Genomic DNA, 122,961 nt, shown 5'->3' on the forward strand with positions numbered 1-122,961 from the left:
ACCTACTTCTTGCCCTCTGCCTCAGGGCAGGGGAATTAGCTGCTTTGAGCTTTTATTCTCTCCCCAAGCTTTGCAAAACCTCCCGGCCTTCCAAGAAGGTTTGCGTCTTACCCTATAACGTTTCCCACCACCTTGACTGATCTCCTACATCTCATAATTTTAAAAGTTAAATATAAAAGCTAATCTCAAACCTGGTGAAAAGGAGGCTTGGAGTGTGTATCATTAAGTAGATTCTGAGATGGCACTGATACATTAGTTATATGAATTAATGTGTAAAAATATAAGCTTACTCAAAACATCTCAGGATCATATCTTTGGAATTTGGTATACAAATATATCTATATGAGGTAACAATGAAACTCCAAGGGTTTCAATAGTATTCTATACCTGGTGTAGTATTCAGATATAACTGGTATCTAGCAAATTTGTTATATCATGACCTTGCTCCGGTATCATCCTTACATGCTCATTATCCACGTGACAAGAATTAAAAGTATTTAGCTCAATATTTTCAGCAACTTTCACAATCTGCTGTACTCACTCTTTCAAGCCTCATTTTTCTCCAGCCTGCTCTATGAACCCTGTGCTTCATCTGAACCGACACAATTTTCTCATTCCCAAGGAAAATACGTTGCTCACGATTCTCCACCCTTCAGAAAGGGGAACCAAATTCTGCTTCATGTTTCTGAGTCCTACTTATAATCGAACACCCAGTATCTTAGTCTGTTTCGTGTTGCTGTAACAGAATACCACAAGTTGGGTAATTTATGGAGAGAAATAATTTAGGGAGAACAGAGCTGGGGGGGAGGTGTAATTTATGGAGAATGGAGGCTGGGAGGTCCAAGGTTGAGGTGCCCACATCTGGCGAGGGCCTCCCCATGGCAGAAGGTGAAAGGGAAAGAGAGTGCCTGTGAGAGATACCAAGAGAATAGAGAAGAGGGCCAAACTCATCTTGCATCAGAAACCTACTCTCACGATAAATAACCCACTCCTATGATAACTAACAAACTCCCATGGTGACTAAACCTCTCCCATGACAAAGCATTAACCCATTCATGAGGGCTCTGCCCTCATGACCTAATCACTGCTTATAGGTCTCACCTGTCAACATTTGCATTGGGGATTAAGTTTTTCACACATGAACTTTGGGAGACATTTGGGGAATTTGGGGAACATTCAAATCATAGCACCCAGTTTACATTGCACCTGAACCCAAAAGCCTTTCTCAAGCCCCTAAACCAAATGTTATTTTCCAGAATTTCATTAGAATTGTAGGCCCATTTCATTTTCTTGGGTCTTGACATACACTGCCTGCATTACCACACACCTTTTTAAAAAAAAAAAAAATTGTTTACATCTTGTTATTTCAGCTCTCTTGAAAATAACTAAGCATAGAAACTTGGATGTTTGCCTCTTTTGTATTCTCTCATAGAACACAACCGGTGCCTTTCACACTACACTCAAATATGTATTTAACTGATTGTACACCCAAGAGAAGTAGAAATAATGTAGCTTTGGATTTCTAACTGCTTATTTATAACAGCAATTTTTTTAATTTCTGAAGAAAACCATGTTGATTTTTATTTCAATTTTCTTTTTTTAATAATATCTTTGGATAACATCTGAGTTTTTTAAATTGATTTTAATAACCCTTTATTTTAAATGTTCAAGCATAATTTTTAAAGATGTTAAATAGTAATTTGGGCTGAAAAATTAGGCTTTATTGATTGGGTCAGTTCCTATACTGAACTTAGGAAGAAAAAAATGAATAGTTTTCCTAGAGCTTCTTTTTAAAAGTACAATAAGCACTCCCAGAATTGTGAAGAAGTATAGCACAGTTAAGTTTGCCCAGGAGCCAAAAAATTAAAGGAACATATGTTTGGTAAGTTAGTGGGATGTCAGATAATGGGTTTAAATGATCATAGGAACATCTTTGCTGAATTTTCCAGAATTCAGAGGTTCCCAGATGAATGAGACTGGGATCAAGGGACTAAGGGAGTGAGCAGAGCCTGTAATTGTGGTCATTTATTCTATGTTGCTTTACGCTTATCATAATTGACTCTTCTGTAACAAACAGACATCTGCTATGTAATATTCCCTTACCTACTTGGAAAGTAAAAACACCTTTCTAGGATTGTTCTAGTATACTAGAACCAATCACCCCAGTACATTCTGCCTTCAGAGTCAATTAGTACCATAAAGACATTACATATATCTCTAACCTAACACTCCGTCAATTACCAAGGTGATATTTTCTAACTGTTTTTAACTTACCTACATAACCTGAGAGAATCAGATAGACGTACAGGGATCTGGCTTTCCCATTCAGAGTCATCAGGAAATAATTCAGCATTTATTTGTGTCACTCTAAGAATTCTACTCTCAAAAATAGAAAAAAAAAAAAGCATGGTTTAAATAAAAAATGTAATACAAACTTATCAAAGATAATTTGAAAGCAAAAAAAGTAATTAAAAAAAGGAAAGAAACATCTTATTCCCATCCATATTTAAGGGCCACTATTCATGTTTTGTTGTAATTTCAGTTTTTCTTAGAATATATAACTTTTTTATTCAGAATTGAGATTATACAATGCTAATTTATAACTTGCTTTTAAATTTAGTAACACATTATGAATAGCACATCATGTTATACATTACATGATATTCTATAATGTCATTTAAATATTTACATAGTATTCCATTATCTCACTACTGCTCATTTTAAATAACATTTTAATAACTATTCTTCCATTTATAACTATTACAAACACTTCTGCCATATCTTTATTCCCATTTTTCTGCATTCATATTAACTTCCTATTATATTGTATCAGATAAATAAGTTCTCTATTCTCCTTTTCCTTTAATGCATATACTTTCCCTCTGAGTTCTAAAAAAAAAATTTGTCAACCTTGCTTTCTAATTCCCTCTAGTATCCAATCTAATGCATCCTTCCTTCAGTGCACTTCAAGAGATATTATATTTTTCATCTCTAGAAATTTCCTTGAGATTTTCTTTTCTCCCAGAAAATTATGGTCTAATTTTAGGATGTAATAGTTGCTCAGATAACCCAATGGACAAAAATTAAATATTTGCTAACATTTTCTTCTCTGTCTTACAGCATATCTGTTTCATTGAGGGCTATTTGTTGATGCCGCAATTCAGCTTCGTTCTTTAAGTACCTTTAAGTATTTTCACAAGTAATTCATAAATAGGTGAGTTCATTCAGATTAATAAGAGGAAGAAAAATTATTACTAAATGTTAATTATTCAGTAAATTTTGTAAAGTCTTTCATTAATATGGCTTATAAATACAATATTAGAAATAGTTTTCAATAGGCAAAACTTCTTACAGAAGAAAGCAAGAAGTTGATTTTATTTTGTCAGAACCTTCTTCCAGTTTCAAATCTGTCCTGTTTTAATCTCAAGACATTCAGTTGCTTTTAAAAAATTATAACTTTGGGTACAGATTTTTAAAACCTCTATTAATGGCTAATTTTTCATTAGCTACCAATTTCTTGAGGTTCTTTTTTTTTTTGTGGGGATAGGGGTCAGGGATGTGTGTGTGTGAGGGTGTATGTGTGTGTGTTTCCTAGGGAGTGGGAAGGAAAAAGGGGCAGGAGCAAAGGGAGTGAGTTGTTAGGAGAAGCTCTGGTAAACAGTCTCAACAAGAGACATAGCGTTTATATTGACATCATCAGGAATGGCAGCATTTAAAATGAAGTCAATGAGGAGAACAAGAAGTGACTTGGCAAGCAATTATAAGAAACAATTAACCAAGTTATTCAATGTAATACAAACTTATTACAGATAATTTGAAAGCAAAACATTAGAAAAAAGAAAAAACATCGTTCTTATTCCTATCCATTCATACTTTGTTATAATTCCAGTTTTCTTAGAATATACAACATAAACTTTTTATGCAGAATTGAGAGAGATTACACAATGCTAATATATAATTTGCTTTTAAATTTAGTAACACATTATGAATACTATAACCCACCAAATTATAACCCTTTGGGGGAAGGCAGATTTGATGCATGTAAATAAAGAAGCCTGTTACACTGGGGCATTGGTTGGTAGTGATAGTTTATGGCCTACCAACAACTAAATGTCTCATCCAGTTTTATTAAAACTCATTTAAAAAACTTCTATTACTGCCATATCTTATGTATTACTACCCAAATAAGATGTACAGAAAGTTTTTTTCAATTTTTGGAAAAACAGGATACATGTTATTTTGTCAGCAGCTGAAAGAACCACCAAATAAAAGTTATTATATTGACCTGTTCTGAGTCACGTATTCATTTATTCATTCATTCAGTGATTAGTTACTCAATTCACTAAAAGAGTAGACACTATGTTAAATAAAACTTTAAAGGATTAGAATAATCCACTAAGACATTTTGTTCAATTACAGTACTGGCAATATATTATAAATTGAAGTCTAAAAAATGTTCACCAAAGTGCCTGAAAATGGCTTTTTCTTCCTATCCGAGCCAATAATTTGTACTTAGAACCAAAATACTAGGTCCAAGTTACCACAGATTAGAGTTGGATATGAGAAAATGGTTTATAGAAATCAGTTGAGATTTGTTTCTCTTCACTTTCTGTAAAGGTTCTACATAAATCTGAAATGGTTTCACTTGTGTCTTTTATGATGATCAGGTTTCTCTTTAACGTTACTAAGTCCACTTTAGATTGTTCATTATAGATTCCAGATAAATATTTATTGTTAAGGTAACTGAATTGTAACATTAGATCTTGATATTGTAGACTTGGACACTGTCAGAGAAGCCTATACTTGAACCTTCCTAAATCCTCCTCAAAGTGTTGGTAAACTTTTCCTGTAAGACAACTTATTCTTAATGCAATTCAAACCAGATTTTCTTACATTTTGGTTTTCAATTTTCCAGTGGGTGGCTTTCTCAGACAAGCTTAATGAATAAGCTTTTGCTGTATTTCAACATTTATCAAAAATGAGTCACTGCCTATTATAAAATTATTTGACAATACTCAGGGAAAGAGTTACAATGATGAAACAAGAAAATGGGAACAATTTACTCAAGGAGAAGGGATGATTTACAAAAAGAAGTGAAGAAGCAGAGAAGACAATCATCTAAATGGAAAATTCTTCCTAACCGAGGTATTTTAACCAAGTGGACTTATGAATTGAAAAGCTGAGATCTGTGATCTTCAAGCCTGGCTGAGTCTTAGAATCACTTGGGGGAGTTTTTAACAAACACCAAATTCTGGGTTTCTCCCCTGGGTTATACGATTTAATTTGCTTGGAGTGACGTCTGAGCATTGGTGTTTATTAATAGCTCTTCAGGTGACACCAATGGACAGAGTTGAGACCACTAGCCTTGATCATTGTCTCAACTGCCCATATGAAATATACAGGTAATGTAATCAGAAGTGCATTTTATTTGTATTTCTACAGAAAGTGTGGATTAGTTGATCTTTAATTTCTTTCAAGTTCCAGAAACATTGCAGTTAGAGGTTAAACACACACAGGCACGATAAAACATCAAGCTGTCAGATCTTTAAAGCAAAAGATAGGGTTTGGTTGTTTACACGGTCTTAAAATGCCATTGTTCAAAATCTTCAAGTGGTAACATTGTTGCAGTAATAATCACTGATCTTTAATAAAAATAAAATTGTGTAGTTTAAACATTAGCCAAAACTCTTAACTTTAGGAATATAGTTAGATATTGGCAAATTCTTTGGAAGTAGCTGTCCAGTATTTTATTTCATTCCTCTTGAAGGTGAAAGTGATAACACATGAAGAGTGATGTAGGAACGTAGGGTGATGTGCAGCCCTTATCAGTATTTTCCTCCATGCTGAGAAAGCTGCTACAGTTTGAAGTAGTTGGGCCAGGTGTGGTTGATGAGTCCTCGGAAATATGTCTATAAGCTCCACAACTGAGGAATAAAAAAATTGATGTGTGGGAATAGGGCTGCATGAGTCAACACAATAAGGAAGGAGGCGGGGTCTCACTCCTCAAAAATAGCAAATCTTTCTTTGACTAAGTCTTGATTACTTATTTTTATTAGTTATAGTATTAATACACTTACAGGGAATAGTTGGAAGTCATCTCCAAACAAGAATGGAACATTAGGTAGCAGAGTCCAAGCAGAAGCACTACTTCCACCAACATATCTGAAACCACGGTGCAGACATAGCCCCAGTTCTTTCTGTGTTGCCTTCTCCTTCCCAACTGTTAACATGACTGGACTTCACAATATCCTACTCCCAAATCGTACTGACACTTGAGGTTGTAGTCCATTCTTCCTTCTCTATTTCCATTCAATTGGAATCTCAACCATTGTCAAGGGGCCTAACAAATATCCCATTAAAATTTTGGCTCATCTGATTCATACTTAATTAATGTTTGTTAACTTCAGTTTCTTTGTTGATGAAAGAGGAATATTACGTGTCCTATAGTTTTTATTATTATACTTTATTATACTTTTAGTATACTATATTATACTTTGAGTTCTGGGATACATGTACAGAATGTGCAGCTTTGTTACATAGGTATACTCATGCCATGGTGGGTTGCTGCACCCATCAACCCATCATCTACGTTAGGTATTTCTCCTAATGCTATCCCTCCCCTAGCCCCCCACCCCCCAACAGGCCCCGGTGTGTGATGTTCGTCTCCCTGTGTCCATGTGTTCTCACTGATCAACTCCCACTTATGAGTGAGAACATGCAGTGTTTGGTTTTCTGTTCCAGTGTTAGTTTGCTGAGAATGATAGTTTCCAGCTTCATCCACATCCTACAAAGGACATGAACTCATCCGTTTTTATGGCTGCATAGTATTCCATGGTGTTTATGTGCCACATTTTCTTTATCTAGTTTATTATTGATGGGCATTTCGGTTGGTTCCAAGTCTTTGCTATTGTGAACAGTGCCGCAGTAAACATATGTGTACATTCTCTTTATAGTAGAATGATTTATAATCCTTTGGGTATATACCCAGTAATGGGATGGCTGGGTCAAATGGTATTTCTAGTTCTAGATCCTTGAGGAATGGCCACACTGTCTTCCACAATGGTTGAACTAATTTATACTCCCACCAGCAGTGTAAAAGTGTTCCTATTTCTCCACATCCTCTCCAGCATCTGTTGTTTCCCGGCTTTTTAATGATCGCCATTCTAACTGGTGTGAGATGGTATCTCATTGTGGTATCTCAGTGATGATGAGCTTTTTTTCCACATGTTTTTCTGGCTGCATCAATGTCGTCATTTGAGAAGTGTGTTCATATCCTTTGCCCACTTTTTGATGGGGTTGTTTTGGGCGAAGGATATGTCCTATAGTTTTTACTAGAACAAAAATTTGATTATTTTATGGGAAAGTATACTGTAAACATTTGCTACTCAACCTGGAAAAATTCACAGGGTTTACTTTCTTTTTTTCTGCCAACAAGCATGAATGCGGTATGCATTTCACAGATGCTTCTCCTATTGGAATATTCAATGCCAGGTTGTACTGATTGCTGTCCCATAATTATTTAAACTTTTGTGGCCTCCCTGTTGCATTGTCCAAATTGCTGTTTCATAACTTTTCTACTTTCTTCAAATCTCTACTTTTCCCCCATTTCAGCTCCTGTAAGTAGATGGTCTTCTCTCTATTCGTGGGTCCATCTGATGCGATGTCCCTTTAATGTTTCTATATTTTATCCACATATTTCCCTAGTCTTTCGTCCTTCTTATCTCTCCTTGCTCCTGCCAAAAATTTCTCTTAAAGATGAACTTGACTGAATTCTATCTCCTCCTTCTATGAAACCTACTATTTCATTACCCGCTCTCTGTCCAGCCTCCTCACTCTCTATTTATTGATTTGCCACCTTCAGAAACATTCTGGTTTCACCATCCTAATATAAACTCTCCTTCACCCTGTTTCTAGTTATATTATCATCTCTCTCTCTCCCTCTCTTTTTTTTTTTTTTTTTTGAGATGGAGTTTTGCTCTTGTTGCCCAGGCTGGAGTCCGATGGCACAATCTTGGCTCACTGCAACCTCTACCTCCCGGGCTCAAGCAATTCTGCCTCAACCTCTCCAGTAGCTGGGATTACAGGCACCTGCCATCACGCCCAGCTAATTTTTGTATTTTTAGTAGAGACAGGGTTTCCCCATGTTGGTCAGGCTGGTCTCAAACTCCTGACCTCAAATGATCTGCCGGCCTCGGCCTCCCAAAGTGTTAGGATTACAGGCATGAGCCACTGCGCCCAACCTACCATATCTCTCTTTTACCAGCATCCCACATCTTCTTAGTAGCATCTTCTCATCCTCTTTTGCTTTTACCTCTTATCTCCCTTTATTCCCTTTTCAAGCCTCATTTTCTGTGACCTCTTGGCTGCATTTTCCACAGTTAACAGTTCTTATTTTTATGACGCCAGCATTCACTTTGTCCTCTGTGACAAAGGTTGCTCTCATTTGTGTCTTGCATTTCACTCTTTCACTGATTCTTTTATTCTTCCTTGGCCTCTAAGTGCGACTTTACATACCTCCATTCCATAGCTATCTTCTCTCCCTACAATTTCTCCCGTAAGGCCATAATCCATTCCTACCACTTGTAATATGTACATAACTATCAAATTTGTGTGTTCAACACCACTCTCTTGAACCCCATTCTTGCATTTTCAGTTGTTTGGTGGTCACTCCCACCAAACTCATATTTAAAACTGAACTCGTTATGTTTCCCTCAAGCGCATTCATTTTCCAGTACTTTTTGCTTCTATTAATGGCATTATCAATTACCTAATATTAATGCTTCAATCTCAATCATCCACTCAGCCATATTTAGTCTAAATGCAATTAGATTCATATTTAAAAATTATTTAATCAGTCTGGCCCATGCAATAACTATTAGATATACACACATGATTCTTTACTGTCATTGTTTAATGGTATGGATATTTTGTAAAAATTAGTATGAAATAAATTACTAGAAATTGTTCTAGTTAATGGCACTGTATTTATAAGAAGAAATGAATTCATTTATTTTGCAATCTGATTTGCAATTGTTGCCCTGGAACTAAACAAACCAAATAGCTAGTGTGGTGTGAATCTCTTTATGATACTCTTAAATCCTATCTGAAGTGTATTTTAAGATTTGTCTTAATGTTAAGCTATAGCAAGCACTATGTCCCATTTATTTTGATTTTATTAAAAGTTCCTAGCACACTGCCTGTATCTAGTGGCTAATCAATAAATAATCACTAAATTCACAGAGACATTCAGGACTTGCGGTAAAATGGAAAAGAGCCACCCCAAAAATGGAACGACTGGAGGGAAAATTGCTGGTGACAGAGTAGAGAGATTATAAAAACATTCTTGGCTTGCTTTTACATTATTATTCCTAAGCCCAGATAAAGTGATGGCATCTTCAGTAAGAAAAAAAGGAAATAAATACAAGAAGTACATAGATTTCTACCCTACATTGTTACCATGTGTTTCTTATGTTTTATCTTTTTTCTTTGTGATTGGCAAGCCCTACATATTTAGCTTAACTGTTCATTTTGGTGGTTCTTTCAGAAATATCATAAGATTAGCTCACTTATGAAACATGAGCAATTTCTCTCCATGGTTATTACTAGTAACAGCAATTAGTTAACAAAAAGATTCAGTGCAAGCAGAGCTATGGAGTCATTTGCTGTTTAAAACTTTACTGGAGGTGGTGATGGGAGAGCCATTTAACAGAGTTAACACATTTTAAAGCAGTTTGAGCCAGGAATTATGAAAACACAGACCTTAAGAGAACTAATTTCCAACTTTGTAAATTTTCTCATGAAATTACAGAATTACTTTGAAATTCTTCATACAATTCCAGCACTTTTGATTTTATCTTGAAACTGGGTTGGCTTAGAGTCAAGCCACAGTTCTTGTGTGTTTTTTATAATTGGTTTTATGCTGCCTCCTTGTTAGTTTGGCACTGGCTTTATGACGTGCCTGAAAATGTGTCAAGAAAATCCAGTCTCTTGTTTTCACTACCAAGATATTATACCTTCATAGCACGCTTATTGGGCAAATGACAGTCTCCCTCCACTGTGAGAATGGGAATTATATTGGATTTTTCAACACAGCCATTTGCTGAAAATGAACTTGCTGGTGTGGGCTACTGTTTCCACCAGCAGGATGTAGAATGAGAAATGCATTAATGGCTTGATATTTAATATCTAAGACTCACACATGATATGTGGAACACAGGGAAGAAATAAGGGGAAAAAAGGAAAAGAAGTGACCAGAACTTTGCTGTGATTCTCATTGTCTCTTTTAACCTATACAGGCAAAGCAAAGTTCACATTTCACTATGAAATATTTATCCCATTAACTTAGGTCAAATTAAATGAAGAAATGGTAGTAACATTTGGTAAAATGACAAATAGCTACGTAAAAGGAAAATATTATCATTATATTACGATTTCATCAGTAGTAATACTATAAATGCATCTATAAATACTATAAATTAGTACATAGAGTATAGATAGTATAAATTTATAAATACCATACATACATAAATAAATTCTTCGTGAGCTCCTCAATGCCAAGAGAGACGTTTGGCTTCATTTTTGTATCTATTCGGAGGGTGGCATGTATCTATTCAGGGGGTGTGTATGTGCTTAGTTTATAAAGAAGTAGCATTACCTTAAGATTATTTTTTCGTCACCTTAATAATCACAGCTGGATGTGTCTATTAGGGTGAAAAAAAACCTAATATTTTTCCTTTGGAAAGATAAACAGTTAAATTTTAAAAAGTAAGAGAAAGAAGGATCCCAGAATTCTCCAGTGTGACATTCTGGAAATACTCGTATAAAACAGAAATATCTATGGATTGATGTGTCTTACCTGAGAGTATCTCTCTACAAAAAACAATAGGATGGAAAAAATATCTCAGTGACTCATCTATTTCCAACAGATGTTCTATATTCTACAATGTATTCTAAATAGAAGGCATGCTTATTCCAAAACGCTGTGCCCAAACTCTAAACACAGTGAAATTTATATGTCTGTTTCTTTATGGAAAAACTTAAAGCCAGTTTCTAACATAGTCTGGAGACTTAATAAAGGCTCATCAAAAATGTAGAATTGATTCTTTCTCCTGTTTGTGAATCCTAACTGACTCTCCAGTCCCAGGTGTAATCTCACCTTCTTGTGGAGATGTCCACAAGTGCAGAAAGGAAAATTAAAAATCATCTTACGGCTGGGCACGGTGGCTCACACCTGTCACCCCGGCACTTTGGGAGGACGAGGCAGGTGGATCACCCGAGGTCAGGAGTTCGAGACCAGCCAGGCCAAGATGGCAAAACCCCATCTCTACTAAAAATACAAAAATTAGCTGGGCGTGGTGGAACTGTGCCTATAATCCTAGCTACTCGGGAGGCTGAGGTGGGAGAATCGCTTGAACCCAGGAGGCGGAGGTTGCAGTGAGCCGAGATCACACCATTGCACTCCAGCCTGGGCAACAGGGTGAGATTCCATCTCAGGAAAAAAATCATCTTACTTGGCTGTGTTATTTTTACAAAGGAGAAAATTGAAATGTACAGGGGTTAATTGAATTGTCTAAGCTCACACAGTCTAGTTGTTCTGAGGCTAAAACCCAAATCTTCAAGTCCAAGTCTGCTCACTTACTCAGCTTCCTTACTGTCTGTAGTGAACCTCTCAGCTTTGAAATTACTAAATAAACGCAGTTTAGGAAGACAGTGTTCTAGGAAATGGGTGAAATGTTCCGGGACCAGCTCCCTGACTGAGCATGTCTTCCTGACAAAGGTAATAGATGTAGGAGGCTTGCTGGACTCAACGCCTCCCTCTGTCCTGCCTGGTTAGTTTGAGGGCGTTATGATGGGAATTACAACACAGGGTTGGAACAACCTCCTTGCCAAGCTTATCATAGATTCCTTTTGATACCAGGAATCAGTGTATGCTTCAGAATACTGATTTTGAAACTGGGTCTATAAGTGGACTTCAGGGGGTCAGGAAAGTGGCTCAGCTCTAGCACTGACTCTAGAGGTGCAGATGGGATAGACAGTGGGCAACTGTAAAAGATTCAGGTGGCCAAGGAATCAGGTATTTAGAACCAAGTAGCAAAGAATTTAGGCAAAGGTGAGTTTTCAGATTTAGGCCAGAGGACAGAGAGGCAGTTGTTATTTCTGAGAACTGTACATGGCTGGCAAAACCCTCTGCACTGACTTGGATCTAGAAAAGTCTTAAGGTGGGCCTGAAGGCATCAGGACACCTCTATTAAAAAAAATCCCTCAAATCAGAAAACACTCGAAAAAGGACTAGGGATAGAGAAGGTGTTCTATCAGCCATATAACTTGTATCCAGAAATCTCCTCTGGCAACAACAGTTAGTTCTGGACAGCAAAAGAAACTCAGAGAATATCACACCAATCCAGCAGGCAAGACAGGACCACTTATTCCTGAGTCTAGAAAGGGTCATGTTTCCTTCTCACATCTGCTAAATATGGAGAGGAACAGAGACTGTTTTTTGCATCCCATATTATTTAAGATGGACTCAAGTGCTGCATGGGACTGACTAAACCTTCGGGTGGGACAGCAGTAAGACTGCTGTGAGGAGCTGGGGGTAGTCAGAGGCAGGAATGTTGGTGAAGACTTGCAAAAACAATCAAAGTGATGTTTCAGATCCATCTGAATGGGGAGCACAGAATGCTCTGGAGAAGAGAATTTGCAGACTGGAAAATTGCAGAAGTCCAGGCACGGCAGTGCAGATGGAAGTCAGAATGAGCATGGTATAGAAACTACAGGTGAATAGAAAGGCTTGCCAGTATTAGGTGGGTGCAAAAGTAACATGCGGTTTTGCTATTAAAAGTACTAGATTGAGAGCTTAGGAGAGCCACTACACAATTTACTGTGACACACAATTCTTTCAACAGGCCAGAACAACAGGAGAAAACCAGGACTGTCGCAGGGAAACTCAGATGTATGGTCACCGTGGATATGGGGTTCAAAGCACAGGAAGAGTCCAGGTGGATTTTGGGTTTGGTCAGCTCCTGGGAAACTTAAGTCCAGCCTACTTAGAAGTAGAACTGTGCTCTCATACACTCTGGATGATATGACACAGGATCACAGGGTGTGATAAATCACCTATCTGGGTATTACTGTCTTTTTGTTTAGCCCTTTTTTTGCTTTAGTTAATAAGTTAATAAGACTTAAATGTGAAATATTAGTACTGTAATACTCCAGACTCTGGACTCTTACTGAAAGTAGTTGCAGAGTTTCCCAAACTATATTCTGAGAAATACTGCCTGAAATGATGTGATGATTCGAAAATATATTCTCAAATTTTTGACATTCTTCCCATTAAGAGGGGTAGTCTAATTCAGGGGTCCCCAGCCCCAGGCCATGGACTATTACTGGCCTGTGGCTTGTTAGAAATCAGGCTTGTTAGAAATCACAGCAGGAGGTGAGCTGTGGGTGAGTGAGCATTACCACCTGAGCTGCACCTGCTGTTTGAGAATCTAATGCAGCCGCTGATCTTGGTGTGGCAGGCCAATTCTCCCTGACAATCACACAGACAGGACTGCATAGCACCCAGTTACACAAATTTCCACAGTGCTGCCTTAACATTGAGCAAATAGTTAAACCTAGGGAAATCGGTACCCAGACACTAAAGCTAGAAATGAAACGTACGGCCAGTAGGAGCCTTGCATGGGCTTCTCTCTTGCTGGAGCAAGTCAAAATAATAGAAACAGTTTTACATTCCTAATGCCAGGACCCATCTTAGGTCGACAAAATCTGAGACAAGTCAAGGTAACAGAGACAGCTGCTTGAATAGATTCATCAGAGAGTCTAAGGCAGCCCTCAGGACCAAGCTGTAAAGGAGATACGATAGAAATAATCACTCCAGTACCACAGCAGACAGGCCTTGAAGGCACTGGGGCCCTTTTAATTGAACTTAGCATTTTTTTGCTTCTGACCTTCTAGTTAAAATAAAATTAGTTAACAATAGACTTAGGCAGATGCTATACTGTACGTAGGCACATAATCCCAACCTGTATAAGCACTAGCAAAATTGTGATGCTTTGAGTTGGTCTGGTGGAATTATCTCCAGCTTTCTCCCTGTATCTAGTTACAGTAATTAACTTCCTCCTTTCCTTGTCTGCTTCTCATTATTGGGCCTCGAGAAAACACAGCTGGGTCTGGCATGGTTTGGGGAACAACAGGAGTGTGAACCCTATTGTGAACTGTGCAATCTAGGTTGTAGGCTCCTTATGAGAATCTAATGCTTGAGGTGGAACAGTTTTATCCCAGAACTGTGCCCCCAACCTCCATGCCCCTGTTCCCCAGTGAAAAAATTGTCTTCCATGAAACTGGTCTCTGGTACCAAAAAGGTTGGGGACCATTGGTCTAATTCCTCCTCCCTTGAATGTGAACTTGACTTAGTGTCTTGTTTCTAATGAATAGTATGTGGTGAGAATGACACTGCAGGGCTTTTGTTTTGTTTTGAGACGGAATCTCTCTCTGTTGCCCAGGCTGGAGTTCAGTGGCGCTATCTCAGCTCACTGCAACCTCTGCCTCCTGGGTTCAAGCGATTCACGATTCTCCTGCCTCAGCCTTCCAAGTAGCTGGGACTACAGGTGCATGCCACCACACCCAGCTAATTTTTGTATTTTTAGTAGAGACTGGAATTCACCATGTTGGCTAGGATGGTCTCGATCTCTTGACCTCGTGATCCGCCTGCCTTGGTCTCCTCCCAAAGTGCTGGGATTACAGGCGTGAGCCACTGTGCCTGGCTGACACTGCATGGCTTTTGAGGGTAGAATATAAAAGACAACACAATTTCCACCTTGTCGGTCTTGGGACGCTTGCCCTTAGGACTCAGTTGCCAGGGTCTAAGGAGAACCCAGGCCACATGGAGCACCTTCGTGAGGGTGGCCCAGATGGCGCCTGGCTTGGCTTGGGTCCCAGGCAGCAGCTGCAGTTACCACCAGACATATGAGAAAATGTGAGCCTTTAGATGTTTCCAGACCTAACTGCCGACTAATGACAATTGCATGCGAGGCTCTAGGCAAGAAAGTCCTGGCTAAACCCAGGCACATTCTGGAACTGTGAGGGATACAATACTCATAAATGTTTGTTTGATGAGTATCAAAGTGTGTGTGGTGGTTTGGCCAGCTGCCATAAAGAATTAGAACAGATAGTAAACATTTTTCTACCAGAAATAGTTCTATGATCAGATATCTTCTGAAAATTCTATGTATTATTTTGGCACGTCACCAGGCAAGGTAACTGTCAACTGAAAAAATCATGACATCTATAAATTTGGAAAGAAGACTTTATTTCTTGTAAAGAGTTACAGCCTGCAAGGTGACCCTTCTGATAGGCCAGGAAGCGTAGCCTCCAGCAGAGCTCCAAAGGCAGGCACTCCGAAGGAGGAGTTGAAACAGGGATTTGTGCTGAATAGGTTGGCTAAGTATTCAGATTCAACAGGCTGTAGGAGGAGCTATTAATATCCATGAAGGGGATCCTGATGCATGTGTACTGAATAGACGTGCATGTTACCTACCACTCATGTTCACATTCCACCCTGGTGGAACAGGGGCTTATGAGTCAGGGTCTGATGGTTGGTGATCTGCATATGTTTTGGTATTATCTCAAGGCTAGTGCTCCCTTAGCTGCTAGAGAAGAAGAAAAGCCTTGTAGCAGTTACAACGTAGTTTATTCTTTAAGTGTAGGGGTGCAGGACTTAACCCTGGCCTACATGACCTTAGGTCTCATTTATAATTTAGTATCTTATTGCCACAAAGAGTCCATTCTGTCAGTCTTATAATCTCTATGTTAACACTAATGCTGGTCAGTTGTTATGTCTAAGGCAAAAGGCAGGAGATACAACAAAGTGTGTCTGACCTTCCATTCCATCGTGACTTAGGTTTTAAAGTTTCTCTGAGGTCCTCTTGGCCAACAGGGAATCTGTTCAGTCAGCTGTGGGGCTTAGCATTTTATGTTTCGCTTTCAAAACACCTTGAAGTTTCTGAAAATTTGTCATTGCTTAAATGGTGCTTTCAATGACACCACCCTCCCCCACCCCTTGCCTTTTTTGGTAGCAACAAAACTCTTAATGTCTCAAAAATCACAGTGTTTCACACAGCACAGTGAAAATACTCAGAAACAGTCTCGGTTTCAATGTGGTGTTGTAAATTGTTGCTAGAATATCTCACTGGGGCTAAATTTATGCTTTTGTATGCATTGCTATCTTTCTAATTTTGCCAAAACAGATCCTCTGCAACTTAATAAGAGGTTTTGATCCAAGCCACCAAAGATCCTGTCTGGACAGTAAAAACCTTTAAGAATGGGCTTCAGCTGAGCTAGACAGAACCCAGGAGTGATAGCATGGGTTATTAGGCTTCAATGCAATAAAACTCCGGCCTCTTGTTAGCCTGAGCTCAAATAATCTACCTGGAGGTCTCCTGAATGTCTAATTCTCATGTAGAAGACAACGTTTGCTGAAGTGTCATCTGAAGTTCACCGGAAGTAAACCATACAATGCCGCAACACAACTAGAGCAACAGTAAGGAGTACAGAACTGTGATTAATATGCACGTAGGGCTTTTGAAGAAAACACGAGTGTGACACACAGTTGGCTCTGAAATTAAGCTTTGACAAGAAGTGATAAAGGGAAGTGTAAGTTGATCATGACTCACTTGGTAATCTGGTTCCAACCACTTCCTCCTGTGTACAAACATGGCAAGCTCTATCCTTCTTTTCTATCCAGAAATGGAGGGAACAGATGGCTTTGGAGAAATTTGTTTTGTAAGAGGAACTTCTGAATTGTCTGGCATGAGATTTTTTTTTTTTCTTTTAACATGAGCCTTAGCTCCAGACACTCAGGCTTACTAGAGGCCAATCCTCTATCACATTGCTGGGAGATGCCACCTTCTTTCTGACTACACCGACAAATCTCTGGCCTTGGCCCTTGTACATTTCTGCCTAAATTTCACAAATGAGAAAAGCTATAACTGGAGCAGAGATTTGCAGCAAAACAAAACAAAATAAAACCAAAATAATACAATTAAGAGACAGAACTGAGTTGATTTCCTGCTTTGGCATTAACTGGTAGTGGAAGTTTTTTCAAAAGTAACTTGACCTCACTGACTTCAGGTTTCTTGTTAGGAAAATGAATAGGTTTGGCTCAAAGGCTAAGAATTCTTCTCACCTAAATGGTTATTCTGCAGCTCAAATCCCTGGTACATCCAGCAGCATCTCTGCTGGAGTCAATGGCAGTGTGTTGTAGAAAGCAGGGTTTTTTTTTTTTTGAATAACATCTACCTATACCTTCTCTGGTTCTGTCATCTTCCTTTTCTCCACCTGTTTAAAAAAATCTCACACAGTAAATGACCACACACATTATTAGTTAACTTTGCCTCAAATAGCATCTCTAGCCTTCTCACCACTTGTATTTTTCATTTGTTTTAAATTCTAACTACCCTTAAACTGTATATACCCTCTCCTTATTTCCTGGTTGGCTCTTCCTTCTCAGCCTTCAATCTTGTCTCCAAGTCATTGGCAATCAGTAAACTGTTCTCTTGTGTCTTTAGCCAGCTTTTTCCCCTCTAAGCACAGTTTATTCTTAAAAGAAGTCCTTCTTTCCAGGACAGAAAGACCAATTCAAGCCTCACAAATGAAAATGTTGCCTCTCACCTGCTATCTTTTCCCATATGTGTGCTATTTGTTTTATTTTCCAATATTTTGCTTGCCAGCTCTTTACTGCAAAATTCAGAGGAGAATGTTCTGCACTTGAGTAGAGTTTATGAGATAACTGAATTCTCATGCTCACTTTGTTATTTGCTATGTGTTCTTCTGCAAGGGATTGCTGTGTGGCTTATGCAAATTCATTCCTTAGTAGAACCTGCCCCTCAGTCTTACAGTGTCCTCATATCACAAATTAGCTGCGTTCCTACCTTGCTCTACTTTTTTCTAAACTGTATACATTAGGAGCTTATGTGAACTTCATTAACATCTGATGTGTGTGTGTGTGTGTGTGTGTGTGTGTGTGTGTGTGTGTGTGTGTCAGAAAGAGAGGAAGAGAGAGAGAGGAAGGAGAGAATATATGTGTGTTTGGTTTTGCCATCTCCCTGCAGAGTGGAAGGTAATGAATAATCATTTATAGTATGAATGAATAAAATTGGATAAAAGATGTGAAGATTAGTGAGGTTATAGCAAGTATCGATTTCTATTAATAAATAGAACAGGGAAACACCTACTAATTCACTTTACTTACCTAAAAAAAAAAGCCATAGTTTTGAAAAACTCAACAGCATTTTTCTGTAGCTTCTACTGTTCATATTTATTTTGGAATTTTCCAAATCTTAAATCTTGGAATGTTTATTTAAGGGTTTAAAATATAAGCAAAATAAATCCTGACTTCTGGCAAACATTACTATGCTAAGAATTAGTTGATTTCAAATTCTCAGACAATTCTGTTAATTCTCAGTAGATGGTGACTGTGTAAACACACTGTACTCAGTGGGGTTAGATTTACCAATAAGTACATTATTATTTCCAGTAAAATGTGCTGTCCACTTTGGCAAAAGTGGAACAAATTTATTAATTACTAACTTACACTAATGCTGTTTTACATATAGATCCCAGTAAAGAACCCAACTAACAAAGACTGCAATCCAATTTGCCAGTATCAATAAAAATTGGCTGAAATGCCAAAGAAGGTTACTGAAGGATGTTGTACACACCACCAGCTACTTTTAAAAGTGGTGTGTCTGTCTCCAAATGGTGAGTGTGTGTACAAGTCTGCACATGGGGATTCTCTGTAACATCGTTTACGATAGAAAAGTGTCGGAAGCCATCCCAGGAAAACACATCAGTTAAATGTTGTATGTCGATAAAATGGAGTGCTATGAAGAAATAAAAAGGCTTCAGAACTGCATCTATTGGAAGATTTTCACAACAAATTTTTAAATGAAAAAGAATGTTATGTTATAAAATGTATGAATACCATGATCTCATTTTGAAAAAAGTAGGCTGGGTGCAGTGGCTCATGCCTGTAATCCCAGCAATTTGGGAGGCCCAGGCAGGTGGATCACCTGAGGTCAGGAGTTTGAGACCAGCCTGGCCAACATGGCGAAACCCTGTCTCTACTAAAAATACAAAAATTAGCCAGGCGTGGTGGCATGCACCTGTAGTCCCAGCTACTTGGGCGGCTGAGGCAGGACAATCACTTGAACCCAGGAGGCGGAGGTTTGCAGTGAGCCAAGATCATGCCACTGCACTCCAGCCTGGGTGACAGAGTGAGACTCTGTCTCACAAAAAAAAAAAAAAAAAGAAAAAAATAAAAAAGTAGTGTACATGTAGATTTGTAGAGAAATCTTCTAAAAGAATATACCCTGGAGTGATAATTTATATCAGTTTAGAGAAGTTAGAACCTTTAAAAACATTTTTTCCCATTTGTCCTTGTTTGTCCTTTTTCTATTTTTCAATACTCAATATCAGTTAACATAATAAACAAAAGTATTCCATGGTGTATACGTGCCACATTTTCTTTATCCAGTCTACCCCTGATGGGCATTTGGGTTGGTTTTAAGTCTTTGCTATTGTAAATAGTGCTGCAATAAACATACGTGTGCATGTGTCTTTACAGTAAATGATTTATAATCCTTTTGATATAAACCCAGTAATGGTATATATCATTAATGATTATAGTTTATATCAGTAATGATTGCTGGGTCAAATCCTTTGCAGGGACATGAATGAAGCTGGAAACCATCATACCCAGCAAACTAACTCAGGAACAGAAAACCAAACATCGCATGTTCTCACTCATAAGTGGGAGTTGAAAAATAAGAACACATGGACACAGCGAGGTGAACATCACACACCAGGGCAAGTAGGGGGGTAGGGGGGTGGGGGGATAGGGGAGGGAGAGCATTAGGACAAATATCTATTGCATGTGAGGCTTAAATCCTAGATGATGGTTTGACAGGTGCGGCAAACCACCATGGCACATGCATACCTATGTAGCAAATCTGCACGTTCAGCATGTGTATCCCAGAACTTAAAGTGAAATAAAGAAAAAAAATTAAAAAATTCTCTTCTGAATTAAAAAAAATATTTTCAAGGGGACTATTTACTTCTATTAATATATGTTCAAGGTCAAGAAAAATCATGCCCTCTGCATAAGAAAATGTATATAGATAACCCAAGAAAATGATTAATGATGTAAGTGACATATATAAAAAATTGAGCTAATTTACCTTTTCTTCAGCAGCGGCATCCTTAGGAATACCTTTGAAAATACCATTTCATTACCATTTTTAAATCTTTGCCAATCTGATGGATGAAAAATATGATTTATATTTATATTTTACATTTCAATCTTTAAGCAATCTGGAATGAGTGGATAGAAGATTCTAAGTTTATGTTTTTCTTTTCCATACGGATCTATTAATTACTAAGTCTGCTAATTAATATCATATTTTGAGCCCTCTAAACTTTCTCCTCTGACATGTAACTATAACCTTATCATACATTAAATACTTAGGTATATTTTGGTGCATTTCTGGACTTTCTCTTCTGCTCCACTGATCTATTACTATGCCTGTACACGACCTTTAAATTTTGTAGCTTCATGATTGATTTTAACATCTGGTAAGAAAAAAAAAAGTATGCTCACTTAGACTCACTTTAATGTTTGCTAAAATGAATTGAGAGCTATTAATCAATACAGTTGAGAACATGAATAACAGTGCTCTTGGGCCCTTTACAAGGTTTGGCAGATAAACTGATGATGTATTTCTCTAGGTCTCTGTGTCAGTAATTTCATGATGAATTTCTGTTGCCCAGGCTGTAGTGCAGTGGCGCGATCTCAGCTCACTGCAAGCTCTGCCTCCTGGGTTCTCGCCATTCTCCTGCCTCAGCCTCCCGAGTAGCTGGGAGGGACTACAGGCGCCTGCCACCATGCCCAGCTAATTTTTTGTATTTTTAGTAGAGATGGGGTTTCACTGTGTTAGCCAGGATGGTCTCGATCTCCTGACCTCGTGATCCGCCTGCCTCGGCCTCCCACAGTATTATACTTTTTACATGTGTGCAAGCACCTCTTTTTCTATTAAGTTAGGCACCCCTCTACATTTGCTTAACCTCCAAGCTACTTCTCCATATTCACCCGGGATTTACTGCTCATTTCACATGTTTCCTATTCTAATCCCCAGTTCCTGTCACCGACCTGAGTGATAACAATGTCCATGCAATCCTATAGAAAATGCTCCTCTCTCAGTTCCTTGATAATCAGTTACATTTTTCTTATCACTTCCTAAGCCACTAGGAAATGGTTTCATTCTTGGCCTGTTCATCACTTGAAATTCTCCATCTTTGAAACAGAAAGTTTAAAAAGTTTTTGATTTCCTATTTTCTAAAATTAATAATGTTCATCTTAGAAAACATTTAAGAAGTCATAAATAAATGAAGTATATACAAATCACCAGTAAGCTTTAATATTGGTAATTGGTAGATTATATTTATCTATCCATCCCTCCATCCATCCATCTATCTATTATCAGTAGTCCACATAAGTATGTTGTCTAGTTGTTTAGCTAGTGGTCATCTAGCTATATATTTAGCTGTAATTCTTCCTCTCCACACCCACTTCTGCACACTCACACACGATACTAATATATAGGTACACGTCCATATTTTTTCTGTATCTTTTTGAAGTGGCATTGGAGCCTATTCTGGCCTGACCTGCTAGAAATAAGTATATGCTCTGGAGAAATGGATGTGTGAATGAATTTTAAAAGATGTGATGTTTTAGCAAGCTGATTTGAGCAAGATGCACAGTTGTAACCATATTACCTCCCGTAGTTTAAATTAAAGATCTAATTGCCTATAGCTCTTGACTAATAATGAACAGTGTGAGAAGTTGTTCTCTGTTCTGTGTATCCAAAGGACAGAGTATCAGCAGCAGAAAGATTAGACCCGAAAGCTCACATTGGCATCTTCCCCAGTGTTCTCCTGCATGCTTTGCCCAATACAGGCTGCTTCCTTTGTAGCTACAGTCATTTAAGTGTGCTTCCTCCTTGTGGCTTTCTTCTCTTGTTTTATAGAGTTGTTTTTTTTTTTTTTTTTAATCTTTTTTTGGAGGGTAACATAGGCCTCCTAAATTGTTTTACATACTTTTCATAAAATTATTTTAACAGCCATGCTTTTTGTTTTGCTTTTTTGGGGGGAACTTCAGAGAAGTGTTTTATCACCTTAGTTCTGCTCAAGTTGGTTATTTTATGTATATTCAACTTGGATAGTATGATACTTGTACTTCTGTATTTTTCCTAATATATGTGTCAGCAGAGCTGCCATGAAGGATTTATGGATCCCAACATCCAACGTGCCCCTTGAGACTCTCACCCAACTCTCACCCCTCACATCTAGCAGATTACTTTGTTCTTGTTTCATGGATACAATAGTTTCCATAGTGTGCATACTTCTTCACTAGACCCCAATATTTTTTAGGTCTTGTGATAACCACTATTGGATCTAAATCAATACAGGTTTTTAGGTTATGATAACCTGTATTGGGTTAGATCCATTATAGGCTATCACTTATAATCCATCACCCTAGTCGAATCCACTTACCTGCTTTCTTAATCCTAGCTCATCTCAAGCCCAATGAGAATGAACTCTAACCTGCCCCTCTGTAATTTTCATCCTTCTAGACTCTTTCAACTTACAAATAACCAGTTTCATCTTGGGGCAAAAAAACAGCTTGTTATTTTTCCTTTTCTTCCAAGTACAAGTTCTATAAACAATATATTTTAATTCGTACTCTTTACTCAATTCTGCCTTTACCTCTCCACTGAAACTATCCTTGACAAAGACATCAGTGACCTACTCATTCCCAAATTCAAAGACTACTTCTTAATTACTATAATTTCTCAGGGATATTTGGTGCTGTTGACTACTTTATTTATTTAGAAAGTCTCTTCTGTTCCCTGTTTGTCCACTACTCTGATTTATTCTCAGTAACCTGCTCAAGGCCCAGTTTCTCCATCTTGTATTTACTGAGTGTGAGCACGTGTCATATGCTGGGTTCTACCAAGATGGGTATCTCCATGCCCTATAGACTACTAAACATGACTAGTGGGAGAAGAGTGGTGGTTTTCCCACTCTCGGAAAAAATATTTTCACAGCCGTTTTAATCATTTCTTCCTCTATCACATCTTAAGTAGTAGAAAGGGGAACGTGTTCAACTGTAAGTGGAATGCTTATCCAAAAAATCCTAATTCCCATAGGAAGTGCAGAGAAATGAATGAATACTTTGTATTCATCAGGGCTCTCCAGAGAACCAGAATCAACAAGGTGTGTGTGTACATATATATATATATCTCACATACATATCTCTTTCCTATACATATGAAAGAGATTTATTTTAAGCACTTGGCTCACACAATTGTGGAAGCTTGGTAAATCAGTATTTTGTTTTCCCTGGAGAACCAGAGAAGAGTTGCAGCTCAAGTCCAAAGGTGGTCTGCTGGCTGACTTCCTTCTTGTTCAGGTGAAGTCAGTCTTTGTTGTACTAAGGCCTTCAACTGATTGGTGAGGCCCACCTGTATTATGAAGCATAATCTGATTTACTCATAGTCTTCTCATTTAAATGTTAATCTCATAAAAAAATCTTGGAATGACCAAGAATAAGATCTGACCAAATATATGGACATATATGGACATTCTGGCTCAGTCAAGTTGACATATAAAATTAACCATCTACCTAATGCATGTGGGGCTTAAAGCCTAGATGATGGGTTGATAGGTGCAGCAAACCACCATGGCACATTTATACCTATGCAACAAACCTGCATATTCTGGACATGTATCCCAGAACTTAAAATAAAAATAAATTCAATGCCAAAAAGGAAAAAAAAATTAACCATCACACATTTATAGGTTAAAATTCCAAATCTTAATTTCTTCAGACTCTTATCTCTCAGTTAAATGACACTCCATTGAATTTATTTTCTTTCTTTTTAAGCTGTCTTCACAAATGGCTTCATTCTTAACCTATCCCCATCTGCTTAATCCCAAATTAACAAAATATGAATATTTGGATGGTTGACATTCATACACATTGTGCATAAATAATCAACCATTTTTAAGAGGATGGATTAACAAATTTCTTTGCTTGCAAACAGAGAAATCAGAATTGCCCAGTCTTGTATTTTGATTCTCTAAACTGAGCACCTCTTATCAATCCAGAAGCACATGACACAGAAGCAGGTAAGATTGTAGAATGACTCATTCCTAAAGAGATCAATATGTTGAATGTATTCTTGTCAGTGTTCTTCTACATTGCTTATTTAAAAGTGAGGACAGGGCTGTCAGCCTCAGAATCTGTTGGTCCTGGCTTATAAGATTTTATCTGATCAAAAGATGAAGAATCAGTATATATATATATATATATATATATATATATATATACACACACACATATATACACACAATTTTCTGAATATACATAGTAGGTTCATATATATATATATACACACACACATATATGTATTTGTATTGTATGTTTTTATATATAGCACATTTGGGAGTATATATCTGTGTGTGTATATGTATATGTAAAATATATGTAAATTTATATAGTACATCTGGGAGTTTGTATATGTATGTGTGTGTGTGCATATATATATATGCATCTACATACTCCCAGTTGTTTAAAGTACTTTTTAATCCACTTATGATATCTTTGGGCATTATTGTTCATGTGGGTGTCCATTACTTTGTAAAGTGGATCCAGGATTTTCGACCCAAAAAAGCTGATCCTCTTTGTCCTACAAAGGATCCACTGGAGGACCTTCTTAGTTATGCAGATGTATAGTGAGCAGTCTTATCTGCTTTTATTTGCCCTGTTGGCTAGGGAGGGATTCCCATCCTAGGTTTATGGAGATGCTGAACACATGTTGCGTGGTCCTGGACAGATAAGGTTGACAAATGCTCATGTCACATATACTCATCGCTCAAGGAAGAGGACACTGCATGCCATAAAGGCCACATGAGGAACATAAGTACAGGGAACAGGGAACAACTAGGGCTGTGGGAAGCAGGCTTTGTAATTAGTATCAAAGGGATGAGGTGCCCTCTGGTTCCTGTGGGAGTATGTGATTGCCTTATATGATTAAGTCTGTAGCTGGGTGGGAACTGAAGCTCACTACTCAGGAATAAGCAGGAACTTTGCCTAGTCCCTGTGATAAGGAGAGTTGTTTGACTAGTGGATGTTATCCACGGGAGAAAGGTGAGGAGCAAGATCGGTGGTTAAGCCATTCCAGGCCCTACCAGTTTTCCCCAAATGTCATGTCATACATAACATCGGACCTTAATTTTAGTCCTTATGTCTCATCATGCCAGTGGAGAGTGTAGGGAGAAGAAAGAAAACATAGAAGAATCATAAAGATGGGTGGTGTCTATCCTCATTCTACTTGGAAGGCAGATTGTTCTGCCAAGCCTTGTCTGCTTGTTAAGTGCATCAAATTCTGCAAATAGTGCATCCATTGATTGTATACAACATATTAACATATCTGCTGATTACCTATTGCTTTAAAACTTAGATACTGTACGATGAGAGGATGGGCTTTTTCATGTTACAAAGGACCTAATAGCATGTAGCATGTCTTAAATACATAGCTAGTAATTCAGAGCCTGAGAGGTTATTAACTAATTATAAAATAGCAACCTAAGCAAGAGGGTAGAAACTTATGTAAATATAGTACCGAAAGGTGATAACAAAATCTCCTGGCTTTCTTTTGTGGAAATGTATTTACTAAGCTCAAAAGCAAATAGCTTTCTTTTCTTTGTGCAACACTATCTACTTACCGCAGGTGGGAACATAGCATGTTAGAATAGGAAACCCTAATAGTTTTTTTTTCCTCCTCTTGTAAGGCTCAGCAGTTCATGACTTGTGGTTCTGAGGCTCTGCTTGGTTTTGAAGAGTGATCCTCTTTCAATTATGAATTTAGTGTACAAATATTTAGCAGCTACTATTTTCTAATCATTGCATTGGGGTCTTGAGGATTTAATGATGAATAACACATATATTTTAAAGAAAATCTTGGTTAGGGGAGAAAAAGCTTGTTTTATTAAATTTGGAAAATATTTTCCAAGCTTATTTTTACATAATTGTTAAGTTATAAAAGTAATACCAACCACTTCTTAAAAATTAAGAAATACAGAGAGGAGATAAAAATACTTATTTTCTTACCATACACACAGACACACACACACACATTCACACATGCCTCTAAGTATTTTGGATTTCTTTTTCTGTTCTTGGTTTTTTATTCTTAATGGATTCTTGATGTTTTTATTTAGTTTCGATCATTTTTTTATATAACTGTTGTACATCATTTTTGCCCTAACAGTATAATGTAAACATTTTCTATAATATAAAAATTCATTATAATGGTAATTTTACATTATGGTTCAGTACTTTATTGAGCAAGCATGAAACACTTACATAACCATGTTCTTATTTTGGGACATTTAATTTTGCTTTTATCTTGTATCAACAATATAATTAATATCTTGATACATTTTACATTTCAGACAATTTCTTTAGAATGATTCTCAATGGTTGAAGTATTTGTTTAATATTTAAGAAAATATTTTAAAATCTTGTATTTGACACTGACCAGCCTGTTTTTCTCTTGGAGGTTACTCTCCAACTCTAAGTTTGCACTTTTGTCTGTTTTGCTAAACTCAACAGAGGAAGGAAAGAAATCAGATACATTTTCAGCACATATACAATATATATAGTGAGCAGATAGAAGGAATGTGGTCAGCCATGTTAAAGTCCAATTTTCTGAAACCCCACCAAACTTCTCTTAAAAGCATCACCAAAGCATTCACTCAGTGCCAGTTCTGTGCAGGCCATTTCTAGGTACTGGGAAACAAATACAGTGCCTTGGCACTGCATGACTCTGGTCTGCCTTTGGGTTGAAGGAGTGGTACTTTTCTTTCTGTTCCAGGAGCAATTGTAAGAGCACAGCTGTTAAGATATTATTGACTAACTGAATAATAACATATGCTGAAGATCCCACATCCAGCGGCCCCAAAATTTGTCACACATTATCAGAAAATGTCTATCGTCTTTGATATTTCCACGATATTTCCTTCTTAGCATTATGGTGAAGATTGATATGTGCTAATATAAGCCATCTGGCACATCCCAACCGCCCAGTGAGCATGTGATCCTCTCTCCTTTTCCCCTTACCAAGACTGTGCACCCCCTGACCTGAGGCCGGGGCTCAGTAGGTGTCATCCTTTTTCTCTCATTCCCAGCTTTCAATAAAAAACCATTTACTCTTCTTGCTACATAACCTTATTTGAAATAATCCAACTGGCAAGCAGAAAGAAGAGAAAATTCTGGGCTGAAAAGAGGTGTTTGTGAAGTTCTTTGGAGAAAAGATACAATCTTTCACATGTACAGCCCTTCTTCTCCCCTAAGTGAATAGAGCACCTCGGAGCATAGCTATTTTGTTTCTGGGAGTGAAAGGGAGTTACAGTGAAGTCCTTCTGGTGGTTCAGTAGTAAACCCCCTTATGTGGAGTTGAAGAGACAGTTTCTCTCACTCAAAACCACATGACTACATGGAAATTGAACAACCTGCTCCTGAATAAGTCCTGGGTAAATAATGAAAATAAGGCAGAAATCAAGTTCTTTGAAACCAATGAGAATAAAGAGAGAGCATACCAGAATTTCTGTGACACAGCTAAAGCAGTGTTAAGAGGAGATTTATAGCACTAAATGCCCACATCAGAAAGCTGGAAAGATCTCAAATTGACACCTTAACATAACAACTAAAAGAACTAGAGAAGCAAGCAAACAAATCCAAAAGCTAGCAGAAGACAAGAAATAACTAAGATCAGAGCAGAACTGAAGGAGATAGAGACACGAAAAACCCTTCAAAAATTCAATGAATCTAGGAGCTGGTTTTTTGGAAAAAAAAATTAATAAAATTGGTAGAATGCAAGCTAGAATAAAAAGGAAGAAAAGAGAGAAGAATCAAAAGGACACAATAAAAGATGATAAAAGGGATGTCACCACTGATCCCATATAAATACAAACAACCATCAGAGAATACTATAAACAACTCTATGCGATAAACTAGAAAATCAAGAAAAAAATGGATAAATTACTGGACACATACACCCTACAAAGACTAAACCAGGAAGAAGTCAAATCCCTGATTAGACCAATAACGAGGTCTGAAATTGAGGTAGTAATAAATAGCTTACCAACCACAAAAAGCCCAGGACCAGATGGATTTACAGCTGAATTCTACCAGGGGCACAAAGAGGAGCTGGTACCATTCCTTCTGAAACTATTCCAAACAATTGAAAAGGAGGGACTTCTCCCTAACTCATTTTATGAGGCCAGCATCATCCTGATACCAAAACCTGGCAGAGATACAAGAAAAGAAAACTTCAGGCCAATATCCTTGATGAACATCAATGCAAAAATCCTCAATAAAACACTGGCAAACCGAATCCAGCAGCACATCAAAAAGCTTATCCACCATGATCAATTCAGCTTCATCCCTGGGATGCAAAGCTGGTTCAACATATGCAAATCAGTAAACATAATTCATCGCATAAACAGAACTAATGACAAAAACGACGATTATCTCAGTAAATTCAGAAGAAGCCTTTGATAAAATTCAACATCCCTTCATGTTAAAAACTTTCAATAAACTATGTATTAATGGAACATATCTCAAAATAATAAGAGCCATTTATGACAAACCCACAGCCAATATCATACTGAATGGGCAAAAACTGGAAGCATTCCCTTTGAAAACTGGTACAAGGCAAGGATGCCCTCTCTCACCACTCCTATTCAACATAGTATTGGATGTTCTAGCCAGGGCAATCAGGCAAGAGAAAGAAACAAAGGATATTCAAATAGGAAAAGAGGAAGTTAAATTGTCTCTGTTTGCAGATGACATGATCCTATATCTAGAAAACCTCATCATCTCAGCCAAAAGCTTCTTAAGCTGATAAGCAACTTCAGCAAAGTCTCAGGATACAGAATAAATGTGCAAAAATTACAAGCATTCCTATACACCAACAGTAGTCAAGCAGAGAGCCAAATCATATATGAACTTCCATTCACAATTGCTACAAAGAGAATAAAATACCTAGGAATACCATTAACAAGGGATGTGAAGGACCTCTTCAAGGAGAACTACAAACTAGTGCTTGTAGTTCAAAGGAAATGAGAGAGGAAATGATACAGGACACAAACAAATGGAAAAAAATTCCATGCTTGTGGATAGGAAGAATCATTATCATGAAAATGGCCATATTGCCCTAAGTAATTTATAGATTCATTGCTATTCCCATTAAACTACCATTGACATTCTTCACAGAATTAGAAAAAACTACTTAAAAATTTATATAGAACCAAAAAAAGCCCATATAGCCAAGACAATCCTAAGCAAACAGAATAAAGCTGGAGACTTCATGGTAAATGACTTCAAACTATACTACAACGCAGCAGTAATCAAAACAGCATGGTACTGGTACCAAAACAGACACATAGACCAATGGAACAGAATAGAGATCTCAGAAATAAGACCACACATCTACAACCATCCAATCTTCAACAAATCTGACAAAAATAAACAATGGGAAAGGAGTCCCTATTTAATAAACAGTGCTGGGAAAACTGTCTAGCCACATGCAGAACATTAAAACTGGACACCTTCTTTACATTTTATACAAAAATTAACTCAAGATGGATTAAATACATAAATGAAAAACCCAAAAATATAAAAACCCTAGAAGAAAATCTAGGCAATACCATTCAGGACATAGGCACAGAAAAAGATTTCATGAAAAGAACATCAAAAGCAACAGGAGCAAAAGCAAAAATTGACAAATGGGACCTAATTAAACTAAAGCGCTTCTGCACAGCAAGAGAAACTATCATCAGAGTGAAGAGACAACCTGTACAATGGGATAAAAATTTTGCAACTTATCTGACAAAGGTCTAATATCCAGAATCTACAAGGAACTTAAACAAATTCACAAGGTGCAGTGGCTCACGCCTGTAATCCCAGCACTTTGGGAGGCCGAGGCAGGCGGATCACGAGGTCAGGAGATCAAGACCATCCTGGCTAACATGGTGAAACCCTGTCTCTACTAAAAATACAAAAAATTAGCCAGGCGTGGTGGCAGGCACCTGTAGTCCCAGCTGCTCGGGAGGCTGAGGCAGGAGAATGGCGTGAATCCGGGAGGTGGAGCTTGCAGTGAGCCGAGATCGCGCCACTGCACTCCAGCCTGGACTACAGTGCAAGACTCCATCTCAAAAAAAAAAAAAAAAAAAAAAAAAAAAAAAAAAAAAAAACAAAAAGCAACCCAATCAAAACTGGGCAAAAGACATGAACAGACACCTCTCAAAAGGAGAAACTTACGTTGCCAACAAATATGAAAAAAGTTCAACATCACTGCTCATTAGAGAAATGCAAATCAAAACCACAATGAGATACTATCTCATGCCAGTTAGACTGGAAATTATTAAGATGTCAAAAAGCAACAGATGCTGGCGAGGCTATGGAGAAATAGGAATGCTTTTATACTGTTGGTGGGAATGTAAATTAGTTCAACCATTGTGGAAGACAGTGAGGCAATTTCTCAAGGATCTTTAACCAGAAATACCATTTGATCCAGCAGTCCCATTACTGGGCATATAACCAAAGCAATATAAATCATTCTATTATAATGATACAGGTATGTGTATGTTTATTGCAACACTATTCACAATAGCAAAAACATGGAATCAATCCAAATGCCCATTAATAATAGACTGGATAAAGAAAATGTGGGACATATACACAAATGAATACTATGCAGCCATAAAAAGGAATGAGAGCATGTCTTTTGCAGGGAAATGGATGGAGCAGAAAGCCATTATCCTCAGCAAACTAACACAGGAACAGAGAACCAAACACTGCATGTTCTCACTCATAAGTGGGAGCTAAACAATGAGAACACATGGGCACAGGGAGGTGAACAATACACACTGGAGCCTGTCGGGGGGACAGGGAGGGAGAGCGTCAGGATAAATAGCTAATGCATGTGGGGCTGTGGGGCTTAATACCTAGGTGATGGGTTGATAGGTGCAGCAAACCACCACGGCACACATTTACCTATGTAACAAACCTGCACATCCTGTACGTGTACCCTGGAACTTAAATGTAAAAAAGACACAGTTTCTCATTCATATAAATTGATGGTTGTTAGTAATTATTATTGAAAGTATTTTAAGCTCTTGAATATAATAATTCCCAGAGAACACAGCATGACAATTATGTTTATGATATCTATTATTTTTTAAAAATAGATCTCCATCCTGAATTCCAAACATGCTTTTTCTAATTAATGACTGAATATCCTGCTGGAATGTAACATGTCCCAAACTAATCTTACACATTTTTTCCCTTACCTGCTCTCTTGTGTGAATCTCCACTCTAAGGGAATAAGGCAATTACCTAACTCAGATTCCTACACAAAGATCAGGGAATCAAGTCATAAGCAAACGTTGGCATCTCTACTGCCTAAATACGTCCCTAACCTGAGCACTGACCTCCATTTTCACTGCTTCCTCACTGACCCATTGTTTTTTGGATGTGTTTTAGCAGCTTCTGAATTGGCCTCTTTTCTTCCACTCTGTATTTCTATCTCTGTGGATAAATTTTAGAAATGTGCTGAAGTTCCACCAAGGGTGTTCCATTGCATTTGAAATAAGCCACTTTCAGGCTCAACATTCTTACCCCCCTTCCCCACATCTCCCACTGACTCTTCTCCTTCAGTCACTCCAGCCACATGGATTCACTTTCTGTTCTTGGACATGTTGAGTGTGCTTCAGCCTCAACCTTTTGCATTTTCTGTTCCCTCTACCTGAAATGCCCTTCCCTCATGTTTTTTCATGTTTAGGTTCTCATTATTTAGAGCCCAACATCTGTTACCTCCCAAAAGAGAAATAAGTAGCCCCAGCTCTCTTTCCTTCCTACCCCTTCTTGTTGGTCTTTAAGATAAGGCAATTAAAAATATTCATCTTCCTCACTATATCTCTGAGCCATCTGAGAAAGCAGGCAAGGAAAATAAAGACTAAAATAGCCCCCTTGTAATTGTTAATGCTGGATATGACCAAAATGTGGTTTATAACTTTGGACTAGCATGTTTGCTAGCACTGGTCCCCAGAATTCAGTAGGCTCATGTACCTTTCCCAGGAAGTCCATGGGGCTGGCTCTGTTCCACATGAGGACAGCTCTTCACTGCACCCCTGGACACTTACGGATGGAGAAGCAGAACATACATGTGCTCCCAAGAGGAGAAGAGGAACAAGCAAGGCAGATGGGTCCCTCTACTTGCCTTGGCAAAATAAGACCATGGTCAGAAAGGGGCTAGGAGGTTATGCTACTGGGTAGTCTTCCCATGGCAGGAAACAGTAGGAATGAGCAATGGATGTTTGTTCAGAACTTGTCATCTAGTTTTATTTTTTTCACAGCATTTATTTTGCTCACGTTCCCATTCCAACTAGATTCGAATCTCCAAGCATGTATATATTTTTATCTCTGTGTTGAAAGCCTAATCCCCAAAACCTATTCCAGTAGTTGGCACGTAGTAGACACTACATAAATATTTAATGAATAAACCCTCTTTTTAATTTCAGCATACCCATATCTAATTAACAACTGTATCTCTCCAATATACTTAATAAATATTTCTCTAACCTCTCCCCTTCTTTCCATCCCTATTGTTTCTGCTTAAATTCAGACTCTTGCTTTCTTTCATTTTCACTTACAACCAGTTTCTTTTCTCTGCTCTAATCAGGCTGTAGAGTCGTTCTCTACACTGCTGCCAAGGTAATTGTTCTGAAATTTCCATCTGATTTTACACCATTCCACACTTCCTTATGCAGCACTCATACGTTGTTGTATTATTTCTCTTTCTGAAATACTATCCTAAATATATTTATATTTTTATACACATATACATATATACATACAATTATATGTGGTGATGGACCACCATCATACGGGCAATCCATTGATGACTGAAATGTCATTTATGTGGCATATACCTGTATATAGTAGAAAGAGGGTTTAATCCAGGAGGCAGAGGTTACAGTGAGCCAGGATCACGCCAATGCACTCCAGCCGGGGCAACAGCGAGACCGTCTCAAAAAGAAAAGGAGGGTTTATATATATTTGTGTGTGTATATGTGTGTATATTTATGTGTGTATATATGCACATATAAACGTATATACATAGTTATGTACCACATAAATGACATTTCAGTCATTGATGGATTGCATATATGATGTGGTCATATAAGATTATAATATTGTATATCATTTCTATTCTTAGATATATTTAGTTTCATGATACCATTGTATTACAACTGCCTACAGTATACAGTACAGTAACATGCTATACAGGTTTGTAGCCTAGGAGCAATAGGCTATACCATACAGCCTAGGTGTGTAGTAGTCTATACCATCTAGGTTTGTGTAAGTATACTCTAACACAAACCAACGAAATCGTCTAATGACATTTCTCAGACTGTATCCCCATTGTTAAGTGATCCATGACTGTGCGTGTAGGTGTAATGAGTCAATAGTAATGATACGTATATATGCATGCATTATTCCTGTGTGTAATTAATTTTATGTATATATATAGAACATTGTTAAATATGTTTTAGCACAGGTTTTGAGTGCTACCTTATGCTTTTTCTCATTCTACTGTACTCCTCTTCATGTATTATATATGTTTTTTCATGTAGCTCTTCTTTCTGCCATTTATATTTTTTATTCTGGCAAAGAGTTTGACAAGTCATGACAATGAAAGATGTCAACGATAATGCTGTATTTATCACAGAAAAACAAATGGGAAAATTAAACTGACTGTCCAAATTCAACTTTTACACTTGCTTGATACATCTTTGAGGATATAACCAGGGAAGCAGAAAATAAAATTCATTTAGAGATTGGTATAAATTCTTTGACAGTAAAGGGAATTATAAATATAACTGGGCTATGAAGAATGATAAAAAATTATGAGAATGATAACTGGAACAAACTGTGATCAAAGGCATGTCACGACTACAAGAGAATTGAAAAGAGCCGAAGAACAAGTGCCAATTTAAAATTCCACAAGGATCAGCATGCAGACTGTCATCATTCACCATTTCCAGTGCACTCCCCTCCTCAAGAGGCAGCAGGAAAGTTATACTTCTTCTCATTTGATCCCATCAGTGGTGACCATTCACCACAGGGTCAAAGTCAAGCATGAATTCTTATACTTAGCAGGATATCTTCCCATTCTCTCAGGCATTCTTTGCTCCAACAATTCCAAACACTACCAGCCATAAACTAATGTGCTATAATATATTGTCCTTACTTATTCTCATAATTCTTTTTTTCCAACTTTTTAGATTCAAGGAGGTACATATTCATCTGTTACATGGATATACTGCGTGATGCTGAGGTTTAGGGTACAAATAATCCCGCCACCCGGGTACTCAGCATAGTATCCAATAGCTAAGTTTTCAGCCCTTTCCCCTCTTTCCTCCCTTCTCCAGCAGTCCCCAGTGTCTATTGTTGTCATCTTTATGTCCATGGGTACACAGCGTTTAGCTCCCATGTATAATTGAGAACATGCAGTATTTGGTTTTCTGTTTCTGCATTAATTCACTTAGAGTAACGGCTTCTAGCTGATCCATGTGCTGCAAAGAACACAATTTAATTCTTTCTTATAGCTGCATAGTATTCCACGGTATATATGTACCACATTGTATTTATCCATTCCAACACTGATGGGCACCTAGCTTGATTCCATGTCGTTGCTCTGATGGATAGTACTGTGATGAACATAAACATGTGTCTTCTTGGTAGAATAATTTATTTTCTTTTGGCTATATATCCAGTAAACGGATTCTTCGGTCAAATGACAGTTCTATTTTAGAGAAATCTCCAAACTGCTTTCCAGAGTGGCTGAACTAATTTACATTCCTACCAACATTGTGTGTTTCCTTTTCTCTGCGGCCTCACCAGCATTTATTTTTTGACTTCTTAGTAATAGCCATTTTGGCTGGTGTGAGATGGTATCTCATTGTTTTGATTTGCATTTCTCTGATAATTACTTATGTTGGGCAATTTTTTCACATTTTTTTTAACTGCTTGTATTTCTTCTTTTGAGAAGTGTCTGTTCATTTCTTTTGATCTTTTTTTTTTTTCTTTTTTCTTTTTGAGACAGAGTCTTGCTCTGTCACCCAGGCTGGAGTGCAGTGGTGCAATCTTGGTTCACTGCAACCTCCTCCTCTGGGTTCAAGTGATTCTCCTGCCTCAGCCTCCCAAGTAGCTGGGACTACAAGTGCCTACCACACATGGCTAATTTTTGTATTTTTTAATAGAGATGGGGTTTCACTATGTTGGCTAGAGTGGTCTCGAACTCCTGACTTCAGGTGATCCACCTGCCTCGGCCTCCCAGAGTGCTAGGATTACAGGCATGAGCCACTGCACCCAGCCTTTTGCCCATTTTTAAATGAGGTTATTTATTTCATGCTTGTTCAATTGTTTCTTTATAGATTCTGGGTATTAGACTTTTGTCAGCTGTGTAGTTTGCTCTTATTTTCACCCATTATATAGGTTGTTGGTTTGCTCTGCTGACAGTTTCTTTTTGCTGTACAGAAGCTCTTTAATTTAATTAGGTCCCACTTGTCCATTTTTGTTTGCATTGCAATTGCTTTTGAGGACTTAAGTCATAAATTGTTTCCTAGGGCCAATGTCCAGAATGTCATTTCCTAGGTTTTCCATAGTTTGAGGTCTTACATTTAAATCTTTAATCCATCTTGAGTTAATTCTTGTATATGGTGTAAGGTAGGGGTCCAGTTTTATTCTTCTGCATATAGCTAACCAGCTATCCCCGCATCATTTATGAAATAGGGAGTCCTTTTCCCAGGACTCCTGCCTCCAGGATGCACTCCCTGCCCTGTTTGGTGTAGACCTCTGACTTCTGTTGATAAATCTATTGTAACACTAAACACCTTGTGATATTGTGATCATTTATAGGTGGTACTCACTCTGTGCAATTTTATGGTAATTGAACTTATCTTTCTCAGATTGTGAACATCTCAATGAAAGTGATTGTGTTTTTTGTTTGTTTGTTTGAGACACTGTCTCGCTCTGTTGCCCAGGCTGGAGTGTGGTGTTGCAATCTCAGCTAGCTGCAGCCTCTGCCTCCTGGGTTCAAGCAATCAAGCAGTTCTCCTACCTCAGCCTCCTGAGTAACTGGGATTACAGGTGCCCACCACTACACCCAGCTAATTTTTTTTTTATTTTTAGTAGAGATGGGGTTTCACCATGTTGGGCAGGCTGGTCTCAAATTCTGATCTCAGGTAGTCTGTCGGCCTCAGCCTCCCAAAGTGCTGGGATTACAAATATGAGCCACCACACCCTGCCATGATTGTGCTCTTTCAACTGCAATTTCAGTGTCTGACACATAATAGCTATAAGTAAAATTACATTGAATTAATGGAGAAAAAACACGTAATAATTAAAAGTTGAAGTATCCTTTCTGTTCCCTGGAAAAGACAAAGCAATGGAACTCGGGTTGAAAAGGCAAGAAATCTGTGAATCGCAATCCTGATGGTTAAAATGCTTAGTAACTAGACTCAAAAATTCCCTTGTGGTTTTAGTTGATGACTGTATGATCATTTGGAGACATCAATAATCACTGTAATCCCTCTAGTATGAGAATGTGTTTCAGAATCTGTAAAATGATGCATGATTTTAGTGGACTAGGACTAGGTTTTGTGGTAATAACTGGTCCTCAGTGTTATTTCTATTCTTTAGGAATTTCATAATTATTTTTATTCTCCCAGAATCTTTTCAATAGAAATAATACTGGGAGTACAAGTCATCTGAGCCAAGGGAAAGCATTAGAGTATATGACTAAGAGCCCAGACAACACATAGTTCAGATTCCACTTCTACCACTTACTGGATAGGTGACTTTATCTGTTTAATCTTCTTAATCTATACAATGAGGACAACTGAGTCTTAATCTTTTGAATTTTGCCTTTAAAACCCCAAATTTTCACCTGCAAAATGATTGTAAATGCATAATACATGAGTATCATAAAGACTAATAAAATAACAAGTACAGTAGATTTAGGAGAGTACCTGTATTAGTCCGTTTTCATACTATCATGAAGAAATATCCGAGACTGGGTAACTTATAAAGAAAAAGAGGTTTCATGGCCTCACAGTTTCACATGGCTGGGGAGGCCTCACACTCATGGTAGAAGGTGAAGGAGGAGCAAAGACACATCTTACATGGAGGCAGGCAAAGAGAGCCTGAGCAGGGGAACTGCCCTTTATAAAATCATTAGATCTTATGAGATTTATTCACTATCATGAGAACAGCATGGGAAAGCCCGCCCCTTGATTCAATTATCTCCCACTGGGTCCCTCCCACAACACATGGGGATTATGGGAGCTACAATTCAAGATGAGATTCGGGTGGGGACACAACCAAACCCTATCAGTACCTAAAACTTAATAAGCAGCTCAATTGATATTAGTTATTTTATTGGTTATAAGTATGATTTTTAGACATGCCCAAGTTAGCCTTACTACCACCAGTGACAGATTCTAAAATTGTATCCTTTGGGTCTTGAATCCTTTTTCCACACTCCTCGTTGCCAGTTATGACACAAATACCCCCAAGGATCTAAAAATTATTGTGCTTATATTGTCAGACATTCTTATTTCAGGATAGTTCAAACTTCCTGAGAGTACCCTTGTGTGAGGAATAGAACATAAAATAATGGAAAAGAGAATGCTATATAGTAATTAGGTTGAATTAGAAATTGCTTTACATAACCACATTATGTATGTGGGGGAGAAATAACATTCTTAATAACTACATAACCACATTATGTATGTGGGGGAGAAATAACATTCTTAATAACTTTTTTCCTACAACAGTATATATATACAAATATATTTAAACATATATATCGTATCCATAATGTAAATAAATGTCTGGCATGTTTTTCAAGACTCATTAATGCAGTTGCCTCTTTCCTTGTAGCTTATCTGGCTATAGTAATATGTTGGAAATGTACTACTTTGGAGTGGGGAGTATGGCGAAGGAGAGCAAAACAATAGTTCAGATCAAGTAATCTTAGAGCCAGGAGGCAGCCAGGACTTCCGCCTGCTGGGCCATTGTTGCAGGACCACAGCTTCGAGGTTGTGCAACACCTTTAGTAAACACTTCCTGAATCAGACAAGAATGAACCAGGGAGTTTCATTCTGTCTCACTGGAGAGGAGGCAGGGACAGACCCAGCAGCACCCATCTGAGCGAGAAGAGCAGACACCGTGCTCCTGGAATCACCCAGCATGTTGCAAGGTCTCCTGACAGTCAGTCTCCTCTTCTCTGTTCCAGGTACATATTTAGCTCTTTTTCAGGTTCTACTGAATGCATTAGCAAACTTTTCATAGTCTCCTAATAGTTTTATTGTATAAACTATTTTGACTTTTTTCTTTTTCTTTTTTCTCAATCAATTTTACTAACCAGTTGGGCTGGTTTTAACCTGTTGTTTGGGGGCTGCGAGTGATATAAAGACAATGTTAAAAAGAGGCAACAAGAGGTCTTGAACCAATATGTATGCATCTCATCCGAGAATATATAGAAATAAAAGGGACAATTTCATACAACACAATTTAAATCACGAATATGATTTTTGACTGAAAAAGTGGAATTCATCAAAACCCAGCTTGTCATTTAAAGAATGGTAAAGATGTGGCAGATTTGGCTATTTATTACTATGTACAAGGCTTAGGAAAATACCTGCTATTATTATGGGAGCCAGTTTGGCTCTTTCTGTTTGAGTGTATATTTTTGTATTTACTCATTATTAGTAATAATATGTGTGACTAACTGGAAATAATTAATATTTTTTATTTATAAGGTATTGTGATATTGCTTAACGAAACAATATCTCTGTTAAGCTTAAATTGATAATTTACTTCTATTTTGCTGGTTATATAAAACATTTAAAAATTTGAAAGGAGAAAAATACTACTTCCTAACAAGAAATTATGTCTAGCAAGTCTCTCAATTTCTGGTAAATTCTCTAATTAGACTTTGGTTAAATTAGATTGGGTATTGTGATTCTTCAGCTTCTTTCTATTTCCAGAGCTTATTTAACTCAGCACATGAACTGCAGTGCCTCGAATTCCTCCCTAGTAAACCTGTTCTTGGGTCTTAGAATGTTTGCTGGGACCTGGGGATGGGAACAGATTATCAACTAGAAGTATGGGCTTAGGGAGGGAAAAGTTTTCCTTGTCCATGCACCCTCTTAGTACTTTGTTGCTAAAAATGATTTTCCTGCATCTCACTTGTTTCTGATTTGTTTTCAAGACTTATCAAAATTTCCCCTAACCTAATATCTTTAAATATCTAACTATTTTCCTTTTGTTTCTGTATATTTTTGCTTTATATAATATGTACCTATATCTGAACTGAACCTTTTCCCACTGTGCAGTGATCCTCTTCATCTCTAATGCCTTTTGCTTTGATACCTATTTTGTCTGATGTGAACGTGTTACACCAGCTTTCTTTTGGTAAAATGAGCCTGAAATATTAAAAATATATATAAAACTCATGCCAGGCATTTAACATTGACCTGAAATTCCTACTTTTTGAGTCAGACTTAATAGAAATCTTTTTTCTCTCTGTTCTCCAAAAATACTATCACCGAGAGCTTTTCCAGAACCCCCTCTTAGCTGAAATACAAGAACTGCTTGGGCACTAGCTTAGTTGAGGAGCATAAAGATCAAGCTGGATCCATTAACAGAGTCACATGGCTAACATTGGGGCCCATGCACATTACAGCCCTTTTGTGCAATTGGGCACACTAATCGGTTCTGCTGCCCTGACGGTGCATGTATAACATGGCACCAACAGAGGCAACTTCCTCTGATGCCATGTCTAAAAGTGTGATGTCAGCCCTCCTTTAACTTCTAGCTTCCGTTTTTAAGGGTGTCTTTTTGCCACTGAACTATCCCTGTTATGATTCCCATTTAGGTTGCCTTTCTAGTCAGAATCTAAGAAATAAAGCAATTTTCATTTCCCACTTCTTCCTGTTTGTTCTCTGCCCCCATCATTAAAGCAATACATATGTTCCCCTCTGACCATGACTTCTGCTCAGTCCCCGGATGGCTGAAATAAAAGAAAGAGATATAAAATAAGGCTGGTTGTGTGCAGTGAACTTCATAATCCCGAGAAAAAAATGACTTATGGGATTTCATCCTAGGAAAAGAAAAACAAATATTTAAAAGGACGTGACAGGTGTTTGCGCGGTGAAGATGTAAATGATTGCATCAACAAAGGAGAAAGGTCTTTACCTTATTACAGCAGAATACCCAGGGGGTACAGAACTTTTTGAAATTATTTTATTTCAAACTACCAGTTTTTCTTGCCTTTATAAGATGACTAGAAGGCTGAAAAGAAAATATACGATTTAATCTAAATAGTCAAAATAACAGACCTAATAGAAATGCAGTTTTTTTTCCTTTTGTTTGTACTCACTTTTAATGCATGAAGTTTAAAACCACAAGAAGGTTTGAGGAGATGCAGAGAATCCCAGAACATAAGTCAATATCCTTGTGTAAACCCTAATTCAGCGTTTAATATGATGTGTTCAGTTTGGAAAGAAGACATTTCTTTGAACAGTTTCAAACACATTTGAACAAAAATGAAAATGTCAATGTTACATACTCATGTTCCCATTTCCAAAATGACCCCAAACACATGAACAAATAATGTAGCAATCCAGACTAATGTCTCTCATATTAACGTTGTTAATGAGCTTTGGCTTTTGTAAAACTCAAAACAGTCAAAAATAATTATCCAATCTAAACCAAAATAACAGTTTTCTTTTTCCTGATCTGGTTTTGCTAGTCAAGACTAATCCAGCATGTGAGTTCTGTGGGAGAGAGAAGGCAAGTATTAAAATGAATTAGTAAAAACATATTGTGTTACACCTTGGATTTGTGTAATCCCTGGATGGCAGTTAGTTGTGTTTGTTCCTCAGGCTTCAAAAATAATTAACCTGATGTTATTCAGTGGGGATGACGCTGCACCATCTCCATTAAACTTAAGGATGGATGAGCTAAACAATATTTAGGTCTGTTACATCCCTACAACGGCTGTGTAATTTGTTGTATTCCAGATCCCATTATTTCTGGGACTTCTAGGTTTCCAGAAAATAAGAGTCTTTAAGATAAATTCTATTTAGTTCCTTTAGAGAATATATGGAGTGACAAGAGTTTGGAAGGAGGTGGAATTCCATTCACTTCAAACTGAAGAGATTGAGAGGTTGCCTATGACTTTTAAAAGAAATGTTGTGGGGTTTTTTTTTGTTGTTATATTTTGCTTTGTTTTTGGTTTCCATTTGGAAGTGTTTGGCCACCAAAAAGTGGGAAATAAATTTCATAAGTTACATATTTTGAGCCCATATTTAAGAGCCAGTTTGCAATTTCTAATTTCGTGAAACATTAGGATTCAGATACTAACTAGAAGCATAGAGGTCAGGGTGCATGTGAGACAAAATTTGTGTTGGCTAGATGGGCCTGTTTTCATTCTCACCATTTCTGAAAGGTGCTGAGAAGGAAACTCACTTGATTTTCTGCTTTTATACAAAAAATCAGGAACGTAGCTATTATTTTATTCCACGAAGGCAGCTTGGACTAGTATTTCCTGTTAGAATCATGTGTGTTCTAAGATAGCATTTAAAAAGACTTATGTTGGCCGCAACATTGGTGAAATTCGGCTTCGTGAACTCTATCTTAACAAGACTAATTGCATTGATTAGCTACTGTAATATACCAGGCAGTGTGTGGGTGCCTTATGGTATGCTTGTTTTGTGTCCCTGAATTAAGGAGGCAGCAGGGAATTGTGTCAATATCATCAGTTAATTTCTGGCAGGAGTAATGTTCTTACCTTTTGGCATCGTAGTGTTTCAAAATAATTACAATAATTAGAAAAATTTTAACTCAGAAAAAGAATCATCAATTTTTCTTTAGGTTTTTGAACTTATGTTTCAAAAATTTTTTATAACTGATGTTATTCTTTTCCTTTACCAAAAGTTAATTTAATAGAAATAAATGACGCCCAGTGATTACCTCTGTGACAGCAAGAAATGAGGAACTGAAGAACCCCGTGATGTTGTTCTTGAAGTGTGACAATGTAATGAGGCTTATTTTATCACAGTGGATCAGAATTCAGCTATCCTAATGAACACTGACTCTTGAAAGAGGTTATAGGGGATTCTGTACTTATATGCATAAATCATAAACCACTTGAACTAGCTTTAGAAACCATTTAATTGGCGTCCTTTTTTCAAACTATTTAAAGACTCAAACCAAATAAAAAAATAAGGTATTCTAATGTCAGTGCCATGGCTTTAAGTAATTTTGAATTTTTTTTTTAGAGTAACCCTTACACCACTGAAAGAAAAGATAGTTCATTACTTTAACACCCCATTTTTGACTCAGAGAGTTCTTAGCTGGTTTAAACCGTTTTTCTATTCTTCAAAGTTAAATGTAAGTGATTCTTGAGTCGTTAAATGAATTAAAGTCATTCTCAAGTAATTTTAAAAAAACACTATTTTTTGAAAGTTTATGCATTAGTTTCTGAAGAAAACTTTAAACAATGTTTTGCTCTGTGGGAAGTGACTGGAGTAAGTGCACAGTCCTCCTAGATAAGCAATAAATAATACTTATTAAGTGCCTCATCTATGTTTGTTAAAAGATCAACCACAGTAACATAAATGTATCTCACCATAGAATTTAATATTTGAGTACTTTAATGAGCTGGGATTACCTTTAGAGACCCTCCTAGTCCTTACTCAGAGAAGAGAAAAAAAACCTTTTCAGTTCTAGTCTTAGAAAGTTGTGGAGTTAGGCCCCATTCTGCCACTGCAGTCTACATTTTGGTTAAGCCTGTAGCCACCTGTAGCAGCTAAGGAGCAGGTCTACCAACTATATACAGAGCAGAGACTAGACCACATAGGCAAATCAAAAAGAAAATAGAAAGTCTAATGTTAGCTTCGAGAAAATTGAATCTCTCTCTCCAAAATGACTTCTAGGCCAGGTGCCGTGGCTCATACCTGTAATCCCAGCACTTTGGGAGGCTGAGCCAGGGGGATTGCTACAGCCTGGGAGTTCAAGACCAGCCTGGGCAACATAGCAAGACCTCTTCTCTAATAGAAGAAAAAAAAACAAACAAAAAAAACCAGGCATGGTGGTGCACACCTGCAGTCCCATCTACTCTGGAGCCTGAGGTGAAAGGACGGCTTGAGCCCAGGATGTTGAGGCTGTAGTGAGCCGTGTTTGTGCCTCTGCACTCCAGCTTGGTGACAGAGTGGGACATTGTCTCAAAATAAAACAAAATGACTTCTAAAGACAACATGGAGAGGAGCATTTAAGATGCAGATAGGTTGGATCAAATCACTTTTCGGTTCTCTTTCAATATGACTGCAGGCTCAAAAAAGTCCTTCCAGGCCAGTGATTCTGTTTGAATTATCTGCTTCTCTAATTTTCATTTTTAAAATGTTTTGTATGCAAAAATGAAGGTTTTTCTGTATTGCTTATGCCAGCTCATTCTATGAACCTAGTATTGGAGCCTTTTCTTACTGTGACATAGTTTTTTTATTAGTATGGAATATTGCTGTTTTCAAATCCAAGAAAAATAGAATAAAAAATTGTGCATATTAGTTATTTTATTTTTCTAACATTGTATGGTTTCTAGTGCTTCAACCCAGTTTTTCTGGGACTGATTAGCTTCTCAGAGGATTACTTTTGCTTCTGTTTTCATTTCTTTTTGCCTGAGCTGTTGCTATTTCCCTGCACTGCAGGGATCAAAGATAATGAGAAGTGGGAAAATCCAAAAGAAATACTTTCTCTAAATACAGTAACGCTTGAAAACTTTTAATGGGGAAAGAGCTGAAGATATAGGTTGAAGTAAAACGTTAAAGGGAAAGAGTAGCTTTCTGAGGTTGTCGCTGTCTTCTGGTGTCAGCACATTAATCACTCTGACATTCGTCACTTCAGGATTCTGTGTGTGGCATCGTTCATTGGGAATGCAGTAAGGATGGCTATTACTGACCAGCCTACTTCAGTTCTACCTGGATAAGTCTTTTCTTTTTCTTTTTTCTCAGTAAGTGCTATAAAAGAACTCCGTGGGGTGAAGAAATATGAAGTGGTTTATCCTATAAGACTTCATCCACTACATAAAAGAGAGGTCAAAGAGCCAGAGCAACAGGTACAGCTTTTGATTTATCAAAGGATCTTGATTTGATATGTGTATATATATATATATATATATATATATATATACACACACACACACATACATATATATATCTATGATGAGAGACAGAGATGGGATTTATACGTGTGTGTTTATATATGTGCGTGTGTGTATGTGTATGCCTGTGTGTATCAAGTGGAATTTGTGATGTTTTCAGCAATTACACCTTGGAGTTAAATAACAATGCTTATATTTGTATTTGTTTTTGACCTTTTAAAAAATCTTCACTACAACCCAAAGTTATATTATTAACCTCATTCTACAAATCAAGTTTCTGAGAAGTGAAAGAAACTGTCCAAGGTGAAAAAGAGTAAATTTTTTTTTTTTTTTGAGACAGAGTCTCGCTCTGTCGCCCAGGCTGGAGTGCAGTGGCGCGATCTCGGCTCACTGCAAGCTCCACCTCCCAGGTTCACGCCATTCTCCTGCCTCAGCCTCCCGAGTAGCTGGGACTACAGGTGCTCGCCACCATGCCCGGCTAATTTTTTTGTATTTTTCACTGTGTTAGCCAGGTTGGTCTCTATCTCCTCACCTTGTGATCCACCCGCCTCGGGGTTTCACTGTGTTAGCCAGGATAGTCTCTATCTCCTGACCTTGTGATCCGCCCGCCTCGGCCTCCCAAAGTGCTGGGATTACAGGTGTGAGCTACAGCCTAGCCATAAATTTAACATTTGATGATGATTTATTCTATGTACTTCCAAAGAAAATTGGATGCTATCTATCTATCCTTCCAAACACAACTATGACAATTGAAACAGAAATAGAAAACAAAATACAGCAGGTGAATGCATGTATATATGCACATTAACATGAAATTTATCTGTCTTTTCTGAATAGGCTCTTCTTAATGTTTGTACATTTCTTACTGCAAATGAAACAACATATTGAGTCAACATTTACTCAATAAACATTTATTAATTCTAAGAGAAAAGCTAAAACATGATGATTCATTCAATTATAACAATGTTATAATTACCTGCACTCTTAAGTCTTCTTCTGGGAGCCAGCAAAATACAGATAAATGAGACACAAGTAATAGTTTACAGAAATACTCCGAAATCCAGCACACTCGGTGCACATATTCCCTCACTGGACATGGTTTCCCATAGCATTTCTTCTAAAGCAAATTTATGACAACAGAACCTGTATTTGACCCCATTTCCCAAAATAATTATCAATCAAATGTTTTCACTAACTTCAGATGGAACCCAAAAGCATTGGATTCCCCTTCAATATGACTTCCTTCAAATGCTTTCTAAGACTTTCTTTAAAATGTCAGACACCTTTTTTCCTGTCGTGCATTATGCTTATTATCTGGATGACAAAGTAATCTGTACACCAAACTTCCATGACATGCGATTTACCTGTATAACAAACTGGCACAGGTATCCCCTGAATCTAAAATAAAAGTTGGAAAAAAAATAAGGATTTTTAATATATTTTCATATTTAGTCCTTTCAACAAACATATAACATAAGTGTATTTTTACAGTATTTTATTTCTAAGTGGAGAGATAGGGGCTCAGAAAATTTAAGTACCCTGCCTAGGAGCACATAGCTTACACATTTTAGCGCTAGGATTCAAACCTCTGTTTGACGCCAAATGACAACTTTATGTGTTAGTATTATTTGTGGCTGCCTATCCAAGCAGCTAAATTGATTTAACATGTGGGAGAGTCCGTATGTTCTCCTGAGAGCCTCTGTGGGATCAACACAGGCTTTCTGGCCATTAAAGTAGCTCAAGTTCTGTTACACTAAAGTCTAAGAGTCAGTCTGTAACCCTGAGACATTGACCAGTTTGTTGTATCATTTACTGTTAAAAATAAGAGACTTGTCAGCTGAATTTTTTTTCTAATAACTTTTTTTCTTTTTTAAAATTCTATTTTAAGTTCTGGAATACATGTGCAGAATGTGCAGGTTTGTTACATAGATAAACGTGTGCCATGGTGTTTTGCTGCATCAATCAACCCATCACCTAGGTTTTAAGCCCAGCACGCATTAGCTATTTTTCCTGATGCTCTCCCTTGCCCCGCTCCCTACCACACCTCAGAGTGTGTTGTTCCCTTCCCAGTGTCCATGTGTTCTCATTGTTCAGCTCTGAATTATAATTGAGAACATGCGGTGTTTGGTTTTCTGTTCCTGTGTCAGTTCGCTGTGGATAACGGTTTCCAGCTCCATCCATGTGCCTGCAAAGGACACGATCCTGTTCCTTTTTATGGTTGCATAGTATTCCATGGTGTATATGTACCACATTTTCTTTATCCAGTCTCTCACTTATGGGCATTTGGGTTGATTCCATGTCATTGCTGCTGTGAATAGTGCTGCAATGAACATGTGCATGCATGTATCTTTGTAATAGAATGATTTATATTCCTTTGGGTATATACCCAGTAATGGGATTGCTGGGTTAAATGGTATTTCTGGTTCTAGGTCTTTGAGGAATTGCCACACTGTCTTCCACAATGGTTGAACTAATTTACATTCCCACCAACAGTGTAAACGCGTTCCTATTTCTCCACAGCCTTGCCAGCATCTGTCGTTCCTTGACTTTTTAATAATCACCATTCTGACTGGTGTGAGATGGTATCTCATTGTGGTTTTGATTTGCATTTCTCTAATCATCAGTGATGTTGAGCTTTTTTCATATGTTTGTTGGTTGCATGAATGTCTTTTCAGAAGTGTCTGTTCATGTCCTTTGTCCACTTTTTTTTTAAATTATACCTTAAGTTCTAGGGTGCATGTGCACAACGTGCAGGTTTGTTACATATGTATACATGTGCCATGTTGGTGTGCTGCACCCATTAACTCATCATTTACATTAGGTATATCTCATAATGCTATCCCTCCCCCCTCCCTCCACCCCACAACAGGCCGCAGTGTGTGATGTTCCCCATCCTCTGTCCATGTATTCTCATTGTTCAGGGTTGTTTGTTTTTCTTATAAATGTAAGTTCCTTGTAGATTCTGAATATTTGACCTTTGTCAGATCGATAGATTGTAAAAATTTTCTCTCATTCTGTAGGTTGTCTGTTCACTCTGATGATAGTTTCTTTTGCTGTATAGAAGCTCTTTAGTTTTATTAGATCCCGTTTGTCAATTTTTGCTTTTGTTGCAGTTACTTTTGATGATTTGTCATGAAATTTTTGCCTGTGCTTATGTCCTGAATGGTATTGCCTAGATTTTCTTCTAGGGTTTTTATAGTTTTTGGATTTACATTTGAGTTTTTAATCTATCTTGAGTTAATTTTTGCATAAGGTGGAACAAAGGTGTCCAGTTTCAATTTTCTGCATGTGGCTAGCCAGTTCTCCCAGTACCATTTATTAAATATGAAATCTTTTTCCCATTGCTTGTTTTTGTAAGGTTTGTCAAAGATCAGAGGATTATAGATGTGTGGTCTTATTTCTGACTTCTCTATTCAATTCCATTGCTCTATGTGTCTGTTTTGTACCAGTACCATGCTGTTTTGGTTACTATAGCCTTGTAATATACCTTGAAGTCCAGTAGTATAATGCCTCCAGCTTTGTTCTTTTTGCTTAAGATTGTCTTGGCCATACAGGCTCTTTTGTGGTTCCATATGAATTTTAAAGTAATTTTTTTCTAATTCTGTGAAGGATGTCAATGGTAGTTTAATGGGAATAGCATTGATTCTATAAATTACTGTGGGAAGTATGGCTATTTTCACAGTATTGATCTTTGTATCCATGAACATGGAATGTTTTTCCATTTGTTTGTGTCCTTTCTGATTTCCTTAAGCAGTGGTTTGTGTTCTCCTTGAAGAGGTCCTTCACTTCCCTTGTTAGCCATCAGCTGAAATTTTACAAGTTCACCTGTATTTTCTGTGTTATCAACCTTTTGCTACTAAACCAATGATTAATTGTGTCCTTGTGGAAATTTACACTAATTACCTACTCTTTATGTGTTTTTGTCTCACAGTAAACAATGCTTCCAAGAAAAGCCAACATTTACACACACACACACACGCGCGCGCGCATGTGTGCCAAACATCCTTTTTTCACTGAACATTTTGAGGAAAATTTAAACACAGGTGAAGTTTTTTAATCACAGCTGTAAAGTGATTTCCTCACAACTGTAAAAAATAAATTTGAGCTTTGAATAACATATTTTGATTAACAAAAACCATAGACTAGTTACTGGCTCATACTAGATGAACAATATTAATTTTTGCAATGAGTGACTAGGTGGATGAGGTTGATATAATGTGCTTGATATTTACTGCAGTTATATTATTTATCTAGTCCATTACTAGGTTAAATGGCTACATGAACCTTACATTTTCCTGATCCATAGTGCAAGTATATAGGATCTGAATTCAGAGGATTAGTTTGTGTTCACCTGTAAATTTTGTCCATTCTCTCTGTATAAATTTAGATAAACATAAACCTTAAGTTTCTTGTCTTAAAGTGGAGATGATCATAATACTTGTATAAATATTTGGGGATAATGTATATGAAAAGCGAGGAAGGATCCAAATTTTAACTCCCTATTCAAGATTACGCTATGGGCTGGGTGCATTGGCTCACACCTGTAATCCCAGCACTTTGGGAGATTGAGGCGGGTGGGTCACCTGAGGTCAGGAGTTCAAGACCAACATGGCCAAGGTTGTGAAACCCGTCTCTACTAAAAATACAAAAAATTAGCTGGGTGTGGTGGTGGGCACCTCTAATCCCAACTACTAAGGAGGCTGAGGCAGGAGAATCATTGGAACCCAGGAGGCAGAGGTGGCAGTGAGCTGCGATCACGTCATTTGCACTCCAACCTGGGTAACAAGAGTGAAACTCCGTCTCAAAAAAAAAAAATATATATATATATATATATAAGAGAGAGAGAGAGATTATGCTATGATGCTGCCCCTGTGTAGCCCATCATATTCCAGTTCTTATAACTAATTTTCAGTTTTTGTGGCTTCATGTCCCAGTTAATAAATCTTTATTTTAAAATTCTTCTTTTTGACATAAACTATCAACTTCGTTTTACTTTTCTTAATAATAGTCTTGTTTCTACTTCTATGCTTTTTTAAATGGATTTCTTGCTACTTAAAATATTCTCTCTACATTTAGAGTCCCTCCCATTTAGGGGACTCTACATTTAGAGTCTCTTATAGTCGTTGTTAAGCCGACTTGCCATATTCATATATACACTAATATATCCCTATCCTGAAATCGTGTGTCAGTCACAGTTAGTATTATAAAGTTTAGCTACTGATTTTAAAAAGAAATGTTGATTTTGTGTCAGGAGCAATGGTGTGTTCACAAGTGTATGTGTGTGCATATGTTTCTATGAGAGCAAGTGTAACCTTCACTTCTGGTTTGAAACTGTCTCTTTGTAGGTCACTCAGGACTTGCTTTATGAATCTGGGTGCTCCTGTATTGGGTGCATATATATTTAGGATAGTTAGCTCTTCTTGTTGAATTGATCCCTTTACCATTATGTAATGGCCTTCTTTGTCTCTTTTGATCTTTGTTGGTTTAAAGTCTGTTTTATCAGAGCCATAAAAAATGATGAGTTCCTGTCCTTTGTAGGGACATGGATGAAATTGGAAATCATCATTCTCAGTAAACTATCACAAGAACAAAAAACGAAACACCGCATATTCTCACTCATAGGTGGGAATTGAACAATGAGAACACGTGGACACAGGAAGGGGAACATCACACTCTGGGGACTGTTGTGGGGTGGGGGGAGGGGGGAGGGATAGCTTTAGGAGATATACCTAATGCTAAATGATGAGTTAATGAGTGCAGCACACCAACATGGCACATGTATACATATGTAACTAACCTGCACATTGTGCACATGTACCCTAAAACTTAAAGTATAATAATAATAACAATTAAAAAAGAAACTGTCCAGGTAAATGTTTTAAAGGTTTTTGTTTTTTTTTTAATATGTCTTTGCCATGTCTCTACTCCTCCTTCACCCTCATCTGCCAATCCTTGTCCTGGAACATAAATACTTGTTTCATTAATAGATGTTGGTCTAAATAAATACTTGCAAAGCACATTAATTTTATCTTTAAAGGAAATAAGAGTATTAAAATAAATATCATAGATAATTGAAGAAAAAATTACCTAAATAATTAGAACCTTTTAATGTTTCTTTAAATGGAAAATCTTTTTTTTTTTAGTTTCATCTGTTACATTTCCAGTTCTCTCCTGCTCCCTTTGGTTGTAGAGAGTAGAAGAGAATATATTATGAGGCTTGATGAATATAATGGAATGAGCACTGAATGCTTCCACAGCATCTCAGAAATAAATATAACTCTCCCATGTTTACTTTTTAATATCTCAGGTGTCAGGTGACACCTTTGAATTACCCCACAATAACCATGTGGCTAAACCACTAGCAGTAACTTTTGCTAGGGTTTAATTCCAGCCGTTCACAGGAAGATATCAAAAACCGCATGATAGGGTTGCCAGATGAAATGCAGAGTACCAGTTACGTTTGAATTTCAGACAAACAGTAAAACCTTTTTGTATAAATATGTCCCACACCACTTTGCGAAGCCGAGGTGGGTGGATCATGAGGTCAGGAGTTAAGAGACTAGTCTGACCAACATGGTGAAACTCTGTCTCTACTAAAAATACACACACACAAATTAGCTGGGTGTGGTGGTGCGCACCTGTAACACCAGCTCCTCAGGAGGCTGAGGCAAGAGAATCACTTGAACCCTGGGAGGCAGAGGTGGCAGTGAGCTGAGATCATGCCACTGCACTCCAGCCTGGGTGACAGAGTGAGACTCAGTCTCAAAAAATATATATTTTATATATAAATGTTCCACACAACACTTCTGATATAATTATAAAGAAGCATTCCAACAGAATAAATCTAATTTTCCCAGCTAGTGCATTTGCATCTCTTTTTCTTAGTCACTGATCTCTAGTTTCCATTCTATCCCACATCTTCTAAACTCCTCCATGTGCAGGATTGTCACATTTAGCAAACAGAAATATAGGATGCCCAGTTAAATTTCAAATAAACAACAAATATTTCATTAGTATGTCACCATGGTCATACGGGGCATATGTATTTTAAAAAGTATTGTGTGTTTTTATGTATAAACAGAAAAGTATTCTCTGTTTATCTGAGATTCACATTTAATTGGCATCCTGTATTTTATCTGGCAATCCTATCCTGTGGCTTTTGATGTCACCCTGTGAACATCCAGAACTAAGCCCTAGCAATCTCTCCAAGAGTCCAGATTCTGTCCTATCCACAGATCTAAGGCTCCTAATGCTGCTGCTGCATGCCTCGTATCTCAATCCTGCCCTGTTAGGGTTCTTGGGTTCTGCCATATCACACTTGTTTTACAAACATAGACTGAAGAAGCTAGTGACATCTTTGTTTGCCACACAACAAATATAGGATTTCCATTGGCATAGACTCTTCTATAGTCTCTAAGTCACACCTTACAACTAATAAGAACACTGTCTTCCAGATATAAGCCAAGTTCTTAGGAGTTATCTTTGTAGTTTCTGTGTTGAGACTATGGGTCTTCCCTGTGCAAAGACTTGATTAGCAAATACTATTTGAAACAATCCCAAATTCATAGTGCAGTGGACCACCCTTATGATCAAGGGGATCTCTGTATATCCCATAAAAGTTTCATAGGTCTCACCCTAGATTAAGTGCTTCACTTCTCAAGACAGTGAACAGATGGAGGACTTTTGTAGTTAACATTATACAACGGTGCCCTGTGTTGTTTTATTATACAACCAGAGAACTGAGGCACTGGCTTTACCTGTCAGCTATGCCAGGGTTGTGACACCATCTTTCTGACTTGATCACACATGCCACATCGCTTAATATTTCAGCTAGACTGAAATAATCCTGTGTAAACAATTTTTGGGGGCTCGGGGTAAAGAACAAGGTAGAACTTTGAATATTTTATTCATAATTATATTCACGATTGTATTTATATGAATGATATAAGGACTAAATAAGTATGTGTTAAATAAATGACCAAATGAATAAGTAAACTAATGGACAAATAAATAAATGTTTACGACTGGAGCATATTACCCATAAATCTCCATAGATACATATTTAACATATACTCTGTGAAAGTCCCTGATGCTGGGAACTTATATTCTAAAGACAGTAACTGTTCTTCACAGAATTCACCATCCAGATTGTACATGTTCTTAGAGGCCCAAACCATCTTTGTATTGGCCCATATCATTAAAGAAAATATCTTATGGCACAATTCCTCCCTCAGATTGAGAATTCTTTCAGGCCTATTAGCTGATTTAGCAGGGTTTCTAGAGCTCATGGATTTACCGTAAGTTTTGAACAACTATTGTATTACTAGAATTAAGAACCTCTCTGTGTCTTCTACGGCTGCCTTTGATATTTCCTGTGTGCCCATTGACATGACCTAGACCTTACAGATTTGCTCCATCCCAGGACCATCCAAGACTGTGACTTTCTCAGTCCACCCACTAAATCAGACCCATGACATTATTTTAGAGGAAATTTGGATCTATATGTTTCTGTGGCCAGCTAGTCTTACTCAGTAAAACCAAAATCATTTCCTTCTAGTGAGTGCTCTCCAAATCGAGGTGCATCTTACTTCTCTTGATGCATACTTCAGAACCCACAGAGTACACAACTAGAACACACTTCTTATCCTCAAACCTTGCTCTCCACCAGGGAACTCTTTCAAAAGTATTATTATGACATTAACCAGTGTACTCTCTTTCATAGAGGCCCTGGCTTTGTTCCTTGATCTTTCCTTCCATGCATAATCTTTATGCCAGTGTTGACCAAATCTCCACTCCAAAAGCATTCAACCTTCAGCTAAAGTTTTAGTAACTAAATCTACTAAAAAGCCATTGCTGAACAGGAAGCAGATATCTGGAAGGCCATTTCTGGTAGAAGACCATATTTGGTATCATTCTCATAGCTTCATTCTAGCTAGCCTCTCTTAAACCTGAAGAATAAGAGGTTATGACTATTCTGCATAACTCTTATTTTCAATGCCCTGTCTCTTTCCAGTTCCTGTCATCCATGAAAATAAGCTGAGTCCATCAACCTCTACTTATCTAGGCCCACATTGGGGGATATTTAGAGCCTTGGATTACTGACAGCAGAGCAGACCTCAACAACTGAGGATTTAAGCAAAGTATGGACCGTAAAAATTGACTTTGGAGAGGGCTAAATCCCAGCACGGTACTCATGATCTGATGACTCTAACATGCATTGTCTTTCTATGAGCTCAGATACCATATTGGCCAGAAGGGGAGGGAGAGAAGGAAGGCTTGACCTTAGGTGCACCACAGCAGAAGAAACAGAACTCAGTCCATAATATGTGTTTCTCAACCACCTTTGGTCTACCATATTTAAATATCTTTAATGACAATAACAAGGCACTTCCTAATAACTTTTTAGATACTGAATGCAACCACAGCTAATAACCCTGTTTTATAGACCAAAGTCAGAACTTAGTACCCCAAAACATCTTCTTTAAAATAATTCTGTTTAGTCCTCAATAGATCTCCTTATATACCAATATCCAAGTTTAAAATAATTTTCCTTTTACGTGGTTTACCTGAGGTAATATTTCTTCCTTCTAAATACCTGGGACTGTGGTTTCTTCTTGATGGTTCTTCCTCACATTACAGTATATATTCCTGTTATGTTTCTCATAGTTTATGTTCCAGTTAGTCTTGAGAAGACCTCAAGACCAAAAATCATGAGATGTGATAGAAGTTTTTAGGCATCTGTGTATACTATTCCTTCTCATCAGTTAACTTCCCTTACTCACTTCACCTGGGTAATTTATGTGTCGTCTTAAACATTACTTCCTCAAAAAAGCCTTTCCTGGCCTTAAGACGTTAGACATGCTACTATATACATCCATTATCATGCAGATAACTCACCTCATTGTCTGTCTTTCACAAGATTATAAGCTCTCTGACAGTAGGTACCAATTTTTCTTGCTTAGAGTAGAATTTTCAAAACCAAGCAGTATCTTGCAAAGAAACAGCACTCTCTCAAACAATACTTGTAAAATGCAGGGATGGATGGATAAAAGGCCCTCAGATAATTTGTTTATTTAGTTGCCAGAGTTGTTTGATCTGTTAAAAGGGGAAGAGGCAAGCATTTGGTATTATACTGCTAAAAAATAGATATTGCTTGCTAATGACTACACAGATAGAAATATAATAGTCAAATGAATATATATTTTTAAATACAAGTAAATGTTTGTGTATTTTTGCAGGAACAATTTGAAACTGAATTAAAGTATAAAATGACAGTTAATGGAAAAATTGCAGTGCTTTATTTGAAAAAAAACAAGTAAGTATCTTTACCTGTGATATTATCCTCAGCAAGAGCAAGGCAGCCTCTGGAGAGTGTGCTGAGTCTTTTGCTGCTTATGGCTCACACAAACCTGAACTAATCAGCTTTTGCTCTCAAATGACTTGAGAAGTTCATTGGACTTAGCAATCAGCACAAGTAACCACAACGTTTTTGTGTTTCTTTCTCCAGGAACCTCCTTGCACCAGGCTACACAGAAATATATTATAATTCCTCTGGAAAGGAGATCACCACAAGCCCACAAATTATGGTATAACAGAGTCTCTTCAATTCTTTAATCGGAGTTTTACCCACAGACCTAAAGGCAGTGTCCTTGCCAGGCAAATAATAGAAGTGAAACTGCATTTATAACATTAGTGCTTTTTTCAGCAGTAGCCATTACCTAATTGATCTTCCATTTTTCTTTATATATATATATATATATATATATAAACAAGAACAAAACAATTTCTTGGCAACTCTGGTAAGTTTTTCCAGCCTTTAAGGACTCCTGTAGGAGGGTGGGTAGAAGGAGCATGTTATTTTCTTGAGAGTGAAGAGTTACATACCTCTGGTGCTCTCAATCAATTTCTATCATTTCTCTGGATTTGTGGTCTTTTCAGGCAAGACTATTTCCTCAATGGCAATTGCAGAATTGTTTTTCTTAAACAATTTCTCTTTACTGCTATTCATAACCCATCTTTTCTTAGACTGAGCAGATGACAGTGTGTAGCCATGTGAGGGGTCATGCACTATTATCTCTTTTTCTGAGCTCCATTTTCCATGGGAAGCCCTTCAAGCATTGTTCTCTGTAGCAATAATATCAGAGTTTACGTGGGCCAACACCTCATCTGTCCCAAACTAGAAAGATCCTTCATGGAACACCCAGACGAGAAAATGTTAAGAAGGGCATTTTGCTCCAAATGCAGGCAAGAAATGTGCTGATCCAGTTAATCTGATGGAACACTTTAGATAAATCAAGAAAGAAAAAACAAAAGCCCAATCTGGATAACCCATCCTTTGGAAAAAAGCTTGTAGATCTTTGCTAGAAAAAAGTTAATGAGAAATTGGCCAAAAGGAAAAATGAGTGCCCAGTGTTTTAGGAGCTCAGATTTTAAACTGACATATCCAAGTTTATTCCATCTAAGTATTATTGACATTCATCCTACTTAGTCAACATTGACAATACCTTGTAAACATTTTGGGATCATTAACTGACATTAAAAATTTTAAATTATATGAAAGGTTTTAATTATGTTTTAAATGTCTTAGTTTACTGTTGTTCAGCAGAATATGGTTTGAAAGCATTTAAAATCCTGTTTCAAGATTTCAAATGTGGCTTTAGAAGTGGCGCTAAAATTCACATGTACTTCTCTGTACAAAACCCCCTTTCCTTTAGGATGATTGTTATTATCAAGGACATATCATTAATGAAAAGGTTTCTGACGCTAGCATCAGCACATGTAGGGGTCTAAGGTAAGACTTCAGGAATGTTTTGCATGCACCTGTGATTGTGGTATTTATGTATATATCTAACCAACCAGATGAATCCCAAATATCATTAATTTTTATATAGTTGAATATGAATCATAAGGGCCATAAAATGTTGAAATTTGAAGAAACACCACTTCTCTTGATAGTGGCTTATAAATTACTATCCGAATGGCTTTCAAAGATATTTTTGTTAGCTTATTTTTAAAATACAGGAGTTTGAGTCCCAGTTCTGGAGTCAGAATCCTTAGGTAATGGGAGCTGCTCTCTCTTCTCGCTCTTCACTTTATTTTACTTATTAATTTAGATGGAGTCTTGCTCTGTCACCAGGCTGGAGTATAGTGGTGCAATTTCAGCTCACTGCAATCTCAGTCTCCTGGGTTCAAGTGATTCTCCTACCTCGGCCTTTCGAGTAGCTGGGATTACAGATGCCCACCACCACACCTGGCTAGGTTTTGTACTTTTAATAGAGACAGAATTTCACCATATTGGCCAGGTTGGTCTCGAACTCCTGACCTCAAGTAGTCTGCCTGCCTCAGCCTCCCAAAGTGCTGGAATTACAGGCGTGAGCCACCACCCCTAGACTCTCTCCCCACTTTAAGCTCTCACTCGCTCTCTCTCTAGATTGCCTTATCCATGACTATGACATACCATTCTGTCTGTTAATGATTTCCTGTGCATCTGTCTATAGTAAGGTGGCTCTTCTGTTGTCCAGACTTGATTATCTAATTTTCTTTTTCATATTTTCAGTTGGATATCTTAAAGAAACCTCAATCTCAGTATGCCTTAAACCAAACTAATGATTGTCTCTTGAATCTGGTATGGTTTCCATGTTCTTTATTTTAATCAATGGTATAATCAAATAAACACTTGCCCAATTCAGAAACCTAAATTCCTTGAGGTCTGCTTGCCCCTCAGCCCTGCATTTTCAATCCCTTACCGAGTCTTATTGATTCTATCTTCTAAACACTTTCTGAAATTGTTCATTCTATCTCTACTGCAATATCCTAGTCCATCTACCATGATTCCTTATGCAGACCATTGCAATAAACCACATAATTTATCTTCTCATATCCACTCTTGCCATTATCTAATTTTATGTACACTTAATTCAGTCTGTCTATTATATTCTCTTATTTTTCTTCACATCAATTATAATTATATATAAGTACTTACTATATAATTATATATATTCCGTGATTATTTGATACACATCCATCTTCCTCATTTGAACATAAGCTCCATAAGAAAAGAGACCATGTCTTTATTTTTGCTGTCTACCCTTAGTCCAATGCCTAATGAATAATGGGTACTCAATGAATATTGGTTGAATGAATCCTGGTTCAAGGCTTTAGCAGAGAAAATTGAGAAGAAATTGCTAATATTTATTTGTCATGTGCTTTACATGTTCTTGCACTCAATCTTTACTATCACTATACTAGGTAGGTATCATGACAAATAAATGTGGAGAACCTGAGGCTTGTGAGTTTAAAGAATTTTCCCAATGTATCACAGTGAATGAGTTATAAAACCAGTATTTTAACACTTATCTATAAAACTCTAAAATCCTTTTCATTATAAGTGTACCTTTAGAACAAGTACAGCATTAAAATTGGAAGAATGCTGGACCAAGTGTCAGGAAATATTCACTCTAGTGCCAAAACTGATATGGTTGGTTGCACGACACTGCAGCAGTCACTTCTCCCTAATATGTCTTATTTCCTTGTAGAAAATAAATTTAGATAATCTCCAAGGTATCTTCAGCTGTAAGTTTTACTGTATTTTATTTCCATGAGCTTAAATTGTTTTTGACATTGTCTAGTAATTTTAAAGATCCTCTTTTGGATCTTATAAATCTGTATGAACTTAATGCAATAATATTTTGTTAAGAAGCCAGAACTCTCATGTTTTTTCAGGGGCTACTTCAGTCAGGGGAATCAAAGATACTTTATTGAACCTTTAAGCCCCATACCTCGGGATGGACAGGAACATGCACTCTTCAAGTATGACCCTGATAAAAAGAATTATGACAGCACCTGTGGGATGGATGGTGTGTTGTGGGCCCATGATTTGCAGCAGAACATTGCCCTACCTGCCACCAGACTAGTAGTATGTGTAACTTTATTTTTTTGTTTGAAATGCTCTCATGTATTCTGCCCTGGTTTCCAGAATTAGCAGTGCAATTTACTGAAACTCTAGTCATTGTCGAAATTAGTAAGTTCTAGAGACACTAATTCTTAAATATTGCTACACATTAATGATTCATTTAACAAGTACTTAGGAATCAACTATATTTTTGAGATGGAGTTTCACTCTTGTTGCCCAGGCTGGAGTGCAATGGTGCGATCTCGGCTCACTGCATCCTCCACCTCCTGGGTTCGAGTGATTCTCCTGCCTCAGCCTCCCGAGTAGCTGGGATTACAGGCACGTGCCACCATGACCAGCTAATTTTGTATTTTTAGTAGAGACAGGTTTTCACCATGTTGGTCAGGCTGGTCTCCAACTCCCGACCTCAGGTGATCCACCTGGCTCAGCCTCCCAAAGTGCTGGGATTACAGGCGTGAGCCACTGCGCTCAGCTGGAATCAACTACTATTTTCAGCAACGTACAAAGGTTAAAAATAAGTGTAAAATATAACTGCCCTCTAGAAGCAGGAATCTGTCACGGTATTCCCTGTAGCCTACAATAAATCACAAAGATATAAAGTATTATTATTAATTTGCTCTTGATTTTAGCCAAAAAGCTATGAAGTGATTATTATTAGTTTGAAATAAAACATCTTGCTGTCATCATAAATTCATTCAACAAATCTCTCTTAAAGTGCTGTCACAGGTGCTGGAGAGATAGAAATGAGCAAAATAGACATAGAATCTGGCTACAGGAACTTAGAATATTATTTTATGTATGGAATTCTGCTTCTAGTCATAGGAGAAAAATGAATATAGTTTTGTGTTTTAGACTGTAAAGGATATATCAAAATATCTTTGTTGACATTACTTTTATTTCCTTGTTGATACTACTTTTATTTCCAAGATTTATTTCAGATCCCATCATTTCTTTTAAATGTTCTCAGAGTCTGTGAGCACAGGGCATAAGTTGGTCTAAATAAAATTTCTAGTCAGTTTAATTTTCTGTAGGTTTAAATTCTACCAGCAAGTTCAGTGGTAAATGTAAACGTATAGTCAAACCCAGAATACTCCAATACTTTTAAGTGCTCTGTAGATCACATATATCTCTAGTATGAAACTTAAAAACCAAATGAGTCAAAAATAATGATACCCATAATAATTTGTTAAGAAATATACAATATAAATATGTATATTGTGACATTAAAAGTATAAATTGTCAGGGGGAAGATAAAAGTCTAGAGTTTTTATACATGACTGAAGTTAAGTTGTTATTGGTGTAAGATACTTCATTACATCTATAAGATGTTTTATGTAAACCTCATGGTAAATACAAAAAAAATAACTATAGCAGATACAAATGATAAAGAGAAAAAAATAAAAATGCAGCACTACAGAATGACCAAATCACAAAAATAAACAAGGGAGGAAGAAATGAAAAAAAAACTATAAAAAAAATGGTAGTAGTAGATCCTTACCTATAAATAATTACTTGGAATGTAGATGGATTAAATTTTCCAATCAAAAGATAAAGAGTGGCTGAATGGCTGGAAAAACAAGATCTGACTATGTGCTGCCTCCAAGAGACACTTTTAAGCTTTAAAGACATGCATAGGCTGAAAGAAAAAGATGGAAGAACATATTCCATGCAAATGGTAACAAAATAGACAAACTCTTAGACTAAAACTCAAATATATAAAATCAGAAATGAAAGTGGAGATATTACAAAAGATGTCTCAGAAATGAAAAAAAGATCTTAAAGGAGTAATATGAAAAACTATTTGTCAATAAATTTGATAGCCTAGAGAAAATAGATGAATTCCTAGAAAAATACAACATATAAGGGTTGAATCAGAAAGAAGTAGAAAGCCTGAACAGACCAATAACAAAGAGATTGAAATAGTAATTAAAAATCTTTCAACAAGGAAAGCCTAGGACTACATGGCTCTAGAGCTGAAAAGTATCAAACATTCAAAGAAGAATTATTACCAATACTTTTTAAAATTTTCAAAAAAATAGAGACGGAAGGTGTACTGCTTAGTACTTTTTACAAGCTCAGCATTACCTTTATACCTAACCCAAGACAAAGACACCAAAGAAAGGAAAACTACAGGCTAATAATTCTGACAAACATTGAGGTAAAAATTTTCAATAAAATATTAGCAAATCAAATTCAACAACACATCCAAAAGATTATACATCATAATCAAATGGGATTTATCCTTGGCATACTGACTTAACATACACAAATTGATCAATGTAATATATCAATCATATCAACAGACTGAAAGACAAAAAATGCATGATCATATCAGTTGGTGAAAAGGCATTAAACAAAGTTCAACATGCTTTCTTGATTAAAAGTTTAGGTAGTTAAATAATGGTGTGGAGTTAATCGTTCTTGATTTGAGAGTTTAGGCATAGAAGAAAAGCTCCTCAACATCATAAAAGCCATTTATTTATTTATTTTTATTTTTTAGCAGTCAAATATACCTTATTTTATTCTCATACAATGCTACAAATTATCTTGATTTAGGATATTTGTACATTCTATAGCAGCTAGGAATATGTTTTTCCAAAACCAAACCAAAGTTGATAGTTTATAATCAGAAAACTTTTTTACATGCCAGTTACATTTCGGATTTTGTCATTCTTATATTCTTCTTTCTTCATAGAATTAGGTGCTTGCTCAAATATGTGGGCCTTCTACTGAAATTCGTTTAATATATAACTTTTATCCTTGGCTTAGCTGGAATTCGAGTTTTGATAAGAAAGGTGTGGTTGAGTGGACATAATCATAGGCTTTCAGCAACCACACAAATGTTGATAGTGTGCAGTGCAGTTGTTGATGATTAAACAATAATGAAAATTTAAGAACACTGTTGCATTATTTTATTTGAAGCTGGAATGATGTGAAACTCTAAAATATGTCTTAGCCCAAGCAATAAGGTTTGCCTGCCCACTCTTCTTTCTCTTTATTTATTTTTTAAATTAAAAGCCATTTATGGAAAGCTGCTGATAACATCATAATCAATCGGAAAGGAGAAATAGAAAGCCATTCTTCCGGTACCAGGCAAGGATGCCTACTCTTACCACTTCTATTAAACATGTACCAGAAGTACTATCAAAAGCATTTAGAAAAGAAACATTCAACTTGGAAAGGAAGTAGTAAAATTATCTCTATTTGCAGATGAAATGATTCTACCTGTAGAAAACCCTACTGACTCCACTGAAAAACCAATACGACTAATAAATAAATTCAGTAAAGTTGCAGGATATAAAATCAACATACAAAATCTGTGACATTTCTATACACAAATAACGACCTAGCCAAAAATGAAATCAAGAACACCATTCCATTTATAACATAAATAATACTTGGGAATAAATTTTACTAAGGAGGTGAAAGACCTGTACACCGAAGACGATAAAACATTGATGAGGGAAATCAAAGAAAATGCAAATAAATGAATATCCCTTGCTCATGAATTAGAAGAATGTTGTTAAAATGTTCATACTACCTAAAGCAATGAGTAGATTCAATGCAGTCCTTATAAAAACCCCAATGACAGTATTTACAGAAATAAGAAAAAATCATACAATTTGTATGCAACCACAAAATATCCTAAATAGTCAAAGGAATTTAAGAAAAAAAAAAGACATCATACTACCTGATTTAAAGTTATGTTACAAAGATATAGTAATCTAAAGAGTATAATGGCATAAAAGCAGACACCTAGACCAGTGGATGAGAATAGCAAGCTCGGAAATTAATTCAAACATATACATTCAATTAATTTTTGACAAGGGCACCAAAAAGACACACTGGGGAAAGGACATTCTCTTCAATAAATAGTGCTGGGAAAACTGGATATCCACATGCAAAATTATGAAATCGAACCCTTTTCTTATACCATAACTAAAATTCAAATCAAAATGAATAAGAAACCTAAATGTAATACCTAAAACCATAAAACTCCTAGAAGAAAATAGAGGGGAAACGTTAACCTTGACAATGACTTCTTAAATATCATACCTAAAAGCTAAGGTTATAAAAGTAAACATGTAAGAGACTATATCAAATGAAAAAGCTTCTGCACAGCAAAGCAAACAAACAAAATGAAAAGGAATCTAAAAAAGGGGGCGAGGGTGAGTGTCAAATATATAGAGGTAGAGAATAAAACAGTGGTTACCAGGGTCTAGGTAGGGACAGGAAATGGGGAGATACAGGTCTAAGGATACCAAGTAGCCAATATGTGGGGTTAAGCAGTTGAAAGATCTAATATACAATATGAGGACTGTTAAGGACAAACTGTAGATAAATTTTACAGAGTTTAATTGAGCAAAGAATGGTTTGAGAATCCAGCAGCCCTCAGAACCAGAAAAGGTTGAAAGCAACTCCATGCTGCTCGATGGTTGGAGAGGATTTGTGGACAAAAATGACGTACAGAAAATGTATTAAGGTACAGAAACAGCTGCACCGGTTACAGCTTGGTGTTTGCCTTATTTGAACACGGTTTGAACAGTTGGCCACCTTTGATTGGCCAGAACTTGGTGAAACTCCTAGCTATATGTTGCTGTGAATATCAGCTCCTGGGTTTGCTTGTACAGGCCTCTTATCCCTCTGTCTCCATTCCTCGTAACTATGTGGAAAGAGCTTTGCTTTCGAGACATTTTATCGTTTTGGCTTTCCTCTACTCAGGAGTGCTATTCCTTCTCATTTCCTTTCTGTCACCCTTGCTCTGATTGACTGGTAAGTATCAGAGAAACTCACATAGCTCAATCCTGGATCTTTTTCTTTATCTACACATTCTTCCTAGGTAATCTCACCCTGCCCTGTGCATTATTTAAATAGGAACCATGCACTAATGGCCATCAGATGCATATCTCTAGCCTCTGCCCCTCTCCTAAAGGCCAGACTGTTATAATGATCTTTTTAATATATCTACTCAAACATCTGATATCACAAACCTAAAATATGCCCCCAAAAGAACTACTAGTTTCTAAACCACAAGCAAAACCTACTTCTCTCTTATTCTCCCCATTTTAGTTAACACCACCACCACTCATCATTTGTTCAAATTTGGATCTAGAAATTACCCTTGATTCTCTTTTTCTTCATCCCTCCTTATATGGTTTCCATCAGCAAGTGCCTCTGACATATTTCACATCGTTTACTTTGCTCCCTTTTCTGACTGCCCCAAGGTACCATCTCATAATAACCATGGCAACAGCCTCTGCCTGACCTGCCCATCCCCGTTCAGCAGAGTCCACACTCCACACAATCAATCCAGTGCTATTTTTATTGTAAATCACATCACATCCCTTTTCTGCTCAAAGCCCTCCAATGCCGTCCCATTGCATTTAGTATAAAAGCCACACAACTGACCATGGGTCACAAACCCCTATACGATTGTGGTCCCATCGACCTCTCTGGTCTCCTCCTACTCCTTTAATCCCCATCTCTTGATGACCTCCCCCATTATGTTATAAAAACACAAGCATTTTTTTCTATGCTCTAAATATGCCAATACTATTTCACCTTAGAGTCTGTTTACTCATTTTCTTCCCTCCTGGAATTGTCTTCCAATTTATCTTTCCTTGCGTGGCTTCTCATTTTCCTTAATACATCTGCTTGAGGGCCAGCTCTTTAGAGAATTTCACCTATTCTGAAATAACTACCTAGTAACTCAATGTCACATGCCCACTTTAATCCTCCATATAGTACTGGCCACCATCTGATATGTTTATGTTTGTCTCTTGTGAGCTCCATCAGCAGAGAGACCATGTTGATTTCACTACTGCATTTGCACTTCCTAGAGCACTCTCGGCGTATTGTAAGTGCTAATAAATATTGCGTTCCCATGGAGGGTGGGAAGTAAGTACATGTCTCATTAGATAATACCTAAAAATCTATCTTCAGGAATTTGTTCTTTGTAATCGAACTTTAGTTACCTATTAAAAGACAGGCACTTCCAGAAATGCAATCTAATAAACTTTGATGAGCTGTTATTTAGTAGGAATAATCTATTGGTCCCTTTTCAATGTGACAAACCACTATGTAACTTTTTTTTTTTTTTGAGATAGAGAAAGGAACAGAACATTGGTAAGTTTGAAAAATTGGAAGGAGATTCAACTCTGCCTGAAGAGAACAAAGTAGACTAGAAACAATGGTGTCTCCGCATTGCACCATTGATAAAGGAGCAGGTATTTCACCAGGATATGAATTAAAGGCTACCAAAGAAAACAAAAAAACTAACTAACTAAAAACACTAGGAGGATGCTGAAGTTAAACTTTCTCTATTTTGTGTCAGGATGGTGAAGAAGTCTACTGTTCAAAACAATAGAAAGACTTTGGTTTTATTTCTAGCTCCCCTATTAGTAACATAATTTAGACCCCTTGATAAAATGAAGGAGTCAGACCAGAATATTGCTGGTGTCCCTTCATCTCCAAATTTATGAGCCTTGTCGGTAGATAATCCGCCTGTTGAATTGGTGTTAAAATGCTAATATTGTCTGCCTTTACTCCAGATATCAACCAACTGCTTATAAAATTACAGATGTCAAATAATAGAAGAACTTTTGCAGAAAATGATGTTGTATCAGTAATTCTCCTCTTTATATTTCAGAAATTGAATGACAGGAAGGTTCAGGAACATGAGAAATACATAGAATATTATTTGGTCCTGGATAATGGTGAGGTAATTATATGAGATAAATGTGCTGTCTTCCAAAACTCCCATCCACATATATTTATTTATTATGTGAGACATTAAATATCTGGATGAGATTTAAAGAATCATGAATATGAGCTATGGTTACATGTTTTTCTAAAACTATGAAATTTGACATTTATAAGTAGGCTGATATGATTTCTTCTTTTCAGAGAGATCAGGGCAATTGATATGATATGCATAAATTGTTGGCACTTATAATACTATTTTCTTATTGACTTAAGAGTACCCAACTTAGTTTCCAATTACATTCTCTGTCATTTTGTTGTTAAATCATTTGTAAATTAAAATTTATTCTCATTAGGGAGTCAATATAAAAGCTTAATTGGTCACAATGAAAGCTTAGTGAATGGAATCCTCTGAAAAGGCAAATCTTTGGTGATAGTCACTGTTCATCTTCTACTGTAAGAATGCATTTTCATATACTGGGTTTTCACAATTTAAAATGCACATGTGTATGAAAATATAAGTCAACTATTAGCTCAGGCCCTAAAGCTTTGGCCTTACTTACTGTGCTTAATTCATGTACTGTTCATATACGTATCTCTTAAATTAATAAGATATTCCTCCTGTTAATTCTGCACAGCTTAGAAAACCATAGAATTTAAGTGAAAATACATTTGGAGTAATTCTTTAGAGCTTTATACTGAGCTAGTACTTCAGAAGAGAAAACATCATATTCACTCCCAAAGTGCTTTAATGTAGCTAGATGAATAGGAATTAATTTGATTCTAGCTTTTAATTAACTCTAATAACGAATCTTTAATTAAAATCAATAATAAGTAATATAAGAGAAGATGCCCTTTTAACCTTCCAAGTATATTCATTTTTATCAATGCCCATATTCTTTCTTAATTTTTCTTTTAGTTTAAAAAGTACAATGAGAATCAAGATGAGATCAGAAAGAGGGTGTTTGATATGGCTAATTATGTCAACATGGTAAGACATTTTATTACCTGCAGTTTTAAACAGTTTGCTGGGAGATGTCATTGGGTTTTTCAATGAATACACATGAAGCATGGAAGCAAAGTCAAGACATTTGAGACCAATGTGGCTGACTGGCTCCCAAAGGACGACCACAGCTTTTGCTACATAGGTGAACATGAATATTAATACCACAAACCAATACTTTTCTTATTTACCCGTCACACTATTCTCAGGTATAAGAAGACATAAAAACTACATGGGTGCATTGTATTTTCCAAAAATTCACTAAGAAAATGCTGAAGACCAAATCCCAACAGAAAGCTGGTCCAGAGGGGAAAAAAATAATTTTAAAAATGCCAAGCACTGTCACAGTAGCATATTTCATAAAATCTCATGTAATCCCCAGAACAATGCTAAATGTTACTAAAGCCTAATGTATAGCTAAGGAATCATATTCTCAGAAACAAAGTAACTTACCCAAGATCACAAAGTGAGAAAAGGATAGCCATGGGGTTTGAATATAGATTTGTCAGATTTCCAAACCCATTTGAGTCATACAACTGTTGACTATGTTCTTTAGACATGATTGTGTTATCTAATTTCCAAAATATTCAAAAAATGATTTTACAACCTTTAAATACTAATTCTTCGTTTTCCGTTTGTTGGATATATAGTTGGCATACTTATTTTGAAATGAATGAGTCTCTTTGTGGTATTCTATAAATGCTCTAATTTTTTGTTGTTGTTGTACAACATAATGCTGTAATATACTTATTTTGATATGCATATACATAGTGAAGTGATTACCACAGTCAATATATATGAAATAAAAAAGTAATACATTTGCTTTTTATGCTGATGGGAATTATTTGTGGAGGGCTAAACACTGATAATGCAGGAAAGACAGAAGAATTGTTGGAATAATATTGATTGGGGGAGAAATAAGAGATTTAGTACATGAGTGGAGAAACTGGCCTTAGATTCAGAGGTTGTTCATTTATACAGCAGATGGGGAGGCGCAGGGTGTTTGGACAAGAATAGGTGAGGCAATAGGCCAATGGTGGGAGTTTGTGGACCTTCTCTTCAGATTGCTCTTATAGCCTCAGCAAATGTGGAAGCAAGCACAACTGTGAAAGTCGGATTTAAAGGAAATGTTAGAATTACTAAGAAGAGGAGTATAAAAAATGTGTGCAGGAAACTGCGTGTGAATGGAATTTGGAAACACAGCAGTTTTGCTGGAACTTGTTAAGGACTACTTGAGCTTAGTAGTCACAGCTTTAAAGTGAGAGCAATCAGAACAATGTGTTTTCCCCTGTGTTCAAGGGCAGAAGGAGGAGAGATGTAGAGGCAAGTTGCTTTTAACCAGGATTGGAGTTTTGTCAGGTGAGTAAAATTAAGCAAGAAAGGAACAAGGAAGTTGAGGGGATAATCCAGTGAAGGATGATAACATGGCTGGATTTTAACTTCACTTTCAGTAACTGCATTCCTTAATGCTTTTCTTGTTTTCCAAACTACCTTTTTTGAAAAGAAATATTTAAGTTTCTTAGCAGAAAGTTGCTGGTGAGAATGTCTGTCACTGTGCGCTTTTAGAAACTATAGTAGTAATTTAAGCTTTTATCTTCAGAGTAAGCATATTGTTTCATAAGTTTTACTCATTATTTCTAAAGTTTATCCTACATGCATTGTGGATTATTTGGTTCAATCCATGTTTAAGATTAGAGGACCATTATCTCATTCTGAAAATACATAACATGGGTGGCTCATAAATGTCAACAATTTATTGCTCACAGTTCTGGGGGCTGGGAAGTCCAAATCAAGTTCCATGAAGATTTGGTTTCTGGTGAAGATTGTCTTCCTGGCTTGGAGACAGCTGCCTTCTCACTGTGTCTTTATATGGTGGAAAGGACAAAGCAACTCTCTGGGGATCTCTTTGTTAAGGGCACTAATCTCATTCATGAGGGCTCCACTCTCGTGACCTAATCACCTCCCAAAGGCCCCACCTCCTAACACCATCACCTTGGGAGTTAGGATTTCAACTCATAAATTTTGGGGCACACAAACATTCAAATTGTAGCAACTACTTAGCTTATTGTAAATGCATCGATGTACAACATTTCATCATATCATGTTACTTCTTTAGTGCCTAAACCGGCACTGAGCCAACTTTGCTAATTCTGAAATATTCTCACTCTGAGAGCACTGAAAAACATATAGGCAATTGAAGCCATAGTAATGGGCCACTGACACAAAATTATAGTATTTCTTAAGAGCACAAACAGGAATATGTTGTCTTAACAGGGCCTTTTCTCCTCCCTACCACCTCCCCACCCAAAAAAGTAGTTTACAGACCTAAACTATCTTAGTGTATCTATCTTTTGTTTTGAATGGGAGTTTTAGTGTCTACAAAATAGTCAATACATCCTGTTTCATAAATATGCTTGGAAATAAGGTTTTTATACTGCTGCGATGAATGTTTAAAAATACAAAATATATTGAAAATGTTTAAAATGATATCACCATTATAATTAATTGCTTTGCCATTTATTTTCTTTGGACAGCTTTATAAAAAGCTCAATACTCATGTGGCCTTAGTTGGTATGGAAATCTGGACTGACAAGGATAAGATAAAGATAACCCCAAATGCAAGCTTCACCTTGGAAAATTTTTCTAAATGGAGGGGGAGTGTTCTCCCAAGAAGAAAGCGTCATGATATTGCTCAGTTAATCACGTATGTACAGATTTTCTCCCATTGCACACTATGTGGTATTTAGTGGACGCTTTTCTGAGCCTTGGCAAAGTGAGGGGTGCACATAGGGGAGTAGACATTTATAGAGCACTTACTTGGATTATATGTCAAATATGCTCTTATTTTGGATCCAAGTATTTTTTCAAAAAAAAAAGAGAGGATCAATAATTTAGCAATAATTCATAAAATGTTTGTTTTTATTGGGTATACAGGAAGAAAAGACAAGTTTATATAATGGAAAGAGAGTTTTTGATTCAGTGTTTAAAAAAAGAACTGATTGGCTTTAGGCTCAAGTTAGAAGAAACCTCTAAGATATTATTAGAAAAATTAAGTATTATATTCTAACCCCATATCTTCACTAATTTATTTCCTACTGAAGTGACCTGTTAAGAACAATATGGGAAATAAATCTAATGGCTGTAAATTATATGAGACTGGAGCATGTGCCTCAAAACAGTCAAGAAAATGCTGCTGGGTAGATGGATAATATTTAGTTGAAATCAGATAGAAGGAACCATTAAGGATTGACTTGAAGACACTGGAGAGGCTATTACCTAAGAAAACCATGAATTTCATGGAAATCAGTGAACTATGTCCTGCCAGAATTAGTTAATATTTCTGTGCTGGTCATCTGTTAACTGCATAACAAATGAGCTTGAATTTCTGGGCTTGAAATAAAGCTTCTTCACTTACATAATTGGTGTGTGGGCGCATTTGGCTGGAACAGTGAGTCTGGTTGGTCATGTTTCTGTCTATATCCCCTTTCATGTGCCTAACTTGAGCTTCCTTCAATATGGCTATCTTAGAGTAGGTGGACTTCTTACTAGGTGTCTAGCTTTTCTCAGAATAAGCATTTCAAGAGGCACAAGATAATGCATCAAGGTTTTTTATGACCTAACTACAAAAGTCACAGGGTGTCACTACTGGTATATTATCTTAATCAAGGGGAAGTTGTAGGGCCAATCCAGATTCAAGGGGAAGGCACTACTCAGGCTGAGAATACTGCAAGGCTGGTTCATTGAGGGGATCACCTTTGGGAAGCAGCCGACACAATTTCTTAATTTGGAAAGGTGAGTTTTAGACTCAAGAGCCCATTCTTTGTGGAGGAGTTTAGTGATTTTCCAAGGTCTCATAGCTGGTAAGTAATAAGGGAGCCAGACAAATTGCTGAATACTCCATCACTGTAAGTAATAATGTAGAAGCTTAAAAATAATAGATGAGATGATAAATGCATAGGTAAAAATAAATGATGATACAACGTCAAGAATAGATTCCTTGAAGAGATCAGAATAATTAAAGATATGATGAAAGGAAATAGTTGTTCTTCCAGTTATGCAATTAATGTCTTACCATTTACCAAACAAATTAACAAAAGAGACCTATACTTAGGTATAAGTAGGTTAAAAAAGTTAGAGTCCGAATATACTCTGTTCACTTAAAAGATAAATCAAAATACATAACTCCAAAGTGAACGAAATGTTATTTTTTGCAAATGAGCAAGTGGGGAGAACTGCAACCACAAAAATGTAGAATGAAGTATAAATAACTTTGTGATATAATTTTAAAAGAGAACAGGTATCATAAACCTTTTAAGTATGCATAATGTAAAATATATTTTCAAAGTAAATATCTGAAATCAGATTAAACAGATAAAATCTGCAGGGAATGAAAAATTGGAACGTTTTCTAATTTTCTCATTTTATACAGCAGAATTGAAACTCTCTATTTTTAATATTGTTTTATGGGAAAATATAGGTTCAATTTCCCACGTAAGTGCATCTACTAAGGAAATTAAAAACTTGATGCAATTTGGCAAATTTCTAGAGACAATTAAGGGCCAGGATCTTGTACAGATAGCAAAAGAAAAACACAAAAAACTAAAAGGAAAGAGTATGAAATTATTGAAGGTTTATAGAAAAATCAAAAGGAACCAAAAAAGCAAAATTAAAATTACCAAAGACAAAACATATTATCTATGGAAGTGTAAGTGCAAATGATTCAAACCCCTCTCCAGTATAAAAATTATTTGAATAATATAAATGATCACTAATACAAATGCTTTCAAAACGGGCCCAATCCCTAAATCTACTGTAGCTAAAACAATGCTAATGTAAAACAAAAGTATGTGATATAAAAATATGAGTAAAATATAAATAAAAACAAAGCCTGTGTGGTACTGCTAATATCAAAACAAGATACATATAGAGAGATGTTTGTTAGGACCAAAAATAGCCTTTCTTTTTCTTCACAAGGGATACATTTCACAATGAAAAGTGTTATAATCAGAAATGATAGAAAATATTCAACATAATTCTATCTAGGAGTTTGGATTTTAAGTGACACAAAAGCCATTCTATAGAAAAATGCCTTATGCAAATTCAAAAACTGAAGAAAAATATGATAGTGATGGTTCACAGTGAGTTTTTCTGCTAACCATTTAGGGTTTTGGATGTATTGTCTATAAAAATAGAGCTTAGCATTATAATTTGTTATATCAATTTATTCCTTTCTTGCAGAGCAACAGAACTTGCTGGAACGACTGTGGGTCTTGCATTTATGTCTACAATGTGTTCTCCTTATCATTCTGTTGGCGTTGTTCAGGTCCGTATGATGACAAACTGTTCGTTCTATGATTTATATTTACCAAATGCTTTTTAAAAAATCTATAGAGAAGATCATGATAGTTTTTCTCCTTTAGTCTGTTGACATGGTAAATAACATTGATTGAATTTCAAATGTTGAACTAATTTTGCATTCCAGTGTAAACTCAACATAGTGATAATGCATTATCTTTTTAATATATTGTTTAGCATGAAGTTTTTAGCTACAAACCCTCAATAAACTAGGTACTGAAGGAACATATCTCACAATAATAGCTATTTATGATAAACTGACAGCCAATATCATACTTAATGGGCAAAAGTTAGAAGCATTCCTTTTGAAAACCAGCACAAGACAAGGATGCCCTTTCTCACCACTCCTATTCAACATAGTATTGGAAGTTCTGGCTAGGGCAATCAGACAAGAGAAAGAAATAAAGGGTATTCAAATAGAAAGAGAGGAAGTCAAATTGTGTCCGTTTGCAGATGATGTGATTGTATAATTAGAAAACCCCATTGTATCAGCCAAAAATATCCTTAAGCTGATAAGCAACTCCAGCAGTCTCAGGATACAAAATCAATGTGCAAAAATCAAAAGCATTCGTATACACCGATAACAGAGAGCCAAATCATGAGTGAACTCCCATTCACAATTACTACAAACAGAATAAATACCTAGGAATACAATTTACAAGGGATATGAAGGACCTCTTCAAGGAGAACTACAAACCACTGCTCAAGGAAGTAAGAAAGGACACTAACAAACGGAAAAATATTCCACGCTCATGGATAGGAAGAATCAATATCATGAAAATGGCCATACTGCCCAAAATAATTTATAGATTCAGTGCTATACCCATCATACAATTGACTTTCTTCACAGAATTGGAAAAAACTATTTTAAATTTCATATGGAACCAAAAAAGAGCCTGAATAGCAAAGACAGTCCTAAGAAAAAAGAACAAAGCTGGAGGCATCACACTACCTGACTTCAAACTATACTACAAGGCCACAGTAACCAAAACAGCATGGTACTGGTACCAAAACAGATATATAGACCAATGGAACAGAACAGAGGCCTCAGAAATAATACTACACATCTACAACCATCTGATCTTTGACAAACCTGACAAAAACAAGCCATGGGGAAAGGATTCTCTATTTAATAAATGGTGTTGGGAAAAGTGTACAGATTTTTTAAGACTATTCCTCTAACTCTTTCTTCCCATCTATTGTGCTATTGTTATTATATGTTTAACTTTATATCACCATAAATACATAATACATTGTTATTAATTTTGTTTTAGATATCCATCTTTCATTGCAATTTAAAATTAAAATAGTTTTCATTTGTACAACAAACCCCCATGACACAGTTTACATAAGTAACAATCCTGCACTTGTACCTGTGAACTTAAAATAGAAGTTAAAAAAAAGTTTTATATTTACCATCACTTTGTTGCATTTCCAGCACTTTTTACTTCTCTATAAAAATCCAAATTTCTATCTAGCATATATTTTTTCCTTTCAAGGGAATTTTTTAAAACATTCATTATAATACAGTAAATTCTTTCAGTTTTGTTTGTCTAAGAAAGGCGATCTTACTTTCATTTTGAATATATTTTCACAGACTTTTTGGATGTCCTGTAACCCCAACTTATTGGTGGATTCAAGGGAAGTTTTAGTTGTCTACCTGCCTTGTCCTTGTTAGTGCAAGAATAATGTTCTTTCCAGCTTTCTACATCCTAGATAGAAATGGAATTAACATATTTTTTAGTTACTATCTTTTGAGTCTGGGTTTGTGGTAGGCTTCATGGATGTACAGAAGTAGTAAAATACATATTTTCAAACTTGAAATAGCTTGCCATAAAATTGGAAGAGAAACTGGCCTACCTAAAGCAATAGTTCTAACATACAGTAGGTAGCTTAATGCTACTTTATGGAAGTAAAAACCATTCTAGGAATTCATAAGAGATGATTGTTGATGAATATTAACATAGTCAGGAAAAGTTGCATTAAGATGGACCGCAGCCTGTAATCCTAGCACTTTCGAAGGCCAAGGCAGGTGGATCACCTGAGGTCAGGAGTTCAAGACCAGCCTGGCCAACATGGTTAAACCCTACCTCTACTGAAAATACAAAAAAATTGGTTGGACGTAGTGGCTGGTGCCTGTAATTCCAGCTACTGAGGCAAGAGAATCACTTGAACCCAGGAGGCGGAGGTTGCAGTGAGCAGAGATTGCACCACTGCACTCCAGTCTGGGCAACAAGAGCAAGACCCAGTCTCCAAGAAAAAAAAAAAAAAAAAAAAGAAAGGACCTCAAAGGGTAGGTAGGATTTAGAGTGGTGCAAGACAGAATGGAGGTCATTCGAGGGCAAAAATCATTTAAGTTAGGAAAACCATTATTTAAAGAAAGAAACCATAAATTGAAAGGAACTTCATATAGGCCTCTAAACACATTTTAGTTTTTCTGGGGCTTTTTGGCTTGCATTTTTCCCCATTTGGAGAGTTCCATATTTCTATATAGGAGGTTTTACCATGCTCATCTCAAAAGAATGAAAGAATATAGTGTGTGTAGGTATCAACTTCCCAACTTACACAGCTGTTCCTTGTTTGCCACTCTTGTACTGTTCCTCATCAAACTTTACATTTAGTTCTTTGAGATGAAGTAGATAAAAGAATCAGACTTCTGTAGGTGGATGTTACTGGCAGGTTCTTATCTCCTCAATAGGACATTTTAACTTGCAATGATTCTCCTGCATTGTTTTTTTGCTCCTGGATAATTTATAGCTGCAAGCTCTAATTTATCTGCAAGCTTGGAGTTGAGTCCAAGCACCTCAAACCAGAAGCAGTCTGGTGATCAAGTTGGCTATAGGCTGGATTTCATGCAATGGGCAAGTTTTTAATTGACTGATGTCTACTTTTGGCAATTATGGAATTGAGAAAGATACAAATAGAGCTAAAGTGCTAGGCTGATGAACAATTTTAGATCCCTGATGGCCAAATGCCTCATAGACTTCTAAAAGGCAAGCCAAAGGTAAGGGAGATAGATCATTTAAAAAAAAGTTCTAATTTCTTATTGTTGATGAAAATTTGCCATCTTTCTTGGAAGGAAAACTGGAACAATTTCCTTCATTATAGGAACCTACTCAAAGGGCAAAGGGCAGACCATATATGCTGTGATGGGCATTCAGTTCCATTTAGTACTCTCTCTCTCTTGCTGTGTGTGTGTGTGTGTGTGTGTGTGTGAGAGAGAGAGAGAGAGAGAGAGATGGCAAGTAGAGTGAAGTATAATTTCATTTGAAAATCAGAGAATCTTTTTCTTCCTTCATACCTTTAGGACCACAGTGACAATCTTCTTAGAGTTGCAGGGACAATGGCACATGAAATGGGCCACAACTTTGGAATGTTTCATGACAACTATTCTTGCAAGTGTCCTTCTACAATATGTGTGATGGACAAAGCACTGAGGTGAGGCTCTCTGGGCTCTGGGGACATGCTATGTAGCCCTGGTTTTGATCTACTGTGGGCTGTACTTCTTTAGGTCATCTTCAACAACGTGTTTGAGTTTTTCAGTCATTAAATGTGCATTTGTGCCAAGCCACCTCATCTATAGGTAATATTTTTTAATAACTAAGACATAATTTAAACATATTGTCTCTTTGCTGACGGGGTAATTCATCATTTTATCCTCATCTTATCTATACAAGACCTGGCTTCAGAAAAATCATTAGCGTTTATCAGGTTTTCCATGAATTCAGAATAGACGGTGGTCAGAAAAGAGTTCTAGAATAAAACTCTAATTAAAGAAGAAACTACTCATAGGACAATGAAGACAGTCTATGAAAAGACATCACACGTTCCCTCCCTGAATTAGGCAAAATTTTTAGGCAATCTTATCTTTAAAAATCTCACAATCTTTTTTATATATTCATGTCCTCTTTTCTATACATACAGCTCACTCTATAAACTCTATTTCCTCTTTTCTATTTTCATTTCCTCCCTCAGCCCACTCAAGCTAGGGTTATTCTCCAAAGCCCCTGCACAAAACAGCATATGGCTGCATGCCAGTTACAGAGCTTACGTTAACTCTCCCCTCCATTACAGCAGTTTTAAACCTCATCTTTATCTGTAGGATGAAGAGATCCTATCAATAGGAATTCCTCTAAAGGAAAGTGAATTCTGAGACATGTAAATAAATATTTTGGTACCCTTAGGTCTTTACATCTCCCAAATGTTCTAAGATTATCTGGAGAAGTCAGAGACATATTTGTTTTATTAAAAGTGGTCTGGATGCTACACTTAGAAATATGACTGTATTTTCTCATGAAGTTGGAGGTGGGTTAATTCAGGCATGCAAATGAGCTCATGATCTGGCAGTTGGTCAGTGGATTGGATTTTGTCTTTTGGGGCAGGGTGTGGGTGTAATTGTGCCTAATGTCAGATACTGCTTCCCACATGTTAAGCATGACTATATTCCAGTTTTTCTTTCCTTATCTTCACAGCTTCTATATACCCACAGACTTCAGTTCCTGCAGCCGTGTCAGCTATGACAAGTTTTTTGAAGATAAATTATCAAATTGCCTTTTTAATGCTCCATTGCCTACAGATATCATATCCACTCCAATTTGTGGGAACCAGTTGGTTGAAATGGGAGAGGACTGTGATTGTGGGACATCTGAGGTACGGCCAATCACTTTCTAAAAGGATCTCGTTGTTTTTCAATTGCTAAGAAGATCAACTATAAAATAATGTGTGGCGCACTATAACATTGTAGGTTTTTTGGGTAATTTTGGGTATGTCCATTTGTAGGTATTTTCCAGGAAAATCTTTCTGACAAGGAACCCTGCACTGCTGAACAGATCTTGCTAATTTCTCCCCCAGGGTTCCATCCTCATTCTTTTTTTTTTAAGGACTATTTACTAACTTGGGCCTTGTGTCCTCGTCCCTCCCGTTCTAAATGAAATACTTGAAGCTCCCTTCGTGTCTATGATTTACCCAGTATTACTTTAGACAGAGCACTATGAGTGCTCAGAGTACAAATAGCTTGCTGGTTCAAGGTCACTGGGCTGGCAAATGGAGGAGCCAAGAACTGGATTCAAATGTATCTGTTTCCAGCTCTGATATGCAAGACCTCCCAGCACAGGGATCTGGTGCATCCCTTACTGCTTTGGGACTCGGGAGTTATTACCATCAGAAGTTCTGTCCTGACCCTATTCACAGGGCATCTAGGATTTTGAATGGGACCTCTTCTTCCATGTTATTAATGCTTAATATAAGTAATGCATCAAGCCTTCAGAATTTGGCTTTCAGTAACTTTGAAATATGATTATATATTTGATTATGTATTTATTTGCTCTATGAGAAAAGGTAGTCTGTCCTGGTTGATGATTTTATTTGAACCAAGGGCTAGAGTTTTAACCCTAAACTATTGTAACCCTAAAATTCTCAATCTTCTATGGGAATGTAGACAGCTGCAGGGGAACATTTTTGAGGTAGGAGTTTCTCCAATACCTTTTGCAGGCAGGATTCTGACACAAAGCAGAGAGACTAAGACAAAGTATTTGCTTCAAGCACAGTTGAATTAACTATTAAAGTTAGATAAAGAGCTATATCTTTAGCTTTTCAGTAGATATCCTAGCAATTGGATTTACTGCTAGATATGTACATAACTGATGAGTTGAAGGATTATATTCTATAATTAGACAAATCTTATTTTAAGAACTGTGTTTTTTTCCTTCATATTTTACCAACAAGAGTAGATCTTTCCTTATTATTGGAGACTGAGGAAACTAGTTAATAGAAAAATGATGTAAGTGGAATTCAGATAAACAACAAACCATCAGTTGCTCCAAAATTTCAGGTTTTCTAATTTTTTTATCTTTATTTCTTGAAAAAGTCATATTTAGACTCCATGAAAGTAACATATGCCTGATGAATACAGTATGTTACAAATTGTGCTGAACTGGGACCAAAAAGTAACGTTGCATTTACATTCGTTTCTCCTGTTTCTTAGGAATGTACCAATATTTGCTGTGATGCTAAGACATGTAAAATCAAAGCAAGTTTTCAATGTGCATTAGGAGAATGTTGTGAAAAATGCCAAGTAAGATTATTTTATTCTATTTTAATAATTATGATTACATTTTTGTACATTAACATCTCAGTGATTATGTTAACTGAAATAAGCAATGCAATACTTTTATTTATATAAAATGATATATTTACTATTTATGAAGCACTTACTCAGTGTTCTACATACACGGCCTATTGAATCTTCCAATGATCCTTCGCAGTAGATATTATTTCATATTGTTTTTGAGAAAAAAATGCAGAGTAGAAAATGAACAAAATAATATGGCCACTATTTGTTACAGGCTGGATAAACCTGAGAACATTATGCTAAGTGAAATAAGCCAGCATAGAAAGACAGACACTGCATACTGATCTCACTCGTATATGGAATCCAAAAATGTTGAATACACACAAACAGAGTAGAATGGTGTTTACCAAGGGCAAGGAGGCTCGGAAAATGGGAAGATGATGGTCAAAAGGGACAAGTTACAGTTATGTAGCATGAGTAAGGTTAAAGATCTAATATACAACATGACTATAGGTACAGGTACAATGTGACCATATTGTATATTAATAATTTGCTAAGAGAGTAGATTTTAAGTGTTCTCACCACACACACACCCACACCTATGTAAGAGACCAATACATCAATTTGTTTGACTGTAGTAATCATTTCTTTCTAAAATTTTATTTTTAATTTTTGTGGGCACATAGGTGTACAAATGTAGTAAGCATTTCACTATACATATGTATATTAAATCATGTGCACCTTAAATACAGACAACAAAAAAATGTAAAAACAAACATGGCCACTGTTGAGTGGGATAACCCCAAGTGTGATCATCTCCAAAGCCAAAGCTGGTTGCTCCTACCCGCTGCTGTTTCTCATGCTCCATGGCTTTCTCATGTCGAATCTCACAAAACTGATTGTATCTCCCTTTAACAATGTGTGTGGTGGAAGAGGTTTTATTCTGAGTAGTGTGGGAGTATCCCTATCTTCAATCTTTGAAGCCACTTCAGGGTGATATTCTTCTAAATATGCCATTTCACGTTCTCTGTGGTGCTTTTCTGAATTGTCCTTCAAGTTTAGTATTTAACTTTCTATTGTTGCATGTCGTTCTATATTGTGAGGGTTTGTTTCCATACTTAGATTGACTCCTAAGGCCAGAAGATGGATTCACTTTCACCTAGCACAGAATTTCATACATTTTAAATGATCTGTAACTGCAGCATGAATGTGCATATATGGTATACCAGGTTATAGGGAATGTTTGTTGTAATTTTGTTTCTATGTCAGAGAGACAGGAAAGAAAGAAGTTCCAAAGGAAGTAAATTTGAGAACTTAAGCAGTACTCAAAGAGTGTTTAGTAAATGCTATTTGTTAGAGATTATGGTAGATAAAAAGTATCCAGTTTCTTACTATTTACAGCAATGATATACATATATGAAACATATGAAAATATAACGTGTGATTCAATGGCCATGTAGATAGCATAATGATATATTAAGCTTTTAATGTACAGTCTCACTTGATTTTCACAATGGCCTTGTAAAGTAGATGTTGGATGAGGACAGGGATTTTCAGAGAGATTAAATCCATTTTCTAAAGTTCAGCACTCAGACATGTGCAAAGCTGAGATTCAAATTCCTGTCATCCAAATCTGAATTCAAGGCTCTTCCCAAGCACATGAAGAAAGCAGGAGCAGCAATTTGCATTGGAGATGTCAGAGGAGACTTGGTGGGAAAACGGGCTTTCAACTGGACTTAAAAAAAAGATTTTAGACAGAAGAGATTTAGACATAAAAGAATTTCCAAATGAGGGCACAGAAACAGCAAAGACATGAGAGAAGATACAAGCATGGTTTGTCTGGTATCTGGTAAGAAAGGGTCTGACTGGAGCCTTGGGTTGAATTTGTAGGATCTCACATGCTTGCATTGATATTTGGATTTGATCCCGTCACTGGTATTAAGATATTCAGTTATTTGACGCATTGAAAACATACCTGCTCCTGTTGGTAAGGAAAACAACAAACAAACATGCTTTCTCAGTTTTGCAGGAATGGCAGAATTTGTTTCACTAAAGTTTCTCTGAGCAAATAAGAGTAAGATTCGCAGTAATTGATTACAACTGAGTTAATATATCAAGTGAATATTTGCTTATTTTTCCCTCATGATAAGTCATTCTATGGAAGCAGCGAGTTGAAAGGAAATAGCTGAACCTACAATAAAAGGGATTAAGGATTAGGAAACTCGAGGCCTGGGAAAGTCTGAGTCTGCTGATCTGGTGCTTGTAAGCTTATCTCCTTGAATACCGAAGATCCACTTCACCAGTAAATCTCTGAAGTTGCAGATTTAAATCTCCTTGGAGTTCCTGACAGAGATGCATTCAACAAAAGGAGAAATAACTCCCTTCTTTTTAATCTAAGTTGTTGCCTGTTTGTTTTTTTTTTTTTGTCCTGTACTTTTCTACATTATGTTTCTTTGGTGTTTTTGATACAAATTCAGAAATATTGCTTAAAAACTTAGGGCATTAACCAATATTAATAGAAGTGATATAACAGATCATGGCTTTAATTTATAATGACGATGTAAGCTTCAGTGAAATGACACCTCCAACTACTATGCCCAAAAAGTCCAAATGAAAATATTTGTGTTAATTTGAGGTATTAGGGTAAAGCAGGTAGGGAAAACAAAAAGCCTTCCATTTTTGTTTTTCTGCAGTTGAAAAAGGCTGGGATGGTGTGCAGACCAGCAAAAGATGAGTGCGACCTGCCTGAAATGTGTGACGGTAAATCTGGTAATTGTCCTGATGATAGATTCCAAGTCAATGGCTTCCCTTGCCATCATGGGAAGGGCCACTGTTTGATGGGGACATGCCCCACACTGCAGGAGCAGTGCACAGAGCTGTGGGGACCAGGTAGGAGGATAAATCCTTTCCCCTGTGCATGTGTGAAGGAAAATCATTTCAGATGACAGTGTTCAACCATGGCCAAAGGACCATTCTGTCCTATCCTTCTTAGAAACTTTGAACTCAAAATCATGGAAAGGTTTTAAGATTTGAGGTTGGTTTTAGGGTTGCTAGATTTACCAAATAAAAATAAGGATGGCCCAGTTAAATTTTAACTTCAAATTAACAACAAAGCTTTTTGTCTTACCATCAGTATATCCCATGCAATATTTGAGGTGTGCTCATACTAAAATTATTTGTGTATCTGAAATTCAAATTAAACTGGGTGTCTTTTTTTTTTAATCTGGCAGCCCTACTAAGATCATAAACCCTTGGAAATCTGTGTGTGTGCGGGCGTGTGTGTGTGTGCAGGGGTGGCAGAAGTACTATGGGATGGGACAGAAATAAGAAAAGATGAAAAAAGAGAAGAAATGCAGAAAGGCAATAAAGAAAAGTGAAAGTTCTTAAATGGTCACTTTGTCCATAATACCAAAATTTTAGAGACCATATTCTCTAATTGCACCATGAAAACTTGAAAAATAAAAGTTTAAAGAGATCTCTGAAAATTTAAACAGCAATTTATATAGTATTAAATAACTTTGGCCAGGCGCGGTGGCTCACGCCTGTAATCCCAGCACTTTGGGAGGTTGAGGCGGGCGGATCATGAGGTCAGGAGATCAAGACCATCCTGGCTAACACAGTGAAACCCCGTCTCTACTAAAAACACAAAAAATTAGCCAGGCGCGGTGGTAGGCGCCTGTAGTCCCAGCTACTCGGGAGGCTGAGGCAGGAGAAGGGCGTGAACCCAGGAGGCGGAGCTTGCCATGAGTGGAGATCACACCACTGCACTCTAGCCTGGGTGACAAAGCCAGACTCCGTCTCCAAAAAAAATTAAAAAAAAATAAAAAAACTTTATTAGAAAGTCAATTTTAGATCATAAGTGATCTAGCTTATATTTGTGAAATCTAAAAAAGTTGAACACATAGAAGCAGAAAATAGAATGCTGGTTTCCAGGGTGTGACAGAGAGGAGGTGGGGAGATGTTGGTCAGAGGATACAAAATTTAAGTTGAAAAAAAAAAAAAAGGCAAGTTTTTAAAAACCAGTTATTTGGACTTTCTGGATATAATGTGTATGATGTACATGTATTTAATTGCCATACCCCCTTCCTAATACAGTTTCAGATTCCTACTTAAGTGACTGAAACAATATTTATTAAAATAGAGAAATCTACATATTCCTAAAATTATTTGAAAGGGGTCACTGCATGCCAGAGACTTTTCATAATTCCTGAAAATAGAGCTAAAACAAGATTGAGAAAATCAACAAAAAGTCCTGACTTACAATGCACTGTGAAAACAAGAAACCTGGGAAACAAATAGACAAGACCCTAGAAAAACCTCCCTGTAAACTTCTCTGTCTTTGGCTACAGGAGCAAAGCTCAATGCCCTTAGTATGTCAGCAAGCTCACTGTTATCCTGGAACCAGGCCTCAGCAATCTTGCCTCCACTTCGTGGATGTGTAAGGTTAAAGGTGGAAACAAAATTGATTGTTGGTTAAGAGGCTCATGTTTCCTTGGCTAACTTCAGTATACGGCAAAAACCAGGAGAAAGAAAATCTTTAGCACAGAGGTGAAGTTCTGAGCATCGCCTTTATTATCTTGTAGTAAATATTAACTGCAAACAATATTAACTGTTACCCTCCTCCCTCCTTTGTCTGACTTTATGATTAGTCTCCTCGGCAAATCTGTAAACTTCCTGGAACAGGGACGTTTTCTACATTGTTCACAGTTGTATTCCTAGTGCCTGCCAGCACAGTGCCTGGCCTTAGTAAAAAGCTCAAAATTGTCTATTGAATTAACATTGAACATATTTATCTGATCACGAAATGGAGTAGACCTCTTAAGTCACACATTTAAATAACAGCCATTATAAAAGGCCAGAGAAAACAATTTTCCTAAATAAAATTCCAAATTTTATAATTCACAGAGGATCACATATTTATTTTAAATTAATCTGGGAAGTTTGAAAAGTCTTGCAACTTTGTAAGTAATTTAAAAATCATTCTTTTTGGCATCAAATCATTCCCACAAATCAATTGTAATTCCAAGTATTGAAAATGTGGCTAAGACATAAGCAGGCAATTCGTCATGGAGAAGAAATACAAACGTCCTATAAAATTAAAATCATTTTAACTCGTTAGCAATATACAAAACCTGAATGAAAACAAGTTAATCTTCTACATTTGCTAATTGGCAAAAGTTTGCTACAGATGTTAATGTTCAGTGTCACTGAAAACATAACCAAACAACTCCCTTCGTACACTGCTGGTAAATATACAAGTTAGCATCATCTTTACGGAGAGAAAAATGCATACACAAAATCTAAAAATAATTGTTTTTTACTCCTTCTCCTAGCAATTGTACTCAAATAATTATGAGGATTTTTCAGCCAGCATTTTTTAATGATAGTGGATAATTGAAAAACATCTCAAAATCTAAAATATATGGATTAGTTAAATAAAGTGCATTAATTCAATACAATTTTTGCAGCTGTGATGCTTTAGAAAATTTAATGCCTGGGGAAAGGACAGCTATATTGTTAATTGGCAAGAAGTCATAAAACAGCATGATGCCAGATATATGAGTGATACATTCTGCAATATTAGCAGCAATAACTCTGAAGTCTCAGATTAGGAATATAATGCTTTTCCCTGATTATTCATGACTAATGATTCTTCCCTGTAGATATTGTATTATAATAAAACATGAATACATTTTACTAAGATACAAATAATAAAAAGTAACAAAACTTATTTTATCTTGCACATTGAAACATGAAATTCGTTTAAAAGTATTTCTTAAAAACAGTGCAGTATCTTCATAGGTGTTTATTTTAACTTAGCTTGCTGTTTGTCAAAGGCTAGACTCAAAATTTCCAAACATTTATGACAGAATTACTTGTTCTTGAAGAGAGGGTACCTCAGCACAGAGAAGGAACATAGGTCTTTCTCTGTGACTTGATAGGATTCTGTTTCCTTATTAATAAATTGAGAATGGCAATAAGAATGGCTAGTATTTGTCAACCATGTACTGCTGACCAGACACTGTTCTCAGTGGCTCACCTATATTAAGTAATTTAATCTTCAAAACAGCTCTTTGAGGTAGGTACTGTCATATATAGTGTGTATATACACACTTTTATGTATGTGTAAATATAATATTAAATATATATTCACATAAATATAAATTATATATCCTTATTTTACAGATGAGAAAACTGAGGGGTTAAGACACTTGCACATGTTCACACAGTTACTCAGTCTTGCTTAAAGCCTGAGCTCTTAACAATGTGTTTTGTCTGATGGAGATTTGAGGAAGATCACCTGAGACATGAAATATGTGATGCCTATTTTTGTACCTGGCACATAGTAGGAGTTTGTTACAGAGTAACAGATTATTTAAAAGATTATTTGTAATTCCAGCCAGCTCATTTGATACCAAATTACTACAGCCTATGTTTCTAGGAGTGGTCAATGGAATTATGCTAAAATAGTATTTTTCTTGCTTGTTTTATATTTTATAAATCCCTTTCCAGCACTGAATTTTTAAAATCTTTTATTTTCAAATATCTCTTGAATCTCAAAAATCTATTTTCTTTTCCCTGCTGACTGATTCGGGTCCCAGGAACTGAGGTGGCAGATAAGTCATGTTACAACAGGAATGAAGGTGGGTCAAAGTATGGGTACTGTCGCAGAGTGGATGACACACTCATTCCCTGCAAAGCAAAGTAAGTGGCCTTGTCTGAACCTTCCTGCTTCACAGACTAGAGCAATGGTACACTTCCAGCTACACATTCTGATTTATTCCAGTTAAATGGAAAGTGCATTTGGTCATCAATCATTTGACAAACATTTATTGAGTAACTACTATGTGCCATGATGTGGGCTAGGTACCGAGTCTAAAACGACAAATAAGAAATGGCTTCTTCCTTCAAGTATCTCATGGTGGGTGCTTCAGATGACACAAAGCACAGTCATTGTTGGGTAGAATGAATGGTTGTGATGGAACATGCAACAAAGAATGGGTCTGGTTAGAAATTTGTCCAGGGATTTCCCAGTATAAATCAGATGCTTTCTCAATCTCATGTTTTTCCTTGTAAGATTCAGAGTAGAAATATTTATCTACCCAGAGGAATAACAGATGCAGTGCTCAAACAGTTTCATTTAAACTTTCAGTAGAATTACATAAAGAAAAAATACAATAAGAAAATATTGACAATTCATCTGAAGAGTTTGTTAGTTTTAGTACTGATATCTGGGAAAACACTATAGAACACCACACCAGAAGAACTTGGGATTTTTCCTATGGTTTATTTTTAATTCTGCAATTTTAAGATGACTTTTAAAATTCAATTATAGATTAAACTCTTTGTACCTGCTCTAAATTTTACACATACCAAATAATTTATAACAAGAGGTTGCACAAGATCAACATTTCCCAAAGTTTGTCTATTGGACATGAATTTCGCTGAATGACAGATATTACCAAACTATACTTTGGTTATAGGGTTATCTCTTGGGAGAATCTGTGCCTAAAGAACAATCATTTTCTGTGGTCTTGTGGTCTCTTCTTTATAGGAAATCAGGGCAGATTCAAAAGAGGAAATTATGTAAAAGGCAGTATGTGAGGGCCAGAGGAAGGGCAACTATAGGTGGTGAATGGGAAAAGAGTAGGTCTCACCATCTTTCCTCTGCAGTCTGTGCACACAACATTGTCCCATGTAACTCTTTACATGAGCATTAGTTTCTGCAACTAGTGGCTCAAGCAGCTCCTTCACCCCGCAAACTACCCTCCTAGTCACTTCTCAGTAGTCATTGGCTATAGTGAAGAGTTAGCCTGAAATTCCCTGTGCCCTAAAGCCATCCTTTATGGCTTTACCTAAATGATTCAAGAAAAACACACTCTCAAAGTTTTGAGAGAATATATACCTTTCTCCACTCCTCAAACATATTTTCTACAGCCAAAAGATATCAAAAAATCTGATGCCATCAGTTTCCAGATACTTTTTTCACAGCCCTCTTCTGAATTCTGCATAAAGCAATTGACTTCCATTTTATTGTCTTTTAGTCCCGTTGGCAGTAAATGAATGGCTTGATTGAGTGTTGAGCAGTTTAATCTGCACCTTCAGGGAGACGGTTCTTTTAGTAACTCCACTTGATGCCTTGCAGTGTCAAGGGAGGCTCAGCTTTGTTCTGACAGCATTATAGTGGAGACTTGGGCTTTCTTTTGGTGGAATTATTCTGCAGCCAGTTGTACAAATAAATGAGTAACCTATCTGAAACAAGATAGAAATTGATGTCTCAGATGCCTCCATGATGTTAGGAATCCATGTTTTATCCTCTAGCTCCATCATCCACATGACCTTCATTTCCATGTGTTTCTCTAGGCCTATGATAGCTTCTCCAGCTATCATACTCCAATCAGCAAAAAATAAGAAAATGTTGAGAAATAGAAGATAATTCCTCATTTAAGGCCACCTTCTAGAATTTGTGCTTAAGATTCTGTTTTCTTCTCATGGGCCAGCACTTAGGCAACTGGCAAAAATTAGGTGTACAGGGATCTGGGTAATGCTGTTTATTTGAGCAATAATATATTGTGCTAACGTTCAGGCATCCTATTACTGAGAAATAAGGGAAAATGAGTGTAAAGTACAACTAAGAGTCTCGGCTACAGGGAAAAATACCATCAGTTAAATATCCATAGTCCTAGAGCATTTATATAAAACTGCAATTTGAATCCTACAATAAATTTTGGCTTTTTCCTCAGTGATACCATGTGTGGGAAGTTGTTCTGTCAAGGTGGGTCGGATAATTTGCCCTGGAAAGGACGGATAGTGACTTTCCTGACATGTAAAACATTTGATCCTGAAGACACAAGTCAAGAAATAGGCATGGTGGCCAATGGAACTAAGTGTGGCGATAACAAGGTAAGTTGAAATTGTGGCTTTCACTCAAAATAGTGTTTTTTACTTTGATATGCTTTATTGTTTTGCCCCTCGGTTATTCACTACGTGCCTTGTTTCCTGATTTGGGGGTTCACCATGCCTTAATAGAACACATAGAGTTTGAATTTGGAACACAGAAATGAAAATGGCGCAGAATCTAGTAAATAGCAGGAATAAGCACTGACATTAACATTCTCAAACACTGTGGTGAAATTTGGAAATGATAGACTCTCATAGTCATGATTTCAAGAAGAGTATCACATCGTCATGCAGATAACACACGGTAGCATCCGTTTGACTTTCATAGACGAAGTCTGAAAACTCACTGAAAGTGCCAGTGTATGTGATACTGGGCTTCATTTAACAGATTTGTATATCATTAATAATATAATGAACTTAAATACAAGTACTGTTTAGCTAGGGCCAATCAATTCACGAACTTTGACCATGAGGTTTGTCTCTCATAAGAGATTAGAATTACCCTCTTTATATACTCACTAAGATATCCACATGACCAAAGAGTTCCCCTGATTTTTCACTGTGGTAAAGCCAAGCCTCAAAATATTATCTTATTTACTTAAACTGATTTGGCTATTTAAATATAAATTTATCCAATGATGAGTCCAAAATTATCTTAGTGGTTCAGTGTGGGTATTGCTCATACGTGGTCTCTGAACCCCTGGAGCTGAAAATAAAAATTTAGCAATGTTTATAAATCTGCTGATTTGACATTAAAATATTAGGTGTTGCCTATAAGAAGTACCCACAGTATTTAAACTTATTCCTTTCCCCCATTTTTCCTGAAATATATGCCAGCATCAAGGGCAAGGAATTTTATATAAAATATAATATTTAATTGCGTTTTCCAGGTTTTACTAATTTCCTTGTATTTTCTAGTGCTGAAGCCTTTAAAGACATTGAGACATTATCACATGACCTGGCATGGGTGTTGCGGTGCTTGGGCCTTAAGGGAGGAAGGTACTGGGACTAGGGCAGAATTGAGATGTTCCTGGGTCCACTGGCATTAAGATCATCTCATTATTGCTTATCCCTTAACTTCTTGCATAGTCATTGCTTCTGGGATATAGAGTTGTTTGGATTTTTAAAAATACATAAATGCTTAGATAGACTTTATCAACCTTTTTGGGTTGGTTTAACTGAGAGGATAATGTAAGCAACAGAGCCCATCTCTATTTCCCTTCTTCTACATCAGCCTCCTGGCAGAGCCACCTTAAACAACATCTGCTAGCCTCTTCACATAGACCTCAACTTTCTCATCTACGTTCAGAGAAGATGAAGCTTCATGTTTTCTACATCACTTTCAGGTTTGCATTAATGCAGAATGTGTGGATATTGAGACAGCCTACAAATCAACCAATTGCTCATCTAAGTGCAAAGGACATGCTGTAAGTTCTGAAAATATGTTTCCCTAAGCTCTCTGAATCTTATGACGTTCTAGGTCAGTTATAAGAAAGCTAAAGGAATGTTTTCAGCATTAAATGATGATAATTACTAAAGTTTATCCAAGCCTTCAGTAGCATGGTTCAAGGAGAAATTTCTTCTGGGAATCATTCATGAAATGCCTCTCATTCATTCATACTTTTTGTAGATAGATGGAAGCCTGGAGCTTGGGGTTATTCCTTTTTCTGCATGAACTTTATTATGGATGATTAGGGCCTTGAGTTTCTGGTCAGCCTAGCGGGGACAGTAACAGGATCATTGCTCCCCTAGGTGTGTGACCATGAGCTCCAGTGTCAATGTGAGGAAGGATGGAGCCCTCCCAACTGCGATGACTCCTCAGTGGTCTTCTGTAGGTAACATTACACATCTAAGCTGAGAAAATTGCTCTCCTCTTCCAAGCCTTTATTTTGTATTATATGAGATTTCATTGCCTCTTTTCTCTCTTCTTGAAATTTCTGTTCTGTAGATATTGAATCCACAATATTTATCCCCCAAATCTCAACACCTTTTAATTATATTTTCCATGTCTTTGTTTTCACTGCACATGCAAAAAAATTTCCTCAACCTTTATATTTGTAATGTTATTTTAATTTCACAAATTTTCTTACTTTAGGACTTCCATTTTCATAGCAGCCTCAACTTAATGGAAAAATGTAATATCCTCATAAAACTCTCTAAGAATATGACCGATTATTTTTGTACGTTCAGTTCTATTCTTTGAATTGTCTGTTTCTTTTGAGTTGGTTTGTTCTGTTCTGTCACCGCGTCACTTGTATTCTGTTGTACTACTGTTCTTCAGGATATGTGATCCTTAGTTCAATGTGGAATTGGTAGAGCTGGATTAGTTCACATGGGATTTCTCTGCATTTGTGTGTGCTGTTGTACCTACTGATATTTCTCTTGATGGGGGAATCTGGCTGGGAGCTCTATGGGCAGGTAGGCAGATCTGCCTATAGGTCTTCAGGGTGGGAAGGAGCCAGAGTGGGGACCCACCTCCAGTTGTTACGATGAGGAACATTTTACCCTGAGGAGGGAGCTCATCACCACATTTTTTCCTGAGAGACCTGCTTTTCCTCATCAGCATCTCATTGACGCTTCCCTCTCTGTCTGATATAGTGTAGGTATCTAGAGGAAGCCTCTGTCCTCCTGTTTATGTTCCTGAATCCTCTGTTTTCAGAAACTGAGAAAAATTCTTAGGATTTTGATCTCAGGTGATGAGCCAATCTCGTTCTATATACACAGGAGATGAAGTAGACCTCAGTGAGATATCTGCCCCAAATTCAGATTGTTAGACTTTTCAAGAGAGAACATTTATTTCTGATGTTTAGTCTATATTCTGTTTCCATCCACATAAATCCCTTAACTTCCTATCTTTCTGAAGATTTTTAAAATTATTTTTTGTAGTGCCCTAAGATTTTATTATATACACATGTATTTGTCATGCATTTTGAAAGGGGCATGAACATAATCAACTATTTTAATTAGAAAACTCTTTAATGGTTTCAATGCTCACTAAAAATCCTTTTAAACTATGACTTTCTTGACTGCTTTATTTTGATATATCTATTGATTTGCTAAGTCACCTCTATGAGTAATTTCTTCCTGTTGTAACAATGCATCCACATAAAACTTTGTAAGTTGTACTTATGAGAAGGTATTTCTGTTGCCAGATATTTTTAATATTTCAATTAATATTCTATATCATAGCATGCATAGCAGGTTTGATTGAATTTGATTTTTTTAAATCATAATTTTGCATTCATAACTCTATTAAAGTAGATGCTTATATTTAATGTCAAAAAAAAACCAAAAAACAAGGCCAGACTGATTTCTGTTGATGTTAAATAACACCCTTTGAAAAGTCATTAGGTTTGTTTTTGCTTAAATGCTTCTAGAATTAATTACTTAATTACTACTTAATCAAAATGAATCACTATTTTATTCCTGGGTGATGTTCTCTTTCCATTATGATGCTACCTAATGAGTTTCTTTAAACTGAGGATTTGCTTTTTTTCTTCAGTTTAAGAAATGTTTCTGTTGTTTTAGGTTTTAAAATTTATTTTCTTTCAGTTTTCTGGTTTCTGATTCAGAAATGTAAATTATTTATACAAAATATCTCCACTGTGTGATCTCCATATTATATTCCATATTGGGTCATTTTTCTTGTTAATTCTGGGGAAGTTTTTCAAGATTATTCTCTGTATCATAATATAAATTTTTTAGCAATGTTAATTCTCTTATTACCTATAATGACATTTAAAAGTATTCAGTGGCATTTTTATGTCTCTTTGAAAGATTTTTTTATCCCAGTTGGTTTTCTCTGTTTCATATCTAAGTTTTTTTACAGTCTATATTTTAATTGCATTGAGAGTACCCTAAATTTGATTCTTTATACTCCTTTTCTGAAAGTATACATTTTATGTATACTTCTACTTCTATGTGTTATTTTATACCTAATCTCTTGATTCGACTGATGCTTTTTCTTTAGTTATCATCCAATAAGGTTGAATTAATTCTGATAAGCACTGTTAAAAGTATTTCTCAAAATTTTAAACTTGGAGGACTAGCGATACAAATTTACAGTATATTACATGAAATTTGTATTTTAGCAGGATAAGGAGGTAGCTGGAGAAGTTCAAAATACATACAGTGGAAGCTTTTCTCAACTTACTGTGTTTGTTGAAACCACTGCATCAGAATTCAACTTTATCCCCCAAGCCTTATTTTTTTTTAGGGCATTGTGTTAGTGGGTTCGGTGCCCTTTCAATGCTATTTCTTATCTAACCGTCGAGGAAAGCCTCAGACAGACTGAGGAACATTTCCTAGTTCAGAAGCGTCCTTGCAACAAGAGGACAGACCCTAGAGGATGACAATTTTTACTATAGCTATGGTCCTAAATCTAAACTTGAATGGGAAAACATTACATTTTTATTTTCATTAAATTCTAAAGTTTAGAATTTTCTACAATTATGGGAATGTATGGCTTATAAACCATAATAGTATTAGCAATCTTCCATGACTTTGTCACCAATAGAAATTACAAAGACTTTAATATCTCACTGCAGTTGTTGAATGTATCTCCAAATACCCCATGAGTATCATTTGTTTGAAATTTTGGTAGTTACTGATCCACTGTTAGAACTTATTATTTCAGAGGTTAATAAACACATATTTTACTATATCATAAATTGTTTTATAATATTTTGACAACTGTATATCAACATCAATAGCTTCCTTTAAATCTTATGCCTTTTATGAATGAATTTAGAAACACTCAGAAAAGGGGTTTATAGGCTTTATCAGACTGCCAAAATGATTTACAGCATGACAAAGGTTAAGAGCACTGCCCTACACAGCCATTGGCTTTCGAGATTATTGTTAACACCATCTTTTTGTGTGTAACATAATAGAGCAGACATGTAAATATAAAGGCAAACCTGATGATTACAAAATGAACACTCATGTAATATAATAAAGGCCAAGAAATAGACCCAGACATCTGCTTTCCTGCCTCTTTTCAGTCTGATCTCCCCTTTTTCTGTAAGGGTTGACCATTAATCTGTCTTTTGTCATAATCATTTTGTTACTTTTCTTTGTAGTTTTGCTTCCTAAATACACATCTTTAAACAACAACTTTTAGTTATATAATTCCATGTATATAAAGTTTTTAAACACAGGAAACACAGCTTCCCTCACTATGAACACTGTCACCAGAGAGGTACATTTGTTACATCCATAAACATACCCAGACACATCATTATCAGTTTGTATGTATGAAATTTTTCTATGCTCATTTTCTTCTTTTTCTCTACCTTATGCTTTCAAGATCATGCATTCTAGTGATTGGATTAAGGTCCACTAGTTCTCTTTCAAGTTTCTAAGAATTCTATCAAATACTTCCTTATTTATTAAAATGTTTTCCCCTTTACTCTATTAGTACTGTCAAATAAATCAATCGGTTTGTGAACATTTATATAACTTTGCGACCTTTGAATAAAGCTAACTTAGAGATAATATCTCTTTTATATACTGAAGGATGTTTACTCTTATTTTATATTCTTGGGTGATATTAGACTGATTTTTTCATATTGAAAAAATTGCTGAATTTTGTTATCAAGGTTATGCTGGTCATATAAAGTGCATTGGAGAGTGTTCAATATATTCTCTGGAAGAATTTGTATTTTTTGCATTTATTTTATATTCATGGGTGATATTGGACTGTGATTTTTTCACACATGTGTTCTGTAGTATCCTCCAGATATTTTATCAAGTTTATTAATTGTCTGATATATAAATTAATCCTAACATTGTTTATTTGTTCTACCAATTACTGTGCTAGGAGTGTTAAAATACCCCCACTATAATTGTGAATTTGAGTACTACTTCTGGCTCTATCAATACTTTTATACTTTGAGAGCATATTATTATATACATACAAGTTTAGAGTATTGCTTCTTCCAAATTAATGAACAGTGTATCATTATGAAATGGTTCTGTGTCTATCTAGTGCACTTCTTACCTTTGAGAATCTACAGTTCCTGGAGACCATATAGCTGTAACATATTTCTTTTGGTCTGTATTTGCACTGAAATAATATTTTTCCATATTTTTATCTTTATCTTTTCTGAATCACATTTTAAGTCTTTTTTCTTTTATTCAAGAAAGCATGCACATATATTTTTTAGTAGTACTCACATCTTTGGTTTTTGTTTATTTAACTGAGGAACATTGTCCGTTTAAATTAAATGTAATTACCGATATACTTTGGTATAAATCCACGATTATATAGTTTCTATTTGTCTTTCCTGTTTATATTCCCTTTGCTCTCCTTTCTTACTTTCTTATAGACTTATTGGTTCTATTATTTTATTAACTTGGATGTTATGCATTTCTTTTGTATTGTAATGATTACCCACCCTAAAACTTCCCACTTCCTTTGCTTTTTTAGAAAAATAAACTTTCTTTTGCAGAGCAGTTTTGGGTTCACAGCAAAATTGAAGGGAGAGCACAGACAGTTGGCATATACCCAGCAACTCCCACTCCTGAACGGCTTCCCTCGCCATCAACATCCCCCATTCTCGTGGAGTATTTGTTGATGGTAACAAATACTCCATAAACCTACATTGACACATCATTATCACCCCAAGTCCACAGTTTACATTAGGGTTTGCTATTGGTTCATTTGCCTTTCATTTCTTTCTGCATTTCTGAACTTCTATCTAGGATTATTTTCTGTCTCTCTGGGTCCTTGCCCACTCACTAATCTCTACAAAGTAATTTTATCTAACATTTAAGTACTTTTATACTTTTAGGAAGCTTTTCTTTACTTGTTTGCAAAAAATTTAAAGATTATTTTTAATGGGCGGGTTGATCTCAATTTCCTAGTCCACCATTACCAGAAACAAGAAGAGGCTGCACTTACTCTTCAGTGATTTCTATCTTCACCTGCAAACCTTTCGTTATTATACTTCCATCTGTCCTATGTCCCAACTTTAGCTCCAGACCATGTCTTTTTAAATTTGGTGTATTTGTGAATTACTGCCAAATTCCCATGTATTTCTCTGCTAATATGTCATTCTTCTGAAACTAGTTACAGTTCTGATATTAGTGCAAGTAAGTATATATTTTTCATTCTGAATGTATCTACACTATAACAGAATGCTTCACTGTTTTATTTTCCTTTGACTTTTTGGATTGGAATCTTATGGAGGGTGGCGAGTAGTGAATATTTGAACTAAAGTCATTGTCTTACCTAGAATTCTGCTTCTGATATGTCTACCTCTATCTGCATGTGTGTGTGTGCTCACACTTGTGAACTTTTCTTGCATTTATACAAATATTAATCATGCTATTGGTTTGCTGATTTCTGTAATAAGAGAACAGTAACTTTTGGCATTGTTCTTCAATCTTTTCCTTCCTGGTCTCTTGTGGTTTCAGATTATTATAAGAGAAATGAACAGTTGAGAGCAAAAGAGTGTAGTTATATTCATTATTTAAATTTGTCAATATAAGAAAAAACATCATGGAGGCCCAGGAATATTTGTTCAAACCATTTCCTCATTCTCAAGGTCACATAACTTCCTTTCGGTCTAATTCCAGTGTAGACCAACATCAGTGGAACACTCAATTATTTGTATATCAGTTCTCTTAGTCACACCTCAGCTTCTTATTTACTAATGACAGGAATGTATTTTCAAAGTTTTAGTTTATTTTTCTCTGTTTTATTCCAAGACTGCTCTTCAAAAATGTTTCATTTCTTCTTTGCCATCTTCCTTACTGTATATTCTCTTCTAATCTCCCAGCTCATTTCCCAATTGTTACAAATATTATCTCTTCTAAGTATTCTCAATATTATGATTTTTTTAACTTATTTCATGTTAAATGTTTCCTATAGATTTCATGTGTATTTCTTCTACCTAATATGAATATAATTATCCTGATCAAAATACATTTTCATTTTACTGGCTATGGGAATTTATGTTCATTAGAGAAAAGGGTAGCTGGAATGTGTGCTAAGCAAAGAAACAAGGACTGGTGTGTTGTGCAGACGTGTGTTTCTGCAGTCCTCAGCAGGCCCCTATTCTCTGCTGCAGACTTCTCCATTGTGGTTGGGGTGCTGTTCCCAATGGCGGTCGTTTTTGTGGTGGTCGCTATAGTAATCCGGCACCAGAGCTCCAGAGAAAAGCAGAAGAAAGATCAGAGGTGATCCTTTATCTTATCTTGCCGTAGGGACTCTTTGACCCCTATTTTACTTTAAATTCAATGTATAACCTACCCTTTCAAATTGAATTGGTTTACTTCTAATATTCAGAAATAAATGGAGATACAGGCTTTTTGGACCAGAAGCTGGGTTTCCCTTTAACTGAGAAATCCTTCACATCTAGAAATGTTTTTTTTCCTTCTGTTAGTCACCATATTTAATAATAAGAGTGATATTAACTTTCATTATGACAGTTTTTTGAATTTGTTGTAAGAGTATAATATCTAGCGTTAATTGATCACTATATGATAAGCACTGTGCTAAGCACCGCCCCACCCCCTTTTTTGTTTTTTTTTGAGATGGAGTCTGCATCTGTGGCCCAGGCTGGAGTGCAATGCCACGATATTGGCTCACTGCAACCTCCACCTCCCAGGTTCAAGCACTTCTCCTACCTCAGCCCCGAGTATCTGGGATTACAGGCATGTATCACCACACCGGGCTATTTTTGTATTTTTAGTAGAGACGGGGTCTCACTATGTTGGTCAACCTGGTCTCAAACTCCTGACCTCAAATGATCCACCCACTTTGGCTTCCCTAAGTGCTGGGATTACAGGTGTGAGTCTCCATACCCGGCCCTGTGCTAAGACCTTTTATATCTATTATCTCATTTAAACTTCACAAGAACTTCATAAAGTGGTTATTAGTTTCATTTTACAGATGAAAAGTGTTTTATGTTAACCCTTACACAATTTTGCAAGGTTAGGAACTTCACATTTTGATGGATATAGAAACAAGCTCAGAGAGATTATTAGCAAACATGCTTTCAGTCTTGCAGAGTAAGTGGTGGAGGCTGGGTTGGTCTCACAAACGTGATTCTGGCACAATGGTGGTTTTTTTTTTAGCATTTTTAAAGAAAGACTTATTTACTCATGATGAGTTTTTTAATATTGAGTAAGACATTAATAAAACAACATAATTTAGATAAAATTTGGATTCAACACTATCATTTTTAGAAGTCAGGGGTTTGTAGAGAAAAAAAAGAAAATTAGTAGTGATTATGAATTACAAGGCAATGAAGGAGGCTGATGGGAGGTAAAAACTGAAAAATGACCCAGGGAGCAGATAAAAACCCAGGCAATAGGCAAGAAGGACACAATGGGAAAAAGAAGTTGGGAATCTTCTACCGAGTTTCCCTGTCATGCTGAAGGAGCTGCTAAGTCAATTGATATCATGTGTTTCTCTCTTACAGGCCACTATCTACCACTGGCACCAGGCCACACAAACAGAAGAGGAAACCCCAGATGGTAAAGGCTGTTCTACCCCAAGAGGTGAACTACATAGTCTGGGCTGTGATTACCATGGCCCCACTTTGCGTTTCTCTCACACTCTTATCCCGACTACCTATCTATCATTTCTACCCAGCAGCGTTTTGCAATTACACATTCAGAAATGTCTCCTTTGCCTTTTGTTAAACGCAAAAGAGTCCCTAAAATCCTGAGGCTACTTTGCCGGGGTTCATGAAATGCAAACAGAATAAAGAGAACAAAGAAGGCACATACCGGATGTCTGTCTGTCTCTCTGTCTCTGCTTCATTCTCTCTCTCTCTGTCTCTGCTTCACTCTCTATCTCTCTCTCACACACACACTCCCTCTAGCTCTGACTCTAGGTTATTTCTCTGCAAATTGACCAATAGATACAAAAATATGTATGTCTGTATGATAATACATGTAATATTTATAACCCAAATGTCCTACTCATGTCCTGTAAATTTAAAGATTTTAGCTGAAGTTGGTTAATAACATTGGTAATCATTTTTTGATGAAAACTTTTCATTACAGCCCTGGGAAATACTTCTATGGAATACGCCAGCTGGACCACTGTGATTTTCTATCTGGTCTCTTGGTGTCAGCTTAGTTCCAAGCTTCCATGCCTTGAAAAGTCTGCTTACTTAAAAATTACTTAAAAACTGTGCTTATGAAACTAATGGTTCATTCTGAAATATTTGCTCTTCTTTTCAGATGAGTCACATGAAACCCCATGTGTATGATCTGCCAGTAGAAAGGAATGAGCCCCCAGCCTCTTTTGTGAGTTAGCAACTTCTCTTAAATATCACCATAGTTCAATCTCCAGGAAATATCGGTGAAAGTCATAGCCCACAACACTTCATTATTTCTTCAGGACAATATTGAAATCTATGTGAATATTAATATAAAATACAAATTCTTCTGCAAAATATTTTGGAAATATAAAATACGAACATGCATGCCACTCCATGCCAACTTGTGACAAGAAGAGGACTAATCTGCTTAATAGAGTACCACTGTTTACATCAGCTCAGGCTGCTGTAACTCAATTAGCATAGACTGAGTGGCTTAAACAACATATATTTACTTCTCACATTCTGGAGACTGGGAAGTCTAAGTTCAAGGAGCTGGCAGATCCAGTGTCTGGTGAAGCAGCCTTCTGGCTTGTAGACAGATGCCTTTTGATTGTATCCTCACATAGCAGAGGGAGAGCATCTCTCTTGTGCTTCTTCTTATAATGGCATTAATCCTATCATGACAGCTGCACCCTCATGACCTCATTGTTTCCAAAAGGCCCCACCTCCAAATACCACCATTCTGGGGATTAGAGTTTCAACATATGAAATTGTGGGGTGACACAAACATACAGTTTATAGCAATCATCTTTATCAGATACCTATTGACATTGCACTTAGGTCTCAACTGTGTTATGTGCAACTGAATGAAAGCAATCAAATTCATATTTTACAATATTCTCATGGGTGGGGTCATGGCTTCTCCATTTCTGAAAATGATTTAAGCCTTTTATTTATGCACACCTATTTTCAGGACCCTATCTTTGAATTTAAATGTTTATCCTTTTACTAGCTAATTACAAAGCCAGATTTTCCACCACCGCCAATTCCGGCACCTGTATCATCTTCTTTGCTTGTAAGTATCAGATAGTCATTGGTGAATTTTTAATCTCTCATCTGCTCATTGCAAATACTGTCTCCAAATCCATGGGTTATCAGGATGTGTGCTCTTGAGGTTAACTTGAGATATCACAGCACATTTGTCGCAGGGATATCTAAAAAAAGCAAGGCCCACTTACTGTCTATAAATTAGTATGGATATTGATGTTTTATTATTAAAAATAGTATTGCTGTTATGTAATTATTGAGAAATGATAAATAGCTGTGCTCTGTGAGGTCTCAAAGATTCATTTCTAGATGTTTAAGAGGAGATAAAATTTTATTAGGTGATATTTTACTTTACTTTATATATATTAGTCATAGTTTTCTGTAGGAGGTAGGGTATGAAAAATGGGCCATATATAAGCAAACCTGGAATAAGAGTCAGGTGCTCATCAAGGAAGAATTACAGTACATTCACTCATTAAATGGCTCCTGAGCATTTTTCTTGTGCCTGGTATTCTGCTGTGGGTAAATGAGAAAGACCTACATTTGAGATTTTCTTCTTTCAAGAAATTTCACATTTTTAGTGAGAAAACAAGTCATATAAAAATAGAGCACTTAATTCTTCAACTGTTATTTGTAGTATCACCCAAGAAGAATGAAGAAGAATGACACTGACAAGAAAAATATGGTGAGGAGAAAGTCAATGGGTTTGGAGTGGTTAAAGTAGGATGAATATTCATTGGTTGAGTAGTTGGAATTTGAACTGGACACTGAAAGTTGGGTAGAATTTAAATGAGTGAAAAAGAGTTAAATAATTTCATTAAGGAAATAAATATAGCTAAGATGAGACAAGCATAGCATTTCTAATGACATACCATTGTTTGTTTTTATAATTAATGTAGCATAAAGACACAAAAGCACTTGCCTCTACTGTTTTCAAGGATAATCCAATGTCTACACCTAAGGTAAGAGATCTGTAGCCAAATTATTATATTTTTGTATTATAATCTCCTACTGTCAAGAGAAGGCTCACCATGTCTTTTTAGAAAAAATTTACTAAGAACAGTATCCGTACGATTTGGAGATGGGTGCTGACATGAATGTCTTACTTCTCAGTATGGCCAATAATTAAAAAGAGAAATTAGAAGATTCTCAGCTAGAAAGCTATGTAGACACCAATATTATTTATTTTCTCAGAAATATTCCCTAAGGATGAACATGAGAAGAAACCTCCCATAGAATAATAAGTATAGTATCCTAGAACTCTCCTCCTGGGCCCCTACCTTCTCCATATTATGCTAGTTACCAGATAGATACTTAGATCTTAGTGTAGTGTTTTTCTCACTCCCTTCCTATCCTCTCACATTTCTACTTCTTCGTTTTTGCTGTATCAAGTGACCTATGGAATAGAAACTGACTTCAGATAATTTTAATTTCTTTATAGTTCAGCTTCATAATAGTAAATATCTAAATTTTTGAAGAAAGTTGATCATTTAAAAGTTATGTCTTTTTTAGGACTCAAATCCAAAAGCATGAAGCAACAGCTAAGCAGAACTAATGGCTAAATTATCAATTTGGAAAACTGGAAAATCTGGATGGCAGAGAAATATACTTATATCTCACCAGTATTTGCTCTCGACTCAAGAAGGTGAATCAGAAAATGTTAATGTTAGACTTTGAAGAGACTAAAGAAAATTTTCAAGAGGAACATATGCCTGAGAACCTTTGCATGAATTTAAAATTTCAATTATCCATTCTTATAAGAAGGAAGATGATTGTAAAGAAATATCTCTGAAGTTAAAATCTTTAATAGGAATTGATTCATTCTCAAATGAAAACAAAACAAAAACATCACACTAATCTTGGAGGAATAAGAAAAATTGTACATCCATTAAATGAGTAGCACCATCTTGATTGTTTTAACCATTAAATTGTCAAATTACAATCTCAGTTAAGAAAATGATGTAAACATTCTGGTTTGTGGATCTCTTTCCTAGATTAGCTTCTGAAATCATTATTAGCTATATCATTTGAGGTTTTCTACAATTTAGTAAAACTATGAATTAAAAAATGTTTTATCATATATATTTGTATAATTAATTACTGGCATGGTTAAAGTGGTTTTCACTTTTTAAATGGAGAAAATTTTAGTTAAATTATTAGGATAAACCACAGGTTGCAAACTGGTGACCTGTAGGCCATATCTGCACTGCAAATATATTTGGTCTGAATGATATTGGACACATAGTACTTTCACATGTTTTGAATGTATTACTAATATTTAAAAATTGAGAGATCTTGCATAAACAATAGATTCCCAGCTTTGTCAGATGTAATCAAAAAGTAATCCGATGCTTTGTCAACAATAGAATTACATTGCCGATAGCAACCGTCAGCTTAGTTGATGGGTAATGTGGCAAACACTATTGGTTTCCTACCAAATAACCCCCTTTTTCCTGGCTTTTAGAACCCTAATTTTGTTCACCTGCCCACATCTAGGAAAGAATATCCTAAATATCTCATGGATAAATCCCTGTCCCTTTAAGTCAATTAAAATAACCTCATTTTTCCTTGCTAGTGGTCAACTTGGAGATGATTTTATAATCTTCCCCCTCCCCTTTTTTTTTTTTTTTGCTAGTAAGACGAGAGAGGAATTATGTTAGGACACTTCTGGAAAATTTTTCCTCGTCTCTTTTTCTGGATATGGGCATCTGAATACTCTAGCTGGTACTGCTGTGCTCCACACTGTCATTATGAAGGCTGAAGAAGATAGATAGAGCAGAAGGATGAAAAGAATAAAACCTGGCCTTTCAATGATGTCATTGAATTGGTAGATCAATGACTGCTGGAGTTACTTCACACTTTCTTGGTACTCCTTATTATATGCGCCATACATTTTCCTTATTGTTTGAGCCATTTTGAGTTGGATTTTCTCTCACTTTCAACAGAGATCATCCTAACTAGTAAAGTAGCTGTTTCCATAATCAGGGAACATGCTTTAGTTCATCATCACAGCTACAGTTTTTCTTGTATTTGTCTGCTTCACCCATTTCCATCACTTACCGGGTCCCCACAGGCCTGTCTCCTCATGAGGAACTTTATGGTTCATTTACCCTTGCAATATGAGGTTCTAGATAAGCTCACTCTGGCCTCAAAAGTGAAGCTCAGTCCTCAGGAAATCCAGAGTCCACCGATCAAATCACTGTCAAGGATAGAGGCTTTCTTTCCATGTGGCATTTGCACAATAACAACTTTAAAGGTAGAGCTTTATCTGCCCTGTGAGGTTTCAGAAGACCCTCCCCTGACCCAGAAATAAATCCCTATTTCCTGGAAAGCCATTATGTACTTGTGACCAACTTGTGAGCCTTTTCTGTGTTTTTTTTTTTTAAATACCTGTCCCCCAGTAATAGATTCACCTAATCCTTTTTTTATACTGATGGAATGAAAATCTTAAACCTACGAATCCTCAACTAGCCATGTACCACAACCCAAGCAAAAACTAAACCATACGCTCTCAAAAGCAGTGGCATGTGAACATTCCTGCAAGTTCCTAAATGATGTCACTAGGTCCCTGATGCACATGCATCATATGTCCTATTTGAAGAGAAATAATGCAGTGCAATGGCAGGAAAACCGTTATTTTATCATAGAACTGTGAACCCAAGTCCTACAGTGTTTCTCTTTCAGCTCAACTGCAGAGGAGTTTAGAACAGACTTTGATTTCACAATACTGTTTCCACACTTATCTGTAACTTTCTAACTTTAAGGGAATTCCACTTATTTGACATTTAACCACCTCAGATATACCACTGAACCTGTTTTCATCATTAGTTATTTTTACCTTCTCTACTTTAAAACAGTAAAATTATTAGGTTAAATTATGTTTTTATCCAGTTACTCTAAGATACCTTAGTGTTTGTCTACTTATTACAACTCACCAAATTACTGATTTTATATGGGCTTTGGGAAGGCTTTTAGCTTTTTATAAAATAATGAAGTCTGCATGAAAAAAAGCAAATTTTAGTTGATTGCAATCAGAGAATATGGAAAGGGTTATTATTATAATTAGGATTTTATTATTCACATTGGAAATCACTACTATGTGTTAAGGAACTGAAGGTGGCCTCTGGCTAGCAGCCATTAAGAAAATGAGCCCCTGAGTTCAACGAACCTCAAATGAAGTGAAGTCTGCCAACAACCACTGAATAAGCTTGGAATTAGATTCCTTCCCAGCTGAATCTTGACTTCAGCCTTGTCAGATACCCTGAAGTAGAGGATGCAGCTGAATTTTGTCCAGATTACACACCCACAGAAACTGTATGATAATTAATATGTGTTGTTTTAAGTTCTTATGGTTTGGAGATATTTGTTATGCAGCAATAGACAGCTGATACAAGGAAGTAGAGAACAAACATTTTCTATTGGTCTGTTTTCACATGGCTATAAAGAATACCACCTGAGACTGGGTAATTTATAAAGAAAGGAGGATTAATTGACTCAGAGTTCCACATGGCTGAGGAGGCCTCAGGAAACTTACAATCATGATGAAAGAGGAAGCAGGAACATCTTATATGGTGGAAGATGTGTATGAAAGAGGAACTGTCAAACACTTATAAAACCATCAGATCTCTTGAGAACTTACTATCACGACAACAGCATAGGGGAAACCACCGCCATGATCCAATCACCTCCCACCTGGTCCCTCCCTCAACATGTGGAGATTATAGCAATTAAAAAAATGAGATTTGGGGGGATGGACACAGAGCCAAACCATATCATGTTTCAAATGCTCCAGATAGGTTTAGGTAAAATTAACTATATTTAATAGGCTTTCATCATTGGGAAACTTTTTTTCCTTTCTTTCTCTGTGTCTCTAGTCTCTTCCATTTGTTCTCCCTTCTTTACTAGCACTGAGGATTTGCTTGAAATCTCTCATAGCCAGTATTCTCATTTATCATATTCTTTCTCACTTTGTGTTTCCTTGGTATTTTTGGATAATTCCTTAAGTTTATCTTCCAAATTACTGGTTTTTATGTTCTATACTGTCAGTCCTCCTGTTCACTAATTTCAAAGTTTATAGTTGTTTCTCTTGTTTACTTAATAACATTCTCTTCTTTCCTATCAGTTTAATTTTATAAAGGCTAACCAATTAACTGTTTTTAACTTCCATTTCCAGATATTTTAAAAATTAAAGCAAAATGTGTATAAATTTTATTACTGCTTCCCACAGTAAATATTTTTCAGAAGTACATGCTTTCTCAGCCACTTGACTAGTATGTTCCCCATCATTCAAAGACACCATTATTTCATAAGTATTACATTGCTATTTTTCAGTTGGTGCATCCAATATTATTATCAGTTTTAATATTGTTTCATCATATGTCATTGTTCATAGAATCCATCTCTTGAGCGTAAGCTAAATAATTTGCATACACTAGCATCTGGATGTAATATGGAAAAATGTGGAAATGGTTGGGGTGATAAGCAAGTCTTGCATATTCTTTTCTCCTCAATTTTTTTTCTCCAAAGTGGGCCAAGCCAAGAGTGGCACAGCTGTGTGGAGATACTGAGATCCACCTTGTCAGGGAAGATCCCAACTCAGGAGAAAGCACCTCTAACAAAATCTGTAGCCACATTGGCACGTCTGCCCTTGAATTCACTTTGTCTCTTTTGCTGCTTCCATAAAAAGGCCTTCCCTTGACAATGTTAGACACTTTTTACCAACTAGGCCTGGGTGGTCTGCTACAATGCCCAACACTAATACAGTATCACTATTACTGTTAGTAGTATGCTAAGCGAATACTATTGTTATAAAAAAATTCCTAAGCATGAAAATTATGGTATACAATTTATTGTGAAGGCAACTTCTTGTGAACATTAAATAGTTTATCCCCTTCACCTCATATTAAAGTCCATACTCTTGGGATATATCTGACATCTCAATATTAAATGACTAAGATGACTAAGTCGTTTATGTTGTTCCCACCTCACACAAAGTTAAAACTATTTGTTACTTTAAATAGTTTGACAATGTTATTTTAAAATCTGGACAAATCACAAATATAAAATGATTATTTAATTTTCTTCTGTAAAAAAGATGTATGCTTGGTCAGGCGCAGTGGCTGACGCCTGTAATCCCGGAACTTTGGGAGGCTGAGGTGGGTGGATCACGAGGGTCAGGAGTTCCAGACCAGCCTGGCCAAGTTGGTGAAACCTCATCTCTACTAAAAATACAAAAATTAGCCAGGCAGGATGGTGGGCACCTGTAATCCCAGCTACTCGGGAAGCTGAGGCAGGAGAATCACTTGAACCCAGGGCACGGAGGTTTCAGTGAGCCAAGATCGTGCCACTGCACTCTAGCCTGGGTGACAGAGCAAGACTCCATCCAAAAAAAAAAAAAGCAAAAAGAACAAAGCTGGAGGCATCATGCTACCTGACTTCAAACGATACTACAAGGCTACAGTAACCAAAGCAGCATGGTACTGGTACCCATACAGAGAGACAGACCAATGGAACAGAAGAGAGGCCTCAGAAATAACACCAGACATCTACAACCATCTGATCTTTGACAAACCTGACAAAAACAAGCAATGTGTAAAGGATTACCTATTTAATAAATGGCGTTGTTAAAACTGGCTAGCCATATGCAGAAAACTGAAACTGGACCCCTTCCTTACACCTTATACAAAAATTAACTCAAGATGGATCAAAGACTTAGATGTAAGACCTAAAACCATAACCCCAGAAGTAAACCTAGGCAATACCATTCAGGACATAGGCATGGGCAAAGACTTCATGACTAAAACACCAAAAGCAATGGCAACAGAAGCCAACATTGACAAATGGGATCTAATTAAACTAAAGAGCTTCTGCACAGCAAAAGAAACTATCAGAGTGAACAGGCAACCTACAAAATGGGAGAAAACTTTTGCAATCTATCCATCTGACAAAGGGCTAATATCCAGAATCTACAAAGAACTTAAATTTACAAGAAAAAAATCCCCCATCAAAAAGTAGGTGAAGGATATGAACAGACACTTCTCAAAAGAAGATATTTATGCAGCCAACAAACTATGAAAAAAAGCTCATCATCACTGGTCATTTGAGAAATGCAAATTAAAACCACAATGAGATACCATCTCATGCCAGTTAGAATGGCGATCATTAAAAAGTCAGGAAACAACAGATGCTGGAGAGGATGTGGAGAAATAGGAACACTTTTACACTGTTGGTGGGAGTGTAAATTAGTTCAAGCATTGTGAAAGACAATATGGCAATTCATTAAGGTTCTAGAACCAGAAATACTATTTGACCAAGCAATCCCATTACTGGGTTTATACCCAAAGGATTGTAAATCATTCTACTATAAAGACACATGCAGACGTATGTTTATTGCGAGACTGTTCACAAAGCAAAGACTTAGAACCAACCCAAATGCCCATGAATGATACACTGGATAAAGAAAATGTGGCACATATACACCATGAAATACTACACAACCATAAAAAAGGATGAGTTCATGTCCTATGCAGGGACATGGAAACCGTCATTGTCAGCAAACTAACAGAGGAACAGAAAACCAAACACCACATGTTCTCACTCATAAGTGGGAGTTGAACAATGAGAACACACGGACCCAGGGAGAGAAACATCACACACCAGGGCCTGTTGGGGGGTGGGGGGGTAGGGGAGGGATAGCATTATGAGAAATACCTAATGTAGATGACGGGTGGGTGGGTGCAGCCAACTACTATGGCACATGTATACCTATAGTAACAAACCTTCATGTTCTGCACATGTATTCCAGAACTGAAAGTATAATTTTCAAAAAATTTAAAAAATGATATATGCTTAATATAGAAAAGTTGAGAAACAAGAGAAAGTACTAAGATAAAAATTTTTCCTAATCTCACCAAGTATGATTTCGATTAACACTTAGAAATATGACCTTTTCTTCTCTTTTCTGTCTGGTATATAAGTATTAATTTAATATTTATGCTATTTGTATTATTGCTTTTAATTTTACTTAGTAATATGACACAAATCTATAAGAATATTATGCAGCCATCAATACTATTTTATTAATAAATAATGCTTTACTTAATATCTGATTCAACAATGAAATCCTTTTTCAAAAATGTTTATGGCTAAAATAATGCAGTGATGAACAATGGTGTATATACTATCTAAAGGCAGTTCTCTGTATCACAGTTGGGTTCCTGGGCAAGCAGAATCTAAGATGGATTTTAGCAAGCAGGAAGTTTATTATGGAGTGCTTTCAGGTCAGGTCCCCTATTTGTTTAATAGAATGGGAGAAACAGGATTAGGCTGGAGGAGTTGGGAATGATGCTGCCTCAAAGGAGGCTTTAGCTAGCCCACCCAGCCCTGAACCTGGGCAATCCTTCAGAATGAAGCCAAGTTGAGGCAAAAAGGAAAAGCTTACTCCCTCATGTCAACTAGTCACAGGTACAAATTGCTCTCAAAAGAGCTGTGACCTTGGGCAAGATGACTTTATTTAGTGAAAGCATTTTCCGAGGCAAGTTGATGGTTGTCTGCAGGTAGCACAGCCAACAATTGGGGGATAAGTTCTTCTATACTTAATGACGACCTGTGCAGCCCAAAACAAGGCCTATTTTTTTTTTTTTGAGTCTGGGTTTCACTGGATTGCTGAGACTGGTCTCCAACTCCTAGACTCAACAATCCTCCTGCCTCAGCCTTCCAAGTCACTGAGATTACGGGTGTGATCCACCACACAAAACGTTTATTACTTCTTATTTCCTTTGGATAGTACTCTATATGTTGGCTAGCTGCCTAAAAGTTTTCCAATTTTTTTGCTACACTTTGCAAAAATTTTTCTCTAGTAGGCATATATGAATTTAAATTTCCATTAGCAATTTACGAAACTGTTTCCACATAGACATTCTCATTCTTAATATCTGCCTATCTTAACACCTTTCCTTGCTTAGAGGATTCCTACATTGCACATCTTGGAGATATAGCTCCTTTGCTATTTACAGTGGTAACTGGAAATATTCTGCATGTTGTTACCAGATTCTTTTTATTTTTTCCTGGAGACAGGGTCTTGCTCTCCTGTCTTGCACCAGGTTGGAGTGCAGTGGCATGATCTTGGCTCACTGTGATTTCAACCTCCCAGGCTCAAGCAATCCTCCCACCTCAGCCTCCAAAGTAGCTGGAACCACAGGCATGTGCCATCACACTCTAATTTTTATTATTATTATTATTATTATACTTTAGGTTTTATGGTACATGTGCGCAATGTGCAGGTTAGTTACATATGTATACATGTGCCATGCTGGTGCGCTGCACCCACTAGCTCGTCATCTAGCATTAGGTATATCTTCCAATGCTATCCCTCCCCCTCCCCCCACCCCACAACAGTCCCCAAAGTGTGATGTTCCCCTTCCTGTGTCCATGTGTTCTCATTGTTCAGTTCCCACCTATGAGTGAGAATATGCGGTGTTTGGTTTTTTGTTCTTGCGACAGTTTACTGAGAATGATGATTTCCAATTTCATCCATGTCCCTACAAAGGACATGAACTCATCATTTTTTATGGCTGCATAGTATTCCATGGTGTATATGTGCCACATTTTCTTAATCCAGTCTATCATTGTTGGACATTTGGGTTGGTTCCAAGTCTTTGCTATTGTGAATAATGCCACAATAAACATACGTGTGCATGTGTCTTTATAGCAGCATGATTTATAGTCCTTTTGGTATATACCCAGTAATGAGATGGCTGGGTCAAATGGAATTTCTAGTTCTAGATCCCTGAGGAATCGCCACACTGACTTCCACAAGGGTTGAACTAGTTTACAGTCCCACCAACAGTGTAAAAGTGTTCCTATTTCTCCACATCCTCTCCAGCACCTGTTGTTTCCTGACTTTTTAATGATTGCCATTCTAACTGGTGTGAGATGGTATCTCATTGTGGTTTTGATTTGCATTTCTCTGATGGCCAGTGATGGTGAGCATTTTTTCATGTGTTTTTTGGCTGCATAAATGTCTTCTTTTGAGAAGTGTCTGTTCATGTCCTTCGCCCACTTTTTGATGGGGTTGTTTGTTTTTTTCTTGTAAATTTGTTTGAGTTCATTGTAGATTCTGGATATTAGCCCTTTGTCAGATGAGTAGGTTGAGAAAATTTTCTCCCATTTTGTAGGTTGCCCGTTCACTCTGATGGTAGTTTCTTTTGCTGTGCAGAAGCTCTTTATTGTAGAGAAGGGGTCTTGCCATGTTGCCCAGGCTGGTCTTGAACTCCTGGGTTCAAGTGATCTGCCTGCCTTGGATTTCCAAAGTACTGGGATTCCAGACTTGAGCTACAGTGCCTGGCCAACCCTCTTTTGCACCTATGACATAGTTATGGCCAAGGATCTACCTTTCAGATGCACCCTCCCAGAACTTTGAATCAGAAGTATGTAATATAAAGCAGAAATTACAGAGAATTATCTTTGGCGATGCACAATGTTATAATAAGGTTGAGTTCCTCTGGAAGTCTTGAGACTAGTGCCAGTTGCTGGTTCAAGGCTGGTCTAGTGCAAAGAGTATCAGCAGTGTCAGATGAGTGACAGTGGCAAGGGTGAGACAGACATTCTGTATTATTCAGCTCCACGATACAGACTGGAATTTCTCATTGCATAGCTACCAAGTTTGGTTCTCCAGTCCTCATGTCGAGTCCTTCAGCTACCTAAAATCCTTTGTTGTAAGTCAAATATTATATTTTATTGTGGTAAAATATATATGACATTGAATTTGCCATTTGAACCAGTCTTAAGAATACAACTTGGTGACATAAGTACATTCACTGTGCTGTGCAACCACCACCACCATCTATTTCCAGGACCCATTCATCATTCCAAACAGAAGCTCTATACCCATTAACCAATAATTCCCCGTTACGATTTCCCCTCAATCTCTGGTAACCTCTATTCCACTTTCTGTCTGAATTTGCCTATTCTAGGTAGCTCCTATCAATGGAATTATACAGTATTTTTCCATCTATGTGTCTGGTTTATTTCACTTGGCACCGTGTCTTCAAGTTTCATCCATATTGTAGCATGTATCAGCATTTCATTTATTTTTAAGGCTAAATAACCTAATCATCTTTTAATATATTTATTTTCTATTTGAGATGGCCGGAGATAATTTCTGTTGCTCCACGTCATCATTCAAATTAACATTGTTTTTCTCCTGCTTTATACTTTTTATTTTAATTTACACTTTTTTTATGGCAAATCTGTTTTAAAATGGATAATGATACATACTTTATTCCTAGTATTTTAGAACCTCATTTAAATCAGTTATTGCCATTCTCTTCTTCATGAGAACCACATCCATTGTTTCTTTCTGGGCTTAGTTGACCAAGCATAGACAACAGCTCAATGTTGAAATCTTAGCTGTGTAATCCTGATGGGAACAACAATTTAAGGAAGTTCAGAAATTTATCTAAATGAAAAATGAAACGATGATGATGCTATGACTAGAGATAACGGTCCCTTCCTGATGTCCCAGTAGCTTTTGAGAAAGCAGTTATCAGCTGCTGAACCGCAAAAGTTGCTCCATTTCTCATAGAGAAGACTCCAATTCACAGGCCAAGTGCTGTGTCTCAGCAGATAACACTGTTCCCTTGTAAATCAACATGTGTTGCCAAATTGGCCTTGAGCTCTCTAACTGCTGTGGAATAGCTCTGAGATTCGTGGGTCTCTTGAGACATGTAACTATAATTGAAATGGAGCCTGCAGGAGCCAGTTCCTGGCAAGACTCTGTCAGTTCTTTTGTGCCCATGGCAGGGCTGAGTAGATCCACTGGAAAGCTGCAGTCTCAGATAGGAAATAAGGGAACGAAAATGTAGCAGAAATATAAAGACAAGAGAATAAGAGAAAAGTCAGTTTATGGTGCGGGATGGTAAGCCACACACAGCAAAGAAAGTATAGATAGTCCTCCTGGCTCTGCCAAAAACTAGCTCTTTAGCCTTATGCAAATTTCAATTCTTTGAGCATCTGTACGTTTACTCATCTATAAAATGAAATTAAAAATGTATGACTTGCCAATATTCAAACAGGATTTTTTTTTTTTCTTGAGACACAATTTTATTCTTGTTGCCCAGGCTGGAGTGCAATGGCGTGATCTCGGCTCACCGCAACCTCTGCCTCCTGGGTTCAAGCAATTCTCCTGCCTCAGCCTCCCGAGTAGCTGGGATTACAGGCACACACCACCACGCCTGGCTAATTTTTTGTATCTTTAGTAGAGATAGGGTTTCACCATGTTGGCCAGGCTGGTCTCGAACTCCTGACCTCATGATCAACCCACCTCGGACTCCCAAAGTGCTGGGATTACAGGCATGAGTCACTGTGCCCTGCCCCAAAGAGGATTTTCTAAGAAACATATAAGGGCAGCATGAAAATATGAAGAGAAAAGAAAAGAGGGAAATGTCCATCATCTAGAAAGGTAAGTAACATGTATCCATCAGTGCCTATCTGAAGGAGGACTCCATCGTTGAGCTTGTCAGCACAGAGACCCTCTCTGAACAGTCTATTGCATCATATGTCTCTAAGCAAAAAGTAAGGTTTGGGGAAAGAATTACTTGCTGTTTGTACATATTTCATTGGTGAGTACGTATTTCACTGGTGAGTTTTTTTTTTTTTTTTTTTTTTTTTTTTTTTTTTTGAGACAATGTCTCTCTCTCTGTTGCCCAGGCTGAAGTGCAGCGGCATGGTCATGACTCACTGCAGCCTCGACCTTCTGGGCTCAAGTGATCCTTTCACCTCAGCCTCCAGATTAGCTGCAACTATGGGCATGCACCACTACACCTGCCTAATTTTTAAATGTTTTTTAGTGACAGGGTCTCCCTATGTTTCCCAGGCTGGTCTCAAGTTCCTGGGCTAAAGTCATCCTCTTGTCTCAGCCTCCCCAAGTGCTGAGATTACAGGTGTGAGCTGCTGTGCCCAGCCGAGTCTTTTTTCCTTGGTCTTTTATTCTCCTTCTGATGTGCTTTTAGAGTTTTCTCTGTAATCCTATTCAGTTTTCTCGTCTTATATAATTAAGTTGAATCTCAGTCAGAACTTCTGAGCCAAATAAAATACTGTCCTAGATCTGAGGCTGCATTGTGCAAAGACCCTGGATTCATATTTTGGGGAAATTAACATGGACTGAATTCATACAACTTTTAGAAAATAAAATCATAGCCAATTTCAAATTTGATTATTTCTGAAAGTAAGGATATCATAAGGTAATAACAAAAGTACACAGTAGCACATTCTAATTTATGCAAGTTTGTGTGTATTTTTGTGTGTTTGTATGCGTGCATGTATAATTTCACTTAACATTTATGACAGTCTTGCACAGGAATCTTACTTCCTTTCACACAACCACACTGCCTGGAGCAAAACTATTTTGCACAGAGAAGCACATTTAATACTATATTATTAAGTATGAGAATTCTATTTTATCTCCAGCAACAAATTCTTCTAGGCAATGTTTCCCGTGAAAGTGTATCTGAAGTTGCAGTCAAATCTTTTTTTAATTTTTCCATTTCCAACTTTTATTTTAACTTCAGAGGTACATGTGCAGGATGTGCAGGTTTGTTACATAGGTAAGTAAGCAGGTGCCACGGTGGTTTGCTGCAGATCGTTCCATCACCCGTGTATTAAGGTCAACATCCATCAGCAATTCTTTCTGATCTTCTCCTCCCAAAAGGCTGCAGTGTTTGCTGTTCCCCTGTATATGTACATTTGTTCTCATCATTTAGCTCCCTCATATAAGTGAGAACATGCCATACTTGGTTTTCTGTTTCTGTGTTAGTTTGCTGAAGATAATGTCCTCCAGTTCCATCCATGTCACTGCAAAAGACATGATCTCATTTCTTTTTCTGGCTGCATAATATTCCACGTTGCTTATATACCACATTTTCTTTATCCAGTCTATCACTGATGGGCATTTAGGTTGATTCCATGTCTTTGCTATTGTGAATAGTGCTGCAATGCAGACAGTGGATGTGTCTTTTTAACAGAATAATTTCTATTCCTTTGGTTATGTACTTAGTAATGGGATTGCTGGGTCAAAAAGTATTTCTGCCTCTAGGTATTTGAGCAATCGCCACACCCTCTCTCACAACAGTCGTACTAATTTATACTCCCACCAATAATGTAAAAGCATTCCTTTTTCTCCACAGCTTTGCCATCATCCATTGTTGACTTTTTAGTAATAGCCATTCTGCTACAGTCAAATCTTATGCCCCTTGACTTTCTACTCCTGAAAATCCGTTCTCATTTTTCCCCATTCTTGTTACTAGTGATTAGTAGAGAGCCTGGGAAATGGTAAGCACTCAATAAATCAGCTAACAAAAATCTTCCATCAACATTCTCAGCTTAATACATTGTGTAATTTACACTTATCTGGTTGTTTTCTGTAATACAAACATTTACAAAGTCTCCATTTACTAAGTGGACACTGGAGCTAGAAGGATTAACCTCTTTCCCTGCTGTCCAGGGATTCACATCCTAGCTCTAGAGACTGACATAAATATAGAAATAAATAATCACTAAAATAAATTGCTAAAATATGAGAACAAGAAAGTACAGAGGAAATGTTTATCAAGAGAAGGCATGAGAAGTTTCTCAGAGGAGGTGCCATTTAAATCTTGAACTCTAGGCAATTTATCAGATCTATAAAGGAAAAAGAAAAAAAAAGTCTTCTAGAAAATAATGGAGTTAAATAATAGCCTTGCAATGTCATGAATCCACAAGGGCCATGACATGTTCAGGGAACTGCAAGCAGATCATCAAGACTATGGCAAACCAAAAATTGTTATTTTTGAATATGTTTAGGTATTTATATATACCATGTTTCATCAAAGATACATACACATTTGTGCATACACAAACTTAGGAGATTTAGAAAAGTATAACACCCCCAAAAAATGAACATTTAAGAAAATTAGAAAGCAAGAAAGTTCTAGAAGCCATAAAGCCATGGGTCAGATGAGACTTGTGAAATTTAAAATATACGGCCCTACGTGTTTGATAAATATGAGCTCCAAACTGTATTCCAAACTATCTAATAATAAAAAAGTAAACAAGAAAAGTAAACAGGATTTATATGAGACTCACAGTGTCCATAAAGAACAAACATACCATCATGGAAGACAGCAAAACCACATAAACACAACAAAATCAGCCAAGTGAATAAAAATTAATGGATAAGACTGAGCTGTACATACCATCATGGAAGACAGCAAAACCACATAAACACAACAAATTCAGCCTAGTGAATAAAAATAAAAAAGACTGAGCACAGCTCTTTTTGCTTCTGAGACCTAAAATTTGTACTCAGGATGGTGTTGCTGTTGCATCCAACTAGAGAACCTGTCTGTACCTTTTGCTTGACTCCCACCCTGGGAGCCCCTCAGTACTTCATGGCCACAGACTCTTGGCTGCCTGCCCTAACCACACTGCAGTCACATACACAATCATAAATAAACCCCAGCAGGAAGTGAGACATAGGCTGAAATTAGAACACCCTCTCAACCTTTTCATCAATAACTTTTGGCACTGCTCAGGGTAATGGACTAATTATTTCTGAGCTGCATATCATGAGTTTGGAAGCCAAGTAATAGCTTGCCTATTCATATCACCACTGAACAAGTAAAAGTTATTTCACCTACTTTTAGAATACTTAAAATTTTTTTAATATGTATAATAGCATCTTTAAATTTTCCTTTGAGGGAATTCAGTATCTGAAAACACAGTGGCTTTAGTGACATTGGTTACATTTTTATCACTGCCTAATCATTAATTATAATTTTTAAAGATTCTCAAATGATTATTTGAGGAACTGTATTTTCCTACAGAGTAATTCCTAGGCATACTGGATGATGTTTTCTGGTGACTAAAGTATATGTAGGGTGTTACAATATTTGTTCTCTTATCCTTTAATTATTTTATTTATAATCAATCCAGCATGGAGTAAAAGAAATAACAGTAAAGTAATATGTGTATTTTTTATTTTCTAAAAATATTGAAAGAGTTCTTCATGTAATAATGGTTCTTGACAAAATGTATCAACAACCATTTATACCAACCACTTTATACCAACAAAATCTGAACACAGAGGGAAGGAATCAAGATGTCAGTATTTTAATAAGTTCTAGAGATGAATCTAATGTATACTCTTGATTAAGAACCAAGGATTTAATGGAAACATCTCAGCTCTAGTTGGCTACCAACATCTTATGCCTATTATCTTAAGAGATTAATTGTATGCTGTAATGATTGATCTTGATTATTCATGCAAATTAGCATCCGAAATAGCAAAAGTAATTTGATTACAAAAAATTCAAATTCAAAAATATATGTTGGTAATGTCAACTTTTTATCCAAAGAATTTTCAAATTCTAAACATAGGATATTTAACTGGTGGTACTGCTAAAGCCTCTGACTTTACCTGGAATAAAATTATTACGTTTTGTTTTTATTACAGTAGTTTTTCGGGAACAGGTGATGTTTGGTTACATGGATAAGTTATTCAGTGGCAATTTCTGAGATTTTGATGCACCCATCACATGAGCAGTGTACACTGTACCCAATATGTAGTCTTATCCCTCACCCCTCCTAACCTACTCCAAGTTCCCCAAGTCCATTATATCATTCTCATGCCTTTGCATCCTCACAGCTTTAGCTACCATTTAGAAGAGCATAGGATATTTGATTTTCCATTTCTTGGTGACTTCACTTAGAATAATGGCCTCCATCTCCATCCAAGTTGCTTTAAAAGACATTATTCCTTTTTATGGTGGAGTAGTGTTCCATGGTGTATGTATATCACATTTTCTTTATCCACTCATTGGTTGATAGGCATTTAGGTTGGTTCCTTATCTTTGCAATTGTGAGTTGTGTTGCTATAAACATGCATGTACATGTGCCTTCTTCACAAAATGGCTTCATTTCCTTTGAGTAGATACCCAGTAGTGGGATTGCTGGATCCAGTGGTAGTTGTACAAAGTAAAATGTTTTAAAAAGGCAAATAATCTTGAAAAGATCAGCTGGTAAGTAATGAATAAAAGGAAATATTCAGACTTGAGATTATGATTTCCCTCCTGGTGGTTGCTGAAAAACTTTATATAAAAATATCAAGCATGAATAAAAAAATGTTCATGACTGTAGCAGAATCCAAAGCATTTTTGGAAACTCGTAATAGGTGCAGCACTCTGTTCATTCATTTGAGGTTCATTCCTATGACCATGCACAAAAGAAATGACTTTTAAAAAACAGACTATGTTTTAGAGCAGTTTTAGGTACTTAGAAAAAAATTGAGCAGAAAGCACAGAGATTCTTCCCTGCTCCCAAACACACACAGCCTCCCCCACTATCAACATCTCATACCAGAGTGGTATATTTGATCATTGATGACTCTACTTTGTCCCATTATTTTCATCCAATGCCCATAGTTTAAATTAGGGTTTATTCTTGGTGTATCTTCTATGGGTTTTGACAAATGTATGACGACATTTATCCACCATTATAGTATCATACAGAATAGTTTTACTGTCTTAAAATTCTCTTTTCTCTGCCTATTCATCCCTTCCTCTTCCCTAACTCCTGGCAGCCATTGTTCCTTTTACTATTAATAGTTTTGCTTCTTTCAGAATAGCATATGATTGGAATCAAACAGTATGTAACCTTTCAGATTGACTTCTTTCACTTAGCAATATTCATTTAAAGTTTCTCCATGTCTTTTCATGCAACATAACTCATTTCTTTTTAGGGCAGAATAAAATTCCAATGTTTGGGTGTACCTGAGGGTAGCAGAATTTACCACTTCAAACGATGCCACCTTGACATAGGGTGACTTCAAACTAATGGCATTTGAATTACAGCAGGTGCAAGAAGGGGGCATTCCAATCATCCACCTTTCTTCCTGAAAACAGGAGATTAAAACTCCCATGTGAATGATTTCATCCTTGTATCAGGAGAAAGGAAACATTCTGCAATGTGGAGTCACAGCTGGGAGGATTCTGCAAAACCAGACCTTGTTAAACTAATGATCTTCCTTTGGCCTCCCCATATAATGTAGTTACTTTCCACAATTGCTCTCTTTGTTCAATGTAATAAAGCATGGAGGCTTTGCCACTCTTTTGGTCTTGGTTCCCTGGGAGCTTTATGTGGCTCCCATGCCACATAAAACTTGTATTATATACATTTGTATGTTTCTCTCCTGTTTATCTGTTTTATATCAATTTAATCTTCAGGGCCAGTTGAAAAAACAAACTCTAAACAGTACAGGTAAAATTTTCACCCCTATATTCTGCAGTGTATTTATCGATTCACCTACTGAATGACATCTTAATTACATCCAAGTTGTGGCAATTATGGATAAAGCTTGTATAAATATTCCAACTCAAGTTTTTGTGTGGATTTAAGCTTTCAACTCCTTTTGGTAAATCCTAAGTAGTGCTAATGCTGGATTGTTTGGTAAGAGTATGCTTAGATTTTTAAGAAACTGCCTACGGTCTTCCAAAGTGGCTGTACCATTTTGCTTTTCTACCAGCAATGAATGAGAGTTCCTGTTGCTCCACATCCTCGTCAGCATTTGGTGTTATCAGTGTTCTGGATTTTGGCCATTCTAGTAGTGGTATCTCATTACAGTTTCAATTTACGATTCCTAATGACATATGATGTTGAGCATTTTTTGTATGCTTATTTGCTAGACCTAGGCTTTTTAAGTACCCCAACACCCTTTACTTTGTTGCAACTGGAGATACTTCACAAATAGTTATTATAAATACTGACTCAGATGACCTCAAATAACCTCTGCATCAACAATTTGTGAAACTTTGTGCAACAGTGTCTCACCACTAAAGCCAGATGAACTGTTAGTTTAGAGTTCTGTTTTCTTCTTAAAACACAAAATAGAGAAGTAAAGAAGAAAGGTAGCTAGGCTGATACAACTTAGTTTTATACTAAAAAGGGGGTTTTAATGACCCACTAAACTGAATGATGTAAGTACATTTAATGAAAAAAGAAAACATCTCTATATTTACCTTGGTTAAAAAGAATTCAATGGTTTAAAGCAAATTGCTCATTTTTCACAGTTGTCTTTTTCTTTAGTCTCAGAAAGTACTGAGAAACAGGAAGAAACTCCTAGAGAATGTGGGAACCGGAGTGGGTTTAATTTTGGACCCTGGGCTGTGTGGTGGTTTGGCTTGGGTCACAAGGCACTTTAAGCAATCTGAGAGAGAGAAAGAGAACGCATTGTTGTGCTTCTCTGGCCACTTGCCAACTTTGCCTCGGACACAGTGCTGTGTGCATCCCTGCAGAAGCTGGAACTAGTCCTAGTGGACTCTGGGATCAATTTAGGGCAATAGAGAAACCTTGTGCAATGTGACACCAGAGAAAATGAAACTAACCTCTGGCAGTTGCTTTCTCACTCCACCCCCTCTTAAACCTCTAAAAGGAGTAAGTTTATGTTGTTCACTCTGCTTCTCTAAGGACAAACGGTGACAATCTGACTTGAGCTCTATTTCTGGGTGGGGAGTGACTGACTGGTTTTCTGGTCCTCGGGTTTTGACATCTATGAGGAGGATTCATCAACTCCCAGCTCTCTAAGCTTTTCCAGTTGATAATATGTGATATGCACTGCCCTCTATATGCACTGCTTAGTAGTATAAGTCCCATGCAAAAATGTTATTGCTTGCCAGAACAACAATACATTGAGAAGCACAGACATTTGAAAAGAAAAATATACTGCATTATAGATTCGAATCTAAAAATAAATATCAAGAGAAGGGCCAAAAAATAATAATATACATATTAACAGGCATAAAGGATATTTGAAATATGAAACCACAAGAAAAAAATGAATTAAGGAACATTTCAGGTATAGAAGATGGAATAGTTGAAATACAGAATAAAATAGGTAGAATGAATAACAGAATAGGTAGAACTGAGGAACAAATCAGCAAACGGGAAAGATCAAATAGAGAAAATTTTCCAGAAGAAAACAAAAATTAGCAAAGCAATTTTTTAAATAAGAAAGAGTAAAAATTATAGAAGGTAGAAGTAGAAAGCTAAAATTAAAATATGAATCCTACAAAAATGGATATTTCCAAAAAATGGACATAAGGAAATACTTGAATAATGGAGATGAATTATTTAGACTTGAGAAAAAAAAAAACATGGCAAGCCAGAGAAGGGAGAAGGAAAAACAAGGCATAAAACAACAATCCTGGCCACCAAGAACATCATGGCATTATAAAAACGTCTGGTTCAAAGGATTATAAATCATTCTACTATAAAGACACATGTACACGTATGCTTATTGTGGCACTGTTCACAATAGCAAAGAACTGGACCCAACCCAAATGCCCATCACTGACAGACTGGATAAAGAAAATGTGGCACATGAACACCATGGAATACTATGCAGCGATGAAAAAGGATGAGTTCATGTCCTTTGCAGGAACATGGATAAAGCTGGAAACCATCATTCTCAGCAAACACAAGACCAGAAAACCAAACACTGCATGTTCTCACCCATAAGTGGGAGTTGAACAATGAGAACACATGGACACAGTGAGGGAAATATCACACACCAGGGCCTGTCAGGGGGTGGGGGTCAAGGGGAGGGATAGCATTAGGAGAAATACCTAATGTAGATGATGGGTTGATGGGTGCAGCAAACTGTCATGGCATGTGTACACTTATGCAAAAAACCTGCACGTTCTACACATGTACCCCAGAACTTAAAGTATAATAAAAAAATCAAAAACAAAGAGAAAACTCTATAATTCTAAGAGAAATGGATTATCACATAGAAAAAAAGCAAGAGCCCGTTGAGCTCAGAATTTTAGAAGGAGGAATAGGTTCAAGAATAAAATAAAATAGTAAAGTATTGAAGGAAAAGAACTTAGACTCTAGGATTTTACATTCAAATGGTCACTCAGTTATAAGGGTTTAGTTAGAAAATATACTCAGGAATACAGGGTTACAGAAACATAACTATGTAAAGAGAAACATAACTATGTAAATATTTGAAAAGTATTTTTGGATAAATTAATAAATTAGAAGAAAGATAATTTACAATATACTGCAAGAGACATATGAAACAGAGATAACCAAATACCTCAATAAAATTATGTATCCTAAACAAAATTATTATAACCAAATAAAACCAGAAATTATATCTATAATTACTCTGATTTGAAAGCCTAGATCAGTTCTGTGCAATAGAACTTTCTGTGATGAAACTATTCTGTATCTTCACTGTTCCATATGGTAGTCACTAATCACACAGCTACCAAGCTTGAAATGTGGCTTCTGTAACTGAGAAACAAAATATTTAAATTGCATTTAATTTTAATTATTTAAATCTTAATAGCCACATGGAGTTCATGGCTACTTTTCCGGCATTATAGGTCTCAATAATATCAGTATGTTGTAGGACTTGGGGGAAAGCAAGGGATATGAAGCAGGGTGGATAAGTTATAAGACAAACATTGACAGACCAGATAAAATATAGATACACATTATTTCTAAATAATACATCTAACATAGAATTTCATGCAAAGACTGAAAATGAACAGATAGCAATAGACATATCAGCTCATGTAGGCACCTAATTATCAAATATACATACTTTACGGTGGAAAGCATCATTAGGGATGGAGGAGGTAAGTGATAGAGTCACTGTATAATTTTAAAAGGTATAATTTGCAAAGACAATATAGGGTTTTACGTATAACTAATAAATTTATAAAATTAGAAGGAGAAGTTCATATATCCACCTTCACTGTGTCAGATTCAACATTTCTTTTTTGGTTGTGAATAGTACAAATAGGCAAAAAGCTAGGAAGAATATTTAGGCAAGCTGAATAATAGAATTGTCAACCTAGAGCTACTGTACATATGCAACCAATAACAAGAAAAAACATCTATAAAAGTATTACAGTATATAATCAAAAATACAATAAAAGAATTAAAAATACTAAGAATATTTTAATAATAAAAGGAGGCAGGGAAGAAAAAGAGAAATAGAAAATAATGCAAAAAATGGAGAGAGGAAAATAAACGCAAAAAAGGAGAGAGAAAAAGCAAAATAGCATATCCCCTCATCATACCAATAATTATATAAAACACAAATCAGCAAAACAACTAAAATAAAAGGTAGACACATTTTAGAAACAGTTTTAAAAAGACTGGGTGAAACCCTGAGAAAAATATATTGTGTTAATGTAAAGATAAAATTGAATGTAAAAAGACATACCATGCAAATATTCCTTAGAAGAAAGCTGGTGTGACTATAGGAATACCAGAAAAATTAGATTTTAGTAAAAAAAAAAATATATATATCTTAAAATATATATATTTTATGTATTTGTTAGAGACTACATATATATTGTATATATTATATATATATAAAAACATATATATATGTTATAGGCAAAGAGTTCTTAGATTTAGAACCAAAGACACCATCTATAGAAGAAAAAATTGATAAACTAGACTTCATCAAAATTAAAAACATTTATTCTGTAAAAATCTGTTAAGAGAATGAAAAGACAAGCTACAGCCTAGGAGAAAATGTTTGCAAGCCACATAACTGACAAAGGATGAATATCTAGAATATAAAAAGACTCACAACACAGCAGTAAAAAAAAAAATCTAATTAGAACATTGGAAAAAGACATGAAGAGACATTTCAATGAAGAAGATACATGGATGGAAAATAAGCACATGTACAAAATCGTGGTCAAATTTAAACCACAGTGAAAAATCCTAAACACCAGTCAGAACGGCTAAAATGAAAAATAGTGACAACACTGAAAATAAGCAAGGATGCAGAGAAACTGGATCATCCGTATGCCGCTGGTGAAAATGGTAAAATGGTATAGATTCTCTGAAAAATGGTTTGGCAATTTCTTAAAAAAAAAAAAACAAACAAATACAGCTAACATGATGCTGCAGTTACACTACTGGGTGTTTATCCTGGAGAAATAAAAATATATGCCACACAAAAAAAAGAATGCCATGAATACATATAGCAGATCTATTTGTAATAGTAAAAAATAGGAAACAATCCAGATGCCTTTAAATGGGGGAATCAATAAATAAACTGTGATGCATTCATGCTATGGAATACCACTTGGAAACCAAATGGAGTGAACTATTATATACAACACTGGATGAATATTCAGAGTGAAAGAGAACAATCCCAAAAGTTTACATACTGTATGATTCCACATACATTTTTTAAATGACAAAATTGTAGAAATGGAGTAGATTAGTGGTTGCCAGGGGTTGAGGAGGGTGTGGGGTGGGTGGAAGTGGATGTGGCTATAAAAGGGCAACAGGAGGCATCCTTCTGGTGATGGAATTATTTTGTATTGTAACTGTGCCAATGTCAATGTTTTGATTGTGATATGGTACTCGGGTTTTGCAAGTTGTTACCATTGGGAAAAATGAGTAAAGGGTATATGAAATCTCTCCATATTATGTCTTACAACTGCATATGCAAGTACAGTTATTTCAGTATAAGAAAGTTCATTTTAAAAACACAAAACTGACTCTAGAAATTCTAATTCCCCTATATATCTACAAATTGAATTTTAATTAAAAACTTTTCTCACAAATAAAATTCTTGCTCACATAGTTTCACTGATAAATCCTATTCAAAATTAATGAAGAAACTATCAGAATAAAAGAATATCCTAAAGACTTAAACATAAGACCTAAAACCCTAAAAATCCTAGAAGAAAACCTAGGCAGTACTATTCAGGACATAGGCATGGGAAAAGACTTCACGTCTAAAACAGCAAAAGCAATGGCAACAAAAGCCAAAATTGACAAATGGGATCTAATTAAACTAAAGAGCTTCTGCACAGCAAAATAAACTATCATCAGAGTGAACAGGCAACCTACAGAATGGGAGAAAATTTTTGCAGTCTACCCATCTGACAAAGGGCTAATATCCAGAATCTATAAAGAACTTCAATTTACAATGCAAAAAAACAAAACAACCCCATCAAAAAGTGGGCAAAGGAAATGAAGGGACACTTCTCAAAAGAAGACATTTATGCAGCCACAAAACATGAAAATAAAGCTCATCATCACTGGTCATTAGAGAAATGCAAATCAAACCACAATGAGATACCATCTCATGTCAGTTAGAATGGCGATCATTAAAAAGTCAGGAAACAACAGATGCTGGAGAGGATGTAGAGAAATAGAAACGCTTTTATACTGTTGGTGGGAGTGTAAATTAGTTCAACCATCATGGAAGACTGTATGGCAATTCTTCAAGTATCTAGAACCAGAAATACCATTTGACCTAGCAATCCCATTACTGGGTATGTACCCAAAGGATTATAAATCATTCTACCATAAAGATACATGCACACGTATGTTTATTGCGGCACTATTCACAATAGCAAAGACTTAGAACCAACCCAAATGCCCATGAATGATAGGCTAGATAAAGAAAATGTGGCACATATACACCATGGAATACTATGCAGCCATGAGAAAGAATGAATTCATGTCCTTTGTAGGGACGTGAAGCTGGAAACCATCATTCTCAGCAAAGTAAAACAGGAACAGAAAATCAAGCACGGCATGTTCTCACTCATAAATGGGAGCTGAATGATGAGAACACATGGACACGGGGAGGGGAACATCACACTCCCCTGTCGTGGGGTGGGCTGGGGGGCTAGGGGAGGGAGAGCATTAGGAGAAATACCTAATGTAGGTGACAGGTTGATGGGTGCAGCAAACCACCATGGCACATGTATACCAATGTAACAAAATTGCACGTTCTGCACATGTACCCCAGAACTTAAAGTATAATAATAATAAAAAAAGGATATCCTAAAGAAACTCTTTTAGAATATGGAAGAATAGGACTCTGTGCAGTTTGTTTTGTAAGATCAACATAATGTTGTTATATCACAATCTTAAAAAGGCATTACAAGAAAAGTAAATTCTAAGAAAACATCTCTAAGGAATATGGGTACAAAACTCCCTAAAAAAACTAACATTACATAAATATAATACATCATGATTAAGTGGAGTTTATTTCAAGAATGCAAAATTGGGTTTGTTAATCGCAAAGACCATAATTTACCTTATTGACAGAATAAAGGAGAAAAACCATAGAACCATTTCAATAAGTTCCAAAAGAAAAAAAAAATCCAACATTTTTCATAAAAACTCACCAAATTGCCAATAGAAAGGGAACTTCTTAATCTATAAAAGGGCAAAATAAAACTTAAAATAACTTATTTGTTGATGAAATTTTGAACATATTTTACAAATATTTGTTCTACTGGTTCTAGCAGTATAAAAAGGCAAAGAAAAAAGCATACATGTTGAAAAGGAGTAATGAGACTTGCTTTTTTACAGGTGGCATGATAGTTTACATTGAAAATCTTACTTCTGGAATGGATAAGTTTATGTATGTGTATACGTATATATATGATATATATGTATATACA

General features: G+C 36.5%; 1 protein-coding gene across 11 annotated transcripts; it reads left to right on the plus strand.

The window, feature by feature from the left end:
- Positions 1–5,080: 5,080 nt before the first annotated feature.
- On the plus strand, positions 5,081–99,545 carry ADAM28 (ADAM metallopeptidase domain 28). 11 transcript variants are annotated; one of them, XM_063669370.1, is made up of 26 exons: positions 5,081–5,145; positions 44,266–44,369; positions 54,653–54,729; positions 54,922–55,000; positions 56,129–56,205; positions 58,137–58,329; positions 64,976–65,047; positions 65,948–66,019; positions 68,566–68,735; positions 71,270–71,354; positions 74,694–74,824; positions 75,859–76,036; positions 77,370–77,459; positions 80,150–80,345; positions 84,059–84,161; positions 86,201–86,360; positions 87,704–87,784; positions 88,110–88,188; positions 94,433–94,541; positions 94,899–95,018; positions 95,789–95,867; positions 96,558–96,623; positions 97,431–97,493; positions 98,103–98,150; positions 98,365–98,427; positions 98,978–99,545. In XM_063669370.1, the coding sequence occupies exons 3-26, from the start codon at positions 54,683–54,685 to the stop codon at positions 98,996–98,998; spliced, it is 2,382 nt and encodes a 793-aa protein (XP_063525440.1). In that variant the 5' UTR covers positions 5,081–5,145; positions 44,266–44,369; positions 54,653–54,682; the 3' UTR covers positions 98,999–99,545. The 11 variants fall into 11 exon arrangements, with proteins under 11 accessions (XP_063525440.1, XP_063525435.1, XP_063525439.1 ...); XM_063669365.1 differs by lacking the exon at positions 5,081–5,145 and adding an exon at positions 38,260–38,486; XM_063669366.1 differs by lacking the exon at positions 5,081–5,145 and adding an exon at positions 38,373–38,486 and having other exon boundaries at positions 95,789–95,843.
- The last annotated feature ends 23,416 nt before the right edge of the window (positions 99,546–122,961 follow it).

Source organism: Pongo pygmaeus, chromosome 7, assembly GCF_028885625.2.
Source record: "Pongo pygmaeus isolate AG05252 chromosome 7, NHGRI_mPonPyg2-v2.0_pri, whole genome shotgun sequence".
NCBI lineage: Eukaryota > Metazoa > Chordata > Mammalia > Primates > Hominidae > Pongo > Pongo pygmaeus.

Bases quoted from the DNA above. Each gene is read 5' to 3' on its own strand.
- ADAM28 (XM_063669365.1), top strand. From the start codon at position 38,441: ATGTTGCAAGGTCTCCTGACAGTCAGTCTCCTCTTCTCTGTTCCAG. The intron at 87,785-88,109 runs GTAAGTTCTGAA...TTGCTCCCCTAG, and splicing joins CTAAGTGCAAAGGACATGCT to GTGTGTGACCATGAGCTCCA. The intron at 95,868-96,557 runs GTGAACTACATA...TCTTCTTTTCAG, and splicing joins AGGCTGTTCTACCCCAAGAG to ATGAGTCACATGAAACCCCA.